Source organism: Schistocerca piceifrons, chromosome 4 (assembly GCF_021461385.2).
Source record: "Schistocerca piceifrons isolate TAMUIC-IGC-003096 chromosome 4, iqSchPice1.1, whole genome shotgun sequence".
Classification (NCBI taxonomy): domain Eukaryota; kingdom Metazoa; phylum Arthropoda; class Insecta; order Orthoptera; family Acrididae; genus Schistocerca; species Schistocerca piceifrons.
The window spans coordinates 570,370,714-570,514,892 of record NC_060141.1 but is presented as its reverse complement, the minus strand read 5'-3'; the positions used below and the strand labels follow the sequence as shown (position 1 = coordinate 570,514,892).

Here is a 144,179-nt window from a genome sequence, read left to right as displayed (position 1 = left end):
ATAAGGAAAATCAGTTCTCGGGGGTACAAATTTCATATTTACAACGAAAATGTATTTTTCGTTTCAAGAGTAACGGATTTTGACATCGAACGCAGTGTATCGAGTGTATGTAATTCCTTTCTTCAAGAGAGAACAACTTTCTTTCTCAAGGTCACTAGCGTGTTAGTGAAAAACTATAGCTCCAATAATGATAGAAAGTGTTGGACAAGGAACCTAAACTGGTGAAGTAGATACTGGCGAGTGAAAGGTCTGGCTGTAAGAGAGGCAGGGATGGGTGGAGGGAAAAAACTTGTGTGGTCAGCGTATGTGGCTGCCCTGCGGAGGATACAGGTTGAATTCCAGGTACAGCCAGGGGTGTTACCTTGGTTGCAAGACCGAACAGGTTTTATGCAGCCTCGTGATGCCAGATGATGAGTCACTAGAATAAGAAACAGCGGTTCCAAAGTTGGAAGCGTGGTAACAGCCAGGAAAGCACACCCGTGATAAGACACAATCAGACCTTCACTGCGCGATGACAGAGATGATTACTTTGATGACAGCGCCATTAAAGCACATTTACTATACACCGTTTTCCGAAATTCCTTCACAAAAGAAGACGAAGTAAATACCCCAGAATTCGAGTGAAGAACAACTGCTAACATGAGTAACTTAAAACTGGATATCCTTGGCGCAGCGAAGCAGCTTAAAACATTTAAGAAAGGCGAGGCTTCCGGTCCAGATCGTATACCAGTCAGGTTCCTTTCAGAGCATGCTAATACACTTGCTCCTTACTTAGCAATCACACACAACCGCTCGCTTGTAGAAAGATCAGTACGCAGAGACTGGAAAGTTGCTCGAGTGACACCAATACCCAAGAAAGGAAATAGAAGTAATCCACTAAATTGCAGGCCCATATCATTAACGTCGATATGCAGTAGGATTTTGGAACATATACCGTGCTCCAACATTGTTAATCACCTCGAACAAAACGATTTATTGACAAACAGCCAACACGGACTCAGAAAACATCGTTCTTGTGAAACACAACTAGCTCTTTATTCACAAGGAGTAATGAGTGCTATAAAAGGGGAGACATCACACGTATTTCATATTTTTAGATTTCAGAAGATTTTTGACACTGTTCCTCACAAGGGACTTTTCATTAAATTGTCTGCCTATGGAGTATTGTCTCAGCTTCGTGATCGGATTCGTGATTTCCTGGCAGAAAGGTCACAGTTCTTAGCTACTGATGGAAAATCATCGAGTAAAACAGAAGTAATATCTGGCTTTCCCCAATCGAGTGTTATAGGCCCTCAGTTTTTCCTGATCCACATAAACGATTTAGGAAATAATCTGAGCAGTCCTCTTAGACAGTTTACCGATCATACTGCCATTTACCGTCATTAAACAAGATATTTGGGCGGTACAACAGTGAATATTGACTCTAACTCATGAAAAGTGTGAAGTCATCCTTGATGAGCAGTAAAAAGCTTAATTTTAGTTACACGACAATTCACATAAATCTCAAGTTTATAAACTCAACTAGATACTTAGGGATTACGGTACATTTACGAATAACTTAAAATGTAGCGATCACATAGATAATGTTGCGTGGGAGGCAAACCAAAGACTGTGATTTATGGTAGAACAGTTATAAAACGTAACAGGTTTACTGAAGAGACTGCTTACACTAAGCTTGTCCGTCCCTTTCTGGAGTATTGTTGTGCGGTGTGGGATCCGCATCAGATAGGTTTGACGAGGGACATCGAAAAAGTTCAAAGAAGGGAAGCCAGTTTTGTACTGTCCTGAAATAGGGGAGAGAGTGCCACAGACATGAAACGTGAATGGGAGGTGGATTTTCTTTTTTTTTTTTTTTTCTGCGGCAGGATCTTCTCTCGAAATTTCAATCACCAACTTTCTCTTTTCGGAGTGAGAAAATATTTTGTTGGCGCCCACCTACATACGACACCGGCTCAGTTTTTTCAATTTCGCAAAAGTCATCGGAAGCCGTTATCGCGTACGCGAATAGAGCATTAAGAGATGTCCAGGATAACGATATTGTGAAACTGAAAAACTGACCCAGCGACCAAAAATAGTTTTTAATCCAGTTCACAACGATACCAAAAACACATATATAACTTCATTTACTGTGAAATTATAGGGTTTGAAAAATGTTAACATCAGAAAATTTTGAAGTCCCATCATTAGCCTTATGGTGGAAAACTTTAACTTTGCTGACATGATCTCCGATACCTCTCCCGTCCGGCATAAAAATACGTCTGACAAAAATTTTGGAAATCAAGAAAACTGAACACGCTGTCTTGTAGAGCGTTTGATGCTGATTCCAGTGATATACATGGTGTATCAAAATAAATTATCCGATTAAAAAAATATATAACTATTACGGTATTTGAGATATGTGCGTGAACAACGTACTCTCGGAAAGAGCAAACTCTCGAGTTTTACATGGTTCCCGCTAGGTAGCAGCAGTGTGCGCCCACTTCAGTTCTAGTAAAAATGGTGTCGGGACAACAGAAAGCGTTTTGTCTTCTACTTTTTGCGCAGTGCGGGTCAGTAAGAACTGTTCAATGTGACTTTCGTACTAGGTATTAGACGATGGCATGAACAGCTCCGAGAAAAAGCAAAGCGCCGGGCCGTCCCCGACTGTCTGACACAGGCAGCTCTTCGTGAAGGCGACAAACAACAATGTATGGAGTTATGTAATTCCGTTCTTGGCAAGATGTAGGTGGCAGTTTTCTTCCACGCTTAGTGTGTAGTGACGAAGTAACATTCCATTTACATGGAAACGTGAACCGTCATAATGAGAGAATATGGGGTACGGAACAACCACATGAAGTTGTACAACATGAGAGGGACTCCTCAAAATTTAATGTGTTTTGTACAGTTTCACAGGAAAAGATGTATGGTCCATCTTTCTTTGCCGAGAACACTGTTACAGGAAGGACATATCTCGATCTGCTTGAGAACTTTCTTTTCCCGCAGCTGGAGACTGATTCGAACGACTTTATTTACTAACAAGATGAGTGATAGCCGCACTGGCATCAGGAAGTGCGGGAATTTTTAAATCAAAGGATTACTGAACGATGGATCGGTCGCACTGTACAAAATCATTCAGCCATACATTACTGCTGGCCTCCAAGATCACCGGACCTGACTGTATGCGATTATTTCTTGTGGGGGTTTATAAAAGACTGTTTATGTGCCTCCGCTACCAACAACAATGAATGAACTGAGGCATCGCTAAAAGAGCAGCTGTGGAAGCTGTTAACTCAAAACATGCTTGGCGCAGTGTGGGAACAATTTGAATACCGGTACCGCATTGCCGGCCGCTGTGGCCGAGCGGTTCCAGGCCCTTCAGTCTGGAACCGCGCGACTGCTACGGTCGCAGGTTCGAATCCTGCCTCGGGCATAGATGTGTGTGATGTCCTTTGGTTAGTAAGGTTTAAGTAGTTCTAAGTTCTAGGGGACTGATGACCTCAGATGTTAATTAAGTCCCATAATGCTCAGAGCCATTTGAACCATTTGAATACCACATTGACATATGCCGTGCTTCTCAAAGGGGGATACTGAGCACCTATGAAAATGTATGAAAAAAACTTTGAGTTTTCTCGTTCATCAAAAAACAAAATTCATTCTATATGTTTATTAGTTTCAGAAATATAGACGTGCCAAATCGGATGATTCTTTTTGATACACCGTGCATATATCGCCGAGCGCGCATCGAGAACAGGGCGTTCAAGGAGACAACACAATAAAATAAGAGAAATCAGAGTTCGCACCGAAAAATTTAAGTGTTCGTTTCTCCCGCTCGCTGTTCGAGAGTGGAACCATTGAGAAGTAGCTTATGGTTCCATGAACCATCTGACACGCAGTTAATTGTGGAAATCAGGGTAATCATGCAGATGTAGGTGCAGTGGTAGATGTAGAGAGCGATGTGCTGACGTCATGCCGCTCCAAACCGCATCTACATCTACATCTACATGACTACTCTGGAATTCACATTTAAGTGCTTGGCAGAGGGTTCACCGAACCACAATCATACTATCTCTCTACCATTCCACTCCCGAACAGCACGCGGGAAAAAGGAACACCTAAACCTTTCTGTTCGAGCTCTGATTTCTCTTATTTTATTTTGATGATCATTTCTACCTATGTAGGCTGGGGTGAACAAAATATTTTCGCATTCGGAAGAGAAAGTTGGTGACTGAAATTTCGTAGATAGATCTCGCCGCGACGAAAAACGTCTTTGCTTTAATGACTCCCATCCCAACTCGCGTATCGTATCTGACACACTCTCTCCCCTATTACGTGATAATACAAAACGAGCTGCCCTTTTTTGCACCCTTTCGATGTCCTCCGTCACTCCCACCTGGTAAGGATCCCACACCGCGCGGCAATATTCTAACAGAGGACGAGCGAGTGTAGTGTAAGCTGTCTCTTTAGTGGACTTGTTGCACCTTCTAAGTGTCCTGCGAATGAAACGCGACCTTTGGCTAGCCTTCCCCACAATATTATCTATGTGTTCTTTCCAACTGAAGTTGTTCGTAATTTTAACACCCAGGTACTTAGTTGAATTGACAGCCTTGAGAATTGTACTATTTATCGAGTAATCGAATTCCAACGGATTTCTTTTGGAACTCATGTGGATCACCTCACACTTTTCGTTATTTAGCATCAACTACCACCTGCCACACCATACAGCAATCTTTTCTAAAGGCTCTGAGCACTATGGGACTTAACATCTGAGGTCATCAGTCCCCTAGAACTTAGAACTACTTAAACCTAACTAAGATAAGGACATCACACACATCCATGCCCGAGGCAGGATTCGAACCTGCGACCGTATCGGTCATGCGGTTCCAGACTGAAGCGCCTAGAACCGCACGGCCACACCGGCAGGCTTGAAAGTGACAATACTCCATTCGGCGCGAGACGGATCCCTGGTAACTGGCAGTACTATTGTCAGCTTTCGACCATGAAGTGCAGAAGGCTGCGAGGTCAGTGCTGACTGAAAACTGTAGTAAAGCTAAATCGTTTCTGTAGAAACGTAGATGCGCGAAGCAGTCTCGCGAAGCCCGTTTTAACTGTCATGCGTATTGTCTGATCCCATAGCAAGCTCAGGTAAACTTTAGTTCATTGCTTGCAAGTATTGTAGGCGGACCTGTAGTAATATACTAACTCAAAATTTACGTTGGTGCTGAAACACCACAGAATGAAATAAAAAGACCGAATGTTGACACAGTATGACCTCAGGGCACTTAACCAGAGAAAGTACTCTTAACTAACATAACTGACATTTCAGGCGTATATTTTGGGATTTGCCTATGTTACAGGCACGTTAATAAGTCACAGCTGCAAAGTACTAACGCGAATTCTTTACAGACGAATGGAAAAACTGGTAGAAGCGGACCTCGGGCAAGATCAGTTTGGATTCCGTAGAAATGTTGGAACACATGAGGCAATACTAACCTTACGACTTATCTTAGAAGAAAGATTAAGAAAAGGCAAACCTACGTTTCTAGCATTTGTAGACTTAGAGAAAGCTTTTGACAACGTTAACTGGAATACTCTCTTTCAAATTCTGAAGGTGGCAGGGGTAAAATACAGGGAGCGAAAGGCTATTTACAATTTGTACAGAAACCAGATGGCAGTTATAAGAGTCGAGGGGCATGAAAGGGAAGCAGTGGTTGGGAAAGGAGTGAGACAGGGTTGTAGCCTCTCCCCGATGTTATTCAATCTGTATATTGAGCAAGCAGTAAAGGAAACAAAAGAAAAATTCGGAGTAGGTATTAAAATTCATGGAGAAGAAGTAAAAACTTTGAGGTTCGCCGATGACATTGTAATTCTGTCAGAGACAGCAAAGGACTTGGAAGAGCAGTTGAACGGAATGGACAGTGTCTTGAAAGGAGGATATAAGATAAGCACACGCTTACAGCAGAAAGACGACGTACAGAATGGCGCACCCACAGACTGCGTTGTCTTCTATATCTTTCACATCACTTGCAGCGCCATCTGTTGTTGACAATTGTAACTACTGTAATTTCGAAAGTTTGTCTGCCTGAAAATGTACTGTTGTCCCAAGCATATTGCAACAAACGGTGTATTTCTATCGCTGCTCGTTTAGTTTTTATTGCCGTTTCAAATATACCGGTCATTTTTGAAACACCCTGTATAATACATTCTGAATGTGAACTCTTCAGGTTGTTTTTCTTTTTCCCCTAAACTCTTACTTTGTTTATATGGAATGAGTTAGAGACTGAGAACACTATTGTGTTGCACTGTGCTAGGTACAACGATATTTGATTGTTCTACATTTATTCAAGGTTCAATTATAGGAAAAAGATTTTTATACATAATACGTCTGCAATCTTAGTAACTTAACTTGGGCCACCTTTTCGTCGTGTTGTTTCTACAAACATATCAGACAGTATTCATGAGCAATCTAATTAGACACTGGTAGGGCGTAGCAACCCGCTTTCATCCTGATAAATGTGACATCTTGGCAAGAACTCTGAAGACACTGGAAGTCTCGTGAGGACCTCGACCGCCGCCTTCTGTTTACAGAAAACGACTGGAGCTTGTTCCAATACGAGAACATTTTCTTTTTGAAGGTACAGGTCGCCTTCGGGTTGCTGTAAAAGAACAAACGTATGCTCATGACTGGGCGGTAGGTTGTAGTATCACCAGCCGCTGAGAGAGGATGGCAAAAGTATTAGCGGTCACAACTCATCAAATGTGAACATCGTCAGCACAATAATGACCCCCAAGTGTTAGCAGATTTCGTGACTGTTTTCGCACAGTAGCGCTGACACGATTTTATCGCTGAAAAAGAAAGACACTTTGATTATAATGAAATTAATATTTCTGTAATTATATTATATAAGTAATTTAAGCGAACAACGACTCGCAATCTTTTGTTCTCTCCCTTCCTGGTCAGCCATTGTCTGGTATGGTCATAAAATATATTGCTTGGTCTATGTTATGTAGATATTTTGTTATTTGTGCTCATTTTGCATAACAATGACTATTTAATTTCATTGTGTTTGTTATTACGACTAATCATACCTTTTTTCCTCAGCTTTTTTTCATGAATTTGATAATTAAATATGGCTTTCTTTGTATGGGGAAGTCTGTTAGCGAATGATCGCGTATTAATGGCACCAATCAGTGTAATACATTTGGTTTGCTTTCAGAATAGAACCTGCATCTCAAATTTCACTTTTCACAAAACGAAGGCCGATTGCTTTTAGGCATAAATCACGTCCCAAAATTATATTCGCCAACAGACAATCCCGGTAGAGGAGCCTAGCTAAATAAATATGAACCATGATGGTGGTAATTAAATCCCAATGTCAATATTTAAAAAATATTTTTACGTGATTTTTCAAGTACGTAATTTTTACTGATTTAATTGGACATTCAATTAGCCAAAGATAATCTTAATCTGATTCAGACTGTAATTTGAGTTCAAACAGACTGGGGCACGTCTTACTGTTTCAGACGAACTCGAGCCCTGCCGCCGACATCCACAAACGAGTACCGCAGGTCATCAGTTCAGCCGACTTTTGTCCGTACTTCGAGCGTCCGAGAAATGCAGGAAGGAATATTTGGATTTAACGTTCCGCCAACGTTGTTACTGGCGAAACAAAAATTCAGACTGGGAAGGGTGGGAAAGGACCGGAAAGAAAACAGTCGGTCTCTTGCAAAGGATTCACTGTGGCATTCGTAGGTTCTAGGGTTGTACGCATATCACGGAAAATCCAAATCTGGATGACTGGACAAGGGTTTGAACTGTCGTCTTCTCGAATACGAGTGCAGTATCTCACCACCGCGGCACCTCACGCAGTGAGCGTCCAGTGATACTGTTCTTACGCTCATGCTAATTTCTTTGTCTGGAACGTGCGCCGAGATAAAATACACAAAGCAGATGACGATTCTGTGCTTGAAAGTCTCTTCGGGTTTGCTGTCGGATCCTAAAATCAACTTGACTCGATATATCGGCGATCCAACTGTTCGCCATCTTCAGGAAACGCTGCTTCTGCTGATGAGTCCCGCTGAGAACTGACGCAAGATTGCAATTCGACGTCCTATATAGGCCACCGTTCAGTACACGGCGCATGCGCCGCCCATCACGGTTTCTGCCTTCCAAAACAGGGAGGCCTTAGTGAAACACTGCTGGCAACGATATATCGCAATCCATGCCGCACCGAAGAACGTTCAGTTTTGTTGCGAGATAATACAGAATTCCACGTTTTTCTAAGAGGAAACCCATTGTCTCTGTTGATTAAATTATCAGCCAACCTAATTTCAATCGCCTCTTTATAGACACTATTCCAAAAACCGGAAATGTTGGCAATCACAACAGTTTCCTCAAATTTCATTTTGTGTCCCTCATTTAGGCAGTGTTCTGCTACGGCCGATTTTTCCGGCTGTTGTAGCCTCGTGTGACGGCGATGTTCCACACACCTGTCATGCACTGTGCGAGTAGAACGGCCAACGTAAGCTTTCCCACATTGACACGGGATTTTGTACACTCCGGGTTTCCTAAGTCCCAAATCATCCTTCACAGAGCCGAGAAGAGCCCTAATCTTAGAAGGTGGACGGAACACACTCTTAAGAATGATGACGAAGTAGTAGTTTTACCAGCTGACAAGGGGAATGCCACGGTTGTAATGACGCGGGATGATTATGTCCTAAAAATGGATTCACTTCTGTTAAAATTCCAAAATTCGTCCAATCTTAAACGATAAGCCTCCAGCATAAGGAAGAAAGGCCACAGACCTATGTTCCTCTTCGTACGTCTCCGGAGATGGTCCAAATTCCATAGCCCGACGAATCTGTTTCTCGGTGTATCCATTTTCCTTAAAAACAGTCATCAAATGCTCAAGTTCTTGGGTTAAGCTGTCTGCGTCGGAAATGGCATATGCTCTCCGTACCAAAGTCCTAAGGACGCCACTACGTTGGTGTGGTGGATGACAACTCTTAGGGTGCAGATACCAATCTGTATGTGTCGGATTTCGGTGAACACTGTGTCCCAAAGTTCCATCTGGTTTTTTATAAACCATTACGTCTAAAAATGGAAGCATCCCATCATTTTCAACCTCCATAGTAAATTTGATACGGGGATGAAGACAGTTGAAGTGGTCCAAAAATCTGTTAAGAGCATCACGTCCATGCGGCCAGACGTATCTCCAGAAGCACGTTGGTTGCAAAGCTGAAGTCCTCAGTGCCATGGACTCGAAGTCCTCCATAAATAAATTGGCGACTATGGGTGACAAAAGACTCCCCATAGCCACTCCGTCATTCTGTTCAAAAATGTTACCGTTAGATAAAAAATACGTGGAGGTCAGCACGTGACGACAAAGCTTCACCAGCTCTTCATCCAGTTTTTCACTGATCAAGCTAAGGGACTCTTCCAGAGGAACTCGTGTAAATAGGGATACCACATCGAAACTCACTTACAGATCTGAAGGACTCAACTTCAAAGATCCCAATCGTCGAATAAAATCCACCGAACTGGATATATGTATATGGTGTCCACACTTGCCAACAAATGGACTGAGAGCAGATGATAAATACTTTGCCAGGTTCTAAGTGGGTGCACCCAAATTACTAACAATAGGGCGTAGAGGAACCCCTTCCTTATGCAACTTAGGCAGACCATACAACCTAGGTGGAACGGCAGCACCAGGGAGAAGTTTCTTACGTAAATCATCTGACAACGAACTCTTTTTCAACAGTGAAAGTGTCTTGCGTTTGATCCTTTCTGTGGGGTCATTAGATAGTCTTCTGTACGCCGCGTGGTTGAGAAGTGAATCCATTTTTAGGACATAATCATCCCGCGTCATTACAACCGTGGCATTCCCCTTGTCAGCTGGTAAAACTACTACTTCGTCATCATTCTTAAGAGTGTGTTCCGTCCACCTTCTAAGATTAGGGCTCTTCTCGGCTCTGTGAAGGATGATTTGGGACTTAGGAAACCCGGAGCGTACAAAATCCCGTGTCAATGTGGGAAAGCTTACGTTGGCCGTTCAATTCGCACAGCGCATGACAGGTGTTTGGAACATCGCCGTCACACGAGGCTACAACAGCCGGAAAAATCGGCCGTAGCAGAACACTGCTTAAATGAGGGACACAAAATGAAATTTGAGGAAACTGTTGTGATTGCCAACATTTCCGGTTTTTGGAATAGTGTCTACAACGAGGCGATTGAAATTAGGTTGGCTGATAATTTAATCAACAGAGGCAATGGGTTTCCTCTTAGCAAAACGTGGAATCCTGTATTATCTCGCATCAAAACTGAACGTTCTTCGGTGCGACCTTGATTGCGATATATCGCTGCCAGCAGTGTTTCACTAAGGGCGGCGCCACCTCCCTGTTTTGGAAGGCAGAAACCGTGATGGGCGGCGCATGCGCCGTGTACTGAACGGTGGCCTATATAGGACGTCGAATTGCAATCTTGCGTCAGTTCTCAGCGGGACTCATCAGCAGAAGCAGCATTTCCTGAAGATGGCGAACAGTTGGATCGCCGAAATATCGAGTCAAGTTGATTTTAGGATCCGGCAGCAAACCCGAAGAGACTTTCAAGACTTATTACGCCGGGAAAGCCTAAGTAATCACATGATTCTGTGCTATTTACAGTGGAGGTAGTCCTGGATTCTGAGACTGCTTATCGGCCAGCCGCTGTTGTTCACCGTAGAACTGACGTGTGATTTGCGTCAATCAATCCCGTTTGTACGTTGTGACTTTCAGCCTACATGTAGCCTACAGTCCGTCTCATCAGCATGTTGTTACCCACGAAAGTTGACTCTCGCAATGGCAGTTTTCCTTCAGTCGATGTATTTCCCATACACAATGAAGTGACAAAAGAGAGCGGTATGCACATATACAGATGACAGTAGTATCACGTACACAAGGCATTACCGGAGCCGTTAATTTGTGGTATCGATAGCTACGATGCCACGACGTAGGTGCAAGTTCGTAGGTTGGCACTACGACACCGACGCCGACGACAGCGCCCTCTAGCAGGCGCTGTTCAGGTCTACGAGCTCTGCTTCAGATTCAGCCCATTTCATCAAGAGCAGACAGCCTGGAAACATCGCTTCGACTTCAGAGGGTGTTGACTTCCTATAGAAACTTTGCTCTACCTACGACGGGTCTAAGGATTCGCACCTACGTACAAAGATATGTATGCCTCTATATATATATTCACGTTATTATGTATTCAGCTACTATTGTGATATAGTAAAATCATTTCTAAGAGCAGTACCGAGAGATTTTCACTTTTTCCTGCTCCGACTCACTTCCTAAATTGGGTCTACCCATTTAGTTTACAGGAGCAGACCCACGCGCCGCCTTCCAGGTGGGATACAAAATTATTTGTACACAGTTTATTCATGTGAAATGGTTTCCAAAGTGATTATGGCCGCTCGACAGAAATCAACAGACTTTGGACGCGGAATGGTAGTTGGAGCTAGACGCATGGGACATTGCATTTTGGAAATCGTTAGCGAACTCAATATTCCGAGATGTAAAGTATCAAGAACGTGCCGAGAGTAGTAAAATGTCAGACGTTACTTCTCACCACGGAGGACACAGTGGCTGACGGCCTTCACTTAACGACCGAGAGCAGCGGCGTTTCCATAGAGTTATCATGGCTGGCAGACAAGTAACACTGCGTGAAATAACCGCAGAAACCGATTTTTGGCGTACGACGAACGTAGCTCTTAGGACTGTGCGGCGAAATTTGGGGTTAATGGGCTATGGCAGCAGACGTTATGGCAGCAGACGACGACGCGAGTACCTTAGGTTACAGCACGACATCGCCTGGGCTCGTGACCATACCGGCTGGACCCCAGACAACTGGAAAACCGTGGTCTGGTCAGTTGTTAAGAGCTGAAGCCATGCACCCAAGCTGTCAACATCGCACAGTGCAAGCTTGTGATGGCTCCATAATGTTGTTGACGGTTTTTACATGGAACGGACTGGGTGCTCTGGTCCAAATGAACCGATTATTAACTGGAAATGGTCATTCATGGACGTCATGTTCTACATTAATAGGACATAATCGAGAAGTCAGTTCTTGCACAAAATCCTACACCGGCTACACTTTTGCAATTACGGACGGCTATAGAGATAGCGAGGTTCTGTATTTCTACAGAAGACTTCCAACGACTTGTTGAGTCCATCGCCACGTCGAGTTACTGCACTAGGCCGGGCAAAAGGAGGTCCGACACGCTATTAGGAGGTACCCCATGGCTTTTGTTGCCTCAGTGTCCACTTGATACGGTAGCGTGCGCGACCGAGAAGTTGGAGTGTCCCATGGATCAGGGACTCGCCACTATCGGATACGCTGCAATCGCGCGTCTTTCCCACCCTGTACTTGACTGTCGCGACGACGACCAGCATGAGGTTTGATCGTAACCCAGTGTGTGTGTGGTACGCCGAACTTGATAATATCCCAGTCTCGAGGTACGTCGAACTATTAATTTCTCCGCGATGTTAGAAGCACTGTCTTTCCAACAAGATAGCAACTATAGCTAACTGAAATAGTCGAGAGCGTACAGAGAACTCATCATATAATACTAGCTTACTTCTGAGTTTATTTTGATCCTATCTTCAATCCGGAGATTGATTTTATTTAACTCTTACAAGGTTGTCTATCCTACGTAAATCTTATCACGTCTGCATAAATATTGCAACCTACCTCGATTTTTAACCTGCATACTGTAGACAAGCCTTGTTCTACCTGCAATGTTTACCCCCCCCCCCCCCCCCACACACACACACACTCATTCCCGCTTCCCCAGTGCCCTCGAAAACCAAACCGACAATTTCTTCATTAATCCATGAGTGAGGATGTCCCCTATCAACCATTCCGTTCTCTTAGCCACGTTACCCCATAATTTTCTTTACTCCTCAGTACCGTTCAATAGCACCTAGTTAGTTATCCGATGCCTACGTATCGAATTTTCAGAAACCTTCTGTAGTACCACATTGCAAACGATCCTATTCTTTTCTGAACTGTTTATAGCCCACGTGTCACTCTCGTAACAAACCTACAATTTGGATAAATGCCTTCTGAAAAAGTTCCTAACATTTAAATTGAGCCGCGCGGAGTGGCCGCGCTGTTTGAGGCGTCATGTCATGGGCTGCGCGGCCCCTCCAGCCGGAGGTTCGAGTTCTCCCTCGGAGTGTGTGTGTTGTTCTTAGCGTAAGTCAGTTTAAGTAGTGTGTAAGTCTAGGGACCGATGACCTCAACAGTTTGGTCCCTTAGGTATTCACAGACATTTGAACACATTTAAATTGATATTGGATGTTAAGAAATTATCTTTTTATCAGAAATGCCTTCCTCTGTTTTGCCAGTCTGTATTTTCGGACGAGAGTTCGAAAAGTAAGTTACATATGTCGTCCATTCCACGTTCAGTGTCTTGCGAAGTGTTGAAAACAGATCCGTAACTGATTTTCAGCTTTTTGCCTATCGCCTCGATAGTGATACAACTGTCTCCAAATAGCAGGGCCTCCAACTCTCTTACAATTCCTACTTCTTCACCGAGAACCGACCTGGTATTTTGTTGTTCATCTTTCAGACATTTCTGACCACACTGTAATCACGTGCGCAACATAGCCACTTTGCCATATGATGTCATATGCTTGCCATACGGTTCCACCAACTTAGCAGGATTACTGCAACGTTGCTCCAATTCAAGGGCAGAAATCGTTTTACCGTACTATATCAATGGGCTGCGGCATTTTGCTTATCTCCTCTAGCTATGTTCAAACGAGTGTGAATACCAAAGGGACCAAACTTCCAAGGTCATCGGTTCCTAGACTTACACACTACTTAACCTAACTTACGCTACGAACAACACGCACACCCATGCCCAAGGGAGGACTCGAACCTCCGGCGGGAGGGGCCTCGCAGTCCGTAACATGGCGCCTCAAACCGCGTGGCTATTATGCGCGGCTACAGCTATGTGCTACAGCAACGTGGCGTGATTGTTTCAGCATATACCAGTACTATAGACACGCTCCTGCAAGCCAACAAAAAATCATCTACACTACTGGCCATTAAAATTGCTACACCACGAAGATGACGTGCTACAGAGGCGAAATTTAACCGACAGGAAGAAGATGCTGTGATATGCAAATGATTAGCTTCTCAGAGCATTCACGAAAGGATGGCGCCGGTGCTGACACCTACAATGTGCTGACATGAGGAAAGTTTCCAACCGATTAGTCATACACAAACAGCAGTTGACCGGCGTTGCCTGGTGAAACGTTGTTGTGATGCCTCGTGTAAGGAGGAGAAATGCGTACCATCACGTTTCCGACTTTGATAAAGGTCGGATTGTAGCCTATCGCGATTGCGGTTTATCGCATCGCGACATTGCTGCTCGCTTTGGTCGAGATCCAATGACTGTTAGCAGAATATGGAATCGGTGGGTTCAGGAGGGTAATATGGAACGCCGTGCTGGATCCCAACGGCCTCGTATCACTAGCAGTCGAGATGACAGGCATCTTATCCACATGGCCGTAACGGATCGTGCAGCCACGTCTCGATTCCTGAGTCAACAGATGGGGACGTTTCCAAGACAACAACCATCTGCAGGAACAGTTCGAAGATGTTTGCAGCAGCATGGACTATCAGCTCGGAGACCATGGCTGCGGTTACCCTTGACGCTGCACGACAGACAGGAGCGCCCGCGATGATGTAATCAACGACGAACGTGGGTGCACGAATGGCAAAACGTCATTTTTCGGATGAATCTAGGTTCTGTTTACAGCATCATGATAGTCGCATCCGTGTTTGGCGACTTCGCGGTGAACGCACATTGGAAGCGTGTACTCGTCATCGCCATACTGGCGTATCACCCGGCATGATGGTATGGGGTACCATTGGTTATACATCTCGGTCACCTCTTGTTCGCATTGACGGCACTTTGAACAGTGGACGTTACATTTCAGATGTGTTACGACCCATGGCTCTACCCTTCGTTCGATCCCTGCGAAACCCTACATTTCAGCAGGGTAATGCACGACCGCATGTTGCAGGTCCTGTACGGGCCTTTGTGGATACAGAAAATGTTCGACTGCTGTCCTGGCCAGCACATTCTCCTGATCTCTCACCAATTGAAAAGTCGGGTAAATGGGGGCCGAGCAACTGGCTCGTCACAATACGCCAGTCACTGCTGTTGATGAACTGTGGTATCGTGTTGAAGCTGCGTGGGCAGCTGTACCTGTACACGCCATCCAAGCTCTGTTTGACTCAATGCCCAGGCGTATCATGGCCGTTATTAAGGCCAGAGGTGGTTGTTCATGGTACTGATTTCTCAGGATCTGTGCACATAAATTGGGTGAAAATGTAATCACATGTCAGTTCTAGTATAATATATTTGTCCAACGAATACCCGTTTATCATCTGCATTTATTCTTGGTGTAGCAATTTTAATGGCCAGTAGTGTATATAGCTATTTTCGGGGTTACAATTAAAACTTGGTAATTACCACTTGTAGACCAATCAGCAAGCGCTCTTGGTCCTAATCCAGAGGCAGTGGATGGTTCTCACTGAGACCGCGCTTTTGAATGGGAGCTGCAAGGACTTCTCAAGGTTCTCGTAGCTGCCTACACGTGGTTAATAGCGAAATCCGGGACGGGCAGTCCAGCTGGGGGCAGAGCCACGTCGGCTCTTCATTAGACACGGTTGGCAGCTGGCGTGGCACCTCTAGCAGCTGCAGGTACTTATCATAGCTTCAGCGTGGTCCGCAGCACACGAGCTCGAATAACCCGTCTGCAGCAACATTACGTTCTTCCTGCGGTATACCCCACCTGACTCGTTATCCTTCAATTACATTATAAAACACCCTAATCACTATATTCTCCTCGTGATCCAAGAGCTCTCTGATGTAGCCGCACCTTTACTCGTCTTTCTGATATTAACTATTTGCTGCGACGCACTAGCGACCTGCGCTGCCTTCGAACATATGCAGTATCTACAGCTGGACGTGTGGCGTAGCTGCAATAAATTAGACGCACAAACTTCCTTCGTGAATCAGTCTGTCTATTAGTGAATACTTGTAATATTTCTGGCTTAGTCAGCCATCATATTAGGCTCCAATAAGCTGTTCCCAGAGCAGTGGAGATGCAAGAAGTATATAGATGACGAAATGTGGTGTGAGGTACCTGTGACAGATGTTAGATTCGGTTCCATTCCCGTGAGAAAGACCGCCTGCATAATGCTATTGCTCTGTGATTGGATGCTGTGTTCGGAGCAAGGGCGCCAAAACTTCAAGTATAGTTATTATTATTAGTTAAACTACTCACTGGAATGACTTCACTTTTTAATATAAATATCTCTCAACAGCTGACTATCAGTCAATCATTTTAGAATTATTAAAAGCAATTTAAATCAAAAACAAAAGACTGACGAAATTTCATACGAAGCACTTCGCAAGCGTTCGGGTCACGCCTTTTCTGGTGTGGAGCGCGAAGTGTTTCGGGCTGTTCGTCACTCTGAATTAGAGATGAGCAAACTGAAACACGTAACCGTTTCGAAACAAATGAAACAGTACAATGTAATGTTTCGATACGCTGTTTCGAAACAGTGAAACAGTTTGTGTTTTGTAATCTAATAAACCTACACATTTTATCATTTTGAATGTCTACTGTATAAGTATGTCCATATAAACACAAATGAGATGCGATAGCACCAATCATATCGCAGAAGGTGTGAAACTATCACTTAGGCGTCTTGGCAGTTTCGTATTTCCTGCAGCAAATGCGCTGCTTGCGTGTCGTGTGACTTTCGTACTTTTCAATTGGCTGAGAACAGCCATAGCTGAAGACAGAAGAACCACCACGAACGGAACTGGAGGTGAGAGTAAACTGCAGAAACAACGGATATGCTACTGGGATTCCCACATTCCGTTAGTACGGGGAATATACCCATCGTGCTAATTTCAATGCACACAAAGGGAATCATTGTGGATAATAGGCAGAGTGACTATAGACTCACAAATAACGCCAAATAATTCGAATAAATAACAAAATATAACAGAAAAAATTTTGTCTTTCAAGGTGTTTCGAACCGTTACTATAAATTCACCATGCTTCCAAGCCCTTCCCGTTCACCATTACACTATCAGTGATATGCCAAGCACATTGTTTGCAATTATACCTACATCAAATTTATGTAGATGTCCAATAACTGTCACTCTACGCCTTTTTTTATTCAAAATGTTATAGGCTTACTTGCGTTTCTTAATATGATTACTGTACATGAACAGAGAAGCGTATGTTATAAAAAAAGTGTAATTTAACTGAATGATTTTCACATATTTATTACTTTGAATGTGAATAGTATGCGTTGTTTTATTGTTTGGTTAGTGTTTATAAAGCAGATGTTACGCCATTTCGGAATAGGACAGTCAGCTAGAAACGTAGCTTTATTTTCGGATATCTTAAGCTCCATGCTATTGCTTGTCAAAAAGATTTCGACACTCTTGAAAGTGTTTCATGAAGTGGTATGTTGTGTTTCAGTACCTGTGCCGAGCCCGAATCTCGTCCGACACAGAGCGGAATGAAACATCAGTGTTTCGATACAATTAGTCCGTTCCAAGCACAGGTGGACTGAAACAGCCTTATTTTGAAACAAGGATACAGTTTCTGCGTCTGGCTCGAGATCTGGTCCGGTTATCCGAGACAGGGGCGGAATGAAACGCCACCGTTTCGAAACAGTGAACCACAGCCGTTCCGAAACACTGAAATAGTTCCACGTATCGATACACTGTATCGAAACATAGAAACAGTGGCCAAGTCTACTCTGGATTAGGCAGTCGAGAAGAACAGATATGCTGTCTGTCGTAGGATGTGTTTCCAATTTTTATTTAAGTTCCTGTTCGTCACTCTGCATTAGGCAGTCGAGATGTACAGTCACGTTGTCTGTGGCAGGATGTGTTTGCCAGTATTCAGTAGTATTCCTGTAGTCATGAGGCACAACACGAGCCACAAATAGTGTAAATATACATTTTCGTAAACATTGTGTTTGATCATGTACTTTGCTGTATCAGAAGGTGTTGTATTAAGATCATGTAGTCTTCTCGTGTGGCTATATTAAAATACGCGAGTGGCATTCCAAAGAAGTGATACATTATTTCAGAACAGAACCTCGCTAAAAGTCAGTTTCAGCCTCAAGATACAGAACCTGCGTGCTGTTTTCTGCGCTGGGGACATCAACTTGAAGACAGCAGGTTAGCGAACTATAACAGAACCTTCGTATTCCACACAGTGCAGTGGAAACAACTAGGCGCCTCACGTGTACTGCATGCACAGGACAAATGTGCTCAGTGACACGTCATCTGCAGTAATGCAGAGGACGTAAAGGAGGATGATCGTTATTAACACCAACTATCAATTCATACTTCGTTTCTCGCCGTATACTGTGTCACAATCCTTACAGTACTTCCTCAGATTTGCCTGTTGTTGGAAATTCTTGTACTACGGTTGTAGGAGGGAGTGCCAAGAACATACTGGTGAGGTATGAGCGTAGGGTAGAGGTGCGTTTGGAGGTCACTTTGTACGTTTTTCTTCAATAACTCGAAAAACGTGGCCTCCAGCGAAAACGTTTCCCGGTACAAAATTTTAACTACATTGAATTTCCTACAAAAACGTTCTGCTCATTTCTTCTGTAGGACTAACAGTTTGCGCGTAGCAAGCGAGAAAGTATGAAAATCTCGCGCGTGTTTTATAAAGGTCAGGGCATAACATTGCAAGGTTGCATAAAACGACACTGGTAGAGGGTGCTGGATCACCGTTTACGCTGAAATGACAAAAGTCATGGGAAACCTCCTAATATGGGTCGGACCTCCTTTTGCCAGGCATAGTGAAGCAGCTCGACATGGCGTGGACTCAACAACTCGTTGGAAGCCTCCTGCAGAAATATTGAGCCATACTGCCTCTATAGCCGCCCATAATTACGAAAGCGTTGCCAGCGCAGGATTTTATGCACGAACTGACCTCTCGATTAAGTCCCGTAAATGTGCGACGGGATTCATGTCGGGCGATCTGTGTAGCCAAATCATTCGCTCGAATTGTCCAGAATGTTCTTCAATCCAGTTGCCAAAAATTGTGGTCTGGTGACATGGCGCATTGCCATCCACAAAAATTTCATCGCTGTTTGAGAACATGAATCTATGAATGACTGAAAATGGTCTCCAAATAACCATTGTAGTTGGACCAGATGATCCAGTCCATTCAATCCAAACGCAGCCCACATCATTGTGATACGACCACAAGTTCACATATTGCCTTGTTGACAACTTGGGTGCAAAGCTTCGTGGGGTGTGCGCCACACTTGAACCTTACCATGAGCTCTTACCAACTGAAATCGGGACTCATCTGACCAGGCCACGGTTTATCAGTCGTCTAGGGTCCAAACGAAATGGTCGCGAGCGAAGGAAAGGCTTTGCAGGCGATGTGATGTTAGCAAATGCACTCTGGTCAGTCGTTTGCCGCCATAGCCCATTGACGCCACTGCCTAACGGATACGTTGTCGTACGTCCCACATTGACGTCGGCACTTATTTCACGCAGTGTTGCTTGTCTGTCAGCACTGACAATTCTACGCAAACGCCGCTGCTTTCATTTGTTAAGCGCAGGTCGTCGGCCACTGCGTTCTCCGTGGTGAGAGGTAATGCCTGAAATTTAATATTCTCGGCACAATTTTGACGCTGTGGGTGTCGGAATATTGAATTCCCTAACGATTTCCGAAATGGAATGCCCCATGCGTGTAGCCTTAACTACTAGTCCGTGTTCAAAGTCTTTTAATTTTCGTCGTGTGGCCATAATCATGGCGGAAGCCTTTTCCGCATGAATCAGCCGAGTACTAATAACTGCTCTGCCAATGCACTGCCCTTTTACACCTTGTGTACGCGATACTACCGCCTTCTTGATATGTGCACATCGGTATCTCATGGCTTTCGTCACTTCAGTGTATATCCATACATTATATAAATTAAAGTCCCCCATCGCGTTTATCAGCCGACATTCGCACGGTTTTGATCCCTATTGACTTGACTATTGCGCCATCAGCATTGTCTGCTACTTCGTTAACATTATTAATTTAAATGTGCCCATGAGGGTAACGAACGAATTTTTTAAGCGTTACGCTAACACTAATTACGATGACAAGTCTGTCTAAACTTATTCATGACAAGAACATTAGTTTCGTAGTCAGAATGATTGGACATAGAGCATAAAAGAAGTCTTGACACCAATAAGAGTACAAGGAGAAGAAGTGCAATGTAGGCAACACCGCTGTTACATGCGGCGAACTGACTAGACAGATGAAAATAATGATCAGATTAAGATTTTAGTTCTACTTTAAATTTTACGAGTGAGGACAGATATTTAGCAGTAACGTGGAAAATAGCTTTTTTTCTAAAACAAAAGTTCATGTCTCAACATGACGTCCATTTAGCTCAAAGCATTTAGTGTAGTGAAATTCTGTTTCTTAAAGTCTCTGAGAAAATAAATTAATATCCTACTCTGCAAATTACTCTTTTACGACGTAGTAACCTGTTCAGTCGACAACAGTTTCTTCCTTCCAACCAATCTTGTACCTCAGGCAACAGAAAAGCGTCACATGCGCTCAAATATGCAGTGTGGAAATAACTATATTCAGTACCGTAAAACCAAATGGTAACCAGCAGCAATTAGAGAGAACTGAGGAAACTGAAGTTGCAATTAGAAGCGGTTTTGTCTAACACCAGTCTGACGTAGAAATAACTGTACACATATACAGGGTGAAACAGCTAACAAATGTCACCCCAGTTATATCCACAAAAGGAAAGAACATCGACATGTGGTTTTAAATAAGATGTAGCCGTCAACGTGGGTAATCTTGTGACCTAAGAAAGTAATTCTTAACGTGTGTAGCTGCTGAATTATTACAGTAATTTTCCTCAGTGAGGTTATATTGATTTTCTAAGAGATGGGAAACAGTCTTCTAAGGGGACTTCAACGACATAACTTATCTGGAACTTGATGAAACAGTCTCGACAAACGCTTGCCCTACTGTACCAAATGTAAGGAAACAGATAGTCCTAACTCCCTTACGGTTCACGTGTCTATTATTGTGACTGTCACATAAAGTGCTCAAAATATTTATTTTGAGCACTGATATATCATATAAATCGTTTCAAGACTGACAATATTGCACTTTGAATTTCATATTGACCTGTCGCACCACAGGATCTTGCTACATTGCACATCATGCCTTCGGCAGCCGGTGGTTTTTCCTTGTAGACCTCTTGTTTTAATTTTCCCGACAGATAAAAGTCAGAAGGTGTTAAGTATAGTGATAGTGGATGCCATTTTGTTTTTCCCGAATGAGAAATTGTAGTACATAACACATAATGTACAGTGTTATAAATTAATGTACCTGAGGTACATGAATGATTTGAGAGAAATCAGGCAACCAGTTGCACGTATAAAGGTTACTTAACAACCCTTGACAATGGTTTTGACAGCTGTAAAATTACCATGTCACCGCATGGCCACGTCGCCCCATGGCACCAGGAGCCTCATACGGGCCGTTTCACTCCCTTCTAGTTCCATGTACATTTTAATGTGAAGACTTTTACCCTTAGTCCAGCTCCAATGGGAAGGTATTTTGATGGATTTTATTTAGTTTTACTAATTGTTACAAGTACAATGTTGTGTATTGTGTATTAAACCGGGGACCTAGAAACGACGGATATTCTTCGTCCCCGCCGTAGCCCTCAGGGTTCACAGCCCAACAACAGGCTACGGAAGTCCACTCACCCCACCGCCGCCCCACACGGAACCCAGGGTTATTGTGCGGTTCGGCCCCCAGTGGGCCCCTCCTGGGAATGTCTCATTTCACACGAGTGTAACCCCAAATGTTTACATGGTAGAGTAATCATGACGTACGCGAACATGGAAACAGTGTTTGCACAGCAATCGCCGACATAGTGTAACTGAGGCAGAAGAAGGGGAACCAGCACGCATTCTCCGAGGCAGATGGAAAACCGTCTTAAAACCCATCCACAGGCTGGCCGGCACACCGGACCTCGACACTAATCCGCCGGGCGGATTCGTGCCGGGGACCGGCACGCCTTCCCGCTCGGGTAGCAGCGCGTTAGACCGCGTGGGTAGCCGGGCGGCAAGTATCATGTAACTTGACATGAGCTTCTTCGTTCTGAAATTTGTTGTCGCCAATATATTGCTTTACGTGTCCATGTACTTCCGAGAAGGACAATTTTACAATTGTTGGAACATGGTTAAGGGTTGTTAATAAACCTTTATACCTGTAATTGGTTAGCTGATTTTCTCAAATCATTCATTTACATTCACCGTTTCTGAACAGCAGACATGTTCAAAATTTTTTAAAAAAATTTTTTTGATGGCCGCATATAGATCATTAAGATCATAAAACAGTTTTCCTTCTTTTTCCGTTGGCAAATTTGTCAGTTATGTCGTTAAAATTTGATTGATGAACTAAAGATGATACCATAACAAGTAGTCCCAAATGTAATGGTGGTTACTTTATCGAGTAACTGTTTTCATTTTATCCAGCGAGTACGCATAACAGCAAAACTCGCGGCGGTTGAAGAAGACGTCTGGATCGGTCGTCGAAATATTACGTGAACAATAACTCGAAAGAGCACCCAGAAGCACACCATTAATCACGCCGAGAAAACCTGAGATATCACTCCCAAATCTGATAATCTCTTTCTCGTCATTGTAGATTGTAGAACAATCTTTCCGCCTCCCACTGTGCTAAACGATCCTTCAGCCAGATCCATAGATACTAAATAGGGTACCAAATATTATTAGAAGGACGCAGATGATCCGAAAAATTCTGCCCAGTTTTTGCTCAAGAATCTTGTGTTCATTCTTCTTAAAAACTGGCTAACAAATGTGTCAGATGGTCCGCTTGTGATGTCCGTGCCGTGCCCCTTGCAGCAAACCGGGCTCACAGAGAAGAACCACTGCTACTTCCTCCCCTTCCCCTCCCTCTCGTCGGATCTGTGTGTAATAGGTCACCCCTCGACGTTGGAAGTGGGGCGAGTTGAAATACCCGTCCGGCCAATCTGATTTATGTTTCCCGCGGCACCCCTAAATCACTCCAGTCAGATGCTGGTACTCTTCCTTCAATAATATCAAGGCCAATTTCCTCCCGTGTTGTTCCCCAATTGAGTTAATTCTCCGTCTCCAGTGGACTCGACGCCCTCGAAAGACGATCTCTAACCTTCGTTCCTCAAATGTACGGCTTAATTGCGACTACTGCAGCTGTTCGAAAAATTTCCATGATTACTTGCTGTCTCGGTTTCATCATAATGCGGTATATATGCACCATAGAGAAATATACTGGGTGATCAAAAAGTCAGTATAAGTTTGAAAACTGAATAAATCACGGAATAATGTAGATAGAGAGGTACAAATTGACACACATGCTTGGAATGACATGGGGTTTTATTAGAACAAAAAAAACAAACAAACAAACAAACAAAGTTCACAAAATGTCCGACACATGGCGCTAGACAGCAAAACGTCAGTGACTGCGCATGACAATCGTCATGCTTGGCCTCCCAGGTCCCCAGACCTCAGTCCGTGAGATTATTGGCTTTGGGGTTACCTGAAGTGGCAAGTGTATCGTGATGGACCGACATCTCTAGGGATACTGAAAGACAACATCCGATGCCAATGCCTCACCATAACTCTGGACATGTTAGTGCTGTTCACAACATTATTCCTCGACTACAGCTTTTGTTGAGGAATGATGGTGGACATCATCTTTGCTTTGTCTTACTTTGTTATGCTAATTATTGCTATTCTGATCAGATGAAGCGCCATCTGTCGGACATTTTTTGAACTTTTGTATTTTTTTGGTTCTAATAAAACCCCATGTCATACCAAGCATGTGTGTCAATTTGTACCTCTCTATCTACATTATTCCGTAATTTTTTCAGTTTTCAAATTTATACTGACTTTTTGATCGCCCGGTATATAATCAGCTATCAAGTCGAAGTTCGTAGTAAGTCATAATTTTCTTATCGTTTTGTAAGAGGATCTAACATACACGGTAATGAAACGATAGCCTGTTACGAAACACTTTAGTGCACCTGCGTACATGATGGTGATCTAAGGTTTCAATTATGTCGTATTGTGTATCTGACAGCTGAGGAACTTAGCAGAGATCATTACTCGATAATATTTTCTCAAACTTCCAGCCACATCAAAAGGTTAAATACCCAACAGCTTTTGACTGAATGCATCTCAGCCACTATCAAGCGTGGTACTGGTTGTTGCGATCAAATGGTGAGTGGCGTGTGATCGCTGCAATCACTTGAAAGTCATCACTTGACAACGGCGGACGAGCACTCAGCCAAAAACTCTCCTCGCAGCTTCTGTAAAGTTTGGAAGGTAGGAGACGAGATACTGGCAGAAGTAAAGCTGTGAGTACCGGGCGTGAGTTGTGCTTCGGTAGCTCAGATGGTAGAGCACTTGCCCGCGAAAGGCAAAGGTTCCGAGTTCGAGTCTCGGTCGGGCACACGGTTTTAATCTGCCAGGAAGTTTCAACTCGTGGATAATTAACCACTTGATGCGGCTGCAAGTTCGAGAAAATTTTATGAGTTTTTATTGCCTTGAAATCATGCAAGGTCATTAATTCCTACCTTCGGGTTGTCCTAAGAGGACACCTTTATTCACGGCCAAGTTTCAGAAAAATATTGGAATAGACGGCTATCAGTCTGTCTAAAGTTATTTGCAAAAAGGGATACTTTTTTCAATGAATGCAGGTTTATTTTGCAGTCATTTAATGTACAGATGTCACATAAGTCATTAACGGCAATTATACAGAGGCATATTAGGATCAACAAATGCAATGTAAGAATCCCTTGACATAATGTATGTTAGAATGAAATGAATACTTTTTTGAGACACTAAAAATAATTTAAAGTGTGTGTGTGTTGATCTGCAAATAAATTAAAGCGCATAAGACTTAGCTGCCCAAGAATGTGCATCAAATCAACTACAATGTTTACACTATGGTTGTCCGTCCACTTCTGGAGTATTGCTGCGCAATATGGGATCCTTACCAGATAGGATTGACAAGGAATAGAGAAGAGAGTGTCACGGATATGAAAAGCTAGTTTTCACAAAATTTCGTTACCAAATTTCTCCTCCGAACTCAAAAATATTTTGTTGACTCCTATCTACAAAGGGAGAAATGACCATCCCGAAAAAAAAAAAAGAAAAGAGAAATCAGAGCTCATACGGGAATCCTTGGGTGTTCATTTTCCACCGCAGAGTAATAATGTATATACAGATATAGAGTGGTGTTCGACTCAACATTTTAGAATAGTTAGTGCTTCAGTCAATCATTTACTTCACATGCTTTCATAAAAGGCAAAACATACAAATTCATCGTGAATGACGATACGGAGTAGAAACGTAAGAGCATGTTTTTCTCTCTCTCTGAAGGAATTACTAATTACCTGTCGTGTTATGAGCACGGTTACTGGGGAAGCGAAATTTAGTTCAAATTTTATGCATAATCTTTCTTTCCCAAGTTATATTCACGGGAGACTCGTCCCGCCCGCCAGCTACCCTCCGATGTAGCAAAGCTGTCCCAAGGAGTCAGCAATGCTTGCTGACGCTAGTCGGTTGGCAGTCATCACAGTAACAGCGGCTTTGTTCGAGGACGCAGAGAAGGTTCTCCTCAGGCATGGATAAAACGTGTTACGATAAGGATAACATATGTACACTGATGACCACAGAAATCATCCAATTTGCAGGGTGTCTTCCGTCCCCAACTGTACGGAGGCTAGGCTTCTCGCCTATGGAGAGGTGTAAGTTATCAATAGGATGTCGTCGTATGATTAAGACAGCAACCCAGCATCGAGTATTGTAGCCGCTCTGGTGAGCGATTACTGTGCGTCCTTCGAGGTGCATTACTTATCAGTGAGTGAAGGTCACATACGCGAGCAGATTAGCAATAGGCAGATACGTCCTCAAGGGGTTATATTTCTTACTCACTGAGGTGTCTATGTCACATAGGAACGTTTTACTACGAGAGGCTAGCGGATAGATAGGATCACAAGGCAGGCTCATCGGATGACGTGCCAGATGGTGACATAGCGTGAGAACGGTCCGTACTGGAGCAGTTACTCAGTGAGGATTCACCCACAACGCTGGGCGCGAAGAAGCGAATCTCATTATTTATATTTGCTATTTAAGTACTGTATTAATATACAGCTCCAACCATGCTGATGACGTTGCTTGCACTGAAAAATTGTTAATTGTAAATTCAATATCACTCAATTCATCAGCAAATGCTAATTACAAATTTTGGTTACTGTCTGTGCTTATTGTTGGAAAGGATGGACCAGTCACAAGTGCACGCTGAAATGGGAGGCGCCACATTGCTAAGAGAACTCCCTACTAATCTACGATCAGTTTCCGAGGAGATAATACATGAATCTGTGTATAAAATCTGGTCTCATGTAAAGACGGGACAGTTTGTTGAAAGATTGCCTTGGATGACACATTAGTGAGATGTCGTGCTAATCCAAGGCAGTCGATAATTGGCTTTCGAGGTGGGAACGGGCGAACTAGTGTGTGAAGTGCAACTCCGCGTAAAGACGGAATTGGTTGTTAAAGTGGCCTCGAAAGACATATTTGTGCGAACTCATGTTGAATCTAAGATCGTGCGAAGCGGTCTTTTGACTTTTGCGGTGCACCGTTATGGCAAGCAGAACAGCTATGTATATGTCAGTAATATCAATGTGAGAGACCTATGCAATCAGAGCTGTCAACTTAGTAAAAATTCTGTAGAGCGTTATTGGCTCCGAAAATATAATTGTGATTCTGCTGGCACAGAACTCTACAGGAAACTATGAGTCAAACTGAACAAAGCTCACACTGTGGGCATGGGCGATGCGCAGATCACTTTACAGATAGGGTGCTACAGAGTCTCTGGTTTGTGACTGTGGGTCTCCGAACTAGACAATCAAGCACATAGAAACAAATGCCTCTTTCGTTCCTATCAGGGGAGTTGGAGCGACGCCATGAAAGCTGGCTATACGGCTCTTATTTGGAGTAGGAACTTAGGTATTGACATTTAGTTTTATATGTAGTTTTGTCTCACTGTATTCTTGTTACATACATATACTAATGTTATATACCTGTATTTTTACTCTGCATGTGAGTCATACGAATAAATAACAAAATTGCTTGATCTGTGCGTAGACAGCTGTTACTGCATACCTCCGGAAACCGATCAAGGATTTGTTGGATCGTTGCCACGCACAGTCTCTGCTGTGTTGCGTTCCGGAGAGAGACCAACATGGTACTAAGCAGGTGCTCATATTGTTTCGGCTGATCTGGGCTGTCGGGCATAAGGAATAATACCATACCAATTTTACCTGCCATACACACTCAGAGATGAGAGATCTTCAAATAGGCACGCCAGAACTGAAAAAAAAAGAACGAGTAAGCCTTCTCAAAACAAAGAAGGCAACTCGCACTTAAGGAAGCGTTACTAGATTTTAAAATGAATACGTTCCGAAATTAGCGTCTTTGCTACCTCATACACTCCTGGAAATGGAAAAAAGAACACATTGACACCGGTGTGTCAGACCCACCATACTTGCTCCGGACACTGCGAGAGGGCTGTACAAGCAATGATCACACGCACGGCACAGCGGACACACCAGGAACCGCGGTGTTGGCCGTCGAATGGCGCTAGCTGCGCAGCATTTGTGCACCGCCGCCGTCAGTGTCAGCCAGTTTGCCGTGGCATACGGAGCTCCATCGCAGTCTTTAACACTGGTAGCATGCCGCGACAGCGTGGACGTGAACCGTATGTGCAGTTGACGGACTTTGAGCGAGGGCGTATAGTGGGCATGCGGGAGGCCGGGTGGACGTACCGCCGAATTGCTCAACACGTGGGGCGTGAGGTCTCCACAGCACATCGATGTTGTCGCCAGTGGTCGGCGGAAGGTGCACGTGCCCGTCGACCTGGGACCGGACCGCCGCGACGCACGGATGCACGCCAAGACCGTAGGATCCCACGCAGTGCCGTAGGGGACCGCACCGCCACTTCCCAGCAAATTAGGGACACTGTTGCTCCTGGGGTATCGGCGAGGACCATTCGCAACCGTCTCCATGAAGCTGGGCTACGGTCCCGCACACCGTTAGGCCGTCTTCCGCTCACGCCCTAACATCGTGCAGCCCGCCTCCAGTGGTGTCGCGACAGGCGTGAATGGAGGGACGAATGGAGACGTGTCGTCTTCAGCGATGAGAGTCGCTTCTGCCTTGGTGCCAATGATGGTCGTATGCGTGTTTGGCGCCGTGCAGGTGAGCGCCACAATCAGGACTGCATACGACCGAGGCACACAGGGCCAACACCCGGCATCATGGTGTGGGGAGCGATCTCCTACACTGGCCGTACACCACTGGTGATCGTCGAGGGGACACTGAATAGTGCACGGTACATCCAAACCGTCATCGAACCCATCGTTCTACCATTCCTAGACCGGCAAGGGAACTTGCTGTTCCAACAGGACAATGCACGTCCGCATGTATCCCGTGCCACCCAACGTGCTCTAGAAGGTGTAAGTCAACTACCCTGGCCAGCAAGATCTCCGGATCTGTCCCCCATTGAGCATGTTTGGGACTGGATGAAGCGTCGTCTCACGCGGTCTGCACGTCCAGCACGAACGCTGGTCCAACTGAGGCGCCAGGTGGAAATGGCATGGCAAGCCGTTCCACAGGACTACATCCAGCATCTCTACGATCGTCTCCATGGGAGAATAGCAGCCTGCATTGCTGCGAAAGGTGGATATACACTGTACTAGTGCCGACATTGTGCATGCTCTGTTGCCTGTGTCTATGTGCCTGTGGTTCTGTCTGTGTGATCATGTGATGTATCTGACCCCAGGAATGTGTCAATAAAGTTTCCCCTTCCTGGGACAATGAATTCACGGTGTTCTTATTTCAATTTCCAGGAGTGTATTTACTGTCATCCGTGCGGAGTGTTGCCCCTCTTGACTAGAGAGGTTGCACCAATCACGACTGTTACGAAGAAGATGAAGTAACTAATGCACAGTGTGCAAGCCAATATCACGAACGTTTTTCTGCTGCAGGATGTTGGAGTATATCTTGAGCTCGACCGTTATGACGTTTCTGTAGGAAGAGACGACTCTTAAAGAATAAGCACGAAAACGCTTTCAAATGTGTGTGAATTCTTAAGGGACCAAACTGCTGAGGTCATCGGTCCCTAAGCCTACACACTACTTAACCTATCTTAAACTAATTTACGCTAAGAACAACACACACACACCCATGCCCGAGGGAGGACTCGAACCTCCTACGGGGGCAGCCGCCCGGACCGTGACAAGACGCCCTAGACCGCGTGGAATCAGCACGGAGTTGGCAAGATTCACTGGTATGAAACACAGTTTGCTTCATTCATACATAATATCTTGTAGACAGGAGACGCAGGTGAAGTAAAAGTGTTGTTGTTGTTGTTGTCTTCAGCCCTGAGACTGGTCTGATGCAGCTCTCCATGCTACTGTATCCTGTGCAAGCTTCTTCATCTCCCAGTACTTACTGCAACCTACATCCTTCTGAATCTGCTTAGTGCATTCATCTCTTGGTCTCCCTCTACGATTTTTACCCTCCACGCTGTCCTCCAGTACTAAATTGGTGATCCCTTGATACCTCAGAACATGTCCTACCAACCGGTCCCTTCTTCTTGTCAAGTTGCACCACAAACTCCTCTTCTACCCAGTTGTATTCAATACCTCCTCATTAGTTATGTTACTACCCATCTAATCTTCAGCATTATTCTGTAGCACCACATTTCAAAAGCTTCTATTCTCTTCTTGTCCAGACTATTCATCGTCCATGTTTCACTTCCATACATGGCTACACTCCATACAAATACTTTCGGAAACGACTTCCTGACACTTAAATCTATACTCGATGTTAACAAATTTCTCTTCTTCAGAAACACTTTCCTTGCCATTGCCAGTCTACATTTTATATCCTCTCTACTTCGACCATCATCAGTTATTTTGCTCCCCAAATAGCAAAACTCCTTTACTACTTTAAGTGTCTCATTTCCTAATGTAATTCCCTCAGCATCACCCGACTTAATTCGACTACATTCCATTATCCTCGTTTTGCTTTTGTTGATGTTCATCTTATATCCTCCTTTCAAGACACTGTCCTTTCCGTTCAACTGCTCTTCCAAGTCCTTTGCTGTCTCTGACAGAATTACAATGTCATCGGCGAACCTCAACGTTTTCATTTCTTCTCCATGGACTTTAATACCTACTCCGAATTTTTCTTTTGTTTCCTTTATTGCTTGCTCAATATACAGATTGAATAACATCGGGGACAGGCTACAACCCTGTCTCACTCCCTTCCCAACCGCTGCTTCCCTTTCATGCCCCTCGACTCTTATAACTGCCATCTGGTTTCTGTACAAATTGTAAATAGCCTTTCGCTCCCTGTATTTTACCCCTGACACCTTCATAATTTGAAAGAGAGTATTCCAGTCAACATTGTGAAAAGCTTTCTCTAAGTCTACAAATGCTAGAAATGTAGGTTTGCCTTTCCTTAATCTATTTTCTAAGATAAGTCGTAGGGTCAGTATTGCCTCACGTGTTCCATCATTTCTGCGGAATCCAAACTGATCTTCAAAAAATGGTTCAAATGGCTCTGAGCACTATGGGACTTAACATCTATGGTCATCAGTCCCCTAGAACTTAGAACTACTTAAACCTAACTAACCTAAGGACAGCACACAACACCCAGCCATCACGAGGCAGAGAAAATCCCCGACCCCGCCGGGAATCGAACCCGGGAACCCGGGCGTGGGAAGCGAGAACGCTACCGCACGACCACGAGATGCGGGCAAAACTGATCTTCGCCGAGGTCGGTTTCTACCAGTTTTTCCATTCGTCTGTAAAGAATTCGCGTTAGTATTTTGCAGCTGTGACATATTAAACTGATAGTTCGGTAATTTTCACATCTGTCAATGTATGTAGTGGTTATAATTAAACTTTTGATACGTGAGAGGGTCCCCACGACAAACGAGTAATCTTAGGACAACGAAACTTTGTGAAAACATTTGTAAGGTCATGCGGAAGATAGATAATGAATAAACCATTAAAAAACACATTTTCATTTCCATATGAGAGGTTAACATTTTATAATTTCGTTCACATTCCAGGTTACAAACTTTGCTCAGTGTGACGACCATCTACATCCACGACAGCAAGGAACCGCACTAGAAATTGCTCTATTGCTGGACCATGGAATGTTCAGCTGTGTTACTACAGCTTGTGCCCTGCTCGAAGATCGCACGTTGCGTCCAGAAATCTCATCCATGGCAACAGTAACTTTTTTGCGCAACTGGCCGTCAGCCTCTCCCAGGAGCAATCCCCAAATCGCCAGTTCATTTTTAATGTATCGATACTCATGAAGAGCAGCAGCACTATTGTTGTTTTTTTTTAAGGAAAAAAAATAGCTTTGCGAGTGAAACCCTGCGAACCATGTCCAAACTCACGTTGACTGCCTGCAACTGTAATGCACACTGATGTTTGCGTTTCAACCCTACGTCGCCGTACCAGTGACAGCGCCCGACGGTAAGCCTTCACACAAACACTACGAACAATGCAAAGCCTGCAGCACACAGTCTGAATGTCATTCATATACAGTTGGGTACCCATTACAACAAATAGTTATCCGTCCAACTTGCCTCAAGTAGCGGAAGTTTAACTGTAACCGCCCTGCAGATTTCTTCTCTCTAGTTTTCCGAAAGGCGCTCCACACTGGATCACACGGTTGACTCATAACCAAAAGACACGATCATACGGAATACCTTCACAGATGTGCGATTGGCCTGTTGAACTTTTGACTAATAGATCCCACCACACTTTACGTGAAGAGTTTATCTGGTACGGTCAGCAACGCTATCAGCCTGTTCACTGATGACGTTGTTGTTTAAGGTAACATTTCGTCGCTGGAAGGAAACTGAGAAAGAATTGTACCGAATTTCCACTTGGTATAATTTTTAAATGGAGATAAAAGCAAGGAAAAGCTCATAATAAAGATATAGACTTCGATAATAATGAATTACTACATTACTGAGAAACTAGGGCCATTCTACATTACTGAGAAACTAGGGCCATTCACTGTGTTTATATAATTGGGTGGCAAGACTGAAAATCAACATGGAATGGGACACAAACGTAAGGAGAATGAAGACCAAGATTTATTGGAACCATTCTGGGAAAGTACAGTGCAATAGTAAAGGAAATTGGACACAAAACAACACACTGACCGATTCTAGAGTACTGTTCCAGCTTTTGGAGTAAGAATGACAGCAAATTTCGAATTCAGAGACGTGCTCCTAGGATCGTAACAGGAGGGTATAGTTCGTAATGAAGTGTAGCAGACATGTACAGCGAACCCGCATGAGAATCAATAGCAGAAGGCGACATTGTTCTTGCAATCCCCTGCTAGGTAAACCTAGAGAACCACTATCCATAGAAAGCTGTGAGATAATTCTGCTCTCGGCAGTCCCTATATACGTAGCACAGTAATGATGAGAGTAGGATAGGAGTGATTAAGGTGTGGACGTAGGAATACAAAGAGCTATTTTTCGTTCACCAAGAACGTAAACAAATGACCTCCACGCTGAGACAAACTGTATACAGCTGACATCCCCAGAATTCGATGGTGGAATGAAGGTGCAGCGTAATACGAGATGGTTGTGCATGCTGGTGCCACGCTCCAACCTGTGACGGAATTAACGAGCAGGTCAGTGCCTATGTAAATGGACTAGAATCTTGGCTAAGTAAGTGCAGGATAAGACCTAAGACTACAAAATGCCAGTTAATATTGGTCACACACCGAAACCTCACTAATTTGTAAGCACTGAAGCCACACAAACTAAACTTCGACTCTGGGGCAATAAATCAGCCCAAAGGCACACGTAAAATGCCTCGGAATTCACTCAGATGAAATATTAAACTGAAAAAAATTGGTTAAAAATAGAAAATGGACTAAATCAAGTACGACTTGTGAAATACAGAATGCGTTGAGTAGATCCACCAGTGTCACCGTTAACGTACAGAACATTCGTTCGCACTACACTTGAATATGGAAAGCAAGCAAGAATAGTGCCACTCGTCAAAGTACGAAGATCATTTCTTCAGTCGGGAGGATGCTACGAATAGCAGGAGACTTACAATACTACCTCCCTATTGCCCCATTACATGAAACTCTTAATACATTGAGAACACAGAACAAACTCAAAGAGCAACGCGCTAGATATGCATTCGACAGGTCAAAGCAGGCCGAATCTACGAAGTCTCTCCTACTGTACGAACCTATGATCTTCAGCTATATATACTTCAAGTACATCTGCCCCACTAAGTCATTCTAGAAACTACATCAGATATATTCCGCCAGTCAGTCGTAAACAATGCAGAAATTAACGAGAACTTTCGTACATGGCAACACCTACTACAACATGAGATGTTCTAGCTTAAAAAAGAAAAGAGAGAGCGAGAGAGAAGACTCCATGACGATACAGTAGATTGTGGAAAGAAGTAGGACGCAAATTGCAGTGACACAAGGTTTTTCTACAGGGAGGTTTTTCTCATCCGTGAGACGAATGCCAAGTTTTAGCAGTAAGAATATGAACGTTTTCCTCCCTTCAAACTGAATTGCAAATTTCATCCTAACGAAATAAGTACCCAGATTCAGAACATCTCAGGAGGCCCACCGGGACAGCGTGAGGAACAGTTATTTGGAAGATTATCCAGCCTCACACAGGCTACATACGACTCAGGAAAAGGCAATTATCTTGAGTAATAACAGCTTGGCTGCTCTAGTAAATAATGTGTTTAACGACCAGTTTCGTAGCCTAGAAGCCACATCATCAGCGAAGATCCGTTAAATTAGAGTTATGGTTGATTTATAGTTGCAATCAATAGTGAGAGACAGAGCAAAGTACTTACAAGGTGAATCATGAAATTGAAGTTGCAGCCTAGATGAGACAGAACACTCCTTGTCTATGAATAAATTACGCAATTAGTGCATCGCCAGTTAAGCGAAAAGTATAGGTCCACGGTTCCACAACCGTGACTAAAAGATTTTTTTACAAACTGTAAGAACCGTCAAGGAGTATCCTCCAAACCTACATATGGCTGTGGTTGTCCCTCGTACAAGATAATGTGTACAAGTCGGCTATTTTGCGCATTCTGCTCGTCAGCTGAGTCATGCCATGTCTACGATGGGCCCAGACCACTCATTCAGTAACTTAAAATACGGCCTTACGAGTTTTGGTTTTCATGCTCACTATGTGGAATCCACACTTCTAGCGGCACAGCATGATGGATCGCTGCCTTTGCTTATTGTTGTGTTGTTGCCTTCTGTCGGAAGATTGCTTCTATGGTGTGCAATCCACGTCTTCTCGTGTAACTATTACAACCTACATCCTCTTGAACCTACTAGCTGTAGTGAAGCCTTAGTCTCCCTCTACCGTTTTTCATCGCTACACACCTCCACATAACCAAATTTATGATTCCTCGATTACACAGATTGTGTACCATTGACCAACTGAAGTTTAGTGCAGTTGTGCCACACACTTCTACTTTCTCTAATTCTCTTCAGTACCTCGTCATTAGCTACCCGATCTAGTCATGTATTCTTTACCATTCTTCTGCTATGGCACATTTAGATGTTACTGTTCTCTTCCTCAGTCTTGTATTAGAAGTTAAAACATATCTCTTTTTCAACAAACGCCTTTCTTCGTATTGCAAGTCTCCATTTTATGTCTTCTCCACTTCAGTCATCCGTCGCCTATGTTGCTGCCCAAATAGGAAAACTCATCTATTAATTTGGGCGTCTCATCTCATAACACAATTGCCTCAGCGTCACCTGACTTAACTTTAGTACGTTTAATTATCCTTGGGTTGGGTTGTTTAGGGGAGGAGACCAAACAGCGAGGTCATCGCTTTCATCGGATTAGGGAAGGGCGGGGGAGGAAATCGGCCATGCCCTTTCAAAGGAACCATCCGGGCAGTTGCATGGAGCGATTTAGGGAAACCACGGAATACCCGAATCAGGATGGCCGGACGCGGGATTGAACTGTCGTCCTCCCTAATGCGAGTCCAGTGTGCTAACCACTGCGCCACCTCGCTCGGTTAATTACCTAGTTTTACTTTTGTTGATATTCTTCTTATAACCACTCCTCAAGACACTATCCATTCCGCTGAATCATTTTGAAGTCCTATACAGCCCCTGACAGAATTACAGTGTCAGGTGCGCACTGCAAACAGGAAGCGCCTGCTAGGGTAGTAGAGTACGTTTGGTGTGCACATGTGGATTTTTTTAACACTGATAAATGCGTCCTCAAACTTGATAAGATACGCTTTGATTTCAGAGATGGAAGAATACCATCCCCTTTAGTTAAAGAAAGTAGCATTTATCACGGCAGATAGGAAAAAGGAAATGTTAATATAGTGTTAGTTAAATGAAGGAGGGTGTTTATATCCGTAAAGAATAAGATAATATAGTATATAATACGGTTAGGGCAGATTCTGAATGCGAAGTAATTTGTGTGAATATAATTATTGAAAGTCGCTAAAACATGATCACCCGATGCTTTCATAGTCTCGCTGCCTCAGGAGCAGTAGTGGGGGAATATTTGAGTGGGAACTTGGAGAATATTTCGCGCAAATTTCCTATAATTAGGCGGTGATTCCAGTTTTCCAAATATACAGTGGGTAACTCAAGTCATTAAAGGGTAGTAGGGAGAAGAAATTGTGTGAAATTGTTCTAAATGCCTTATCCTAAAACTACTAGAGCAGTTAATCAGAGAAGCGGATCATGAAAGTAACATATTAGCTCTCCTGGTGACAAACAGACCAGAACTTTTCGATTAAGTTACCGGAGAACGGGGAATCGGTAACCTTAGGGTCGTTACAGCATCACTAAACACGGCTGTAAATAGGAATCTAAAGAAAGATAGGAAGATATTCTCTCTCTCTCTCTCTCTCTCTCTCTCTCTCGTGGCAGCTCTGCCACAGGGTGCTAGTCTTCTTTTGTGACGCCATTTAGGTGATCTGCATTGTGGTGATGATGAGGACAATTCAACACGCAGTCCTCGAGAGGGGAAAAATCCCCAATCCGGCAGGGACTTGAACAGGGACCCCTTTAGTTAGTATTCAGACGCTAACCTGCAGCTTCAAAGACGGACGATATCTCTGCTAAACAAGAGCGACAAGAAACAGGTTTCAGATTACGTAAGCGGTCAGCATGAAAATGTCATCTCCATTACTAACAATGCTCAGCATCAAAGGACAAGGTCCAAGAATACTGTACAATACACTTTAGACACGTATGTGCCGAGAAAAGTTCTGAGGGATGGGAAAGACCTTTGCATTTCGACAGCCAAAACTGCAACGAAAGCAAAGAGTTTCACTGGAAATCTAAACGCAGCCAGTTTCACAGGCAAATAACAACTGAAGGAAACCAAAATCAGCCTAAGTAGAGCCACACGCGAAGGTTTCAACGAATATGAAAGTAAAATTACAAATTATCAGACGAACTACGTGATTGGATTGAAGAGTTTCTAGCAAATACTCGTAGAACACAGTATATCATTCTTAATAGAGAGAAATTTTCAGACGTAAAAGTAGCTTCGGGCCTGTCTCAAAAGGGTCTTATAGGATAATTTATTTTCACAATATTTACACTGATGTGACAAAAGTCACGGGATACCTCCTAATATCGCGTCGGACCTCTTTCTGAGCGGCGTAGTGCATCAGCCCGACGTGCAATGGATCAAACAGTCGTTGGGAATCCCCTGCAGAAATATTGAGCTATGCTGGCTCTATAGCAGTTTATAATTGCGAAAGTATTGCCGGCGGAGGATTTTGTGCACGAACAGACCTGTCGATTATGTCCCATAACTGCTCGATGGGATTCATGTCAGCCTATCTGGATAGCCAAATCATTCGCTCGAATTGCCTAGAATGTTCTTCAAACCAATCGCGAACAATTGTGGCCCGGTGACATGGCGCATTGTCATCCATAAAAATTATCCGTTGTTTGGGTTTCCAACTAGCCGAACTATTTCCAGTCAATTATCGGTTCAGTTGGACCAGATGACCCAATCCATTCCATGCAGACACAACCAACACCATTATGGACCCACCGCGAGCTTGCACAGTGGTCCTTGACAACTTGGGTCCATGGTTTCGTGAGGTCTGCCCCACACTCGAACCCTACCATCAGCTCTTACCAACTGAAATCAGGATTCACCTGACCAGGCCACGATTCTCCAGTCGTCTGGGTCCAAACGATATTGGTCACAGGCCCGGGAGAGGCGCTGCAGGCGATGTCGTGCTGTTAGCAAAAGCACTCGCGTCGGTCGTCTGCTGCCAGAGCCCATTGACGGCAAATTTCGCCTCTCTGTCCTAACGGATGAGTCCGTCGTATGTCCCACATTGATTTCTATGCCTGTTTCACACAGTGTTGCTTGTCTGTTAGCACTGACAACTCTACGGAAAAGCCGCTGCTCTTGATCATTAAGTGTAGGCCGACGGCCACTGCGTTGTACATGGTGAGAGATAATGCCTGAAGTTTGCTATCCTCGGCACACTCTTGACACTTTGGACATCGGGATACTGAATGCGCTAACGATTTCCGCAATGGGATGTCCCATGCGTCTAGCTCCAACTGCCACTCCGCGATCAGTGTCTGTTACTTACCGTCGTGCGGCCATAATCAGGTCGTAAACCTTTTCACGTGAATCACCTGAGTACAAATGAACAGCCCCGCCAACGCACTGACCTTTTATAGCTTGTGTACCCGATGCTATCGCATTGGATATGTGCTTATCGCTATACCCTGACCTTTGTCACCTCAGTGTATAAATGACAGTTGGATGACGTCGGAAGTTCCGTGAGGATGTTTACGGATGATGTTGTACGGAGAAATGAAATGAAATGTGCATATGGCTACGGCCTCCCATCAGATAGAACAGTCGCGTGGTGAAAGTCTTTGTAATTGACTCCACTTCGGCGACTAGAGTGTCGATGAGGACGAAATGATGATGAAGTCAACGGAACAACCAGTCCCCGGGCGGAGAAAATCTCCGACCCGGCCGGGAATCGAACTCAGGTTCCTCCCACGGCATTCTGCCGCGCTGGCCACTTAGCTATGGAGGCGGACGTTGTGTACAGAGAAGTCACCACACTAGAATATTGTAGAGAAATGCAAGCAAACCGGAAGAGAATCGACGCTTGTTCAGGGATTGGCAATCGACTCTCAACATAAACAAATGTAACGTATTGCGGATAAACAGACATGACTATCGATTACAGTGTGATTATACGTTTGCAGGGATCCATAATATATCTAGAAGTAAAAAGTATACGACCATCAAAATCGCAGGTAAGGCAGATTTCAGATTCATTATAGGAAATGTAGCCCATCCACAAAAGATGTGGCGTACAAAATCCTCATTCGATCAATACTCGAATGTTAATCGTCAGTCTGTGGCCTGCACCAGAGAGGACTGATAAAGGAAAAAGAGAAGATCCAAAGAAGAGCAGTTCCTTTATTTACAGGTTCATTTAGTAACCACGGCAGCATCAGGTAGATGCTCAGCCGACTCCAATGGCAGACGCTGCAAGAGGGGCGTTCTGCATCACAATGTGGTCTCTGCCAAAGTTCGGATAGCGTACGATGATAGCAGAGCCAACCAGGATATTGCTTCCTCCTACGTATGTCTCGCGAAGAGAGCGTGAAGGTACAATTAGAGAGATTCGAACTTACCAGCTATCGCTCTACCCGCCAGCCATTCGCGACTGGAACAGGAAAAGGGGGATGGGACAGTGGTAGACAATGTACCGTTCGCCACACACAGAAAGGAGCTCGCGAAGTATAAATATAGATGTAGATGTCATCGGCAAACCTCAGTGTTTTAGTTTTTTATCCCTAAACTTTAATTACCTATCCAAAATTCTCTTCGGTTTCCCTTACAAATTGTTCATTGTATAGACTAAATAACATGGGATATCCTTTACTTACATTATCTGCATTGACCTCTGTTAGTATCTCACGGAAATTTGTTGCTTCTACGACTCGTATTTAGGAACATGTATCTCTTCATTTCTACTAATTTATTTATTTATGTATTTACATAGTTTACGCCCACAGTGGAGTTCTAAAATCAAACATTATACAGTAGAGTCTACAAAGAATAAGTTTAGATGTTAGCAGTCAACAATTTCTTCCTTTTCAAAAGCCGGCCGCTGTGGCCGAGCGGTTCTAGGTGCTGCTGCTACGGTCGCAGGTTCGAATCCTGCCTCGGGCATGGCTGTGTGTGATGTCCTTAGGTCAGTTAGGTTTAAGTAGTTCTAAGTTCTATGGGACTGATGACCTCAGATGTTAAGTCCCATAGTGCTTAGAGCCATTTGAACCTTTTCCAAAACTTCTTGAGTCGTAGCGATGGGGTGGCTCGTTCTGCAGATATGACGTAGTTCTGCCGTTGTGACGTTTTGAAGTCAGTCGTATGTATTTGTTGTTCAGAAGTATCTTCTCTTTCCTAAGTCCAATTTGATGTTTGATATGTTCAGTTAACTCAGATCCATTTGTGCTTCTTTAAATCAGTTGTTTCTTGTCTTACTGTTACAAAAATAGTCAAAAAGTCAGTTCAGAAGTCTAGTATTCGGTAAGCAAGAAATGTCGCCAAAAAATACAGCCCTTCTTTTTTGCATCGTATCAACAACGGATTAACTTTCGTGGTAAACTTGGTGTTTTTTATTGATAATCGTTGGGACTATTCTTTTATCAGCTTACTACAGTTTTACAACTGTCGCTTGCGTGTTTAGTTTAAATAGCGTTTCATTTGCATATGTTGCCTCCGGTTTAACAACGGAGGACTAATGCCCACGTTTTGCACTTACTAAAAGAGACGGTTTCGTGTAAATTGTGCTCGTTGTAGTTTTAATGTTCTACTATCTCTTGATGCTCTTTCATTGGCATTTCAAGTAATAATCTCACCAAGATATTTAAATTTTTTTACCTCCTTAATTTTTTGAGCATGGGATGTGTTAACTGGGAAGACTTATTTCCTGTTTTCTCAAAATAAATTTGCAACCGAACCTTTGCCGCCAATCTTTATAGCTCTTCTATCTGAAACTTTGCGTCATCGATACCAATAATGTAGTAATTGCACCAAGAAATCGATTTATACAAAGATTCAGACAGTGAAGCCTACGCTCGATTCTAGGCAGTGAATGAGTTTACGGTACTGCCTGGTGACAGCAGTTTAAAAACAACTATGTGACGACTTGCAGGCGTCACGTGTTTGTGGGTGGCGTAGGCGGCCCACCCAAGACAGGTATGTGGATCTACGGGCACCTCGTAGCGGCGCATATGAGCCTGAATCAGCATCGTAAGCCGCTGTCGACGTCAGCAGTCGATATTAGTCACCTCGGGAATGCTGCCCAGCCGGCTGCGGGTGCTGACTTTGGCCTGTTGCCCGCTGTGCGGGGGATCTCGGCGCGTCTGTGGGCGATCGATGGACTCTCTGCTCGCCTTATCTGTTCATGAATGGCGCACTAGAGACAGCATAGGTGTGGGATCACATGCCGTAGCGCCACTCTCCTCTTGCGAGAAACTTGTTTGCTATCCTGTTGTGCGGCCGAGGTTGCTGACACGGTGAACGAAGGTGACAGTCGGCACACAGGCTGCTGGTCCCAATTGAGGTGGTACAAGAAAATCCCCGTCATAAAACTTTTCAATAAAGTCAAACCTAAGCCGAAACAAGGCCCCGGAAACAGACAACATTCCATTAGAACTATTGATAACCTTGGGAGAGCCAGACCTGACAAAACTCTACGATCTGGTGAGCAAGATGTATGAGACAAGCGAAATACCCTCAGAGTTCAAGAAGAATATAATAGTTCCAATCCCAAAGAAAGCAGGTGTTGACAGATGTGAAAATTACCGAACTATCAGTATAATAAGCCACGGCTGCAAAATACTAACGCGAATTCTTTACAGACGAATGGAAAAACTGGTAGAAGCCGACCTCGGGGAAGATCAGTTTGGATTCCGTAGAAATGTTGGAACGCGTGAGCCTATACTGACCCTACGACTTATCTTAGAAAACAGATTAAGAAAAGGCAAACCTACATTTCTAGCATTTGTACTCTTAGAGAAAGCTTTTGACAATGTTGACTGGAATACTCTCTTTCAAATTCTGAACGTGACCGCGCTAAAATACAGGGAGCGAAAGGCTATTTACAATTTGTACAGAAACGAGATGGCAGTTATAAGAGTCGAGGGGCGTGAAAGGGATGCAGCGGTTGGGAAGGGAGTGAAACAGGGTTGTAGCCTATCCCCAATGTTATTCAATCTGTATATTGAGCAAGCAGTAAAGGAAACAAAAGAAAAATTCGTAGTAGGTATTAAAATCCATGGAGATGAAATAACAACTCTGAGGTTCGCCGATGACATTGTAATTCTGTCAGAGACAGCAAAGGACTAGGAAGAGCAGTTGAACGGAATGGACAGTGTCTTGAAAGGAAGATATAAGACGAATATCAACAAAAGCAAATCGAGAATAATGGAATGTAGTCAAATTAAATCGAGTGATGCTGAGGGAATTACATTAGGAAATTAGACGCTTAAAGTAGTAAAGGAGTTTTGCTATTTGGGCAGCAAAATAACTGATGATGGTCGAAGTAGAGAGGATATAAAATGTAGACTGGCAATGGCAAGGAAAGCGTTTCTGAAGAAGAAAAATTTGTTAACATCGAGTATAGATGTAAGTAGTTTCTGAAAGTATTTGTATGGAGTGTAGCCATGTATGGAAGTGAGACGTGGACGATAAATAGTTTAGACAAGAAGAAAATAGAAGCTTTCTAAATGTGGTGCTACAGAAGAATGCTGAAGATTAGATGGGTAGATCACATAACTAATGAGGAGGTATTGAACAGAATTGGGGAGAAGAGAAATTTGTGACACAACTTGACTATAAGAAGGGATCGCTTGGAAGGACATGTTCTGAGGCATCAAGAGATCACCAATTTAGTATTGGAGGGCAACGTGGAGGGTAAAAATCGCAGAGGGAGACCAAGAGATGACTACACTAAACAATACAGGATGATGTAAGTTGCAGTAGGTCTGGGATAGGATAGAGTAGCATGGAGAGCTGCATCAAACCAGTCTCTGGACTGAAGGCCACAACAACAACACAGTTAAATACCAGCGGCAGACACAGTTACTCCTTAAAAATGTGTGTGCTAGAGTGACATAGCAACTTCAGAGTATATTGCTAAATTTATCGTCATATTTCAAAATTGTCACTCAGTTATGCTAAAGGAATATAAGTCTTCTCTTGAAACAAATTTGTAACACATATTCTGAAACGTTTTACATACAAGCAATACGACTCGTTCCCTAGCTATTCTTTAAATAAATCAATCTGCATTAACAGTCAGTTCATTCAAACAAACTGGCATCACGCAACAAATGGTATTACGTCAGTCCGGTAAGTAATGGGTTTCTGCGTAAGTGCGTAGTATTTTTCCGCAACAAAATGGTTCAAATGGCTCTGAGCACTATGGGACTCAACTGCTGAGGTCATAAGTCCCCTAGAACTTAGAACTACTTAAACCTAACTAACCTAAGGACAACACACACATCCATGCCCGAGGCAGGATTCGAACCTGCGACCGTAGCGGTCGCGCGGTTCCAGACTGTAGCGCCAGAACCGTATCCGCAACAGATGGACATAACGGAGGACGTAATTATCAATAGTATAGTCTGCTTCACTATTTACAACGCTCTGGTAATGCTGGGTTAACATCTCGACTCTGCGACTGCACAAACGACGTGGTTTTGAGGCGAACAACTCGTCGAGCCATGTTCGGAGCGCATTTTCATCCGGAAGGGAAGTTCCTTGAAGGTTGTTTGACAGAGAGCGGAAACGAGGAAAATCTGAGGGCGCAAGATCAGGTGAATAAGGTGGGGCTGAATGACTTCCCTTCCCCATCTTCTGTATAGTGTTTTTTGTCAGTCTGGCAGAATGCGGACGGGCATTGTTGTGGCGTAGCATCAGGTCACGCCGTCTTCCTGGTCGTTGTTCCTGGGTTGCGTCTCCAAGATGTCTCAGTTGTCGACAGTAAATGTCAGCACTGGTAGTTACACCTGGGGGAAGCAATTCGTAGTACACCACACCGCCACTGTTGTAACAGAGGCATGACATTACCTTTTGTGGATGAGCTCAAGTCTTCATACGGGGAGTTGCTGCTTTCTTTGGGCTTACCCATTCCTTTCTTTTTCTTATGTTAGCGGAAAGATACCATTTCTCGTCAGCAGTAACGGTACAGCATAACAGTGGTCGCTGTTTTTCGTGAGGCAATTGTTATGAGGAAGCAGAGATGCAGAAGTGGCCACGAGCTGATTTTTGAGATTTTTTCATGCTGTGCCCACACACCCGATTTTTGAACTTTCCCCATTACAGTAAAATGTCGTACGATGGTGGAACCATCACAGTTCAGCACATTTGCCAGTTCTCGAGTACGCAGATCTGGACTGATGTAGATTAATACGCTTAAACGATTTTCATCAAACCCCATATGTCTTCCTGAATGTGGAGAGTTTCTAATGTCAAAACGATCCCTCCTACAATGGGAAAACTATTTTCTTGCCGTGCTCTGTCCAATGGTAATATCTCCATACACGGCGCAAACGTTTCTGGCCTCCTCCGCTGCTGTTACGCATATGCTGAGTTCAAAGCAGAAGAATACGTCGAAAATGTTCCGATTTCTCCACTTGGCACTCCACTTTCTAGTGTCCACAGTTCCACTTTATTATATCCAAAAGACAACATGACAGTATGGTAACTCAAATAACAATAGTGAAGTACAAATAAAAAATGGCAGCAGATAAATAAACGCGCAACAATCGAAATACCAACATGCAACACAAAAACGATATGAACTTATGCACCAACCTAATACATAATTAAAAAGTTTACCTCAAGTATCCAATAAATGGTTATGGCTTCCGAACGTTCCTTGCTCTTAGGCCCAATGTCACACTTCCGTCGCGGCGCGCTACCATGAGTAGGTACTTCATTCCACAGCGAGTCGAATTACTGCTTGCCGTTGGTTCAAATGGTTCAAATAGGTCTAAGCACTATGGGACTTAACATCTGTCATCAGTCCCATAGAATTAGAACTACTTAAACCGAACTAACCTAAGAACATCACACATATCCATGCCCGAGGCAGGATTCGAACCTGCGACCGTAGCAGCAGCGGCTTGCCGTTGCTTTATTTTACGAAAACTTTTTTCAAAAAGGTTAATAAAAGGTTTATTTCCCATTTGTAGCTAAATTACGTCGTTCAGCAACGTTTTTCCACGTCGCTCTAGCTTTGTTACTTAGAGAAAATGATAAACAAACATAAAACAACCGTCACAACCGGCAGGGAAGTTGAATGTCATTTATCCACATTTGTGAGTCTCTGTAAAATGAGTAAGCGTTCTGCTCTTAGATAGCAACTTTCAATGAGGCGTTTTTATCTCGTTAAACGTCCGCCTCCGTAGTTGAGTAGCCACCGCAGTTGACGGCCACGCGGAATGTCCGTGTTCGATTCCTGCCCCACTCAGAGAATTTATCCGCTCGGGGAATGGGTGTTGTGTTGTTCTCCGCACCATCGACGCGCAGGTCGCCGAAGTGACATCAAATAAAAAGACTTGCGTTAGGCAGCCGAACAACCTCAGATGGGTTCTCCTGGCCAATAATGACATACGATCATTTTTTATGTTTCGTTAGACCAGGGTTGACGCGAGAGTGGAGCATCGGAGGATGCAGTTTTACTACACCGACCTTGGAGAAATGCTGACCATGCGTAGCGAGCCGGTTTCCAGTCCGCTGGCGAGCGTGAGTGGGGCGGAGGAATAACGGGTAAAAGTGAGATTCACAAATGGGATGGGACATAGTGGATACCGGTTCCTCAACCACTGCAGAGAAAGCCACGTGCAGACCACGCCTCAAGAGAACTCGACCTACCGAGCCAGCTGGTGAGGTGGTTAAGCAAGTGGGATCGTATTCGCGGGAAATGGTGCTAAAATCCCTCGCCGAATACTGCGATTTCGTGGTTTCTCTATAACGTTTCTGAATGTCAGAATGGATTCAGTTATAACCTCAAGGCTATTTTCCTTCCCCACACTTGTCCAGTAGATCTAGTCCTCCATCTCGTTGACGACAGCAGTGTTGAACTTCGGACATCTTTGTCAAGCAGACTCATATCGAGATCAGATCTGTGTTTTGTGCCTAGTTGCTGGAACTTTGTATCTCTTGTGGCAATGCCGTTGAGGATTTCATGATTATCGATGACTGTCGCTGCTTCCTTAACTGTAACTATTGTAGCCCTTTGGCTCCTAATACTGTCTTATTTATTGGACTACACTCCTATTATACTCATTTAGCACAATCGATAATACGACTTCGACTCAATTTTTGTTACGCTGACGGAAGACATGGAAATACCAACAGTTAATTAATGTAAAGTAATGAACTTCTGGGACTACAATTGTCTAGGTGCCACATTTACGTGATTAACGTTGCAAGTTCATAGATTAATGCAAGTGAGATACCTTAGTGCCCAGAAGACAAGATTGGACTAATTACAGCGCACACAGAGGCGTTTAAACAGAAATTCTTTGCGCGCTCCATACTCGAATGGTACGAGAAGGAAATCTGTTATTTGGTACCTCGAGAAGTAACCTCTACCATGCACTCCACAGTGGCTTACGGTTTTTGGATGTTGATGGGCTAAAGGAAACCCGTGAATCTGAATATTGCCAATAACTGTCTTGTGTTGTGTCGAAAGCGAATTTTTTATTGGGTAGAACCGCGCATCTGCAGTTTTGTCCCTTGTCTTTTGTAAGGACTAGCTTAGCGCCCACTGCTTCGCTCGCGTAGACTATGTGGTCTGCACCGACTGGTTTTTTTTATCGAATTTGTATGCTGTTACGCCCATTGCTCATTTGTAAATCTGCACACTACAAACGAGTTGGTACCCTTTCCAAAAACACTGAAACATTCATTTTTCTATTTCTAACCGCGATCTCAAATACCAATTTTTATAGATGTAGCTTTAATCGGACAAATGATTCTATAGTTCCTAGCGCCAGTGTTACACCTGGTAGCTCTTTAATAATAATTTATTTATTAAAAAAAATTCACCCACTTTTTCCCCCCTTAGGGACGGATTTCCAAAAATGATAAAACACCTTTTTCTTAATTTCTGAACGAGAAGTCCAATACTAATTTTCGTAGTGCCTCAATAGCGTCATATATATAAAAAAATTTCATCCCCTTTTTTCACCCCCTTTAGGGTGGAATTTTTAAAAATATCTTCTTAAACGATGCCTACAGTATGATGTCAACTCACTCTCCAAATTTCAAGTTCTTGTCCTTAGCGGTTTGGGCTGGACCATGATGATTCAGTGATTCAGTCAAATGGTTCAAATGGCTCTGAGCACTATGGGACTTAACATCTGTGGTCATCAGCCCCTAGAACTTAGAACCACTTAAACCTAACTAACCTAAGGACATCACACACATCCATGCCCGAGGCAGGACTCGAACCTGCGACCGTAGCAGTCGCACAGTGATTCAGTCGGACATTTCCTTTTACATACAGAGATTTTGATTTTTGGCTCTAGAGAGAAGTTTACACAGTCACGTCATCGGTTACTCTGCATATTAACGTGAAACACCAGTGTTCCGTGATACATTGTTACCACGGACCTCACGCGTAAGGCCGATGTCGTTGACACAAAAAGCCCAATCGTGGTTGACCCCTCAGGAAGCAGCCGGAACCGTGTTGATGGAAGAAGTTTTCATTACATTAACTTTATCAATAATAGAAGAAGTGGTGAAGGTAAAATACAAGCCATTATGTTAAGTTAAGCCCTTGAGTTATTCGAGAGCAAGTTAAGTGCCGGCACTGGACTTTATCATCTGCCATCTTTCGGCTCCATCAGCAACATAAACACAACGTTCTTTATGTACTCACAGCTCTATGAACTGAACTAGAACAGTTAGCGCTTCGCAAAGGAAAGGCATCAAACTGTAATAATAAAAACTTTTTTGACTACCCGGTTGACTCCTTAGGGAAATGACCAGCTTTGAATGGGGTTTTTCTTTATTTTTCATGTTAGTGATTTCACGACATAAAGTGCAGATTGTTGTGTTGGCTGAAGAGCCAACACCGTGTTACAAGAGGAGGCCGAAATGCACGCGTTTTAGCGCACGCAGGCTGGCGTGAGGAGGGAAGGACTATACCGACCTGAGGCCTGGAACATGACAACGAATGAGAATTCAGAAAGCGGACGTAATTAGTTTGATACTTAACTTTAATCCATTAATGATGAACGTCGCTCGTGACGGTACATGATTCACAATATTATCTGTTCTGGATACATAGTAACTGAATATGGCGCCTTGCTAGGTCGTAGCAAATGACGTAGCTGAAGGCTATGCTAAACTGTCGTCCCTGCAAATGAGAGCGTATGTAGGCAGTGAACCATCGCTAGCAAAGTCGACTGTACAACTGGGGAGAGTGCTAGGGAGTCTCTCTAGACTAGACCTGCCGTGTGGCGGCGCTCGGTCTGCAATCACTGATACTGGCGACACGCGGGTCCGACGTATACTAACGGACCGCGGCCGATTCAGAGGCTACCACCTAGCAAGTGTGGTGTCTGGCGGTGACACCACACACATTATAGGCTGGTGAGTTCTGAATGTTGATCTAACTTCGAGCTACAATGGATGAAACAGAGCTCCACCGGAAAACTTTCATAGAATGTTCAGAGGTGCCTTGAGAATTTTGGCATAATGGGCTCACCGTCTCCAGTGGCTTCTTCCATAGTAATAATGTAATCATGATTTATTCTGTTTGTTACCGCAGTCACCTTTATTTCTGTGAAAATACCTTCGCAACAGTGGACACGCCTGTAATGTGCAATAGCCAAAACGTACAGGACACAACACAGAGTAATGCAAAAACACTCAGACAAAACATGTACGCTTCTATCACAGTGTGTTCAGTCTTTTCTGTGAGTGTACAGTGCAGCGCGTAACGAGTGCAGAACTGTACCTTCACAGGTATTGATCAAAATTTCTACGACCATTATTACGACTGAATGTACAGCGACGTACCATCAAGTGTCTTACACTCTCAAGAATTCCAGAAGTTTGGCTCACTAATTCCGCGCTGCCATAGTCCTAGCAACAAGATCTGTGCGAGTCTCGTGAACTAGGCTCTTCAAGTACCCCAGAAAAAAAACGTCCTTTGGTGTCATGCCTGGTGACCGAGCTGGAAGTGGAACAGGACCTGCGCGACCAATTCATTGCCATCCAAACGAAATGCAATAACTCTAACTAGCCGCCAGAGACCGTGGGTCCCTTATACCAAAATACTCGGAAGATATCCCTGAACAACCTCTGAAATGAAACTTCCTGGTAGAAAAAAACTGTGTGCCGGACCGAGACTCGAACTCGGGACCTTTCATTCTGGAAACATCCCCCAAGCTTTGGCTAAGCCATGTCTCCGCAATATCCTTTCTTCCAGGAATGCTAGTCCTGGAAGGTTCGCAGGAGAGCTTCTGCGAAGTTTGGAAGGTAGGAGACGAGGTACTGGCGGAAGTACGAGCTGCGGGGACGGGTTCCGACCCGTGCTTGGGTGGTTCAATGCCGGCGCGGTAGCTCAGCGTGTTCGGTTAGAGGGTTTAGCTAGCCTCTGTAATAAAAAAACTGAGTGATCAACGAACAACCTGAACGAGTGTCACTCGGTGTCCGCCACGAACAAATTCAACGAACAATATAGAACAAAATGAGATCAACAAAAAAAAAAAAAAAAGAAAGTCGGTAGAGCACTTGCCGACGAAAGGCAAAGGTCTCCAGTTCGAGTCTCGGGACGGCACACAGTTTTAATCTGCCAGGTAGTTTCATATCAGCGCACACTCAGCTGCGGAATGAATATTTTAATCCTGGAAACAGCCTCTGAAAGTTTGTCGGTGGAATTCTGGTTTAGTTTGTACGTTTGGCACCGGAATAAAAGTGTAGACGATTAAAGAGATTTAGTGGTAAGCCGCCGTGACGAACGATCTTTTATGCTTCGAAGATTCATCTCGATTCTAAACACTAGTCATTACCCTAATAGAAATATGCGTCCAAACTTGGAGCCTCACAATAGTTGGAATATGCCCTGCACGATTTGACGCAATTATGTTTACCGCCTTTAATGATTTAATCAACAATTATTCGTTTTTCTAACTAAGTGTGTGTGCACGGATTTTTTTTCATTCGTCCACAGCTGAAATAAATTCTATTCGTAGCGTTCCATAATGTCATATGGTATAATATTTTGGGGTAACTCTTCAAGTCAAACAGAAGTTTTCAGAGTCCAAAAGCGTGTAATACGTATTATTTACGGAGTAAATTCACGGACGTCCTGTAGAAACCTCTTCAAAGAACTGGGTATACTAAGTACTGCCTCTCAGTATACTTACTCCTTAATGAAATTGGTCCTAAATAATATAGCTCTTTTTCCAATAAACAGCTCAGTTCATACATACAATACCAGGAAGAAAAATGATCTGCACAAGGACTTAAAAGCACTTACTTTAGTACAAAAAGGGGTCCACTACTCAGAAACACTCATCTTCAATAATTTGCCAGCAAACATAAAAAATTTAATTACAAATAAAGATGAGTTTAAAAGGACCCTGAAAGACTTACTAGTGGCCAACTCCTTCTACTCCACTGACGAATTTTTTAATAGAAACAAATGATGTATTGTATATATTCGTACTATTAGTATGGTTATTTCAGATTAAAAATATTGACATGTTCCACATCCACGAGGATCTCCTCAGCACGAATGTATGGAACGAAAAAACTAATCTAATCTAATCTAACCTAATCATGCTACACTGACATCCTAACCAATAGGTAACGCATTACTGCTGGGAACAGAGATCACTTAAAGTTTGCAACAGTCTATCAGTAGCTTCTCCGTCATCGGAAATTTGTTCAAATGGTTCAAATGGCTCTGAACACTATGGGACTTAACTACTGAGGTCATCAGTCCCCTAGAACTTAGAACTATTTAAACCTAACTAACCTAAGGACATCACACATATCCATGCCCTAGGCAGGATTCGAACCTGCGACCATAGCAGCACCGCGGTCCCGGACCGAAGCGCCTAGAACCGCTCGTCCACAACCCCGGCGGAAATCTGTTAATCAGAGAGTTGGTAATGCATGTCGACTTAATCAGTATGAGACAGGACGCTTATTGCCGGACGAGGGGAGTATACATCAAGAAATCGGAGAAAACAGCAGAGCAGTTACACAGAACTGCGTATGGCGCAGAAGAATCTGGAAGTGTCTCGCTGAAACGAGAACAATAGCCGCATCCGCTGAGGCGCACATACTTGGCCGTGCTGTCCGCGGCACAAAGCTGGTGTCGTAACGCGCTGTGCGCAGCGGGTCACTGCAGACGGACGCTTCCTTCCGCACCGCCGTCTCTGTCTCAACCAACACTGCGTATTTCTCTGGCGCCATTTAGTGAAACGGTACTAAACTACGAGCACCGTGGGCGTGGTCCCAATAAGACTTTCGTTTCATCAGTGCTGGCTGCGTTGTTAGCCACGAATAGCTAAAGAGTATTTTGCACAACGCATTTTGAAATTGTGCGTAGAGTAGGTCACGGCTCTCCTGTAAAATCAGAAATAAGATTTCTTTTCGCAGTTTTCCCCTTATCTGCATTTTCAGTGTATTCTCAGAGCAAAAACTACAAAAATTATGGACCACGATAGCAGAAATTACGTTGTAACTATTAACGATAGATGCATCTCACTGGAAAGCTGCTTTTTGCATCTCCTGTTGTTTATTTTCGACTTTTTCCTAGGTTTCTTTCAGCTTACTTCAATTTAGATAAAAATTCTATCTTCTTAACTGAAATTAAAACTAGATCCCAGAATATATTAAGATCCCTTACATAACTCTTTTGTAGAATGTTATCGTTCAAATGGTTCAAAGCACTATGGGACTTAACATCTATGGTCATCAGTCCCCTAGAACTTAGAACTGCTTAAACCTTACTAACCTAAGGACAGCACACAACACCCAGTTATCACGAGACAGAGAAAATCCCTGACCCCGCCGGGAATCGAACCCGGGAACCCGGGCGCGGGAAGCGAGAAGCGAGAACGCTACCGCACGACCACGAGCTGCGGACAATGTTATCGTACTTAATAATTAATTATATAGAACAACCAACGTCCTAGTAGCAATAATGAAATCTAGACCTTCCGCTGCTTACAGGCGTTGATAAACATCAACGGGGACAGTTGAAAAATGTGTGCCCCGACGTGGACTCTAACCCAGGACCTCCTGCTTTCATAGCAGACGCTCTATCCAACTTTTTTTTTTAAATCTCATTTTGTTCGCTTTCTTTCGTTGTATCTGCTCGGGGAGGACGTCGTAAAACACCCGGTTAAGTTCGTTGTTGATCGATTAACTCAGTTTTTTTTTTTTTATTACAGAGGGCATGCAGCCCTCTGACCGAACACACTGAGCTATCGTGCCGGCCAACTGAGCCACCGAGGACACAAACAATCTCATTATAACTTCATTTTTCGAGAGCTGCAATATCACCAATGATATCTGTACAGATACCGGCTTCATACATTCCTAGCAGAAAGTTACACTTTAGAACTGCATGTTTAGAAACTATGGTTTTAGAATGTTCCGTGTAAAATTTGCATTTTCTGTGCGCAGTGATGGTATTCATCCAGACTACTGAAAAATTTTCTTAGCAATATTCCGCTTCCGTATCGTTACAGCGCAGAATTCCGGTTTGGAAGAGAGAGGGTGGGGTCTTAATGTTCGGACCCTATTTGAGCTAGGAACGTGGGGTGAGAAGTTTTGTTTAACCCGGACCAGCGGTAATTTGTACAGCCATTCGAACATCTGTCTTACTGTAGGTATGTTACAGTATGTTAAGCAAGGTTTGAAAGACGAACCGGAGCTGGCACCCAGCCAAATTGTGCGAATCGATTAATTCCTTTTGCAAAAGATTTTAATTCGGCTGAAAATAATGCTCAGCTAATGGCACTATTCTTACGAGCACCGTTCGGATTTTACGTCGAAATAAGTACAAAAAACACGGATTTCTGGGAGGTTTTTGAAGCGCACCGATTCTATGCGTTAAACGTCTACGAATTGGTTTAAACTTGGACGGATCGGTTCAAACTTTGCACTAGGGTAAATGTTGTCCTCTTCAGCATTTCATCCTCATCATTGGCGCGCAAGTCGCCAAATGTGTCGTCGACTGAAATAAGACTTGCACTTGGCGGCCGAACTTCACCGGATGGGGCCTCCCGGCCAGCGATGCCATACGCTCATTTCCATTTTATCCGTTGTTTAGATACAATGGTTTAATGTCGAGCTAAATGTAGCACGAAAAATTCGTTCTTAAGTGAACTGAATGCGCGGAAACGGTTTAAAGCCAATCAAGTAAGTTAAAAAATGGGTTTTTTCGATAAAAATGAAAACTCATGTTCAAGAATCTAGCTCCATTAGGAGTTTACGTGCATAAAATACGTCTTTCTGAGTATTTTTACGTGCGCCACTTTTATAACCTATCCTGGATCTGTCGCCACTCGGCCCGCATCTCGTGGTCGTGAGGTAGCGTTCTCGCTTCCCACGCCCGGGTTCCCGGGTTCGATTCCTGGCGGGGTCAGGGATTTTCTCTGCCTCGTGATGGCTGGGTGTTGTGTGCTGTCCTTAGGTTAGTTAGGTTTAAGTAGTTCTAAGTTCTAGGGGACTCATGACCGACCATAGATGTTGAGTCCCATAGTGCTCAGAGCCATTTGAACCATTTTTGTCGTCACTCCAGATTTCGTTGCCAAGTTATGCCGGCATAATGTCAAAATTATGGTAGAGTAAAAGGTGGGAACCAGAATGGAAAATGCTCCTATCGTAACACAAAAAGGGCGAATATTCCATGGGCTTACTTGGGGATGTAAAAAAATGGAACTAGTTTTTCGACATATCTGGCAGCTTCAAAGACATTTAAATCAAAACATATTGACATATTCGCGCCTTTTTACGAGTTAACCCTACTTCCCCAGCATAGAGAGCTCATTTAGACCTACCTGCTCTTACACGTATGGTGAATGGTGTAAGAGCAAATAGACACAACTTTATGTGCTTCTAGAGAGTGGGATGCATCTAGAACAGGAAGTATCCGAGTGTGGGGGTGTATCAATAATGAGAAGTACCCCTTGTAAGTAGGCTGTTCAGGTTTTTATGTTGGTAACGTCACCTAGCGCTCTGTATGAAAATCACTGACTGTGCTGTGTGCAGTCTGTGGCTGGTTAGCGTTGTAAGAATATTCGCTATTGTAGTGTTGGGCAGCTGGATGTGAACAGCGCGTAGCGTTGCGCAGTTGGAGGTGAGCTGTCAGCAGTGGTGGATGTGGGGAGAGAGATGGCGGAGTTTTGAGAGCGGATGATCTGGACCTGTGTCCGTCAGAGACAGTAAATTTGTAAGACTGGATGTCATGAACTGATATATATATATTATGACTTTTGAACACTATTAAGATCCATTAAACATTAATTTTATGATCTACTTTCTCCAAAAAAGGGAACACAAATAGACATTTCCCTTCACAGGAATTGCATAAATAATTTTTAACGGTTTGCTAACTTGTCTGCAAAGTAAGTTATTGTGATGTATCACTCTAGTGTTAAGATGTGATATAGGTATTAGACATGGCCATCTTTACTGTGATTTTTTTTTTTTTTTGCTTGAGCTTTGTCATGTTTACGTATAAGTTATAGCATTTGCTGCTGCTGTTTGCCAGGCATAGTGCTACTAAATTTCACTTTGTGTTACTCTTTTAAGCCAGTTTTACTACTGATTTATTTTTCTTGTTGCTGCACGTTGGCTCATATTAGTTGTAATGTTGCATTTGTTTTGCTAATTTAGATATACTGCTGCTTGCTTTGCCAATTTGCATTTTTTTGTCATTGCTATTTGTGTTAATTTGTTGTGTGTTGCTGCATTGCCTCGTCCCTTAGTCTATATATCTGAGCTCAGTAGATTTAAGGTAGCTTAAGAGGGGGTAGGCTATATAAGAGAATGAGTTGTGATGAATTGGAAGTAATGCATTGACAAGGCATAAAAAAAATGAAATAAGAGGAAAGATCTATGGAATGAAGTTTTGGGTAGGACTGCAGTACCAAATGTTACACTGAAAACGAACCGTGTCCTTTCCTTTTGTGTTATTCCACTATGTGTCTGTGTACCTTGTGTATTTGTGTTCTTCCTGTCTTTATGTGTTTATCTGATAAGACTTATGTTGTAGAATTTTTCTAATACTATGTTATTTACTTTGTAAATATGTTTAGACATTATTTATTCTGTTTTGTTTTAATGCTCATGTGTGGAGTTGATGTTTCAAAAGTTATTCTGATCTTTTATGTATGTACTTATGTCATAATTCCTGTAACACTGATGTATATGTTATTTCGATTCTTTTGTAATGCCTGTACTACTACAAATGTTACCTGTATTGTTATGTTCTTTAATGATGTATCTTGTACCTTTGTTATTGTATTCTCAGGTTACAAAATTGTAATTGACACGAGTTCATCAAATTAAGTAACTTGTAAGCATTCATTTCACTGCACACATTTCTGTTGGTCATAGTATATGCACAATATGTGGAAAAAAAGAGGACTGTTAGTGTTTGGACGTGTGTTAATAATTCAGCAAGGGACTGAGTAACAGCATTGCTGGTTCTAAGGACAATTCCAAAAAATTTGTGAGTGCACAAGTGGTGGTTTATGGACTTGCTATATTCTCCGCAAGACTCTTCGATGGTGATTGTGCACCTGCACAGTCGCAACAGATGGCCGCTGGCCGTCTCTACAAGGGCTACAGTGGGTCTGCATCTTTTATGGCCCACCAATACCATTATTTCTACAAGGACTGAAGTGAGTCTGCACCTCTGGTGGCCCACCAATACCGTAATCTCTAACAGGACTACAGTGGTCTGCTCTGTGATGACCTACCTACCAATATTCTTCAAAACTTCGACTGACTCTGCTGTGGGTTTGCTCTGTTGTGGCCCATTACATGTCTGCATGTCAAGAGTCGAAAAAATGGTTCAAATGGCTCTGAGCACTATGGGACTTAACATCGATGGTCATCAGTCACCTAGAACTTAGAACTACTTAAACCTAACTAACCTAAGGACAGCACACAACACCCAGTCATCACGAGGCAGAGAAAATCCCTGACCCCGCCGGGAATCGAACCCGGGCTGTCAAGAGTCAGTATTATCTTTCCGTTGGAAGGACAACACTACTTCTTCAAGACTGCATGGAAAGCCACTACTTCCACGTGCATTTTCTTTTACTGCTCAGACTTTGAGAAAAACACTGCAATTTTACTGTGATGAACGATCAGGACTGTCTTTATGGACTGTGAGAAAATCTTTGCTTTTGACCAACAGTGTATCAGTAAGTGTGTGCATTTGATATCTTTGTTATTCTAATTATGAAAAATTTTTCAAATCTGTATTGGCCACTGCCCAAAACAATTTGTAAAACTTTTTGTGAGGAGCATGGGGGCTATGGAAGTAGGTTGTTTAGGTTTTTATGTTGGTAACGTCACCTAGCGCTCTGTATGAAAATCACTGTCTGTGCTGTGTGGAGTCTGTGGCTGGTTAGCATTGTTGTAATATTCGCTATTGTAGTGTTGGGCAGCTGGATGTGAACTGCGCGTAGCGTTGCGCAGTTGGAGGTGAGCTGCCAGCAGTGGTGGATGTGGGGAGAGAGATGGCGGAGTTTTGAGAGCGGATGATCTGGACCTGTGTCCATCAGAAACAGTAAATTGTAAGACTGGATGTCATGAACTGATATATGTATTATGACATTTGAACACTGTTAAGGTAAATACATTGTTTGTTCTTTATCAAAATCTTTCATTTGCTGACTGTGCCTATCAATAGTTAGTGCCTTCAGTAGTTAGAATCTTTTATTTAGCTGGCAGTATTGGCGCTCGCTGTATTGCAGTAGTTCGAGTAACGAAGATTTTTGTGAGGTAAGTGCTTCATGAGAGATATAGGTTGTTGTTAGTCAGGGCCATTCTTTTGTAGGGATTATTAAAAGTCAGATTGCGTTGCGCTAAAAATATTGTGTCAGTTTAGCGTTGATCAGAAGAAGTAAAGTGACTAATGTCTGAGTACGTTCAGTTTTGCTCAGCTGTTTGAAAAGCAAATAACGTAAGGGGTTTACCAGCACAGTCATTCATAAATTTTTCTAAGGGGACGTTTCATATGCGTGGTTATGCATGCGTCCTAAACTTTAAACACACGTTGTGTCATACTGCACGACATGACAAAACTGTTGGATGACGTGATGTCATGCGTCATGTTATACATGTTGCTTTACCTTATACGATGCATTATGTTACTTGAAATGAGTACCACTACTAATAAGTAAAAAGCGAGAATATGTCGAGATGTTTACTTAATCACCTTTGAAGCTGCCGGGTAAGTCAAAAAGCTAGTTCCCTTCTTTTTACACCCCTAACTCTGTCCAGGACATATAGCCTTCTTTGTGCTACGCTAGAAGTATTTTTCATTCTGGCATATTTAATAATCCATTTCCACTCTCCCCTACAAAGCAATAAGAACAGTACAGATAGTATAAGTTTAATTTGAATTCTTGCGGAATATTCAATAAAGCGGTACGTCAAGCAATGACGTACACTTTTTAAAAGGATTAAAAGAAACGGAAGAGTAATTGGGTGCTGGAGGTATTTTCACACCCTTTTCTCAAACAAAAATGATTCAAATGGTTCAAATGGCTCTGAGCACTATGGGACTTAACATCTGAGGTCATCAGTCCCCTAGAACTTAGAACTACTTAAACCTAACTAACCTAAGGACATCACACACATCCATGCCCGAGGCAGGATTCGAACATGCGACCGTAGCGGTCGCGCGGTTCCAGACTGTAGCGCCTTTAACCGCTCGGCCACTCCGGCAGTGAATCCGACAACGGCACATTTTTCAGATAGTGTTTGTGTGGACCGTCTAATATGTGACAGTGATCCTGCCTGGTTTTCAGGTTACAATAAGGTGGGTAGCTCCCAGAAGGTATGTTTATGACATTTGTAACCGGCGCCATGACTTAAAACTATATTACTACCGATATTATGCGAAATCATTGGCTACAAAATTTCTTCTGCGTGGCTCCACTTTTGTAAATGGCTCTCCTACTACCCTAATAGTAAAGTTAAAAAGCTGAATTGCATTTGCGTAAACATATTTGTGCGGTTTTAGTGGACGGTCATTTTCCTACAGTACAGTAGTGCCACACAGAAAAATGCGTCGCTCATTACTGCAGTTATCTCATAAACCGATATCTGCACAAAAAATGTCATTAATTTTTTTCTATTGAATTATTGTGATAATTTTTTCGCAAATTGGCAGATAGTTTTTTACAAGATTAAAATTTCCTAAAGTAATATTTTTTTCGCAAATTGTTGCAGAACTGTTCAAATTTTATAAAGAGAACTCTAGAAAAACATATGTATCAAGAACTCCGAAAAAAAGTATAGTTCTCGAAAGTCGAGCGCCAGCTCCACTGAACTCACAATATTCTGCAATTATGCCCGTTGCCGACATCAATCCACGTAGTTTTGAAGCACGGAAATGCCATAATCGAAGCTGCTCCGTTGCCGACTGGTCGGCTATCTGAAGATGCGCATAAAACTCGGAGTAAGGATACCCGTCGTTACCGAGATGCTTTTACACGCAGATATTCCCCTGAGATAACGATGCATATCGTATTCCATCGGCTTCTGGCATGCTCGAATCCATCCATCTCGAGAATCCTGAAAATGAAGATTGAAGAAGATAAACAGATGCCACATGAGGTAAAAGATCAGCTTTCGCAACCATCTCACAGTGGACAAACCAATAGCGAGCCTTCTGAAAGCAATAATGACAAGCGACGAATGTGACTATGATTAAGATTGAAAAATTTAAAATATAGAATAAAAGATTTCAATACGGTAATTGCTGCCAGCGACCTTACGGTTCTTTATAATCGAAGTTTTAGTCAAAATATTATTTTTGATCCGCGACGTTGGATCCTCCTTTTTGAATTTTGTAATTCCGACATCGGGTCCTAATCATCGACGCAAATAATCCAAAAGGAACACAATTTTGTAGCATTTTATATCGATTTTTCTATTATGTCCAGGTTTTGAAGCGAGTTGGCCCTCTGTGTGTCATGATATAGTACAGCGCGCTCAGTTCCTTCACTGTTGCCGGCCGGTGTGGCCGAGCGGTTCTACGCGCTTCAGTGTGGAACCGCGCGACCTTTACGGTCGCAGGTTCGAATCCTGCCTCGGGCATGGATGTGTGTGATGTCCTTAGCGTAAGTTAGTTTAAGTTAGATTAAGTAGTGTGTAAGCCAAGGGACCGATGAACTCGGCAGTTTGGTCCCATAGAAGCTTGCCAGAAATTTCCAAAATATTGAGTTAAAAATGACTGAGTCCGCTCTAAATCCCGCCAATTCTTCGGCTGCATGACGTGGCAAAGTAAAGAATCAATTTTATATTGACTAGTAAATAACAGATTTCAGCTACCAGTCGTCCTTTTTAAATTTTATTGGCAGATCTAGATTTCAGCTAGAAACTCGCCATTCTCAAGGCGCTATCATTTTTGATCAATGCATGTAATGCCTGTTGGTCGGGCTTCATCCACAGTTCATTGAATATTCATTGTGTATTCAATGAACTGTGGATGAAGCCCGACCAACAGGCATTACATGCATTCATCAAAAATGATAGCGCATTGAGAATGGCTAGTTTCTCGCTGAAATCTCGATCTACCAATAAAATTTAAAAAGGACAACTGGTAGCTGAAATCTATTATTTACAAGTCAATATAACAGTCGCTGAGTGAAAAAGCCTTCTAAATGGAAGGTAACCTGATGAATTTTATATTGTCTGTTGTTTCGGACGTGTAAATATATGTACACTGATCGGCCAGAACACTATGACCATCGACCTATTCTCGATATAAGCCCGCACAGGCGGTAGCAGCGTGACCTGGCGAAGAATGACTGCTAGTCTGACACACGCACGGTGCATGTAGTATCAGTGAGCGTGCTGTCCGTGTGTATAATGAGGAAAACGCGCGATCTATCTGAATACGACCGAGGGCATATTGCGATGGCCCGGAAGCTCGGCACGAGTATTTCGGAAACTGCACGGCGCGTCGGGTTTTCGAGAAGTGCTGTGTTGAGTGCCTTCAACACGTGACGAAACTTAGGAGAAACCGTTTCCAGACGTCGTGAGATTGGTCATCCACAACTCATTACAGATGCCGGACGTTGTAGGCTGGGCAGCCTGGTAAAACAGGACAGGCGGCGAACTGTAGCGGAACTATCACCAGACTTTAATTTTGGGCAGAGTGCACGTGTGTCTCAACACACAGTGAACCGAACACTCCTACCGGTGGACCTCCTTAGCCGACGACTCATGGACGTGCCATGTTAACACCACGACTTTGCCAACCATGATTGAAACTGGCACGTTACCATCGGCACTGGACGTTGGCACAGTGGCAGAGCGTTGCGTGATGTGATGAATCCCGATTCCTGCTTCATTATGCCAATGGGAAGGCGCGAATTCGTCGCGGTCCAGGGGAACAGCTCCTTGACACTTTTACTGTGGGACGGAGACAAGCTGGCGGCGGCTCGATTATGCTCTTGGGAAAATTCACTTGGGCATCCATGTGAAACTCGTGGAAGGCACCATGACGGCCAAGGTGTATCGTACACAGGTTGCAGACAACGTACACCCCTTCATGGCGATCTTGTTTCCCGACGGCAGTGGCATTTTTCAACAGGATAACACATCATTCCATAAGACCAGGAGTGTGATGGACTGGATTATAAGAGCACAGCAGCGAGTTACAATTGATGTGATGGACTCCCAACTCTCCAGATCTTAACCCTACTTAACACATCTGGGGTGTGATTGAATATGATGAGACATATGACGTCATATACAATATTCATAATCAGCCTTGTGACATCCAATGATGCGTGAAGTCTCCTCTAGATATTTGCAAGCGTTGCGAGCTTAAGCGAGACGAATCCCTATTACCTCTACACATCTCCTAGCGTCATCAACCAACCTGCCGTTAATTTCTCTTGTCGGTCCTTTCTTGTTCCTTGGCATCCAGAAAAACTTAATCTGGCTACCTGCCATCCGTCTTTCTGCGTACTTTCCATCCCACTATAACATTATAGGGCCGTATAACATTACAGGTCGGGATTGATTATGAGGTCTTGAATATCTTATTTCTATCTGTCACTTGGTATGGAGAAATTGAGATTTGGGGGATTTCTTTATACAGTTTTGCGTGATTATAAGTCCCGACGCCATGCAAAGCTGTCATTTAGTTACGTGCGATTTGCGATCTGTTATGTGTTACTTTACGATAATAACATCATATTTTTTCTGAGTAGCGTTAAAATATAATGACGATAAATGTTTGAGATCATTTGGAATGATATTTTAATCACTATGTAGATGACGTGACGTCATTCGTTTACTCTTAGAAAAAAAAGTATTAATTGTGCGTTTATGGACGGTCAGTGTCGAGATTAGTGATAACGATTCCAGAAATAATTGATTGGACGAAGTTCAATTGCACACATTTGTGTAGGTCGAATTATGACCTTGAAATTGGATGTAGATGTATGCAGGTCAATTTTGTGACAGGCTGGTAAGCGTCGCGAGTGTGTCGCGGTATCAAGACTGCTTTCGCGCCGCCGATGGTTTGCTTTAAACTCGCGAAAATACAATTTACGCGAATTCTTAACTATCGCGAAAGGGTAGAATATTTGATGAGCCGTTGTGGAGATCGTAAGTTCCGATAGAAAGGTCATTTTCAAAATCCAATATAAATCCTGTTGATCGAAGTAGCCTAGCAACCCAAAATGTTCATACCTGATTATCAGCAGAAACAGGGTGTACTATTTTTCATGCACACGTTTACACTCTACATCGAGGTGTGGATGATTTGTGGGCGCGCAATAAACATTTGAAAGCATTTGGTTAAATAAAAAGGGAAAATATAAAAAAGTTTATTTGTATATTTTGTTATTTCATGAACAGTGATATTTTGTTATAGTGGTGTAGAGCCTTACGTACTATTAATATTGTGACAGACTGATCGTAAGTGCTCTCGTTACAATTCGAGTTTTGGGCCAGATTAAGAGTAGAGTTTTGTAAATGATTCTTCACTTCTGAATAGAAGTTAATTTTTTTACCATCTAATTGTTAATTAGGCCCAAAATTTATTCAGGGTGTTGGATGACATCTGATATCGTTCATGGGTAATGGACTAAAGAAACTTGGAAAACACTTCTCTAGAGCAAAATACACGAACAGGTTCTCGTAGACAGCATCTAGAAACTGTTCCCAATAAGCGAGTAGTAAGTAGGCCTATAAGAAAGCAAAAAGTTTCCATATCTGTGTATGTTTGACATGATTAGATATTCGGAAGCAAGCCTTTCGACATTGCAAGTAAATACAAATTTTCTGAAAGAAGGATAATACAACCTACGGCAACGAGCAGAGTTGGCTTACTCTGGCAGACAATTTAATTGAGGGTGGCAGCCAGCTACCTTGGTCCCTGAGTAGCCGTAAATTCTGCTTCGCGCTTCAGATTTGATACTCAGTCACCAAAGACGCCGTACACATTTGAATGTGTATCAACAATTTTAGTAGAGATACAGGACTATCCACACAGTACTGCGCTGAAGCGCACGACATTGAACTACAAAGAACTTCTTTATTCCTCATAACCAGTTGTCTGGCGTGGTAGGGCCAAGGCTACGTGGAGGCCATTGCAGAGATGCTGGAAATGTTACTGAACCTCTTCCAATGACCGCCTCTCAATTGTTCATCAAGAAACTCACGCATCTGAATAACGAAGTGTGCTGGAGCTACAGGGGTTGGACAAAAATATGGAAACACCGCGAGAAATGCATACTTTGATATAAATGCTGATGCTAGCCAAGCTTGCAGGTTGCGCTGTTGTATTTGACCACGAATGGCACCTGTGCAATGTCCTCAACACGTTGCAAGTGTCAGTCGTGGTCAGAATAGTGTCCTGTGCAGTTGTGAGTGCATTGTGTCGGAGCTACGTGACTTTGAACATGGGCAAACTGTTGGTGGTCGTACGGTCGGTGTTTCTGCAACCAAGGGAGCCGAAGTGTTTCGTGTTTCAAGAGGCATCGCATCGAAGATTTACACTGAATTCACGGAAATCAGAAAAGCATCATCCGCTAAGTACACGTGGACGAAAGTGTGTGTTGAGCAATCCACACAGAGCGACATCGAAGAGGATTGTGACGAAAAGGACGATAGCAACAGAAGTCACTGCTGAACTGAATGTCGCCCTCGCGAACCATGTCAGCGCCGAAACACCACGAAGGGACATGCAGTAGCAGGGAGCTGTAGAGTGAGCTGGAATTCGAAAACTACTTGTCAGTGATGCAAATGCCTGCAACAAGAAACTATGGAGCAATGGAAGTACGCCATTTGATCTGATGAGGCTTGTTTCACACTAATTCCAACTTCTGGCCGAGCTTACATCCCAAGAGTGAAACATGGTGGGGCTTCAGCGATGATTTGGTCAGCCTTATCGATGTATTCCATGGGCCCCACGCTTACTCTGCAGGGTCGCATTACTGCCAACGCTCATGTGACCCCTTTGGTTCAAATGGCTCTAAGAACTATGGGACTTAACATCTGAGGTCATCAGTACCCTATACTTAGAACTACTTAAACCTAACTAGCCTAAAGACATCACACACACCCATGCCCGAGGCAGGATTCGAACCTGCGACGTAGCGGTCGCGCGGTTCCAGACTGAAGCGCCTAGAAAAGCTGTGCCACCAGCGGCCGGCGTGACCCCTTTGGCTGATGAGGTCCATCCTAGAGTGATATCTCAGTGGACGCCCCGTGATACAACAACGTAACGGGCGGGAGGAAGGTGTAGGCTGTGTTTACGGAAGGGAATTTGTTGTTTCACAATAGTCGGTAATCCTTTATTTAACAACATATACTTCAAAACATCAATAACATATAAATCAATAGTAACTGACAGACTGATCTGAGGAAGGTGAACCACAAGGACCAAAATTCCAACCTTTTTTTTTCAGGACAAGTAATACTTCTTTAATATAACAAGTTTAACATCCATAAAAATACAGCTCTAGAGCCTGTTAGGCGTCCGTAATATTTCAACCATGCAAAATTGATTTTGTACAATTACAGAAAGAGCATTACCATAACAATTTTAAAACCACTCATTAGATAGTAAATTTCAAACAAGGAAGGTGGCCCTTATTTATAAAATAATTACAATTTCAGAATTACCATTAAAATAATTGAGGACGCTTTTGGCGCTAGCAATTTAGCAACCTTTCAGACAGAAAGGTAACAATATTCAAAATTTTACAAGTTCAGCATTTGACAATATTTTAAAATTTACAGGTCCAGAATTACAATAAGGACATAGAACACCCTTTGGGCATTATGAATTTTGTAACAGAAGGTAACAACGATTTTAAAATTTACAGCACTCCACAATTATGGACAGAAAGATCTTCAAATCAAGCAAACGTTCAGGCAAATACAAGACAAGGCGGAGGCAGGCATGACTAGGATGGCGTAGGGCAGCGGACACCTTAATTTAAACTCAAATCCCGAATGTCATAAGATTAAGAACATAACTTTTAGAGAGATGCCGTGGTAAGCGAGGAGGCCGCGCCGCCTCAGTGGCTACCACAAGATAGGAGGTGGAACACCACGTCGCACACTAGTACACAGCCGACGTGGAGTAGCCACGCCCGATAAATAGGAGGATAATGGATAACCCGCCGGGGCCAACGGCTCCAACGCTATGACCAACTCGAGAAGCCCACGGCAAAGCATCAAATAAGTAAATTCTCCTGGTCCGACACAAGAATACCAATTGCAGAGCCCCGCCCTAGGCACCTACGGAAAGTGTTGCAATTAGTCCATAATTATACACAGATAATTGATCGGTTAATCGTTTAACAGTAATGACTAAACACGGGAATTAATTTGATTTAACAGCCAACTGTTAACAAGACACCAAAAAAGAAATTCACTTAAGAAAACTTAAAGGTAACAAGAAATCCTTCAGCTCTAATACCTAAGCACGAGATCACAGTAGCAAATAAATATACAACAGTAAAACAATAAAGTCCTTTTAAGAGAAGTGCTGGAGCTCACCAAGACCTTTCAACGTGAGCACAGAAAACGAACCAACATCCATCGGGCCGCTGGTGTTGACTTATCACGACCAGGCCCGATGTTACAATTCATGCACAAGTCGGGAAAGCAAGAACTTGCTACCTTCAAGGTCAGGCTCGATATTCGACCTCAGTCGTCACTAATATATGCTGTAGAACATATTACAACCAAATTAATTTCACACCCAAGAAAATAATGAGAGGATTATCGAACGGTGAACAAGTTGCAATATTGGGAAACACCGTTTAAATGCATTAGAATATATCATGCGGATTCAAATCAAAAGCTCCCATTTTATTACTACATGCTATACGAACTTTCTCCAATGCACCTTGATGTTCGAATATCTTCTTGTTAGCCTTATCATCAAGAGTTAGACGTTCTATCCTAACATTAACCCTATACACGTATGTTACAATTTTATTAATAATTACAGACCAATATTTGTTACTAAAAAACTTAAATTCATCAGTAATATCACAATGCTGAAGTGTTCCAAATTTCTTGGCTTTCTCATCATGCTTTTCAAGAACGGCCATTTTACCATACTCAAAGCGAACACCGTCAATATGGGTGAATTCAGTGCGCCACCTACACATACGACCAAAGATGGGCCTAGTTAGATTCGTCCGTCGGCGTGCCCAGCGCCGCGGGGGTGCAGCACGTAACCTCCGGTACATCCTCATCCGACGATATGTTGACAACCTCTTCCGAGGCCTCCACATCCGACGCGTCCGACGGATCCACTTCATCCTTCACAGAACGACAATGCAAAATATGACTATCAGCGTGCATAACGGTGAGGAGGGAGAGGGTGAATTTAGTAGCTCGAGTACGGAGTGATGGAGAACAACAGGCAAACCAGCCTAACGGGAGCAAGTCCTGCACCGGAGCACAGGTGCCAAAATGCCCCAACAGAAGTACCTTACCCAAAAGTAAGGTATGACGGGAGGTTACCAGGGAAAATCAACGTGATCACGATGCCCACGTCAACAGACGGTCACTGGCAAATCCGGATAGTCAACCGGGCACAACAGCATAGAGCCCAACTCTCCATACCAACACGGCCCTGAACAAGTAGCCGCCCAATTGCCGATCAGGCCTCACCGTTCGTCACACATTCCTGTCTCTCACTGTCCCCCCGTCTGTCAACAACGTGCCTCCAACCTTCTCTAACTAAAGATACAACCACAAGAAGACCGAAGCGCCGTCCAGTGGCGCGACAGGAAAACTGATCGCGGCAGTAAGGAAAGATATAACAGCCCTGAAAACCAGCCGACAGGCTCACATGGTACAGCGTTTGTTTCCTAAGGGTGATGCGGAGTTCCAAACCGACAGGCCTCCGTTCACACAGCTCTTGTCGTCCATGACTGCTTTTGTAAGCACGGGGCTGAATCGCTGCAACTCCCCTAACCACCTCAATCATCTCATCGCAGTATTATTGAAGCTTTGTTGCCTACTTTAGAGAGAAGGGTGCGTGATCCCTGTCCACCTCCATGAGCGCTACCTGAAATTGCCGTGTTTTGCAGGATGAACGGCATAACATTCCCTTCAAGACGGTCCACGGTTTCAGCTCTTGTTGCTAAGGTACCATTGATTCCGAGACAACTGGAAGCCAACGGGTTTCCTACACAGTAAGAGACACGGTTAGGTGTTGCAATTTTGGTGCTTCCGTATTTTTGTACAACCCCTGTACCTCCTGCTGTAACCACACGTAATCAATGATTCCCACGTCCGTACCCATTGTACAAGAGGGTGTTTTCCGGGGAAGGAGGAATGGAAGCTTTTGTGGGCTTCTGGACGATCGAAATAATTGCAGGTATTTTAGCTCATATCTACTCCTTAGGGTTTATTCAGGCAAGATTACGCCTTCGTGCACATGTGACACTGAGAGCTCAACCCACCTGCTCGAAAAGTTAGTCATTCTTACTGAAATCCGGAACAGGCATTGGAGAGTGGAAAACGTACGTGATAGCTAGCCGAGGGCCTCCAATCAAGAGAGCGAAGACACCGGCTCCGCTCCCTGCTCTGCTTCCTGGCGCGATCGCGTCTTCGGCTCCACGTGACCCTTCTACGCACGCCCATTGGCCGAGGACCGTGAACAAGGTCCATCTTAAGGCTTCCTTCAATCTGATATGTGACTTAGTAGTCTGATCAGTCTGGCAACAAACTCGCTTCCTCCAATCCAGATAGCTTCTTGAGACAAATGTAACTGACCTGCTAAAGCCGGTCCACGGTTTCAGCTCTTGTTGCTAAGCTACCATTGATCCCACGATGGGACTGTGAGCACGAGTATGAATTGTTGCAACTCCCATGACCACCACAGTCGTCTACATCTACATATATTCTCCGCTAGCCACCAAGTGGTGTGTGGCGGAAGGCACAATTAGCGCGCCAAAGTCATATTCCCCCCCTGCTCCACTCGCGCGAGGGATAAACGACTGTCTGAACGCCCCAGTACGAGCTCTAATTTCCCTTATCTTTGAATGGTGGTCACTGCGCGATTTGAAAGTTGGTGGTAATAACATATGCTCTACATCCTCGGCGAAGATCGGATTTCGAAATGTAGTGAGCAGCCCCTTCCGCTTAGCGCGCCGTCTATCTGCAAGTGTGTCCCACTTCAAACTTTCTATGGGATTTGTAGCGCTCTCGCGATGGCTAAATGTGCCACTCACAAATCTTGCCGCTCTTCTTAGGACCTTCTCAATCTCTCGAATCAGACACAATTGGTAAGGGTCCAATACAGACGAACAGTACTCCAAGACTGGACGAACCAACGTATTGTAAGCTATTTCCTTTGTTGAAGGACTGCATCGCTTCAGGACTCTATCAATAAACCGCAATCTAGAGTTCGCCTTGCCCGTTACTCGTGTAATCTGATCATTCCATTTGACATCATTTCGAATAGTCACATCCAGATATTTGACGGAAGTTACCGCTTCCAAAGACTGGGCATCTATTTTGTACTCGTACTTTAATGGGGATTTTCGCCTTGTTATACGTAGTAGGTTACACTTACTAATATTGAGAGATAACTGCCAGTCATTACACCACGCATTTATTTTCTGCAAATCTTCATTGATTTGTTCGCAACTTTTGTGTTATACTGCTTTCCTGTAGACTACAGCATCATAGGCAAATAGTCTAATGCCGCTGTCAATACCATCAACCAGATCGTTTATGTAAATCGTAAAAAGCAGCGGACCTATTACGCTGCCCTGGGGCACACCTGATGTTACGCTTGTTTCTGTTGAAGTCACCCTGTTCAGGACGACATACTGCTCTCTGTCTGTTAGAAAACTTTCTATCCAACCGCATATGTCATCGGATAGACCGTAAGCGCGCGCTTTTTGGAGCAAACGAGTCGACCGCCTTTCGAAAGTCGAGAAATTTGGCATCAACCTGGGAGCCGGTATCTATAGGCTGTTGCATATCATGCACAAAGACGGCCAGCTGTGTCTCGCATGACCGCTGTTTCTTGAAAACGTGCTGGTTTCTGTAGATGAGCTTCTCAGGGTCTAGAAAGGTCATTGTTCCATGATTCTACAACAAATCAATGTCAGTGAAATTGGCTGATCTCATACATGGGCAGTGACATGAAAACGCGGCAGATGGAAAGCTGTACGTAAAGTGTTTGTTGTTTCAAAATTAACCGGCGTAACTGTTAATACATTTATTCCACTGTGAGACAAGAAGGCTGGTTGTTTGATTGATCTGGTGTAAGGGACCCAACAGCGAGGTCATCAGTACCATTTTATTAGGGAAGGATGGAGAAGGAAGACGGTCGTGCCCTTTCAAAGGAACCATCCCGGCATTTGTCTAAAGCGATTTAGGGAAATCATGGAAAACCTAAATCAGGATGGCCGGACGCGGGTTTGAACCGTTGAACAATTAGGACGATTACTTTTTAAATAATAAACGGTTTACTTACTTTTGCCATCTGTCTCGTTTTCGTTCGACTGCCTCTTATGCACATTAAACGCAGTTACATACGCACCGGGGAAATACATTGGTAGTGCAAAATGTTATAAAGCAAGATCACGAGAAGCAAGGATATCCCAATGGGCTTCAGCGCACTCCGAATTACTGATCGACCAATTATGATTCAAGCACAGAACTCGGAAAGCCAAGTAATTTTAGTTCGGTAACCATAATATGAGCTAATCGTGGCTTTAATTTGAATCTAGAATTAATAAAAAGAAGAGGGATAGCTCAAACGATACAGAACTCACAAAAAATTCATTAGTACTTAAATATATCCACAAATACCTGCTGTGAAGCAATTAGAATGAGACTTTAATAACAACGCGTAAGAAAATACACTGTTTTCATCTTTCTATTAAACAACAAGCTGGCTGAAGGTCATTCAAGACGTACGTCATGAATACTGAAGGTTTTCGTTACATGTTCACGGCCCACAGCGCTATCTAACTAACCAAACTAGATCTTCTCACTACCAATGTCATAATCCAAAGTGATTGTTCACACAAAAACTTTTATCTCTGTAAGTAACGTGCGCATGACATCGGCTCGAAGACATGGCCGTTTCAGGTATATCGATAGTATAAGAAAATCTCTGCTTCAACAGACATGTCGTCCGTTAAAACGGTAAGAACGGAGTAATGAGTGTTTGTTCTCTTATATACAGCCAACTCGCAAGTGCTTTCTTACCTGTGAAGCTTTTTATTTTCTATCTATTTGAATCGCGCTGTGTTGCTCAACGGTATTCTCACCCTGTCATTTAGTTGCCGGTTTCCAGGTCAGTAATGGCGACGTCCGTTGTGTCTCACGATGTGCCTTTGATTTGTCTGACTAATGCTTCCACTACACAGTTTCGAAAAGTACCTGCCAAATGACTTTCGCGGCGCCGTATGCAAGTTCGTAGAAGGCTGAAACCGCGGTTCAAAGCTTCCATCCTCTCCGTAGATTCCACTCCACCAAACAAGATTGTTTGCTTACTGGATGGAAACATTAATTTATCGATTTATTATAGGTAAAACGTGGGTATGAGAAGCACAGTGGCACTTATTATGGCAATACCACGCTCTTACTGCGATTCAAAGCGAACTATGTTCACTCGAACACTTTTCAAATGAACCCAAATAATTGAAAACGGTTGGAGCAACGAACGCCGATAGCAACTTTATAGAATGGTCGTTACTAGACAGCAGCCATCACATATTCCACTATCAATTGTTTCCCCGATGAAGACAATGTGGGACATTGTCGGATGCTCGTAATTATATACAAATTTCATACTGTAAGTTCAGCGAGAACATTTTGAACAAAAAATCTCTCTCGCAAAACTTTCTAGTTGCACCTCAGAAGCTAGTCCACACTAGTACTCAGTCTGCTCCAGGCAGAAGACGATCTTCTCTGCTGTCAAGAAAAATCAGGTATTTTGCGTAAACAGATGATTCTGGTGACCTTGGAACACGAGATATATGAAGATGGTATCTGTTATTTCGGACATGTACGAAAGAACAGATACAATCTTTGTATAGTTAACGCTAACCGGCCATTGACCTTCTTCTTCTGTGCGGATGACACGCATTGCTCGAACTCTAACAGGACTTGGTAAGATTGTCTGCCACGAGTAATGAGTGTAATGGACAGGGGCACTACGAATGTAGTGTGTGGACATTAAGTTGGAAATGTGGGTCTCACGGGGAGCATGCAAGGGATAAGTCCCTGCAGTCACACTATCCTCTGTGCCCTCGGTGTCTCAGATCGGTCGCAGGTTCGAATCCTGCCTCGGGCATGGAGGTGTGTGACGTCGTTAGGTTTGTTATGTTTAAGTAGTTCTAAGTTTATGGGACTGATGACCTCAGATTTTAAGTCTCACAGTGCTTGGGGCCATTTGAACCATTTTAAGGCATTGGTTAATATAAAAAAGAAGACTGTGTTGACAGTGACGTATTGTAGTTGCCTTAAAGATATTATTTAAAATTTTAGTGTATATTTTTGGTGTGTGCTTTTTCTACTTCAGAGAGTAGTTTTTGAAATTTTATAAGCTGATGTACAGAACTTATATGACAATCAGATTGTGTGTCTAATAGTGTCAAAACACAAAACATTAAAGCTGCATTATTGGTTTGTATTAGAAATCTGGAAATTGACAGTTTTTATGGAAATATGCATATCGATTGGTTAAAACCATAAGATTCTATGTGATATAATGTAATATTCAATGGCTGGCAAATTGCCCTGTTCATTTTTGCACTGTGATGTGTAAGTCAGTTTTGCAGTGAAAGACTTATTATATAGGTCTGAGCACTTCAGATACTTAACATTCAATTAATGTCCAGAAAGTGTAGTTGGAAGGCTAATCATCTTTATAATATCTCCTTTCCGCCATTCTCAAGTATTCCAGAAATTGTCTAATATGATTATTAAATTGTTTTTATGTGCGATGGGCATAAATATTCCATATTCTATATTTGGTGACTTCTGTGCATTTGTGTGAATGCTCATAGCTAGTCTGACAAATCTGAGAAGGCGCTACACTCCGGAATCGCGCGACCGCTACGGTCGCAGGTTCGAATCCTGCCTCCGGCTTGGATGTGAGTGATGTCCTTAGGTTAGTTAGGTTTAAGTAGTTCTAAGTTCTAGGGGACTTATGTCCTCAGCAGTTGAGTCCCATAGTGCTCAGAGCCAAATCTGGGAAGGTTAAAGATCAGTTTCTACCCTTAACCTGTCCCTCACACAGACGATTTCCTTGTGTACATTAATACATTAAAAATTATACTACCAACTTGCTGATATCCTTCATAAAGAGCTATTTATGCTTCTGTAAAGATTGGAACACTTGTAATTCAAAGTGCAGATTTTATTTCTTCATGTTTGAAGTTTGCATGTCTTCAAAAAACTTGTTTTGATGTTTAACTTAATTCTTTCTGGTAATTTAGTCAGTAACACAATCTTCTGTTGTATTTCTTTAACATTAGAGTAACTGCAATCATCAAACTGTTTTCGTTTAAATCATTTCATGTATAACATGCGATCATGGTTAGTATATGTACTTAGTATGTATTTGGAATGTGTAACATTGTTTCTTTAGTAAATGTTTTTATAAAAAAAGATGGATAGTGCGTCTGCCATGTAAGCAGGAGAGCCCGGGTTAGAGTGCCGGTCGGGGCACACATTTTCGACTGTCCCCGTCGATGTATATCAACGCCTATCGGCAGCTTAAGGTCTTGAATAATTATCATTTCATTGAAAACCGAGGGTCGACAGAAGAGCCACTGACTTTTGTATTATATCCTCGTTCCTTGTCTAATCTTGTCTATACCTCTACAAAGGGCCCTTTATTTCAATACATTTTGTTGTAAATTTACTTGCATTTAGCCTATTTACCTTTCACCTGGTTAAGAGTAAGCAGTCTCAAATGTCAAATATGAAAAACAGAATGGATCAGATTAGATAGTTTAATACATGTTGGCCATGTCACTGGCATTCATGTGAGCAGTGTAAGTTTCTGATGAAAATGACAAATTAACTTCGAATAATAATGCTTTTCATTAATCGGTAGTGAAATTTTTCTGTTAAATAGAGGCAACATATACCTGTTATCATTTGCCGTCTTTTTAAAAAGTAAATCCAGTAATACTATCACTGTAATTGTTCCAACTAATTTCGCGAATTTTGTTTTCCTTGAAGCACTGTGACACGAGAAAAAAACACTCTTTCGATTATTCTTTGCTCTCAGGTTGAAAGGAATTTATCCTCACCTATTCGAAATAGTGCCTCGATAAGTGAGTTGCATCACGCCCGAAAAAAACCACACAGTGCTAAGATATAGTCACAAGAGCTTGTTTTTAGTCAGCACACACAGCCACCGAGGCACATCTTGCCGACAGCTTTGACCAAATGTTCTTCGAAGACATTACATACCAGCCCGACCCCAACAAAATGTTCACTGTCTTCTGATGGGCGCTCATCGACCACACAATATCGTGGCTTTGCTATGCATTTCCTTAGTCGCGACATCTACATAATTTCCGGGTTGTTTAGTACTATTTGTGCCCATACGAGCCCACTGAATTTTAGTGAGTCACTTATTTATATCTCTGAGCAGAGTTCACATGATAGCTTTCCTGAGTTTGTTCACATTGCTCGATATTTGACCACGCGATCGGAAGCCAGTGCATTATCAGCATTCATTTTTGTCTTACCTAATTTACGGCGTAGGGAATAAAATGAATTTCTGCTAATGGACGTTTCCTGTCTTAAAACGAAGAGGAGTCTATTTAAAAGTTATAAGAGAACCCCAAATACCGAGCGCAACAGTTCAGGGTATATCTAAGTTCATTTTATAGTACAACTTGGATGAACCACCGCATCAATAGCCAACTAAAAATCCTCTGGGAAAATTATGCAACCAGAATAAAAACTGTATTTGGGGCCTTAGATTAGCATCTGACAGTAACAGAAACGTTCCGCCGTTGTGGCATCACAATACATAAATAAATAAAATAAAATAAAATTACTGTCGTGGCGAAACGACTTAAAAACTGCATACTGAGCAAAATTACTGGAAACAAGATGAGCAGTCTCTCATACCTATGCTTTCTTTAAATTAGCCCACAGATCACTGAAGGTAAAATACATTCTTTCAGAAATATTACAGCCACTGACCGTAGAACTAAACATCCCAGACAGAGGGCACGAAACTCGACAAGGGGTGATCATCCGTCCGCACATGCGCCACTTGAATTCAGTTCAGTTCAATGAATTTCAGACCTGTCATTTTGAAATTCTAAACAGGTAGTACATATTCAGTACTGGTGGAGATATACAATACTTTATAATATTGACGTATATAGCTGTAAATTATGTTAATAGCAACTATTTGAATATTAATGCAGGAAAAGATCAGAACGCTGAAAATATAGTGAAATAAAAACAACACAAAATAAAAGGAATTTACTTCAAGTTCTAAGTGAGTAATTTCCAGGCACTGCACTAAATTTTGGTACAAACCTAGCAATATGCACCAGAAATCTCTAGTGTAAAACTTAGTCGAAGATAGCTGAATGGTTCTCAGCCGAATTATCGTGACAAGATGTTGACATCATCCGTCTGCAATCCCGAAACCTCATAGAATAAGAAATCTCTGATCGTAGGGATGAAATTAATCGGGAGAATAGCGCGAAAGTCGTTACTTCCTTACTAGCAAAAACAGTAGCTGTGAAAAGCGCGTTATATTCGTATATCTTGTAGCGTGCGGCACGCAACTGAGCTCAAGTGTTAAAAAAATCATTGGGAAGAAGCAGCGCGGCGAGACGCGGGTTTCCAGTGCGAGAAAGCGGAACCCGGCCTCAGTATGGCACGACGCTAGCTGGCTGGCTCTTCCCGGCCGCCGCGCCGCGTCGTACGAACTTTTCCCAGTCACGGTGAGGGCCGCGAAAACACAGCACGGCTGACTGCGGCGCGCCATTCCCTGCTGACGGGCAAGGTCTGTGTCAGACCGAAGGGAAACAGGAACGCCAGAAAAACAAACACTAAAGGTATACAGGCGGTTTACTTTAACTTGAGACAGCTAAATATCTCGGAACAGACGCGTCGTACGAAATAATGTTCTAGGTGAAAAGTTAGTATTAGTAAAGGGAACATCTGTTTGCGCTACCATAGAGTATAAATATCTCTGGAGTGAGCATAGCCTACTGTGCCTGTTCTTAACATCAAACCGGGCTTGTCACGTGGTAATGGGACGTCGCTGCTTGTCTGCAATTTTGTAGTAACAGCGAAACTGCAATATTACAGGTATTCACCTGTTTTTACACACGTTGCTACACGTTTTAGTAGTAATAACAGCCATGGCCCAGTATTGTTGGCCGGCCGAAGTGGCCATGCGGTTAAAGGCGCTGCAGTCTGGAACCGCGAGGCCGCTACGGTCGCAGGTTCGAATCCTGCCACGGGCATGGATGTTTGTGATGTCCTTAGGGTGATTAGGTTTAACTAGTTCTAAGTTCTAGGGGACTAATGACCTCAGCAGTTGAGTCCCATAGTGCTCAGAGCCATTTGAACCATTTTTGAACCAGTATTGTTGTTGTTACGGATGTAAACAAAAGTACGTGAAAGGGGGACCAGTTACTTTTCGTGGATGTTGCTGTTGTTGTTGTGCTCTTAAGTCCAGAGACTGGTTTCATGCAGCTCTCCATGCTACTCTATCCTGTGCAAGCTTCTTCATCTCCCAGTACCTACTGCAACCTACAGCCTTCTGAATCTGCTTAGTGTATTCATATTTTGGTCTGCCTCTACGATTTTTACCCTCCATGCTGCCCTCCAATACTAAATTGGTGTTCCCTTGATGCCTCAGAACATGTCCTACCAACCGATCCCTTCTTCTAGTCAAGTTGTGCCACAAATTTCTCTTCTCTCCAATTCTAGTCAATATCTCCTCATTAGTTATGTGGTATACCCATGGATACGTACAACAAATCTCTAATAGTGAATATCTTATTGATGTGAGGCACTTTCTATGTTTAAAAATATCTAGACGCGGTATTATAATGTCTTGTATTGTAGAGTAAATTTCTGCGACTTTTTTTCCATGTGTTTACGAGAGAAATACTAGATAAATTTGCAAGTGCGTTTAAGCTACCAGTCAGTGTTTACGTATTCGTGCTATGTTCATCAGCAGATAAAATTTATATAAGACAGTGCGATTAATTTCCTCCCGTTTATTCAGGTCCTCAAACCCATGTGTGTATATAAGTACTTCTGCATGAGACAGTTTCCTACATTACATAATTTTTGTATTCTAGTTTCCCGAAAGGTAAGCATAGCGTCAAAATATGGATCCACAAAATAAAAAGAAAGAATTTCGTTTCTACAACACATTCAAAAGAGTGCTCTAAACACTTCGCTATGATACCGTAGCGAAAAAGCACAATACCCTTGCTCTTCACAGCTTTAGGCGGCTGGTGTGGCCGAGCGGTTCTAGGCGCTTCAGTCTGGAACCGCGGAACCACTACGGTCGCAGGTTCGAATCCTACCTCGGGCATGGATGTGAGTGATGTCCTTGGTTAGTTAGGTTTAAGTAGTTCTAAGTTCTAGGGGACTGATGACCTCAGATGTTAAGTCCCATAGTGCTCAGAGCCATTTGAACCACTTGATCTTCACAGCTTTAAAACTATTTCAGTTACAGGGATAAAATTAAGATGTCTATAAAACGCATACACAAAGTTTTAGGATACTTCTGAAGATGATCTATCTTTTCTAGCGAAGTAATAACAGTCAAAATACGCTAAGCGCTGTACGGACTAACATGCGCCGTCCCAATACCACGTGACTTGAGCAGCAGGAGATGTTGCGGACTGATTTCTAATTCTGCGCATCCGAATGCTCACTCCATAGATATTTATACTCTATGTGTGCTACAACTGGCCATCTCCTAACCACCCCTCCTGCGTGGCGGGGTCAACTTCGTATTTTCAAATGGGAACCCCCCTCCCTCTCCCATGTTTTTATTGCATATTCGGATCCTATGCCAAAAAATACGTACGGTTTACTCAGAGCAATCTCCCATTCGTGACAGATGGCGCTGTAATCGACAAATACGGGGGTTGGAACTTTCATAGTGGCAACTATTTATTTACAGCTCGTGCAAAGTAGACCACGCCGCTCGAACTGTCAACACAACTGGCACTGCTAAGAGTATCCTACGATTTCCACATCGCTGGCAACGGGTTATACACATTGCTGGTGACTTTTTGAAGGTCATCAAAACTTTGAAACACGTATCTATTTTGTACGAGCTGTAAATAAATAGTTGTCAGTATTAAAGTTCCAACCCTCATATCAAGTGAGGCTGTTTTTCCAATCAAGAATCGATGCATTTGATTCTACATTTCATTTACGATGTAAATGTAAACCCTTGTATCCTGACAATTGATATTATGCTTGAAATTTACTTTAATGTTGCAAACATGACTGTGCACCACAATATGCTCAGCTGTTTCAATGTTTGGTTAGAAACTACGTTTATTATGATCCAGGAATAACGATGTGGATGTAATACTTTATGTTCCCATTGGGATGCTTGATATTGGTGAATCCCCGTGTCTCTCAGCATTCTGTCTTTCTGCTCGAACAGGCCTCAGAAGGCTCAAGGGTACCGAACGACCGCCGTATCAACTTCAGCCGATGGGCACCACTGGATGCGCATATGGAGGGGCATGTAATCAGCTCATCACCCTTCCGGCCGTTATCAGTTTTAGTGACCGGTGCCGCTATTTCTCAAATAAGTAGGTCCTAAATTGATCTCACAAGGGCTGAGTGCACCACACACGCCAACTGACATGGACGGTCACCTATCCAAGTGCTAGCCGAGCCGAACAGCGCTTAACTTCGGTTATCAGACGGGAACCGGTGTTACGACTGTAGTAAGGCCGTTCTCACCTTTGAGGTGCTTGATTTCACTGAGTCCCCTTACATCTCACCACTGGGATCCCTGATTTCACTGAGCCTCTTTGCATCACACCATTGGGCTGCTTGATTTCGGTGAGTATCCATGGTAGGTGCGCCTGTCGCTATCACTTCAAGGACATTTAACCTTATCGCAGTGGTTGTGGTTTTTATTCTGTTGGTAGCTGCGTGTCGGCCAGCCCAGGAGTTACGGCAGTTGAATGGAAACACACACCAAAATCAGTCATCCTGATGGCGGGTTTCGATCGCGGCCACCGAAATCAAGCGTTCGGATGGTTTGGAGACTCACCACAATAAACCCGTAGGGGACAGGGAAACTACGTTATCATAAAGTAGTTTATTCGCCAGAAATGTCGATGTCTAGCCACATTATTTGTGCTGTAGATTCACAGTTGCAGCACTGAAGTAACGTTTGAAGTTCTCTATCAAGCGTTAGAGATCAGAGGTTTCCTTTTACGTCTTAAACGAAATGTAGAATCAGATGCGACGGTTCTTAACTGCAGAAACAGGCACACTTGATATTTGTCGATTACAGCGACATATACTACGAAAGCGAAACAATGGTCTGAGTAAACCGTACGTATTTTTTGGCACAGGATCCAAATACGCAATAAAATGGAGGGGGGGGGGGGAGGGGTTCCCTGTTGAAAATACGAAGTTGACTCAGCCCACGCAGGAAGGATGGTTAGGAGGTGGCCAGTTGTAGCACAGACACATGTCCCCTTCAGTAATATGAACTTTTCACCTGGAGCATTTTTTTCGTATGATACGTTGTTTTAGAGATATTTATTTAGTTGTTTCAAGTTCAAACAATCACCCTTTAAAGCTACCAGCAACCAGCTGTACGAAAGATGGTGATAATGTTATAGGATACGGGTTCCGCCTTTTTGCAAACAAACTGCTTTTTCTTTTTACCTAAACACGTTTCAGCACCTCTGTGCCATCATCAGTGGGTTTTTTGTTTACTGAACAACTGTAAAAAGTGAAAATATTTTAGGCTATAATTGATTTAACAAAGTGAGGTCTAAAGAAAGTTTTCGTTCGTTTTGCTTCTTAGCACGATTTTACATTATGTGGTTTTGCAGGACCAACTCTATAGTGTCCTGCACTGATAGCTTGTTATCTGCAAACCAGCTGCAAATTTAACTGCAAATGCGGGAAGAAAGGACGAGAGCTGAAGATCCAAAAGAAGAGCAGTAGTCATAATATTTAAATTATCAAGCAGAAAATATAAATTTACATAATTACTTTTTGGTGCATTTTCAGGAACATGCCTGCAGTCCTGGTGCACAGTGAAGTTCCTACGCCTTAGCACGCTGCTCCTGGACGAAAACAAAATGACGCAGCCGACTGCTACAGTGGAATCTCGTCCGGTAATTCGTTTTCTGCATTTCAAGGGAATCAAAGGTAAAACGATCGATGTTGTGTTGGTGGAAGCGTACGGCAACAGTGGATCATCATATGACACAGTCATTAGCTGGTGCAGTCGTTTTCAGTGTGGTCAAACGAGTCTCGACGACGAAGAACAAAAACGGAGAACATTTCTCCCTGAAGAACCGGGAACTGTAACAGAAGTAGAGTCCCTGGTGTTCGAAGACCGCCGTATCACAATCGAGGCGATAGTCAAAAAAACTGAAAACAGTCCTGCATCAGTTTTCAACACCTTGGAAGACATTTTGAATACGAGAATGGTCGCCGCCCGCTGGTTTCCGCCACTACTCACACGCATTCAAAAATTCCGCAAATCCCTGGCAGCGGCGGAAATGTTGCAGTTTTTTCGGAACAACCCAGATGACTTGTTTAGGAGTCTAACCACCACTGATGAAAGCTGGGTGTATCATCCACCACTGATGAGAGCTGGGTGTATCACGACGACCGTGACACAAAGGAGCAAATCAGACATTAGAAACAGGGGGATTCATCAATATGGCTAAGACCCAACCATTATCGGGCAAGATAAGCTGAGTGTTTTTTGTGACTGCCATTGATTTAAGTGTCAGGAAGTCGTTTCTGAAAGTATTTGTATGGAGTGTAGCCATATATGGAAGTGAAACATGGACGATAAATAGTTTAGACACGAAGAGAATAGAAGCTTTCGAAATGTGCTGCTACTGAAGAATGCTGAAGATTAGATGGGTAGATCACATAACTAATGAGGAGGTATTGAATAGAATTGGGGAGAAGAGGAGTTTGTGGCACAACTTGACTAGAAGAAGGGATCGGTTGGTAGGACATGTTCTGAGGCATCAAGGGATCACCAATTTGGTACTGGAGGGCAGCGTGGAGGGTAAAAATCGTAGAGGGAGACAAAGAGATGAATACACTAAGCAGATTCAAAAGGATGTAGGTTGCAGTAAGTACTGGGAGATGAAGAAGCTTGCACAGGATACAGTAGCATGGAGAGCTGCATCAAACCAGTTTCAGGACTGAAGACCACAACAACAACAATGGTGTGGCGCTAACAGACTGTGTTACTAAGGAACAAACTGCCCCAGGAACATACTATCAAAATCTCCAAACGAGGTAACGGGAGGCTGCCAAGACGAAGTGTGTCCTGAAGAATCTGTCCGTAGGGGTGGTTTTTCTTCAAGACAGAGACCCGACTCATTTCCCAAAGCACGCTGTCGCACCAGCTGCTTCTTTGGGTTGTCAGATTTTCCTCGTCCTCGTATTCTTCTTACATGACATCGAGTGTCTACTTCCTCTTTTTTCGGATGAAGAAATCGTTGCATATCTGGCATTTTTGGAATGACGACGAGGTGATTTTCGAGGTGGAACGTTTTCTGAACAAACCAAATGCAGGTATCCGCAACCACAGTCTCCGTCAAATCAACCATCGTTGAAAAAAATGTCTCATTCGAATCTGGATATGTAGAGAAGGACTGACACTACCACAACGTCTCATGGTCGCACCTCGATTTTTTCGAGGCTGTAATTAAACCTTTGTAACTACTCCGCTGACTATCTGACATGAGTACATGTCAGATAGTATTATATTCTGACAGAATGTAACTTTTGCAGTGTTACTTGAAAATGGCCCTAAGCCCGAAATTGCAATCATAATAATAAATATTTCATACAGTCAACGGCGACTATGATGTCTTTTAAGAAATATTGTATGACTGTGAATCCCAACCAACAGAAGTTAATCTTTCATTTTAGTTTCGAAAAAAATTATACTAATAGTCCTTGAGAAACAAGGCATTGATTCAATCGATCTTAGTATACTAAAGAATATGACCAACAATGCTACAAGTTCTATCTCATTTCGTCAATATTGTGAGAAATTCAGAATTGGAAGAAGAATCGGACACGGGGATCTGCACAGTAGCAGATGATGTTATCAGTGTCTTAAAATGAGAAAGCTTACGTGATAATGGAACACATTTGAGCCACGTTCGTTTAGCTGATGACACTGTTGTGTTTGCCTCTTATGCAGATAACTATCAACTACGAATGGAAGACCTTAGTGGAGAGAATTTGAAATTAGACTTGAAAATCAACTAAAATAAGAATAAATAACCAGTAAATGGAAAATAAAATTATGTAGATTGACGAATAACTCATAGAACCATTTGATGAATTTTTGTAAGTAGAACAACGAAAGAGAACGAGTAAGGTGTACAGTAAAAGAAAGAAACAAAAAGAGAAAGTACTGGAGTTCTGTTGGGAAGCTACATAGAGTTTTCATCTATATCTACATCTACTTCTACATCTACATGACTACTCTGCAATTCACACTTTAGTGATTGGCAGACGGTTCTTCCAACCATCTTCAGACTGTTCCTCTACCATTCCACTCTCTAACTGCGCGTGGGAACAATGAACACTTGAATCATTCTATACGAGACCTGACTTCTCTTATTTTATTTCCATGATCATTTACCCCTTCTCTAAGTTGGTGACAATAAAATATTTTCACAGTCAGAGGAGAAAGTTGGTGATTTTCGTGAAAAGATCTTGCTGCAACGAAAATCGTCTTTGGTTTAATGATTGCCATGCCAACTCCCTTACTATATCCGTTACTGATCTCCCAGAAAAAATTAAGTTGACAATCAGTGTGTAGTACTAATTTTGACTCATGGCAGAGAGACACGGCGCTTTAATGATAAAACCAGTAAGCAATGAAGAGGTTCATTTTTGGTCAAATGTTTGTCTATAACAAAAACAATGCGTGCTGTAAATTACAGAATTGGATTTTTATACTCAAACGAAGATTGTGGAATGGACGTATGGGTCTCAAAGTGACCAGCGTGATGACTAGTTTTACAGAACAGAATTCATTTGCTTTGAAGTAATCAGAGTAAATAAGAAAAACACATTAAACAACAGGTTTACTGTTACCAGTCACTGTTGATTTATCTCCAAGACGCGTTTCAAAGGTTTAAACCTCCATCATCAGATGGATTTACATTTGTTAGTATGACATGTGTGTGTGTGTGTGTGTGTGTGTGTGTGTGTGTGTGTGTGTGTGTGTTTTGTTACGATTTTTTGGAGGAGCTTGTGGCACTGTCTGGTGGAGAAAAAAAAACACTATTTCAAAACACAGTTTTGGGTTTATTTTGACAAAAAATAAATGTATATCTAACGGTAAAAATAAAATAACGATTTTGGTCGGGATTCACAGATAGAAACGAAAGGCTAGATGCAGAGGGAGAGGAAGAGGAAAAGAAAGTGTGAGGGAGAGCGAGGGTGGAAGAAGTGATTGGATGAGAGCAAACTTTCCAAAGCAGGATTCTTACGATAATATCTGTTAGATGTAACAACTGCCTGAAGGCTGGGTGGTAACACATTGGTTAATGCTTTAAAATATGCATATGTATGTACAATTTGCGCCATTAGTTGATGTACATAAAGTTTCAAGATGACAAGGGGTACAAACTGTTGGTGTGATGATATGTTTGCAAATGAGATCAATCCCATGGACATTTGGGGGATGTCATAGTAACATATATTTATGGTAAATATTAAGGTGTGTTTGTGTGTGTGTGTGTGTGTGTGTGTGTGTGTGTGTGTGTGTGTGCATTGAAAATTTAATAACGTAGGCAGTTGCTGAAAACAGAGATGATGCTACTGTAAATATTGTCATTTTTGTCATTTAAGATGGATTCGGGTTGTTTTTTTTGGTGTTTGTGTATTTGGAGTGTTTCAGGGATGTCTATTTTTTTCCTTTAGGCTGGATGTGTAGGATGCTGATACTTGTGATGTTAACGTGGTGTTTTAGCTCCTGCAGGTGGGCGGCTATTGTTGATGTGTGGTATTTTTTATTTTTTAGTGCTGCCATGTGTTCTTTGAATCTGATCTCAAATGATCTGCCTTTCTGGCCCCTGTAGAAGCAGTCGCAGTCCAAACATTCAATTTTGTACACACCTGTGTGATGAAGTTGGTTTCGTGTGCTGATATTGCGGAGCAACTCCTGTCTAATCTTGTCGTCTGAGGTAAAAGGTATGTTTACACCCTTTCGTTTGAAGACATCGGCAATCTGATATGAAATGTTACCTAGAAAGGGGATTATATGGAATATGTTGTTTTCTTTTAGTTTTTTGTAATGCGATTGTTTTGCCACTATTGAGTGTTTTAGGGTGTCTACTATGTTGCTGCTATAACCATCTGCCGGCCGGAGTGGCCGAGCGGTTCTAAGCGCTACAGTCTGGAACCGCGCGACCGCTACGGTCGCAGGTTCGAATCCTGCATCGGGCATGGATGTGTGTGATTTCCTTAGGTTAGTTAGGCTTAAGTAGCTCTACGTTCTAGGGGACTGATGACCGTAGAAGTTAAGTCCCATAGTTCTCAGAGCCATTTTTATAACCATCTGCAATAGCTGTTTGTTTTATTATTTTAATTTCTTGTTCACATTTGTCTTCAGAGAGTGGTGGTTGGATAATTCTATTGATAATGTACTGGAATGCTGCCATTTTGCGGGCTGTGGGATGACAACAGGAGCTGTGGAGTGTAGTGTGGCTTGTGGAAGGTTTCCGATAGACTTCAAACTGATGTCTGTTATTCTTTATTCTAATGGAAAGGTCTCAAAATTTATACTGTCATCTGATTGGTTTTCAACTGCGAATTTTATGTTTTCATGAGAGTTGTTGAATAACTGGTTCAACTCACTGATGTCATCTTTTGTGCCATTGATTAAAATGATGGTATCATCTACGTATCTGTAGTAGTAGGGGATATTTTTGAGGCGGTGGTGACTGAAATATTTACAAGTAATTTAGAAGACAAAATCCTGAATTCCAGTTGGGAATTATTAGAGAGAGGAAAATAAGCAAGTTCATCGGGTAATAGACTGCAGTAGATGATGTAATGATAATTCTAAAAGAAAATAAGTGGAAGTGAGCGGCATATGTAATGAGGGAAACGGATAGTAAATGGCCCAAGGAAGTTCTTTACATATTGAAATAAAACGTATGGTTGTTGCCACTGAATACAAGATATTGTTAGCCCCGTGAGCTTTCGACACTAATCTATAACTGTATATGTACCCCTTTCTGTACACTCAAAACACAGTGGAATTGGTATATTAAAAACAGTTCATACTATACATTTTGACTAACTAAATGCGTGTTACGTTAAACAAATGTGATAATACGAATCGAAAAAGCGCTTCTCAAAATAATTACCAATATACAGAGATCTGTGCGAAAGAGTGTGTTCCTATCTACTAAAGTATTAGTCCTTTGTGTGACAGAGGAATTTGTGTAGAGTGTTCCACTAATTATTTGACCAATTTCAGCAGCTGAGCTTTGATACTCGCAACGAGAGTGGAAATAATGTCAAGGGTAGATGCGCCGTCTTAAGCTGTAGGGAAAAATAAATGTAAGAGACAGGACGTTGCACAGTGGTTATGCATCCATTACGGCAGTCGCACGCTTGTCTTCACGAGGTGTCCGGCACACACACACAAACACACACACACACACACACACTAGCAGCTGAGAGAAGCCACCGAAGTTTCGCGCGGCACAACAGTGCAGCCCGGGTGGACGAGCTAGAACGTGGCCTTATATGGGCATGGAACGTAGCCGTTCTGTAACAGACCAGAGCAGACGCCCCAATGAATCAATACAAGGTGGCGTGGCCAGCTTTTAAAGCATAGAGCCTCACAAGAATGCGACACATTCGCAGCAGTTGCGGCTCACCGGTCTGTAATTGGATTTCCTCCACTAAGACTTATTCTCTGAAAGCTATTGTGCGCAAGCTGAGGCTGTCAACTTCTTAGGTGACTGTTCGTTTAAGGAAATGCTGATGAGAACATGTTTGCACCTATAAAGATTTCCACAATCACTAATTAACACCATTTAGTACTGCGGTTCGTCGTGTTGTACACTACAATAGTCATTGAATTTCGATTATGAACTCGAAAAAATGAGTCGAAAGTCAAATGGTGCACCCCATACTAAGCCACCCCATTATATCAAGGGCTGCATCATCACGTTTCAGCTCCTGCAACCATGCACCTGCAAACAAACCAAAAAATTAATAACGTAATGACACGTTGCACTTCAGTTTTAGTTTTAATTTTCTTCTTTTAACCTTCCTGAAGATCACCGCATCGTTTTAATTGTGTGACCATCTAATTATTGAATATGGTACTGGTGGCTGACAGGCAAAGACCGACAGCAGCATTGTTCGGGGAGGAATGATCGAATTATTTGTAACATCTCTTGCATGGAATGGTTGTATAGCTAACCGCTACACTTCCCGTTAATTAGGACTTATACCATTAAAACTGAAGAAACTGCAGAGAGGTGGGAATTTAAGGAGATGGGACCTGGACAAACTGACTAAACCAGAGGTTGTACAGAGTTTCAGGGAGAGCATAAGGGAACAATTGACAAGAATGAGGGAAAGAAATACAGTAGAAGAAGAATGGGTAGCTTTGAGGGATGAAATAGTGAAGACAGCAGAGGATCAAGTAGGTAAAAAGACGAGAGCTAGTAGAAATACTGAATTTAATTGATGAAAGGAGAAAATATAAAAATGCAGTAAATGAAGCAGGCAAAAAGGAATAGAAACGTCTCAAAAATGAGGTCGACAGGAAGTGCAAAATGGCTAAGCAGGCATGGCTAGAGGACAAATGTAAGGATGTAGAGGCTTATCTCACTAGGGGTAAGATAGATACTGTGTACAGGAAAATTAAAGAGACCTTTGGAGAAAAGAGGACCACTTGTATGAATATCAAGAGCTCAGATGGAAACCCAGTTCTAAGCAAAGAAGGGAAAGCAGAAAGGTGGAAGGAGTATATAGAGGGACTATACAAGGGCGATATACTTGAGGGCAATGTTATAGAAAGGGAAGAGGATGTAGATGAAGATGAAATGGGAGATATGATACTGCGTGAAGAGTTTGATAGAGCACTGAAAGGCCTGAGTCGAAACAAGGCCCTGGGAGTAGACAACATTCCATTAGAACTACTGACAGCCTTGGGAGAGCTAGTCATGACAAAACTCTACCATCTGGTGAGCAAAATGTATGAGACAGGTGAAATGCCCTCAGACTTCAAGAAGAATATAATAATTCCAAGGAAAGCAGGCGTTGGCAGATGTGAAAATTACCGAACTATCAGTTTAATAAGTCTCAGCTGCAAAATACTAAGGCGAATTCTTTACAGACGAATGGAGAAACTGGTAGAAACTGGACTCGGGGAAGATCAGTTTGGATTCCATAGAAATATGGGAACACGTGACGCAATACTGACCCTACGATTTATCTTAGAAGCTAGATTAAGGAAAGGCAAACCTACATTTCTAGCATTTGTAGACTTAGAGAAAGCTTTTGATAATGTTGACTGGAATACCCTCTTTCAAATTCAGAAGGTGGCAGGGGTAAAATACAGGGAGCGAAAGGCTATTTACAATTTGTACAGAAACCAGATGGCAGTTATAAGAGTCGAGGGACATGAAAGGGAAGCAGTGGTTGGGAAGGGAGTGAGACAGGGTTGTAGCCTCTCCCCGATGTTATTCAATCTGTATATTGAGCAAGCAGTAAAGGACACAAAAGAAAAATTCGCAGTAGGTATTAAAATCCATGAAGAAGAAATAAAAACTTTAAGGTTCGCCGATGACATTGTAATTCTGTCAGAGACAGCAAAGGACTGGGAAGAGCAGTTGAACGGAATGGACAGTGTCTTGAAGGAAGGATATAAGATGAACATCAACAAAAGCAAAACGAGGATAATGGAATGTAGTCGAATTAAGTCGGGTGATGCTGAGGGAATTAGATTAGGAAATGAGACACTTAAAGTAGTAAAGGAGTTTTGCTATTTGGGGAGCAAAATAACTGATGATGGTCGAAGTAGAGAGGATATAAAATGTAGACTGGCAATGGCAAGGAAAACGTTTCTGTAAAAGAGAAATTTGTTAACATCGAGTAAAGGTTTAAGTGTCAGGAAGTCGTTTCTGAAAGTATTTGTATGGAGTGTAGCCATGTATGAGAGTGAAACATGGTCGATTAACAGTTTGGACAAGAAGAGAAGCTTTCTAAATGTGGTGCTACAGAAGAATGCTGAAGATTAGATGGGTAGATCACATACTAATGAGGAGGTATTGAATGCGATTGGGGAGAAGAGGAGTTTGTGGCACAACTTGACTAGAAGAACGGATCGGTTGGTAGGATACGTTCTGAGGCACCAAGGGATCACCAATTTAGTATTGGAGGGCAGCGTGGAGGGTAAAAATCGTAGAGGGAGACCAAGAGATGAATACACTAAACAGATTCAGAAGGACGTAGGCTGCAGTACGTACTGGGAGATGAAGCAGCTTGCACAGGATAGAGTAGCATGGAGAGCTGCATCAAACCAGTCTCACGACTGAAGACCACAACAACAACAACCAACCGTGTACCCAAAGTTCCTTGTTGTGCCCGAAAGGCGTCTTCTCTGAAGAATAAATGAAATTCGTGTATTGTAGGTGCAGTTATAACCGAATTCGCCAATTCTCAGTACTTGCAGCAATGATGACAATAAAGGAAAACTCGGTTAAGTAAATGAATATAAAACTGCGCTGGGTGGAACTACAGGGATGAGTTAAATTTAGAAAATATTATAAGTTTAATTAATAGATCAATGAAAATTAACAGTCGCCAGCCCACTACGTGAACTAAATTACTATCTTTATAATTATTGTCTGTTAACAGTAAGAAACTTCCAGCAATGACGACAATAAAAGAAAACTCGGTTAAGTATATGAATATAAAACTGGGCTGGGTGGAAGTTTAATTAATAGATCAATGAAAATTAACTGTCGCCAGCTCACTACGTGAACCAAATTACTGTCTTTATAATTACTGTCTGTTGACAGTGAGAAACATACATAAGAATGCTTGGCTTTGTTGCACGGCAAAAACAGCACGAAATTGCTAAATATTGCCCTGGCGTAGTTTCAGATGGTTATGTCACAGTAAACAAATACCTTTCGGTTAGGCAGCAACTCATAGAAATCAATTAAAGAACAACAAAACCTCATCAGTAGTAAACAGTTACATAAATGCACAAATTTCGTGAAGTCATCGCTGTAATACTTACTGTCTTCAATCTTACCCAAAAAGTTACTTAAGTTTATTCATTACTGAATGTTGTCATTTATCTTGAAAATTTTCGTAGCCACATTGCATCATTCAGTAATCACTTTGCTGTGAGACACAGTTACGTAATTTGCAAAGTCTAAACTTCGATTGTAAAAGGATGGCCAAGTTCGTGATATGATTTTACTGACTTACTGGTTTCATGCTACTTCAGCTTTATTACTATTTATTAACAATAGTGTGCAACTACTTCTGCTCAAGATGTTAACAAACATTCCTGACTGGCTGCAGTCACGTAAAATTGAAAAATTACTTATCCATGAAACATACAAACGAGTGTCTTTTAATGAATCTTGCTCTGTTTAGTACTGCCTTTCAGATTACTGTTTACTAGATTTAAACACTTCTGTTAATTGTAGTCTTGCAAATCATTGAACTTTTAATTGCTGTTATTTGTTTCAAAAAACGCTGCAATACTTTCTTAACCATTAGGACCTTCTCAGATCATCAATAATGGATAGGATGGATCCTACTTAGGTGTTCTGTCTTAGCAGAAATTGAAGGTCAACACTTTGGTATAGCTCGATATTACTCAAACTACGGCGGTAGATAGCCGTGTACAAGTCTGACCAAGTAGTTAGTTGGTTCTTACTTCAGGTTAAGACGTCGCTGGTGCAATGTAAGGCATTCTTCGTTGACAAGGTGTGGCATAGGCTCTTCTTGTAGCTCCGTAACAAATGCAATTGGGTCCACAGTACTCTTCATGTTGATTTGCATCATCTGCGGTAATTACACTGTGCTTCGCTCGGCCACATCAAATTATTCGCCGAGCCAAAACATATTTCAGCACCACTGCGTTACGATCATTTCTCAATAAAAAAAAGCCTCTGCGATATTCGACCCGACTCTCTCTATCAACACTCTCCTATGTTCTCTGCACTGAACTCAAGTGCTGGCACGATTGCGCGCCCACCCAGCGACAATGCAACTGCCAGTTCACTATACTCTCTGACAATACCACATCGCCCTGACTAACCCAACGTGACTACTTACAACTAGCTTACAATTATGATTTATTTAACTTTGCAACGAGGGAACATCATACAAAACATTAGTACACTTATCTACAATCTTTGATTCAAAGAAAAAAACACATCGAAAAACAAAAGCGCAAAGAAAAAAATTGGAACCCTGCGGAGTTGTTGCGTTACAGTTGCAAGACACATTAAAACGATCGGCCGTTCATCTGATGGTCACTGATTGCTATGAGCAAATACAAATTAATGACTGAACGCAATAGGCGTTCGGTCATTGCTTGTCTTCACAACGACTTGTCAATTCCGCTAAATCCTATGGAAATTAAAAAAAAAAGCATGTAACTTGTCCAGTTGGGAGGAGGTAAATTTAAAATTATTACATAAGTAATTAACAGATACCACATTTAATTACTCTAAAACCATCAAACATTAGTTATTCTAATGCAGCCTTACACAGCACGTCTGCTTGCTAAGACAGACTACGAGAGGAAGATCAAGTAGAAGAGAATATTTCTTCCTGCTCTATTCTGTATCAGCGACAGGTCATTTCAGTATCACTGATCATCGCTATATATCTACTACTGTGTCACACAATACTGTTACTATTTTCCACAGAGACTTTAAAAAAAAAAAAAAAAAAAAAAAAAAAAAAAAAAAAAAAAAAAAAAAAAACATATTTACAGGAGACTGACTCTTTACAAACATTAATGAAAATATATTGTTCCTCCAATAAATAGTACTATAGTAAATAAAAATTTTCGAGGTGATAGCTGGAACTCTATGAGTACCGCTCGTGCTAGTTTTACTACTACTGCTTCAGAAGGCAATAATGACATATTTCATCGAAATACAGCTGGAAAATGTATATATCCAAATGGATTAAATGCAGTGAAATGAAATAAATACGTTTATGGGCGAAATAAGTGAAACTGCAGTGACATGACATGATATCATTTGTAGTGAGAAGTGAAAATTTGTGGCAGACACGAACTTGAACCTGGATTTTGTCTTTGTTTCCACACCCAACATTTAATTTCAGTGCATTCAATTCGTTTCATATATATCTCTTGTGGATGGGCAAATCACACTTTCCACTGTTTTCCACCGTGGTCCTATTGCCACAGCCCCCGTGGGAGAACATCTAGCAGCAGTTTTGAAAAATCAGAGGCGGAATCATTAGTTTCAATGTAAATTACAGTGCGCCGTGGAGGCGCGCTCAGAACACCTAATTATTAGTACTACTGCCAGCGAAAATCAGGAAATCCTAGTTTGAGTTCTACTCTTACAGAAATTTTTAGTTGTCACCAGATTTTATTTAAGAACATTAGTGTCAATGTAAATTTCAGTGAGCCGCGGAGGCGCGCTCAGAAAACCTAATTATTAGGACTACTGCCAGCGAAAATCAGGAAATTCTAGTTTGAGTTCTACTCTTACAGAAATTTTTAGTTGTCACCAGATTTTATTTAAGAACATACACTATATGACCAGAAGTATCAGGACACCTGTTCGTGAACATTAATATGGGGTGTGTGGACGGCTGTAACTCTGCTGGGGACTAGTGGCAGCTTCTGGCTTCAGGTAGAGGCGGTGCTTCTCCACAAGAGTTTTAGCCTTAGTTCTAAAATTTTGTAAAAGGAAAAAAAAGATGTATAAAAGTAAAATTTATTCAGAAACTTGATAAAATCCTGAAAGAACAAAATAAAACATTTTTACTTACTTCAACCTAAATAGTTACAGTTCAAACTTGATCTATATATTTAATAAGAAATCCAATCTTGTTGTTTTAACTAGCGAAGAAATATCAGCAACTTGCTCCTCGATCTCTGGTTGGTAACTGAGAAAATTTTTTCTCCATTGAAAGTACTGTGTACCTTGGTTCACGTTCCTACAAGGAAAATTGAGCAAGGAACTTCTGTCTCATAACGAACAGCAGCACGTCCTTTTACAAAGACATTGCGTTTACATGCGATACATCTTCCGGAAGGCGAAAACCGAATTACGAAAAACGTTTTTCGCTGTTGCGCGTACTTGTGAAGGCCTGAAGCGGATTTACTAGCCCAGTTAAATATGGCGCCTGGAAAACAGCTGTTACAGTTTGTGATTTAGTCAGCACAATCGCTATTTATCTTCAGTTAGACGAGGCATAAACAGCTTCAATCTAATACATCTACTTATCCTTCACTGTACAAAAAGTCACTCCGTCCATATTAGCCAAAAATTTGTAAAACCAAGACGAAATCTGACAGTCAAAGCACGTTTCAAAACCGTTTGCGTTTACATGGGAGCGAAAATCAATTGCGAAATTGGAAAACCAGCAACCGGAAGACAATTTCTAGAATTGATTTTGAAGTTTTTACATGACCACCCAGAAGCGGTATTGGGAAATAGATTTACGAAATTCGGTTTTGGGAGACCCATGTAAACTGAGTGAGCGATGAGCACATGAGTGGCCAGTCGCCGCAAACTTGAACAGACCAAAGACAAAGACTTCATTAAGAGATCACTGAGTACAACACAACTACATTTTGCGCGTCCAAGTTCTTTAGAATGCATTGTTTGCATTCGTCGTGATATATGCTGTCAGTGTCTGGAGGGACAATCTGACGTGGTGTCAGCACGGCAGTACAGTGGAGTCCATCTTAGGGTCCATTTGTGACATCATAATTTTTTGTCAACGGTCTACCAAAAATTGATCAAAGCAGCGCTGTTTGGCTATACAAATGAAGCGACTGGGGTTCTGGAAGACGAACCTACCAGTTACTATTAGACACAAGAGAGAACTGATGAAATTTTCATGCTTTACTTAGCATAGTGTGTTCATTCGTCAGGTATCTTCTTGAAATCCATAGCGGAGAAATGAACACTGCCACCTGAGTTGCATTCGGTAAGGTGAAAACCACGCACTCGAATGTCTAACAATATGATATTAGTGCCTTGAAAAGGTAGCATGTCTGAGGATCTCAGAGCCATAGTAAGCAAAGTATGATTAGTGCTTTCCCAGATGAACTGAGACACAATGAAACTATGAATTACACTTCTTTGAGTCCTCTCGTATCAACTGAACATTTTGTAGCCATTAGTACAGCCCATTTTGCATCTATGGAACATCTTTTGCTCATTCATTCACATAAGGATCCTAAAAATTTGAACAAGTTTGGTTTGGGCGTCATATGTGTCAAGAGTTCAGCGATTATAATTATTAAGAATTAGTCTTTGTGTACTGCTATTCTTCACCGATGTACGTGGTGTCATCACCATGGATACTCTGTGTGTCATGACACACGTAACTCACTACCTGTTAACTTCGAATAACCACAGACCAAGGATCTATCTTCCTTAAATACAAGTCATTCCTCAACTTTTGTAGTCCTGTCTTCTTCAGTTGCGTGTAATATTATGGTATATTGATAATTTTTTACTTATGGACCGTCTGACAGCAACTGAATAAAACACATAGTACATAAAGACGGAATGCCAATGAGAGCTGTTATCAACTTCAAGAAAGCCCCAACATATCGCATAGCCAAACACCTCCAAAAGTTAGCTACAAAACACTATAAAGTAGAAAACAACAGAACAGTGATAAACACAGGAAACATAATAGAAAACATACAGAACATATAGGTACCACACACAGCATCGCTGATTTCATTAGACATAGAAAACATGTATACCTCCATCCCTATCACAGAAACAATAGAAATCATAGAACACAATCAGTCATCCCACAGCAACCTCACCACAGCCGCAATAAAATAAATAACAGATATGCTCAGACTGACAACTGAACAAAACTACTTTCAGTTTGAGAAAGAATATTATCTACAAAGTGATGGACTGTCCATGGGACCCCTAATACAAGGAACACTAGCAAACATTTTCATCAGTCACCAATAAAATCAGATATTTGAAAAGATAACCACTAATGAAAGTTTCAAAATCATATATTGGTACAGATACGTGGATGACATTATTTGTCTGGTAGATGAGCCAAGTGAAAAAATAGATGAACTCCATTCGGAAATAAACAAAGCTCATCATAACATAAAATTCATACTTGAAAAAGAAAAAGAAAATCAAATAAATTTTATTGACATTACAATAAAAAAAGAAAATGACAAACATGCATTTAACATCTTTAGAAAACCAACAGCCACAGACACAATAATACATTCCACATCCAACCACCCCCACAGCCAGAAACTTGCAGCACTAAGACACATGTTACATAGATTAAACAGAATCCCACTCAGCAAGAGAAACTATAAACAAGAAATGAGTACAATCACACAAATAGCTAGGAACAAAGGGTATGACACACATGTGGTATACACGCTCAATCAAAAAATAAAAACACAAATACAAAACAAACACAACAGTTCCAGAATACAAGAGAACTCACAAGATGAAAACTTACAAACACGCTCAACCAACACACACAATGACAACGCCACACAGAAAAGAACCAGATGGTACACCATGACCTACTCACATAAACTAGCACACAGAGTTGCAAACATCCTAAAGAGATAGGGCTTCAAATAGCGTATAAGCCTGTGCAAACCCTCCAATCACACCTAAGCCAGCCAGCTACCAAGAGGGACCAATTCCAACAATCAGAAATATATAGACTTGAATATCAAAATTGTGATGCAGTATACATAGAGATGACATGCAGGAATTTTGAAACACGATACAAAGAACATATCAGATGTTGGAAGTATGAAACAAACCATTCCACATTTGCAGAGCATTTAAAACACCATAACCATCATCCTACAAACATGGAACACGAAATGAAAATAATGAGAATAAGCAACCATGACAAACATCTTATACAAACGCAAGAAAACTTCCACACCCAGAAAGCTATAGCAGAAAACAAACATTTGATAAATGAACAAACACACATCAGCACAGGCTCCCTACTACACTTAATAAAGGAAATGATAACATAAAACAAAAAAACTCTTCCCCCTTCACCATCTGGGCACACACACACACACACACACACACACACGCGCGCACAGACCACAAAAAAATTATACCACACCAAAATACACACACACACACACACACACACACACACACACACACACAAGCAGACCCCACAAAAAAATTATATATATACCACACCATAACACACACAAACACAAAGGCATACACGAACAGATCACAGATACTTCAATAATTACACTCAAAAGTTTGGCAATAACATTCGATCTTTGGCAAAAACATTTGACTGTCGGCAACAGAAACCAAAACATTGCATTGAAACAAGCGTTCAATTCATAGTGCTGTGGAATGTGGAAAAAAACGCAAATTGGCATTCATAGGAAGAAGAACAGCACCAAAAATGCAACAGGAGCGTAATATGCAAGAAATTGTCCACGGAACCTGCAAGTACAGTTCAAAACATTACTACTTAATAGGAAATACCAACCACCAGAACTGTTTATAACCTATAGGCACAGTGACAAAAATGTACATTAAATAGCAAACATATGTACATATTCCAGGCCACTGATGATGCCTTGCAGAAAATAAAGGCGAAACCCATATGGCACTAAAATTGTGTTTTATTCAGTTGCTGTCAGACGGTCCATAAGTAAATATTATCAATATACCGTAATAAGTCTTTCCTCCTTTTTCACCTGTCTGACGGAGTATATTGACAAATATATACTATATGATCTAGCGTATTGCAAATACTAAATTTCTTTATTACACAAATCATGGTACTTTGTTTTTGTAACTTGTGCCTATTGTAGAAGGAAAAAAAAGTCACAGCTTCATAGGACCCCAGCAAATTTCGAAACCCGCCTCTTGCTTAATCCACAAGGAAACTTATGCAATCGTCTCATTTGATATCTCTAAGCTCTGTTACTTTAAGATTTGAAAGGTTTAGTTACATTGTGCTCAAGCGCAATGCGCAGAAGCCTATTTGTTATGCGGTTTCCATCACCCTTGCTGTCATTACGTCCGAAGACGAAGAAATGAAATTGAAGTCGGATTCTTACGTATTTTTCTTCAAATTAGCTCACGTCGTAGATAATCGACAAATTCAAGACGGTGTTAACACCTGCACGTCCCCAAAAGTGGCGCGACTCAACAGTTGAATACCAAAAGTTAACGTCCCGCCCACCTTCAACTCATAATCGACAGAACATAGCTCAACTAGACGTGGAGGTGGGGGGAAAGTGTCGGTGGTCATGTCGAAGAAGCCATCTGGGAATTCGCATGAGGTGATCCAGAGAACCAGGAGGAAGAGTGCGGGAGGATGGCTGGATGGTAGATGGAATGATGCAATAGCGATCTGTCCACGAGTGCAAACGGCAGAATCGCTATTTCGTGAAGTAAGCGAAGCAACTAACAGGAAAGGCTTCTCAAACTGCAGCTGTTCAAATTGAGCGGCGATACAGGACAAACAGACCTTTTTTCGAGAGACTGCCGTACTATTTTGGCAGAGGTTGTTCCGAAGGCCAGCGACATTCCAGGCCGTGTCTTCACGTAATAGCGTGGGGACGGCCGGTAAGCTTGTTTGGGGAAGCCTTAGCTAGACCAGCGGGTCACGGGACATCCCTCCCCCACCTGACACTGTGTAACACTGAGTGCTGACCTTAGGGACCTTGGGGGGGGGGGGGGGGGGGCACTGCGAACTTCCGCCACGGCATGGTGCCATTCCTTTAGACGTAATGCACTCCGCTACCGACTCCCCCCCCCCCACTGCTCTGCTCAGCATATTACACAACACTCGAGGAGGTGCCTGTATTTGTCAGAGGTAGCAGCATACAAGCTCACATTACCACATTCTAGAAAAATTAGGAGTGAGCCTTTGGTCTACATATGCAGGAAAAAAAAAAATTGTCCCGTCGACGCGTTAGAAACGCAGCAAAAGTTCGAAATGGGAAAGGAAACTAGCCGTATCGTTTTTGAGCCAGCCGCCATCACATTTGCAATAACTGAGGCGCTGTGAGCCATAAGGACCCTAAGCACACACAAAGTTTTGAGAAAACCATATGTTGGTGAAAATCAGATTTGTAGACAAATCATCAATCTCATAGGTCTGAGTTGTTTCTTAACCAAGTCTCAACATCCCACATTTCCTATGAAAGAATAGTGTACCTACTTCATATTATGAATATTAATCAATATCTAGGGTTATATTTATTATTAATGTTAATTCACAAAATTTGCATACATAGGCCAGAGAAAACAATATCTAAGGTAGCTGTAAAGCTTGCAGTTAATGTCAAGCTAGTATCAGAACATAAAGAGCAGATGGTAAATGCACCACATACACAAGTATGACCTATTCCTACACTTCGCCGGCCGCTGTGGCCGAACGGTTCTACGCGCTTCGGTCCGGAACCGCGCTGCCGCTACGGTCGCAGGTTCGAATCCTGCCTCTGGCATGGATGCGAGTGATATCCCTAGGTTAGTTAGGTTTAAGTAGTTCTAAGTCTTGGGGACTGATGACCTCCAATGTTAAGTCCCATAGTGCTCAGAGCCATTTGAACCATCCTACACTTCATGGCTCTCGTTATGTTCTTTTTCCATAAGCACATTTATGGCTCGATGATAAAATAAAACTGCCAATATACCTCCGATTACGAAGAACTGTACTACTATTACTACCATTATTACTTCTACACACATGATGTACACACTAAATTATGTTGGCAACCCTAGATAACAACTGAGCAGTGGAAAACGACGGCAGTAGTCTATGTGCTTTGGGCCAATATGGAAACGAAAATCCAAAAAATCGGTGATGCAGACTTTTGTGACTGTTCATACAAACAATGTGGTCCTACAGATATAAATCAAACTGGTTCACGACAAGATCAACAGATGTGAGGTCACGCATGCATGCTAAAACCTCAAAATCGATGACGGTGTGCTTTAGGTCCTTATGATTCTCTGAACCTCAATTGACTTGGGAAAATCACAGCAAACCAGGAATCGCATGCCAGGACTGGGATCTAAACCACCGTCTCCCCAAGATCCCCATTTTCCCATCACTTTCCTGCCATATTACACTTGTTTGTAAATATCAGCCACCCCTCAAATCATACCCCGTATCAAAGAGATATGAAAACTTCTCAACCTCTGCTGTCCAAAATTATCCACTCCCAGTGAAGGTTCTTTCCGTTTTAGTGGTTCATTAGTTTATGAGCATTTATTTTAAAAGAAATCGATGTATAGTCATAACTTTAAAAATCATGTAAATATTTATATTTTTTAATATCTTAAAACAATTTGTACTGATACAGATGCTCGTGGTTGAAGAGCGCCATGTTCTACCGCTTTCTATTCTCGCTATATAATGCACGTGTACAAGTGTCGGTTACTTTTAAAGAAAAGGGTCTTTCACAAACTAATAGACATCAGAATTTCTGCTTCTTTACGGAAAATGAAAAGGGAAATAAAAGAGAAGAGCTGTCGTACAAATTGTTATTTGAAAGCCATTGGAATACTACGCAAAGGAATAAGGAGCAAACCGGCAACGAGTGGAGCGAACGAAATATTTGTTCTTGCAGCAGGTGCTCATAATACACACAGTAGTTCCTGAGAAATTGCGAGTATCTCTGGTATAAGTCAGCTCAGCATTTATAAAGGCACATTTGCATGCCGTGCGTGAATTTCCAGGGAAACGCGAAATCTTAATTAAATAATTAATCTCTGACAAATAAATAAAGCCTATGGCACAGAACTATAGCGCTACGCCGCTGATAAAACAAAATACAATTATGACACTCTTATGTTTCATTAAGAAGAAGTAGGTCTTGTAGAATAGCTGAGGCTGGAAGCACGTATATTTTAGTAACTGGCACACCGCCATATTTGATGTTATATAAGATCACTGCGAGTTGCAATCTTACTAGGCACTCGATTCTGTAAAGAATTTATATTTATGAAAGTAAGTAGAATTATTTAACTATAAGCTTATTCGTTGAATATATCTGATTTAACTAACTGTGTAAACCTTTTTATGTTTAGTAGACAGTCACCTCTGTACGACGTATTGACATGGCTGGCAAATTATTCTAATATTGAGATTTTGAGTCCGCACCTGCCGCAGCAGCCTTTGGAAACGATTTAAATACGAAGTCCGATTATTTGAATCACATTTCACGGTCAACTACGAATAACATTGCATTTACGAAAAAGCCATTGTCAAGCGTCTGATACCAAATAATTAAACGTCCACGTTCCAGATAAGCAAATATTAATTACAACCAATCACTATCATACATAATTAATAATTAATATTTTATTTTATTTATTTATTTATTTATTTTATACATTGTTCGCATTTTGCGAACTTGCAGCTTCCGTCAATATCTCGTGTCTTTTCACCAGCAGGTTAACCAGCGGTATTACAGAATATGGAGTGTGCTAGTTTGGTATGTAATGTAAATGGCTCTTAAATAATTAAAGAAGCATTAGCGGGTGGCAGATGTCCACTATTTTTTACCAAAGTTCTAACCTTCCTCTTAGACTAGCTACTATTAGAAATACATTTTTTCTTGCCATTATGGGTATTTTTTCTACGGCCCTTGGCGTAGCACTTCCTCCCTCCTCCTCCTCCTCCTCCTCCTCCTCCTCCTCCTCCTCCTCCTCCCCCCCCCCCCTCCTCTTAAACCCGCTGCCCTCGAGTAGCTTTCTGTCAATTGTTCGATGGGACCCTATTGGTAAGTGATTGCACAAACATGTCAGGACATCATCACAGATCCGCATTCTGTGAAGTCTACATTTGATTACAAATCATATTGCAGAGGTAACAGTAGAACGTTTTGTGTTTCTCATCAAGTTAGTGCGCGCGTGGAGGGGCCTCATTTCTTCGTACAAAAAAATCTCGAAATACATACCTGTATCCGGTATCAACACGATGGGTCCCCCAGTCACTACTCGTTTGTGCCTAGGAAAGCGCTCACCTTGCTCTTTCTTAGTCACTGGACAGAAGCTGGTGAAGGCGTTATCAGTTATCGTGCACGTTCGCCTGATTTGATGCCACTGGTGCTTTTGCTCTGAAGTAACCACGAAGCTGAAGTCTATGCGCAGATTTCTACGGCCCATGAAGATTTAAAAACCGCATTTCTACTGCCAAGGTTAACGATATCGAAGGAATCTCTCCAGTCTGTCCACAAATCCTAGCACCAGAGACTATCAATATGTACACACATCAAAAAAAGTTTTGCATCACCCCTGTTCCCAGAACTCCTGAAGATAGACGTTGACTGTGGATACTGCATCACAAACACAGTCCCTTTGACTGTTCAGAGATGTTACTAAACCCGCCCAAACATGTAAACAACAATGCTTGAGCAGCGCCTATTAGACGGAGGAGTTCCGAGAGCCGATCAGTTCAAGTCATTCCACCAGGAAGGAGGTACACGGCCCGTGTTGCCTGTAGTTCAACCATGTCTAGTCCTTCAATGCCGCGGTTCGATCACGTCCGCACAGTTACTTTGTGTCAGGAAGGGCTCTCAATAATGGAACTGTCCCGGCGTCTCGGAGTGAACCAAAGCGACATTGTTCGCACTTGGAGGAGATAGAGAGTGACAGGAACTGTCGATGACATGCCTCCCTCAGGCCGCCCAAGGGCTACTACTGCAGTGAATGACCGCTACCTACGGATTATGGATGGGAGGAACCCTGACAGCAACGCCACCAGGTTGAATAATGCTTTTCGTGTGGCCACAGGATGTCGTGTTACGACTCAAACTGTGTGCGATAGGCTGCTTGATGCGCAACTTCACTTCCGATGTCCATGGCAAGGTCCATCTTTGCAACCACGACTCTACGCAGCGCGGTACAGATGGGCCCGAACAACATGCCGAATGGGCCCCTCAGGACTGGCTTCATGTTCTGTTCACCGATGAGTGTCGCATATGCCTTCAACCAGACAATCGTTGGAGACGTGTTTGGAGGCAGCCCAGTCAGGCTGAACCCCTTAGCCGTACTGTCCAGCGAGGGCAGGAAGGTGGAGGTTCCTTGCTGTTTGGGGTGGCATTATGTGGGGCCGACGTACGCCGCTGGTGGTCATGGAAGGCGCCGTAACTGCTGTACGATATGTGAATGCCATCCTCCGACCGATAGTGCAATCATATCGGCAGCGTATTGGCGAGACATTCGTCTTCATGGACGATAATTCGCGCACCCATCGTGCACGTCTTGTGAATTACTTCCTTCAGGATAACGACGTCGCTCGACTAGAGTGGCCAGCATGTTCTCCAGACATGAACCCTATCGAACATGCCTGGGATAGATTGAAAAGGGCTGTTAATGGACGACGTGACGCACCAACTACTCTGAGAGATCTACGCCGAATGGCCTTTGAGGAATGGGTCAACAGTGCCTTGATGAACTTGTTGGTAGTATGCTAGGACGAATATAGGCATGCAAAACTGCAAGACGACCGCTACTGGGTATTAGAGGTAACGGTGTGTACATCAATCTGATCTACCACCTCTGATGGTCATGTTGCATGGTGGTACAATATGCTATGTGTGGTTTTCATGAGCAATAATAAGGGCGGATATGATGTTTATGTTGCTCTCTATTCCAATTTTCTGTACAGGTTCCGGAACTCTCGGAACCGAGGTGATGCAAAACGTTTTTTGATGTGCGTATTTCGCTAGACTGTGGGCATTTAGAGTATTGGATGACAAAAATGTTTTGTGGAACTGTTCGTGACAGCCAGGTTTCCTTCCTACTACTGATCTGATGTAATTTTACAATATTTCTCGAGATTAAATTCAAACTTATTTTTTTGGTCGTGTGGGACTATCTGCCTTACAAATTCACTGAAGTTGTGACATTCGCCTTTCTCTCAAGGCTCTGGAAGAAACAAGAGCAAAACCTTACTCAAGTTAACTGGGTGCGTCATGAGTACGCGTCACTTTCCCCGCTTCCAGTTAGTGTGACAATTCCGCCACATGTATCTACGTGTATTTATTATCAGTTCTAAATAATTTGCTCTTAGTTATTCATAATTTGTACTTAAACTCTCTTAGTAGCGTCAAGATGGTCTCCAACAGCAGGGTGTGACAGTTGCGTATGGTAACGCGAGCGTAAGATAGCAAATGGTTCAAATGGCTCTGAGCACTATGGGACTTAACATCTATGGTCATCAGTCCCCTAGAACTTAGAACTACGTAAACCTAACTAACCTAAGGACAGCACACAACACCCAGTCATCATGAGGCAGAGAAAATCCCTGACCCCGCCGGGAATCGAACCCGGGAACCCGGGCGTGGGAAGCGAGAACGCTACCGCACGACCACGAGCTGCGGACGTAAGATAGCAGTCGGTCTGATGTTCAAAGCAAATGAACCCTAAGTTCTGGTGAACTCTCTTTGAGATCTACGACACCAGGAACTGAAATTACTGCTCGTATAGTCTCATCGAAAATAAGTTCAAATGTTCAAATGTGTGTGAAACCTTATGGGACTTAACTGCTAAGGTCATCAGTCCCTAAACTTACACACTACTTAACCTAAGTTATCCTAAGAACAAACACACACACCCATGCCCGAGGGAGGACTCGAACCTCCGTCGGGACCAGCGGCACAGTCCATGACTGCAGCGCCTTAGACAGCTCGGCTCGAAAATAAGTTTATGCTCACATCACTGTGATTGATAAAATTGGGTCAAGAGACTACATGTCGTTTACTGATAACTTTATCACAATTCCTTTGAGTTAATATACCGGGTGATCAGAAAGTCAGTATAAATTTGAAAACTTAATAAACCACGGAATAATGTAGATAGAGAGGTACAAATTGACATACATGCTTGGATTGACATGGGGTCTTATTAGAACAAAGAAAAGTATTGTTAGACGCGTGAAAGATCTCTTGCGCGCGTCGTTTGGTGATGATCGTGTGCTCAGCCGCCACTTTCGTCATACTTGGCCTCCCAGGTCCCCAGACCTCAGTCCGCGCGATTATTGGCTTTGGGGTTACCTGAAGTCGCAAGTGTATCGTGATCGACCGACATCTCTAGGGATGCTGAAAGACAACATCCGACGCCAATGCATCACCGTAACTCCGGACATGCTTTACAGTGCTATTCACAACATTATTCCCCGACTACAGTTATTGTTGAGGAATGATGGCGGACATATTGAGTATTTCCTGTAAATAACATCATCTTTGCTTTGTCTTACTTTTTTATGCTAATTATTGCTGTTCTGATCAGATGAAGCACCATCTGTCGGACATTTTTTAAACTTTTGTAGTTTTTTGGTTCTAATAAAACCGCATGTCATTCCAAGCATGTGTGTCAATTTGTACCTCTATATCTACATTATTCCGTGATTTATTCAGTTTTCAAATTTACACTGACTTTTTGATCACCCGGTACAAGTACTTTGTCTTAAAGTGTACCGGAAATGTCTCTTATGCGAACAACTGAGTAGAATCATGCTGTACTAGGACTTGTATGGAACAAGACGTTGGACGTGTATTCTTTAGAAATAGTGATGCTATCCTCGTTCCGAAGGAATATTGCACCGTTCTTCTTAACAATACAGGAACTGCAATATAGTATTTATCTACCGATACAGAACAGTGACTATAAATTAAAATGTCGTCCCTTGTATGGGTATTACATAATGTGTAAACGAGTACAGACTGTGACGCAGGAATGACGACACATGGAAGTTTGGGGCTGGCAGTGAGCAGTGCACGGATAGCCAAAGCGGTGAAGGCGACAGCTCGCAAAAAACGGGAAATCCGGGATCCTGTACTGGTCAGGCACAATTTTTCACTATCGTCATACCCTTATTCAGTTGGTTGTTGTTCATTTTTGCAACTCAGAACACCTTTCACGTATTTAGTAACGTCTGTAGTCGCCTCAGTGCCTGTTCCTTCTGATATGCATGCACGTCAGAAGGAACATTGCATCGTTATCCCTAACGGCACAGGCACTGCAATATCAGACGATTTCTGGAGTTGCTTCACAATCAAATGGCTAGGACAAATGGTCTCGAATTGAGCTTGTAAGTGAATGCTTCCTGCTGTTTTTTATACAGCAACTTTCAACTAAATTCGCGTGGCAGTAACTCAATGACAGAATGCGCTAACGAAGGCGAAAGTAACCTTACCTTCAGAATCACTGTGGTGTGAACACTCTTTTCGGCAATGTATGTAATGGAAATGAGCGTTTGGCGTCATTGGCCGGGAGGCCCCTTGCGGGGCAGGTCCGGCCGCCTTGGTGCAGGTCTCATTACATTCGACGCCACATTGGGCGACCTGCGCGCCGGATGGGGATGAAATGAAGATGAAGACAACACAACACCCAGTCCCTGAGCGGAGAATATCTCCGACCCAGCCAGGAATCGAACCCGGGTCCGTAGGACAGCAATCAGTCACGCCGAACACACAGCTATCGGGGCAGACAATGTCTGTAATGCTAATTACCAACGCACAGCATATTGTTACGGTTTCCGATTGGATATAATACTTCAAAGTCCATATAAGGAGAGTGTAAGAACTTTACTCATGGGAAAGATGAGTAGTGTTAAATAAATGTGTGTTTACGTGGCACATCAGCTTCTAACACATATTACCGTTCTTTGTGCTATCTCCTTTAGCTACTTTTCAGTACTAGGAGACGTCAGCGCCATTACTATCCAACGTCGGTGTCTGGTAAGTCTGTAGCACTAAACTGAGTGCGTTGACAGTCAGTAGCGCTAACAAATATTTTTTATCTTCCAGTTTTTCATAGACGCAGCGTCAGTCTTATGGGTAACGAACTTACCAGAGATCTGACGTCGTATTTCTTGATGCCGGCGGGAGAGTACCTCACATTTCTTGATGCCGTCCTCTACTCGTTCTCTTCGCATGCCAGTCTCTTCACTTCTGGATACCTACCGACAAATACTGCATCGCACATTTTCCAAAAATTTGTTTTTCCTGTAACTTTCCCTCCGTTGTTTCCTCAAGTTGCAAAATATCTACACTACTGGCCATTAAAATTGCTACACCAACAAGAAATGCAGATGATAAACGGGTATTCATTGGACAAATATATTATACAAAAACTGACATGTGATTACATTTTCACGCAATTTGGGTGCATAGATCCTGAGAAATCAGTATCCAGAACAACCACCTCTGGCCGTAATAACGGCCTTGATACGCCTGAGCATTGAGTCAAACAGAGCTTGGGCGGCGTCTAGAGGTACAGCTGTCCATGCAGCTTCAACACGATGCACAGTTCATCAAGAGTAGTGACTGGCGTATTGTGACAAGCCAGTTGCTGGGCCACCATTGATCACACGTTTTCAATTGGTGAGAGATCTGGTGAATGTGCTGGCCAGGGCAGCAGTCGAACATTTTCTGTATCCACAAAGGCCCGTACAGGACCTGCAACATGCCGTCGTGCATTATCCTGATGAAATGTAGGGTTTCGCAGGGATCGAATGAAGGGTAGAGCCACGGGCCGTAACACATCTGAAATGTAACGTCCACTGTTCAAAGTGCCGTCAATGCTAACAAAAGGTAACCGAGACGTGTAACCAATGGCACCCCATACCATCACGCCGGGTGATACGCCACTATGGCGATGACGAATACGCGCTTCCAATGTGCGTTCACCGCGATGTCGTCAAACACGGATACGACCATCATGACGCTGCAAACAGAACCTGGATTCATCCGAAAAAATGACGTTTTGCCATTCGTGCACCCAGGTTCGTCGTTGAGTACACCATCGCAGGTGGTCCTGTCTGTGATGCAGCGTCAAGGGTAATCGCAGCCATGGTCCCCGAGTCTCCGAGCTGATAGTCCATGCTGGTGCAAACGTCGTCGAACTGTTCGTGCAGATGGTTGTTGCCTTGCAAACGTCCCCATCTGTTGACTCAGGGATCGAGACGTGGCAGAACGATCCGTTACAGCCATGCGGATAAGATGCCTGTCATCTCGACTGCTAGTGGGGTCCAGCACGGCGTTCCGTATTACCCTCCTGAACCCACCGATTCCATATTCTGCTAACAGTCATTGTATCTCGACCAACGCGAGCAGCAATGTCGCGATTCAATAAACCGCAATCGCGATAGGCTACAATCCGACCCTTATCAAAGTCGGAAACGTGATGGTACGCATTTCTCCTCCTTACACGAGGCACCACAACAACATTTCACCAGGCAACGCCGGACAACTGCTGTTTGTGTATGAGAAATCGGTTGGAAACTTGAAACGTCCCCTTAGAAAAATTAGTGAATTACTGTGCTGGTAAATCCCTTACGTCATTTGATTTTCAAACAGCTGAGCAGAACTGAACGTACTCAGACGTTTCTCTCTTTACTTATTCTGATCAACACTAAACTGAGACATAATATTTTTAGCGCAACGCAATCTGACTTTCAGTAATCCCTACAAGAGAATGGCCCTGACTAAATTAACCTATACGTTTCACAAATCACTTACCTCACAAAAATCTTCGTTACTCGAACTACTGCAATACAGCGAGCGCCACTACTACCAGCTAAATAAAAGATACAAACTACGGAAGGCACTAACTACTGATAGGCATAGTTAGCAAATGAAAGATTTTAATAGAGAACAAACAATGTATTTACCTTAATAGTCATAATATATATAGCTGTTCATGACATCCATTCTTACAAATGTACTGTTTCTGATGGACACACCTCCAGATTATCCATTCTCAACACTCCGCCATCTCACTTCCCCACATCCACCACTACTGGCGGCTCACCTCCAACTGCGCAACGCTACGCGCTGTTAACAGCCGACAGCCCAACACTACAATGGCAGACAACATTGCAAACTAGCCACAGACTGCACACAGCACAGCCAGTGATTTTCATACAGAGCGCTACGTGGCGTTACCAATATAAGAACCTAAACAGCCTACTTACAAACTTTACTCATGTCAGCACGTGGTAGGTGTCGCCACCGGCGCCAACCTTGTGTGAATGCTCTGAAAAGCTAATCATTTGCATAACACAGCATCTTCTTCCTGTCGGTTAAATTTCGCGTCTGTAGCACGTCATCTTCGTGGTGTAGCAATTTTAATGGCCAGTAATGTATTTCTGGTCGACTTGTATGACCGAGTATGAACTAAATGAATCAGTGACGAAATACGACGTCACTCGTTCCTGTTCTCCGACTTTTTCTTTCTATCTTCGTTAGACACTTCTAGACCCAGAACGATACCAGTGAATGATACTCAGAAACACTTGCCTCTTTCGGGTAGAAGTTGTTATTCAGTTCCCCAGCGTCGTTTGCAGTTCTGTGTACTGAATATCTTCGTCATTCACCTACTCTGTAATCTCTATTTCAGCTGAAGCGAGTAACATGCGGTTCTTTATTGCGTAAGCGGCACACGCCCTCTGAGAATTGGCTTTGTTCCGTGAGCCCAGAGTCAGCACGGTGAGTGAGCGCCTAAGCTCATTTGTCGCGAGTCGGAAACGCCTGGCTCGATCGCAGCGGTCGTGGGTGGATAAGCTGGCATGCCCGAGGCGCGCCCTTGTCGCAGGCAAACAGGATCAGCGGCCACTACAGTCGCGTATTTTCGACGCATCCTATGACCGCCGTAAGCCCGTTTACAATGCGGTCGTCGAGTTTTATTTCGGGGACAGGCGACATGTCAGACGGATGCTGTATCCTCTTACCGCATAACCGTCCCTGCCTGACCCAAATCGCATTGACGCAGCCGCAGTTACGTTCTGACGTTTGTATCGACGCCCAGTCTAGCTTTTTCTATTCACTTGCGAAATCCTTTCTGCATTTTTAGAAGAAAAAGGATTATTAGAGTCTCTCCTTTGTTCTCATTGCATCAGAATATATCACACATCGAACTGTACGGTCGACTACTATATTGTCACTCAAGAATGTGATTTTCGTTAATTTATTTCATTTTATGGAGCAATATTCGCTGCTAGCCATTGAAACTGCAACGCCAAGAAGGGTAGAAAACAATGAAATTTCTCTTTTTGTGCGTGTACCCGGAGGTGAAAAAAGTCATGGGATGACGATACGCACATATACAGATGGTGCTGCCGGCCGGAGTGGCAGAGCGGTTCTAGGCGCTACAGTCTGGAACCGCGCAACTGCTACGGTCGCAGGTTCGAATCCTGCCTCGGGCATGGATGTGTGTGATGTCCTTAGGTTAGTTAGGTTTAAGTAGTTCTAAGTCCTAGGGGACTGATGACCACAGCAGTTAAGTCCCATAGTGCTCAGAGCCATTTTGAACAGATGGTGCTAATATCTCGTACACAAAGGGCAGTGCATTGGAGGAGCTATCATTTGTACTCAGGTGATTTCCGTAAAAAGGTGTCCGACGTGATTATGGTCGCACATCGGGAATCAACAGACTTTGAACGCATGGCACAATAATTTCGGAAATCGTTAGGAAATTCAATATTCCGAAGTCCACAGTGACAAGAGTCTGCCGAGAACACCAGATCTCAGGCATTGCCTGTCACCACCACAACGCAGTGGCCGACGGCCTTCACTAAACAGACAAAGCCGGCCGGAGTGACCGTGTGGTTCTAGGCGCTACAGTCTGGAGTCGAGCGACTTCTACGGTCGCAGGTTCGAATCCTGCTTCGGGCATGAATGTGTGTGGTGTCCTTAGGTTAGTTAGGTTTAATTAGTTCTAAGTTCTAGGCGACCGATGACATCAGAAGTTAAGTCGCATAGTGCTCAGAGCCATTTGAGCCATTTAAACAGACAAACAGTACTGCGTGAAATAACGGCAGAAATCAATGTGGGACATACAGCGACCGCATCCGTTACGACAGTGTGGCGAAATTTACCCTCAGTGGCCTATGGCAGCAGACGACCGACGTGAGTGCCTTTGCTAACAGCATACATCTTCTGCAGCGCCTCTCCTAGGCTGGTGACCACATCGGGTAGATCCTAGACGACTGGAAAACCGTGGCCTTGAAATATGAGTCCTGGTTTCAGTTGAAGATAGGGTTCGAATGTGGCGCAGACCACAAATCCAAGGACCCAAGTCGTCAACAAGGCATTATGCAACGTGGTGGTGGCTCCGTAATTCTATGAATCGTGCTTACATGGAATGGACTGGGTCCTCTGGTCCAGATGAACCGATCATTGACTGGAAATGGTTACATCGACTGCGTGAAGACCATTTGCAAGCATTCGTGGACGTCACGTCTTCAAACAACGATGGAATTTTAATGGACGACAATGCGCCATGTCACCGGGCCACAACTGTTCGTGATTGGTTTTAAGAACATTCTGGACAGTCATAGCGAATGATTTGGCCACGAATTTGCCCGACATGCGAGATAATTAAGAGGTCAGTTCGTACACAAAATCCTGCGTTGGCAACACTGTCGCAATAAAGGACGGCTATAGTGACAGCAACATGGTCCGATATTTCTGCATGGATCTTACAACGTCTTGCGGAGTCCATGCCACAGAGAGTTGCTGGACTATAACGGACAAAAGGAGGTCTGACCAGCCGGCCGAAGTGACCGAGCGGTTAAAGGCGCTACAGTCTGGAACCGCACGACCGCGACGGTCGCAGGTTCGAATCCTGCCTCGGGCGTGGATGTGTGTGATGTCCTTAGGTTAGTTAGGTTTAAGTAGTTCTAAGTTCTAGGGGACTTATGACCACAGCAGTTGAGTCCCATAGTGCTCAGAGCCATTTGAACCTTTTTTTTTTTTTTTTTTTTTTTTTTTTTTTTTTAGGTCCGACCAGATATTGGAAGGTATACCATGACTTTTGTTACCTCAGCGTATAATTCAGTAAGAATAATACATGATCAGATTTATACGTGATTTAAGGGCATGCATCATGCGAAATTTAGTACACAGAGCTGCAGCCTCCCACAGCAACAATCCAACTGAGTGGGTGCTGAAAAAGACCGAGTATAGATGACAGGTGTGGATAGTCATTCCACTCTGCTTGAGCAGTGTCCAGAGACCATCACATATAATGACTAGCGAATGGTGACTTGTCAATCTAGCCGGCCGTGATGGCCGAGCGGTTCTAGGCGCTTCAGTCCGGAACCGCGCGACTGCTACGGTCGCAGGTTGGAATCCTGCCTCGGTTTAAGTAGTTCTACGTTTTAGGAGACTGATGACCTCAGATGTTAGGTCCCATAGTGCTCAGAGCCATTTCAACCATTTTTTGAACTTGTCAATCTCTCGGCAACCTAAGACCGGATGTTCCCATTGGGTGAGAGAAATGTCGAACGTGGTGGCCAGGGTAGCAGTCAAATAGCATGTGTATCGAGATAGGTCAGGATGACATAGGCAACATGCTCTCTTGCGTTCCTGTTGGAAAATAACGCCATGGAAATCTCAAAGATAGCGCCAGTAAGAAGTCAGAAATATAACCACTGTTGTCCGAATTAACGGATATGCGAACCAGAGGATCGCGTTGAAAACACGTTGGCGCCCCATCCATCATGCCACATTCTGAGCCTTATCATGACGACGAATGCAGTCAGACAACGTAACCTGCTGCCAGAGCCTCCACACATGGATTCCTGCAGCTTGATGGTATATGCAGAACCGATGACGTGCTGCTGCTCCTGTGCCCATTGTTTCCGTTCGGCGCACCACTATTGGCGCGCCCTTCTCTGCTTTCGTGTAAAGGGAAACAGCAACGATGCTCGCTGCACTGACAGACTGCGGTCGTTGCACAGTCTGTGTGGATACTTAACTTGCCGTAAATGAGCCTACTTCTGACTTAAGGTAAGTGACTTGGCTGTGCAATCCTCCACAGTCGCCGGCCTGGGTGGCCGAGCGGTTCTAGGCGTTACAGTCTGGAACCGCGCGACCACTACGGTCGCAGGTTCGAATCCTGCCTCGGGCATGGATGTGTGTGATATCCTCAGTTAGGTTTTTAGTAGTTCTAAGCTCTAGGGGACTGATGACCTCAGAAGTTATGTCCCATAATGCTCAGAGCCATTTGAACCAGCCTCCACAGTCAAGAGAACAACATGTCTATCCTCTCGGACGCTATTCGCCCAGGGCCATTTATATCTTGCATGGCGTCGAGCGTGGCCTCTCTGAAACCTGCGATTCTATATTCGCCACGGCGTCGTGCGATGCCTAACGACGAATGCAGCAAAACAACTGAACGATAAACCGCAATCTTGATAGGCCACAATCCAGCCGCTGTTGAATCCCAACGCGTTAAACATTGGCTTATTCGTGAAATGACACAAATATTCGTATTATAGGTATGAGTTGCGGTCGCTCAAATAGAATTTCAGTTTTAATTTTAATGTAACTTTGCTTCACTTTTATGGAGACTCTTTTTCGCGATTTTTGCAAAGCCTCGAGGGAATAAGGGCTCTTACGGTCGCCGGCCAAGGAAACATCAGATTTGCATATTTAAAAGATACAGGTTGCTGGTCTGAAAGAACACCTATTATAATACAAGACTATTAATAAAATGTTAGATAACGGACATAATCCTTCGTCAATTACCTTCGCGCTAAGTGCTGCGAAATATTACTACGAAAACACAAACTATTTATGACAGAAGCAATTAGGTTCGGTATACTGTCATTGTAAATAAAACACTGATACTTTAGATGACTTACTTTATCAACTAAATAATTGTATAGCGTCTGGTAGATTACACTAAGACGTTCCTCTCAAAATTCTAATAGAGAGAACAGAAGAGGAAAATTGAAAGGTTTTCTCTTTTGTTTTAGAAATAAAAATTATCTCAGATGTTATCTCTTACGCATATCGCATTGATATAAATTAATTCTTTGCCGCAACTCGGCATACTTATTCAATACAGAATTTTTCTCTTTCCTTGAAAGATCTGTTATAGTGTCTCGGCAGTTGTTTATCTTCCTGCACATAATCTTCTCACAAACAGCCAACAGCGATTTCTAAATAAGAAACACACTGCTTAATACTGCCTTGTGTAGATAATGTAGATGATGTTATTCCTCTCTACATTTAACATTCGTTGCATAAGATCGTCGTGGTGTTGCAGTTTTTATGGCCATCTGTGCGCTTATTGCTGCACCTGTATCAAGCAGTGTTTTGGAAGGCAAGGTAAATTACAACTAGATATTTAAGTCACAACTGCCTACTAAATTGGAACATCGAGATACTCGATAAACTTACAAAAAACAGAAAAAAATTACTTTTTAAGTTTAGTTATATGAGTAGGACTAAAAAAAGTATATGTTCATTAACGTTAACATTAATTACGAATAGACCTACATCTCATGTAAACTGACTCGTACCACTTCATTCTGATAAGAGAATCATTCACATGGTGTAGTCAACATGTAACTAATTAACTAGCTCATGTCTTTTTCCATTTCACTCTCGCCTGTTATCTGAAGTTTTTACATGTTTTGATTTACAGAAGGCTGTATTAAAAAATTAGTTTGTAAATACTGACAAAGAACAACCGGTACTTCTAACCTAAAAGGCATTAATTGCAGGTCGTTCAGCCATCACATTCTGTCACTTCCGTTTTACTTGCACTTATTGGTGTACATAATTCGTACGTATTCTTTGCTTAGAGTTGATATTTTATTCTCAGGTGATTATTTAGCCACCATTGAAACAAAGTATTTAAACTGAGCAGTTGAGTGGTGGATGAAAGCGTTCTTTTGAATTACGAATGAATGTCTTCCATTAAGAAAAGCGAAATAACTTTTGTCGTCTTGGATACAACTTCCATAATCTCGTTATCTGATCGGGAAAATAGACTGAAAATCACTGCATTATAGAGGCAATAACCTCATAGTTTGGTGAAATTTCTTGTCACGAAATCAAATTTTCACTTTAGGCTATAAGGTAAAATCACTTGAAAAAAAATCTGTAGAATAAAGTGGATACACAACAAACTCAGATTCCATGACGACGCACTTTTGGCAGTATGACTGCTTGTGATTGGAATACAATGTCATCCTGATGTAAGATCACTTCTCTTGCTACAATAGGGGGCCTTTTTCACTTGCCTATTGTTTGTAATGATCAAGCAGTTTTGCATAATAGTGCATAGTCATACCTGTGCTCTGGCTTTGTCTCAAGTAATTTGTCAGTATCATGACTGGAGAATTCCAGCAGACAGTGGACACTACTTTCCCAGCTGAAGAACCAACTTCACCCTCTGTAGTTCACATTCAGTAGTTTTTGTTTTGATTTTTGCTTGGGGATTGTAGTGTGATCGCGATTAAACATCGTTAGACCTTACAGTGAAATGTTCTTTGCCGTGCGTTAATGAGCCAAACGTCAGTAGCCTTGGGCCTCAACATGAACACAGCTCTTCCAGCTCCCGTGAGAAGTATAGGTGCACAGGTCAAAATGATTAGGCAATCTGTGAAGATATCTTGATCCTCCCAGAGATAGTACTGCAACTGGGGCAGCTGAGACTACTAGTGTTCAATGTTCTAAAAGAAGAGCCAAGACATCTTTCCGTTCACTTATACACGTGACTGATAAGCGGGTCGTTGACCTAGCAATGAAACTCATAGCCTCATTCGTGTTCAGAGCTAGTGTCCACTTCCGTGGCAGTAATGGTTACGAGGGCCTCGCAACATAATTCGCTACAGTTCCACTGGCAACGTAGAAGATAATCTGTCACAGCAGGAGCACAGCTGCTAACTCACTTTCGATCAACAGGAGAGTACGGTCGTCCACGATCAACTGCAACTACAGATGATCGTCACTTGTTGCTTGTTATCCATCTATTTTAGGGAGGGGTTTGGCCATACCCATTGATCTCAGCTGTGAACAGCATTCTGCAATACAAAGTTACTGTTCTAATGTAGCGGTCAGTATTCTGTCCAGATTTAATGGCTAACAAAATTTCTATAATTCGCATATTTTATGTATTCGAGCAAAATCAGTATCGCCTAGACTATTTCATACCTAAAGATCTGTTTGAGCGATATAATACCAGTATTAGCTATTCTCAGTGACTTCGCACCGTTTTAAACGACCTTAATTATAATCTTAACTGATGTACCGCTAACAACCCTAATTATAATCTTAACTGATATACCGCTACAATAAAGTAAGATTACACTTACATCACTGTTTTAAAGACTATGTTTACCGTATTTCGCAATAGATCGCCATGTGTTTTACACCGATGTGACAAAAGTTGTGAGGTATCGGTATATATATAAAGACTCACAAAAAGAAATTTTGAACATAGACACCCGTAAAGGCTACTTCGACTCAGACCACCACCTACTACAGATCAGGATTCGTCTTTTGCCCAAGAAAAAGCTCAAGAAGAACAAAATTGTTAGACCAGATCCAGAATACGTTACTTTAAACCAGACACAAATATTACACAAAATTAAAATGGAGAAAACGACAGACTGGACACAACTTTCACGAAGAATCCGAGAGGCCATGAAACTAGCACAAGCACCACGAACACGGAAACACCGTTGGTGGAACCACACATGTGACCAAGCTATTGACCAACGAATCAGTGCATGGAAAAAATTTAGTTGCCATAAATCCCAAGAGAATTGGATGAACTTCTTGAAAACACAGAAGCAATCAAGCAAAATCATTCGCAGTGAAAAACGACAGTATGACAAACGGCGACTGACAGAGATCGAATCGGACTTCATGAAGAACAATACAAGAAACTTTTACAGAACGTTCAGAGAAAATATGACTGGATATCAACCACCCAACTTGTGCTTCAGAAGACCGGATGGAACCCTAGAAACCAATACCAAAAACAATTGTGACATTCTGGCAAAGTACTTTGAAAAACTGCTCAACACGGACCCCCCCCCCCCCCCCATGGAAGAAATGATGACAGAAACGAGCACATACAATCCAGATAGTGAACCACCAACTCTAGAAGAAGTTAAAGAAATAATAATGTCACTCAAGAATCGTAGAGCACCAGGAGAAGATGGCATTATCGCGGAAATCTGGAAGTTACAAGACCCAGAACTCACCAAAGACATCCACAGGATCTTGGAAGACATCTGGAGGACCATGAAAATTCCTGACGACTGGAAAACTGCCCTGATACACCCACTACACAAAAAAGGTGACAAGACTAACCCGAACAACTACAGAGGAATATCCCTACTACCGGTCACATACAAGATCCTCTCTAAAGCTTTACTGAACAGACTAGAATGCCAAACCGACCACTTGATTGGGGAATACCAAGCAGGCTTCCGTAAAGGGCGGTCTTGTGCGGAACAAATTTGGAACCTGAAAATGATTTTACAACACAAACAGAACCTGATCATTACCTTTGTTGACTTCAAAAAGGCGTACCACTCTATCGGCCGGAAAACTCTCTTCAAAATTCTAGCAGAATACAAAGTAGACAACAAAACACGGGCTATCATAGAGCAAACTTTAACCAACACGACCTCCAAAGTAAAGTTCTGTGGGGAACTATCAGAGCCCTTTGAAATTCGCACAGGTGTCCGACGAGGCGATGGCCTCTCACCTCTCCTTTTCAATCTGGTGTTAGATAAGGTCATAAAAGAATGGGAAACATTACAACAGGGGATAACCTTAGGAAACCTACAGATTAAATGCCTGGCTTTTGCAGACGATTTGGCGATTGTCACGAAAGGTATAAAGGAAACAAAAGACGCTATTGAAAAACTGCACGAAATCGCTTCCAAAACTGGACTACAGATCTCTTACGAAAAGACACAGTTTATGAGCACAAAGAAACTCTCATCTCTGAACACAAAGTATGGCACGATTTACAAAACAGCAAGCTTCAAATACCTCGGTGAAACACTACAAATGAGTGGACATAACAGAGACTCAAACGAAGAAAGAAAGACTAAACTGGACAAGGCATACAAAGTAGAGTGGAAACATTACAACAAGAAGTCTATCTCACAAAAAGCCAAATTACGCCATTACGACACGGTGGTGCTCCCCGAGGCACTATATGCAGCAGATACCACACTAATCCTAGGGCATATACGTATCAATTAGAAAAAGTAGAACGGAAAATACTTAGGAAAATATTTGGCGCAACTAACAACAATGGAATATGAATCAAGAAACCTACAGAGGAACTGTACAAACATACGGAGACAATCACAGAAAAGATTAGAAAACGCAGACTACAATTCTATGGACACCTATACAGAATGCCATCACACAGGCTGACCAAACAGATCTTTGACTGGGTAACCACTAGAAACAACAAATGGGTGGCAGAGGTAGAAAACGACCTGAACCAGCTCAACATAACAGCAGACACAATAAACGACAGAATAAAGTTCAGAAACATCATTAAGAAAAGTAAACTACATGAGATACAATGCGACGAACGAACAGGCATAAAATGGACCGAAGAACGCAAGCAAGATCACAGCCAGAAGATGAAAGAAATATGGGCAACCAAAAAGGCAATCAAGATGAAGCCGAAGACACAAAGCCGACAAGAAGCATGGACAGAGGACCGGAAACAGAAACACAGCGAGCGAATGAGGGAAGTTTGGGCAGCAAGGAAGGCAGCAAAAGGAACTGGCCATGTAGTTTAGTCCAAATGCGCTCTTTAAGGGCAAAACACCAATAATATATATATATATATATATAAAATGTTCCTACATGAATCACCAGGGTACAAATGACAGCTCCATCATATATATATATATATATATATATATATATATATATATATATATATGTGTGTGTGTGTGTGTGTGTGTGTGTGTGTGTGTGTGTGTATAAAAGGGCAGTGCACTGACGGAGCTGTCATTTGTACTCCGGTGATTCATGTGGGAAGATTTCCGAGATGATTATGGCCGCAAGAAGGGAATTAACAGACTTTGAACGCGGAATGGTACGTCGAGATACATGCATAGCACATTCCATTTCGGAAATCGTTTGCGAATTCAATATTCAGAGATCCACAGTGTCAAGAGAGTGCCGAGAATACCAAATCCCAGGCATTACCTCTCACCACAGACAACGCGGGGCGACAGCCTTCACTTAACGACCGAGAGCAGCATTTCCATAGAAATGAAATGAAATGATCGTATGGCATTGTTGCCCGGGAGTTCCCATTCGGGGGAGTTTGGCCGCCGTATTGCAAGTCCTCTTTGGTTGACGCCACTTCGGCGACTTGCGAGTCAGTGATGATGAAAATGATGATGGACACACAACACCCAGTCCCCAGAATTGTCTGCGCTGACAGACGAGCAGCACTGAGCAAAATAACGAGAGAGATCAATGTGGGACGTATGACGAATGTATACGTTAGGACAGTGCGGCGAAGCCGGCCGAAGTGACCGTGCGGTTAAAGGCGCTGCAGTCTGGAACCGCAAGACCGCTACGGTCGCAGGTTCGAATCCTGCCTCGGGCATGGATGTTTGTGATGTGCTTAGGTTAGTTAGGTTTAACTAGTTCTAAGTTCTAGGGGATTAATGACCTCAGCAGTTGAGTCCCATAGTGCTCAGAGCCATTTGAACCATTTGAACAGTGCGGCGAAATTTGGCGTTAATGGGCAATGGCAGCAGGCGACCTACTCGACTGCCTTTGCTAACAGCGCGACATTCTCTGCAGCGCATCTCCTGGGCTCGTGACCGTATTGGTTGAACCCTAGACTACTGGAAAACCGTGACCTGGTCAGATGCGTTCCGGTTTCAGTTGGTAAGATCTTACGGTAGGGTTCGAGTGAGGCGCAGACGTCCCCAAATTAAGGAATTGAGTTGTCAATAAGGTACTGTGCAAGCTGATGGTGGCTCAGTAATGGTGTGGGCTGTGTTTCCATGGAATCTACTGGGTCCTGTGGTCGAACTGAACCGGTCGTTGACTGTAAATGGTTGTGTTCGGCTGCTTGGAGACTATTTGAAGCAAACAACGATGAACATTTTTATGGATGGCAATGCGCCATGTCATTGGGCCACAGTTGTTCGCAATTGGTTTGAGAAACATTCTGGACAATTCGAGCGAATGATTTTACTACCATCATTGCCCTACATGAATCCCATCGAACATTTGTGGGTCATAATCGAGAGGTCAGTTCCTCCACAAAATTCTGAACCAGGAACAACTCATATGACTACTTCCGCGGTTATGAACGGCTATGGAGGCAGCATGGCTCAATATTTCTGGAGGGACCTTCCAAAGTCATGTTGAGTCGATGTCACGTCAAGTTCATGCATTACGCGGACGAAAGAAGATCCAACACGATATTAGAAGATACATATTAGAGTTAAATAAAAACTACGCCTCTGTTTTCCACAATATTACACCACGTTTGGTGCTATAGTATCCCATGTTAGATTTCAGAGTTGAATGTAACATGCATCACTGTTTTATCGCGTATTACACATAATTATAATGCGTAAATCGGATAGTATGTAATATCGGAAGTAAGTAACATTTGTCTTTAGATGATGTGTTATATCTCGTCCGATTCGCTATTTGCTTTACGAAGAATAATTGTCATGAGTGTACCACATTAGGAAAGCCGAGGCCTGACTCTTCCGTGGGCAGTCACCCTTGCACTTATAATGCCAAAGTTACTAGTGTCAAATAACTGTTTTTAACCTAAAAGAAACAAAAATTTACAGACATATGTATCCAATTTGTAGAATAGCCAAGGAAGATGGTTCATAAATAAAAGCGAAGCCTGTCTGGTGTAATTCTCTTTAATTAAACTGCGGTCAGTTCAAGACGGTTAACCAATACTGACTGACTTTAACAGCTGCTGCTGAAGATGGTCATGCAAACAAACGTGTAAATTTATTTCAGTACTCTTTGGTTTGGTCGCGTCAGAGATGTAACTTGTATATCCATTTGCATACTACGATAAAATTCTTCTCGAATTATGATGGATTATTTATGACAAATTTCATTAGAGAATATAATTATCTATAGTGATAGTAAGGATGCGCAACTCCCTGAAGAGGTACCTACATGACAACCGCGAGTGAACACCACATATTATCTTACTGGTCGCTTTTGTGCAATCAGTGCTTTCTTTCTATGTGATAAGTTATTTCAAAAAAATATTCCATAAGACATTATTGAGTGGAAGTACGCAAAATACACTACTGGCCATTAAAATCGCTACACCACGAAGATGACGTGCTACAGACGCGAAATTTAACCGACAGGAAGAAGATGCTGTGATATGCAAATGATTAGCTTTCCAGAACATTCACACAAGGTTGGCGCCGGTGGCGATACCTACAACGTGCTGACTTGAGGAAAGTTTCCAACCCATTTCTCATACACAAACAGCAGTTGACCGGCGTTGCCTGGTGAAACGTTGTTGTGATGCCTCGTGTAAGGAGGAGAAATGCGTACTATCAGGTTTCCTATTTTGATAAAGGTCGGATTGTAGGCTATCGCGATTGCGGTTTATCGTATCACTATATTGCTGCTTGCGTTGGTCGAGATCCAATGACTGTTAGCAGAATATGGAATCGGTGGGTTCAGGAGGCTAATACGGAACGCCGTGCTGGATCCCAACGGCCTCGTATCACTAGCAGTCGAGATGACAGGCATCTTATCCGCATGGCTGTAACGGATCGTGCAGCCACGTCTCTATCACTGAGTCAACGGACGGGGACGTTTGCAAGACAACAACCATTTGCACGAACAGTTCGACGACGTTTGCAGCAGCATGGACTACCAGCTCGGAGACCATTGCTGCGGTTACCCTTGACGCTGCATCACAGACAGGAGCACCTGCGATGGTGTACTCAACGCCGAACCTGGGTGCACGAATGGCGAAACGTCATTTTTTCGGATGAATCCAGGTTCTGTTTACAGCATCATGAAGGTCGCATCCGTGTTTGGCGACATCGCGGTGAACGCACATTGGAAACGTGTATTCGTCATCGCCATAATGGCGTATGACCCAGCGTGATGGTATGGGGTGCCATTGGTTACACGTCTCTGTCTCCTCTTGTTCGCATTGACGGCACTTTGAACAGTGGACGTTACATTTCAGATGTGTTACGACCCGTGGCTCTACCCTTCATTCGATCCCTGCGAAACTCTACATTTCAGCAGGATAATGCACGACGGCATGTTGCAGGTCCTGTATGGGCCTTTGTGGATACAGAAAATGTTCGACTGCTGCCCTAGCCAGCACATTCTCCAGATCTCTCACCAATTGAAAACGTCTGGGCAATGGTGGCCGAGCAACTGGCTTGTCACAATACGCCAGTCACTACTCTTGATGAACTGTGGTATCGTGTTGAAGCTGCATGGGCAGCTGTACCTGTACACGCCATCCAAGCTCTGTTTGACTCAATGCCCAGGCGTATCGAGGCCGTTATTACGGCCAGAGGTGGTTGTTCTGGGTACTGATTTCTCAGGATCTATGCACCCAAATTGCGTGAAAATGTAATCACATGTCAGTTCTAGTATAATATATTTGTCCAGTGAATACCCGTTTATCATCTGCATTTCTTCTTGGTGTAGCAATTTTAATGGCCAGTAGTGTATTTGTCTCTAAATGATCCTCATTGTGGTCCAACGTGCCTGTCCCATCCTTCAAGTTTCCATATTAAAATGTATAGGTATTTTTGCCATGTGTAATTAGTATTAAAATGTTTGAGAGATGGAGAAGAAATTGCATTACAATTAGAGGTGTATGTTGTTCCTAATGAGCAGGAAACTTATGGAACAGTTCGTTGCAGCTGCAGGAAAACACGCTGTGGTTGGACCATTATGTTCCGTTACAGAACGGCCGAGACAAGGCCACTGTCAGGCGACCTCATTTTGCTGAATTGCTCAACGCACACGCAGAAGTTCACACACAAGGTTCTGGCAGAAAGCCGCGCTGACTGCAGCTGCATGAGTTACAGTTTACAATTTTAACAGAATACGTGCTTACGTTCCCATAAAATTAATTGTCCCAGTATAGGACTATCTGGAGTGTGCTACATGGGACCGCAATCTCTATGAAACATCTTTTTGGAAGAAAATCTCCGATATTATGGCACGGGCATAGCCACTACTGAAATCATAATACGCATATTCTAATTTCTTGGTTTTGTAAATAACATCACGATTGAGATAAACAGAGAAATATGAACAGTGCATGACTTGGACATTTAGTAAACAAAATTAACTTAGTGGTAATTTCCGCTTTGGTCACAGGTTCTTACAGGAAGAGCAGAAGATAATTTGTCATATGCGAGTCTATGTGTAAAGACGACGTGAAACTCAATGCAAGCATATGAACAGCTGTATGGAAAATCACCGGAACGACTGCGGTTTAATGCGAGCGTTGCGGAACGCGTAGCGCGTCTGCAGGACAGACCACGTACAAAACGCATGCGCGACACATTTTTGATTGCTGGCACATCAGGCCGTACTTGAAGGAGGTCATCGAAACAATTCATACGCGTGTTGCTAGATTCGTTAATGGTCTACATTTACATCTACATCTATACTCCGCAAGCCACCTGTCGGTGTGTGGCGGAGAGTACTTTGTGTACCTCTATCGGTTCTCCCTTCTATTCCAGTCTCGTATTGTTCGTGGAAAGAAAGACTGTCGGTATGCCTCTGTGTGGGCTCTAATCTCTCTGATTTTACCCTCATAGTCTCTTCGCGAGATATACGTAGGAGGGAGCAATATACTGCTTGACTCCTCGGTGAAGGTATGTTCTCGAAACTTCAACAAAAGCCCGCACCGAGCTACTGAGCGTCTCTCCTGTAGAGTCTTCCACTGGAGTTTATCTATCATCTCCGTAACGCTTTCGTGGTTACTAAATGATCCTGTAACGAAGCGCGCTGCTCTCCGTTGGATCTTCTCTATCTCTTCTATCGATCCTATCTGGTACGGATCCCACACTGGTGAGCAATATTCAAGCAGTGGGCGAACAAGTGTACTGTAACCTACTTCCTTTGTTTTCGGATTGCATTTCCTTAGGATTCTTCCAATGAATCTCTGCCTGGCATCTGCTTTACCGACGATCAACTTTATATGATCATTCCATTTTAAATCACTCCTTGTGCCTACTCCCAGATAATTTATGGAATTAACTGCTTCCAGTTACTGACCTGCTGTATTGTAGGTAAATGATAAAGGATCTTTCTTTCTATGTATCCGCAGCACATTACACTTGTCTACATTGAGATTCAGTTGCCATTCCCGGCACCATGCGCCAGTTCGATTTGGACGAGAGTGTTTCGGAAGTGCTGGTGAACGTAACTGGCGATCTTGGGAGGAAAAAACGTGTTATTTTCTTGCCGATTCTATTGCGTCCAATGTGCCATTCATGTAAGAACCATAAGAACCTGAAAGGCATAGAGACAAACAGTTTCCTTTGCTCTGTTCGCGCGTGGAACAGAAAAGTCAGTGAGAAGCAATGCTGGAAAGTGCGCTGCACCATACACTGTACAAGGGCTTATAAATGTACATACTGACGAACAGTAGCGTATCCAGGGGGCGGGGAAGCGGGGAGGGTGGGGGCAGACGAGTGGCTTTCGGCTGCACACATGCCCCCCCTCCCTCCCCCCGCTTCCCCGCCAGACGTATTTCTCAAAATAAAATAAAAAAGTGTATTGTGGTAACATAGCTTTCTGACTTGACAAGTTCTTACGATGAATCATCATCTGCTGAGCGTGTATTTGCTTACATGAGGGCTAGATAAGGATCAAGATCACGATACATATCGATCAAAGTCGATGTAACTTCAGTCCTCCACAGACTAAAATCCTAGATTCGCCGATGGCTGATGAAACTGTCCTAAAAGTCACATTTTTAGCTGAACTATTTTTTCTGTACTCCCTGGAAGATTGAAACTATGTATTGCGCTGGGATTCGAACATGGAATCTTCCGCGGACACGGTTCATACCGACTGAGCTATCGAGGCTTCGACGCATGACATGTGCTAACAGCTTCACTTCTTGCAATGACGGCAGGAAGTTTTAAGCTGCTTGGAAATTTCATAACAGAGCACATTCCGCTGCAGAATGTTTCGCTTGGAGTTTTAGTATTCTGAATATTGCGCGCAAGTACCTCCATCGCAGGTGACTACGAAGCGCGGATTTATACGCTCATTCATTTATAAAATGATTAAAGCATTTTATGGCAGTTTAACGTAACGACGTATTTTACCATCGACGTCTTAAAAGTTCTGCTCGTGGAAAGAAAGCGCAATCTTCATTTACTTTCAATATTTTTGCACTGAAGTTTGTAGTATAGGTGTCAAATTCCATCACTGCTTTTATTTATTTTTCCTTATATGTTTTGTTTTCCATCTCTCTGCAGAGACAAGAGGCCAAAGAAGTGCGACCACTCGAAGGGGAATCTTCAAGTTGTCCGTCTATTACTCAATCTTTACGCTGACAGAAGAGGTGACAGTGAAACTCCACCGCACCGGGACTCCAATCCGGATCTGCAGCTTTACATGCCTGCATATCTGAAGGACACTGCATTAGTATATCACACAAACACAGGTGCTGCAATATACAGTACTAGGGTGACCAGCTGCATTGTTTAAAAAGGAAGACAAACAGCTTCAAAAAGGAGGGCAAAGAAAGAAAAAAGAGGACACATCAAACAGGTCAGCTGCAGATGAGGATGCCACCCGTCAGCTTTGGACAAGTCACGTGACTGCCGGGAATTACCGGTAAAACTAGTAGTTAATTGTTACTGGTGGTCAGGTGGTGATTCCCAGAACAATTTTTTTTTAAATTAAAAACATGGATTGTGGTGACAGTGTGGCGTCAATTGTTTTGTTATGTCAACAACACGGAATTGTTTACAAAGCGAAAAACGTAAGACCATTCACCTCCCTTCATTCCACGCACCGCTACCAACATCTACAATTCAAGCAGCAGCTGACGACATGTAAACTGCACTTTAACCTTCCGAATACAAATAAATTGAATGACTATGAAACAATGAAATAAAACCATGACAATTAATCTGTTGGGTTACTTCTTACCTTTATTGGCCACTGAGACGTACGTTCCAGCTCCAAATATCTTACATTCCGCTTCAAATTCATTTCTCCCTTCCTTGTAAGCCGAGTATTTGCAGGAAAGGACATCAGAAAATGTACACTTTCGCTTAGGCATAGCCAAATATTTTACGTAACTCTAACTCGGCTAAAAATTACACTCACAAATCACACGTGCCCTACAGGAAGCCAAGCCAATAGAAAGCAAAGAAACGTAACGAAAATTTTAAATAATCGATATTTGCATATCCTTATAGGTCTATCAACGATAACATCGACGATCCTGGCGCCACCTACTAACACCGCCTTCGTGCATGTTTATCACGAAGGCTGTGCCAATAGTTAAAGTATAGAAAAGAGCAACAGAAAGGGACGAATTGTAAATTTAGCTGTATGACGCTCAAATTTGCGAAAAAGCCGGACACTGTAAAAATCCGCCCGGACACCGGACAAAGAGTTAAAAAGGAGGACATGTCCGGATTAATCCGGACGTCTGTTCACCCTATACAGTACTACACTTGATGGTGATAATTTTACAACGAGACTTACTAAGATTTTCCGCCATTGTTTCTCAACCTATGATCTACATGACTCTGCCTCAGTTACACACAAATGCAGCCGTTGGCTATGGGAGTAAGGCACACTATTACAAAATCTGTAGCTTGGTTTGGCTTAGCTTCCAATAGACGCTATCCTCTGGATAGATATGTTATATGCGCTGATCATTAAAGTAGTGTATCAGACTAGCGGGTAGGTAAAAATTGCCTGTCGCACTGGTACAGAAACACGGACTCTTGGCTTTGTGGGCAATGTTTTCACCAACATACACTAGGTGATCAAAAGTAGGTGCCCCACCCTTAGCTTTGATGACAGCTTCCACTCTCGCAGGCATACGTTCGTTCAGGTGCTGGAAGGTTTCTTGGGGAATGGCAGCCCATTCTTCACGGAGTGCTGCACTGAAGAGAGGTATCAATGTCGGTTGGTGAGGGCTGGAACAAAGTCAGCGTTCCAAAACATCCCAGGGGTGTGCTATAGCATTCAGGTCAGGACTCTGTGCAGGCCAGTCCATTACAGGGATGTTATTGTCGTACAACCAGACCGCCACAGGCCGTGCATTATGAACAGGTGCTCGATCGTGTTGAAAGATGCAATCGCCATCCCCGAATTGCTCTTCGACAATGGGAGCAAAAAGGTGCTTAAAACATCAATGTAGGCCTGTGCTGTGATAGTGCCACGCAAAACAACAAGGGGTGCAAGCCCCCTCCATGAAAAACGCGGCGGCACCATAACACCAGTGCCTCCGAATTTTACTCTTGGCACTACACACGCTGGCAAATGATATTCACCGGGCGTTTGCCATACCCACACCTTGCCATCGGATCGCCCTATTGTGTACCATGATTCGTCACTCCACACAAGGATTTTCCAGTGTTCAACCGTCCAATGTTTACGCCCCTTACACCAAACGGGGCGTCATTTGGCATTTACCGGCATGATGTGTGGCTTATCAGCAGCCCCTCGACCATAAAATCCAAGATTTCTCACCTCCTTCCTAACTGTCACAGTACTTGCAGTAGATCCTGATGCAATTTGAAATTCCTGTGTGATGGTCTGGATAGATGTCTGCCTGTTACACAGTGTGACCCTCTTCAACTGTCGGCGGTCTCTGTCAGTCAACAGACGAGGTCGGCTTCTACGATTTTGTGCTGTACGTATCCTTTCACGTTTCCATTTCACTATCACTTTGGACCTACGGATGTCTAGGAGTGCGGAAATCTCGCGTATAGACGTATGACACAAGTGACACCAAATCACCTGACCACGTTCGAAGACTGCGAGTTCCACGGAGCACCCCATTCTGTTGTCTCACGATGTCCAACGACTACTGAGGGCTCTGATATGGAGTACCTAGCAGTAGGTGGCAGCACAATGCACCTTATATGAAAAACGTATGTTTTTGGGGGTGTCCGGATAATTTGGATCACGTAGTGTATCTGTGCGCAGAAAGGTACCACAGACACTACTTCTCATGTTCGTAATTTCCAAAGTACGGCACAACGACTGTGCACTGAGCTGTTCCCGCAGAGACCACACGCTGTTTTTGCTGCTTGCATAGACGACTGAGAGACGCCGGACCCTACCGTGTGATTGTAAACTACAGTCTTTTTCCAAGTTATGAAGCTATATTCACAGAAACAAAAGTAAATGGAGTAATAAACAGAATGACTCGTAATTATATTTTTACTGTACAACGAATCATCAGTTTATAAAAAAATACTGTTTTCTGCAAAATATGGTGTTTTTATTTTTTATAATTATATATTTTTCACGACAATCGACTGTTTTTTGTGAATAGGATAGAGGAGATTGTTAACGATGTTATTCAAAGAATTATTGACTGGATCTCTGAAAACGGACTCCTCTCTTCATTTTGAGAAACCACACTTAATTCAGTTGCATACAACAAATAAGTCGGTGAACAGGGTAGAATGCTCTGAATCTTTGGGTGTACGTATTGATGAAAACTTGAAATGGAAAAAGCGTATTACTTATCTGATTAACAATTAAGTTTAGGTGCTTTTGCTCTTCGTGTAATTACTGGTCTTGCAAACAAACGAATCAATCTCCGGACGTACACTCCTGGAAATTGAAATAAGAACACCGTGAATTCATTGTCCCAGGAAGGGGAAACTTTATTGACACATTCCTGGGGTCAGATACATCACATGGTCACACTGACAGAACCACAGGCACATAGACACAGGCAACAGAGCATGCACAATGTCGGCACTAGTACAGTGTATATCCACCTTTCGCAGCAATGCAGGCTGCTATTCTCCCATAGAGACGATCGTAGAGATGCTGGATGTTGTCCTGTGGAACGGCTTGCCATGCCATTTCCACCTGGCGCCTCAGTTGGACCAGCGTTCGTGCTGGACGTGCAGACCGCGTGAGACGACGCTTCATCCAGTCCCAAACATGCTCAATGGGGGACAGATCCGGAGATCTTGCAGGCCAGGGTAGTTGACTTACACCTTCTAGAGCACGTTGGGTGGCACGGGATACATGCGGACGTGCATTGTCCTGTTGGAACAGCAAGTTCCCTTGCCGGTCTAGGAATGGTAGAACGATGGGTTCGATGACGGTTTGGATGTACCGTGCACTATTCAGTGTCCCCTCGACGATCACCAGTGGTGTACGGCCAGTGTAGGAGATCGCTCCCCACACCATGATGCCGGGTGTTGGCCCTGTGTGCCTCGGTCGTATGCAGTCCTGATTGTGGCGCTCACCTGCACGGCGCCAAACACGCATACCACCATCATTGGCACCAAGGCAGAAGCGACTCTCATCGCTGAAGACGACACGTCTCCATTCGTCCCTCCATTCACGCCTGTCGCGACACCACTGGAGGCGGGCTGCACGATGTTGGGGCGTGAGCGGAGGACGGCCTAACGGTGTGCGGGACCGTAGCCCAGCTTCATGGAGACGGTTGCGAATGGTCCTCGCCGATACCCCAGGAGCAACAGTGTCCCTAATTTGCTGGGAAGTGGCGGTGCGGTCCCCTACGGCACTGCGTAGGATCCTACGGTCTTGGCGTGCATCCGTGCGTCGCTGCGGTCCGGTCCCAGGTCGACGGGCACGTGCATCTTCTGCCGACCACTGGCGACAACATCGATGTACTGTGGAGACCTCACGCCCCACGTGTTGAGCAATTCGGCGTTATGTCCACCCGGCCTCCCGCATGCCCACTATACGCCCTCGCTCAAAGTCCGTCAACTGCAAATACGGTTCACGTCCACGCTGTCGCGGCATGCTACCAGTGTTAAAGACTGCGATGGAGCTACGTATGCCACGGCAAACTGGCTGACACTGACGGCGGCGGTGCACAAATGCTGCGCAGCTAGCGCCATTCGACGGCCAACACCGCGGTTCCTGGTATGTCCGCTGTGCCGTGCGTGTGATCATTGCTTGTACAGCCCTCTCGCAGTGTCCGGAGCAAGTATGGTGGGTCTGACACACCGGTGTCAATGTGTTCTTTTTTCCATTTCCAGGAGTGTATTTATTCCATGTGGAAATGTTACAGCTTTTATATGTGTATAATGTTACCTGACATGTTTAAGACAACTGATAAACAACATGGACGTTCAAAAATAACAGCGCTAGGTTTCTCGGATGAGGATCCATGGGGCGACCAGCTCGATCGAGGTGTTCCCACAGGTTTTCGATTGGGTTTGAATCCGGGGGTGTTGGTGGTCAAGACAAACTCTTGCTGGTGCTCCTCGAACCACGTACGTACCCTGCGAGCCGTGTGACATGTTGCATTGTCCTACTGGTAGATGCCTTGGTGACGAAGAGAAACAAGCTACATGTCAGGGTGGACAGATGCACACTTTTTTTGAACCATTGTATCTTCTTGAACGACGATATCGTCTTTGGAATGTCACGAAAACATTGCCCAGGTCATAAAGCTCCCTCATCTGACATGCACCCTTTCCTTTCAGACGTTTTGCGCCGTAAACGCTAACAGCCATGTGTCCGATGGAGCATAACGTGATTAATCTGAGAAGGGCACCTGTCGGCACTCAGTGGACGTCCAGTTAAGCTACTGGAGTGCAGATTCCAGCCTCCGTCGCCGGTGAACGGCAGCTAAGAAAGGTACATGAACCAGGATCCTGCTGCGAGGCCCATACGCAGCAACGTTCACTGTACGCTCGTTGAGAAGACATCGTTGGTAGCCCCTTGGTTAATCTGGGCGATCAGTTGCACAAGTGTTTCACGTCTATTCGCCCGTACAAATCTCCGCAGATGTTCTCCCGTGTGATCTACACTCATGCTCATAAATTAAGGATAATGCTGATATATGGTGAAACAACGCTCTGGTGGGCGATTTGCGGGCTTAAGTCACCTCGGGGCGCTGGCAGCAGTCCACATACGCAGACATCTGTTGGTGCATGTCAGAGTACTGTGTAGCGAGTAAGTGTGCAGACGTTTTCAGACGTGCTAATGGTGACTGTGTGTTGCAAATGACTCAAAGAACACATATTGATGACGTTGTGAGGGGTAGAATACTAGGGCGGCTGGAGGCTGGTTAAACACAGCAGGTCATAGCACAGGCTGTCCGTGTGCCACAAAGTGTGATCTCAAGATTATGGCAACGATTCCAGCGGGCAGGAAACGTGTCCAGGCACTACAGTACGGGACGTCCACACTGAACAACAACACAAGAAGACCGATATCTCATCATCAGTGTTCGCAGACGACCACAGAGTACTGCAGGTAGCCTTGCTCGGGATCTTACCGCAGCCACTGGAACAGTTGTCTCCAGACACACAGTCTGCAGGCGACTGAACAGACATGGTTTATTCGCCCAGAGACCTGCAAGGTGCATTCCACTGACCCCTGGTCACAGGAGAGCCTGTAAAGCCTGGTGTCAAGAACATAGTACATGGTCATTGGAACAGTGGTCCCAGGTTACGTTCACGGACAAGTCCAGGTATAATCTGAACAGTGATTCTCGCCGGGTTTTCATCTGGCGTGAACCAGGAACCAGATACCAACCCCTTATTGTCCTTGAAAGGGACCTGTACGGAGGTCGTGGTTTGATGGTGTGGAGTGGCATTATGATTGGTGGCGTACACCCTTGCGTGTCTTTGACAAGGGAACTGTAACAGGTCATTTTGCACCAGTATGTCCGCCTTTTCGGGGGTGCAGTGGGTTCTACCTTCCTCCTAATGAATGATAACCACTGCCATCGTGGAGGAATACCTTGAAATAGAAGATATCAGGCGAATGGAGTGCCTGCCTGTTCTCCACACCTGAACCCCATCGAGCATGTCTGGGATGCTCTCGGTCGACGTATCGCTGCACGTCTTCAAATCCCTAGGACACTTCAGGAGCTCCGACAGGCGCTGGTGCAAGAATGGGAGGCTATACCACAGCAGCTGCTCGACCACCTGATCCAGAGTATGCCAACCCGTTGTGCGGCCTGTGTACGTGTGCATGGTGATCATATCGCATATTGATGTCGGAGTACATGGGCAGGAAACAGTGGCGTTTTGTAGCACATGTGTTTTGGGACGGTTTTCGCAACTTATCACCAATACCGTGGACTTACAGATCTGTGTCATGTGTGTTCCCTAAGTGCCTATGCTATTAGCGCCAGTTTTGTGTAGTGCCACGTTGTGTGGCACCATATTCTGCAATTCTCCTTAATTTATGAGCATGAGTGTACGACCACACCGGTTTTGAATAGTGCCGTTTTGCCATGCGTGATATACTTTAACCACGGCGCCATGTGAACCCTTTACAATCTACCCGTTTCAGAAATGCTTCCGCCCTTCGTCCGAAAGCCAATAATCATGCCCTTTTGGACGTCGGCTAAAGCGCTCCGTTCCCACATTACGACAATGAGTGTACTGTTTTCCCTCGTCTCCCAGACGCGCATTATACACCCGCCACTGCTGTGCTGGCACTTGTCTGTGAGTGATTATTGCACGTAGACGTCGAACATAGGTGGTGGTCTTACTAAAGTGACAGGACCGTCTATTTCCACTCACTTTTCCCACATAAATCTTATAGGTGCTAACTTGTCACTTGTTTTTCGCGTTCTTCACTCAGACTTGTATCAAAGTGTAAAACATGTGAGATGCAACAAAATCGTATATGTGATGTTACGGCAGGAAAAATTACTGTATCTGAGTCTGTATCCCATAGGCGCTTCGTTGATTCACCGTACGATTTATACATACTAGCTAGTAATAACAAACTAACATAGGCTTCAAGTGTAATTTGATTTTATTCTTCCCAGCTGTCACCATAAACTTTTTGACCCACAATATAAGTCTTGTCCACCACAACACTCTGAAAATTATCGTTCATAAGATCTTGAAAAGATGATTTTATATCACTTCCTCTCGATATAGTATATCTTGTTGCACCAGGAGTAAGCTATTTAACGTTTGCACTTGATGGTTCAAATGGCTCTTAGCACTATGGGACTTAACGTCTGAGGTCATCAGTCCCCTAGACTTGGAACTACTTAAGCCTAACTAACCTAAGGACATCACACACACACATGCCCGAGGCAGGATTCGAAGCTGCGAACGCAGTAGCCGCGTGGTTCCGAACTGAAGCGCCTAGAACCGCTCGGCCACATCCGCCGGCTGCACTTGATGCTCTTCCTCTCCGCGGAAAAGGTTTTAAGCTCCAAATGAAGCACTTGAACCTCTTGCGCCATGTGAGGTGCCAATGTCTGAAATGTCTTCTGATTCAGACGTGGGATGTACGATTTTCTTCTTCGTAAATATTCTTCTCACTGCCAGATACCAAACAGCTGACTGAAAAACATTACTGGTAGTGATAATGCTTTGTCAGTTCGGACGTAACAAGCGATCTACATTCTTGTATAACTTCACACAATTCAACAATAAGCAAGGAAAGACTTGTATTGTTATTTAAGAAACATTATGCGTGTATCTTCCACGTGTAGGAATAATATTTTATCACCGATATATTTTGTACATGTGACTTCTTACGCACCCGGGTCGTATAGATCCAAGGAAGAAACAGCAACAAATTAAGCTATAGAAAGATGGAGAAAAAACTTTTTTTTTCCATTTGAGTTTTAAGTTAACGGTAGTAGATAGAAAAACAAAGTAATAAAGTTACGAGTGCCAGCGTTTGAATATAAAAGCTTTATGGAAGAAAAGCTCATTTGCATGTCATACTGACCCGAAGATAACAGCGTGGTTGAACATATTATCTCGCTTGAAGTGAATGAGAAAAATTCAAATCTTGGTAACCGAATAAACACAAATAACTTCTTTGGGGGATAGCTACGCCTATTGTTTTGACTAATTACAGAGTATTTATAGAAGACAGCACGAGAATAAGACGAGAGGGATTAGGGTGCGTACTATTTTGTGTCGTCATATACACGAATGGAATAAAACAGAAAATTCTTAATACTTAAACAAAGTACAGTGGCCTCGGATTATATATTAGATATAGACAGATGTAGGGCAATGATGTACCTTCAGTTTGGCCTTATGCCGCTATCTTGATACGCGCTGTGTTGTTTGTTGCAGTGTTGACCCATATTTACAATCTAATCTTATTCCTGCACACTCTGTCTCAGTCGCGACTTATCTCTCTCTCTCTCTTTCAAGTCGCCTGACAAATAAGCTCATTTCAGAGAGCCTTTGTCTCGCTCTTCACTGTAATTACATTTCCTGAACATTCCCGGAAAATCTGTATTACTGCCTTCACTGAACACGTCAGAAGGCTTAATTTGGAAATGAACACTGTCGATACAAGTTCGAGAACGAATATAGAGTGTTATTCAAGAAGACGAAGCAGAGTTCAATAATTTATTTTTCAAAATTTATGGAGGGTATAAGTACAAATCTGGACAGAGAAATTTTCAGATTCCTAGCTTCAGACAGCTATGCACTCAATGTGAATATCACGTGTTATACGCCAAACATTAAGAGTGGTAGCTCATTTCTTGCCACGTACTCTTGCCACGTACGAATCACCAGGTCTTCAACACTTCGATGTCATTGATCTTGAAGAGTAGCAGGCATAGGTGGGACACAAACACCCTCTTTTATATGCACCCACAGATCAAATTCACAGTGTGTATGGAGTAATTACCTAGGACATAACTGACGATGAAATTAATCTTCTACTCCTCCTCTTCCAATCCAACGTCCTGGAATGGTGTTATTTAGATAACGTCGGACATGGTTACAGAAATGAGGCCAAGTGTCATCTTGCGTTGAGATGAGAAATTTGGGAAAATGTCTAGATACGAAACTCTTGGGACAGGTTATCAGTAATGAAATGAAATGTCGTGTGACGAGGGCCTCCCGTCGGGTAGACCGTTCACCTGGTGCAAGTCTTTCGATTTGACGCCACTTCGGCGACTTGCGCGTCGATGGGGATGAAATGATGATGATTAGGACAACACAACACCCAGTCCCTGAGCGGAGAAAATCTCCGACCCAGCCCGGAATCGAACCCGGGCCCTTTGGATTGACAGTCTGTCACGCTGACCACTTAGCTACCGGGGGCGGACAGGTTATCAGTAAAAAAATATTGTTCCATAAACTTTGTCCACGCAAATGGCACACAAAGCGAATCTTTCAGAGTAGAATAACAGCCATAGAGTCGCCCAAAGTCCAACATTGTGAATATCAACTGCACCAGAAAGTTGAAAACTGGACTCATCATAAAAAAATGGTACAGAAAAATGTTCTCTTCCACGGCCTCTAGCATTGCAGCGCAAAATTTTTACCCTTTAGTGTGGCCGTCAGAATGCAATGCGCGCAATATCTGAAGTTTCTACGGCTTCTGATGCAGACGCTGTTCCAGAATTTTCCATGCCGTTTGTTTGAAATTAACTTCATCGCTTGCTCTTGTTGTGCATTTTCGAGGGCTCGGTTAAGTAAATTGCATGGATAGTTTGACGTTTCCATCCGACGTGCATGGGCGATGTATGCTTTTCCGTTTGCAGATGCAAACATCTTCCACGAATTTTCGATGTTCCTCACAAATTTGCTTATGACGAGGTAGTCTGCTCACGGAAATGACAACAATATACACGTTACACATTAAACATCGATTCTAATTTTGCTAATTTTAGCACACGAGACCATCGTTCCTGCGGTGTCAATGTTTTCCTACGAACAACAGCACTGGAGTTGTTTGTGTCTTTTGTGATTTATGAGAACTAAAGTCTTGAAATCTGCTTTTTCTTTTTGAATAACCCTGTACTTTCGTCGAAATGAGTGCTGCGAAGAGACGTTGAACAAAAGGACTCAAATAAAGTTATGCCATCCTAAAGGATACTTGCATCGCCATGGTGCAGTGGTTAAGATACGGGACCGCTATTAGCGAAAGGGAGGGGAAAATATATGGGGAGGTTCAAATAGCCATTTGACTACTCTGATTTTGGTGCTCAACGGCTCCCTTAAATCATCTGATCCAATGCAGGGATGATTAGTTTAAAATTACCTCTGCCGATTTACTACTCCATGTTTTTCTTCCGTCTCGCATTCAGTTTTGAAGGCCACATATTTATGAAGAACCCGTCACGAAATTCATCAGATTTTATATAAGGACACCACAGCAAATGCAAATCCCGATCTCAGGACGCGAATCTAAGTTGCACTCATTCTAAAGAAAGAAGAAAACATGTCAGCAGGTTTCAGAGTTTCGTGGAGATCGAAATCATTAGGGACGGAGCAATGTCGCTCTAGAATAAGAAAGAAAAGGCGTTGTTCAAATAACCATTGAGGTATTTTCTTGAAGTGACATTCGGGGTTGCCGGATATGGATTTGTATTCTTTATATCTGAATACGAGTGCAGTGTGGTAAAAATCAGTTTTAGCTTCTTCATGTATTTCCCCAGGCGATATGTGCTGTTGAAATATCTGCAAGGAAATATGCTTGTAAAGCAAGCTAAAATAAATTCTCCAGGAAAATTCCTCCTCAATGTTGAATGCAGGTTCTGGCATAAGGTACAAGGTTTTTATGGGAAAAACAATGAAATACATACCTGGAGAACTGAATCATAAACAAAAAAAATTATAATATCATGCCCAGTGTTATCGGGGCAGGCGCACACTACTGGCCCTTAAAATTGCTACACCACGAACATGACGTGCTACAGACGCGAAATTTAACCGACAGGAAGAAGATGCTGTGGTATGCAAATGATTAGCTTTTCAGAGCATTCACACAAGGTTGGCGTCGATGGCGACACCTACAATGTGCTGACGTGAGGAAAGTTTCCAACCGATTTCTCACACAGAAACAGCAGTTGACCGGCGTTGCCTGGTGAAACGTTGTTGTGATGCCTCGTGTAAGGCGGAGAAATGCGTACCATCATGTTTCCGACTTTGATAAAGGTCGGATTGTAGTCTATCACGATTGCGGTTTATAGTATCGCGACATTGCTGCTCGCGTTGGTCGAGATCCAATGACTGTTAGCAGAATATGGAATCGATGGGTTCAGGAGGGTAATACGGAACACCGTGATTGATCCCAACGGCCTCGTATCACTAACAGTCGAGATGACAGGCATCTTATCCGAATGGATGTAACGGATCGTGCAGCCACATATCTATCCCTGATTCAACAGATGGGGACGTTTGTAAGACAACAACTATCTGCACGAACAGTTCGACGACGTTTGCAGCAGCATGGACTATCAGCTCGGAGGCCATGGCTGCGGTTACCCTTGACGCTGCATCACAGACAGGAGCGCCTGGGATGGTGTACTCAATGACGAACCTGGGTGCACGAATGGCAATACGTCATTTTTTCGGACGAGTCCAATGTTCTGCTTACAGCATCATGATGGTCGCATCCGTATTTGGCGACATCGCGGTGAACGCACATTGGAAGCGTGTATTCGTCATCGCCATACTGCCGTATCACCCGGCGTGATGGTATGGGATGCCATTGGTTACACGTCTCGGTCATCTCTTGTTCGCATTGAGGGCACTTTGAACAGTGGACGTTACATTTCAGATGTGTTGCGACCCGTAGCTCTACCCTTCATTCGATCCCTGCGAAACCCTACATTTGAGCAGGACAATGCACGACCGCTTGTTGCAGGTCCTGTACGGGCCTTTCTGGATACAGAAAACGTTCGACTGCTACCCTGGCCAGATCTTTCACCAATTGAAAACGTCTGGTCAATGGTGGCCGGGCAACTGGCTCGTCACGATACGCCAGTCCCTACTCTTGATGAACTGTGGTATCGTGTTGAAGCTGCATGGGCAACTGTACCTGTACACGCCGTCCAAGCTCTGTTTGACTCAATGCCCAGGCGTATCAAGGCCGTTATTACGGCCAGAGGTGGTTGTTCTGGGTACTGATTTCTCAGGATCTATGCACCCAAATTGCGTGAAAATGTAATCACATGTCAGTTTTAGTATAATATATTTGTCCAATGAATACCCGTTTATGATCTGAATTTCTTCTTGGTGTAGCAATTTTAATGGCCAGTAGTGTATTTCTAGCTTGTAAATCGCCCCAAGAGCAATTCGTATGATTGCTAATAACATATAGCGCACGAAGGCCCACTAATCCTACACTTGTGAAATCTGTGTATATAGAAAGCAGCGTGTATGTGTATGAACGTTGTGCATCTCCTCACAAACCCCAGTATCGATTTCAACCAAAGTTGGTCGTTGGAAAGCAGTACTGCAGGGGTAGGAATCCTCTAGCTTTAATTGAGGTGGGAGTGACATAGAACGTGGGCAGAGAGAGGGGAAGAGGAGATGGACAGAGAGAAGGGGAGGTGAAGATGGACAGAGAGACTGTGGGAGGAGAAAACGTGGACAGGGAGAAGGGAGAGGAGGAGATGGAGAGAGAGTAGAGCTGGAGGTGATGGACAGATAGAGGGGAGAGGGAGGATGAGGAGATAGACCAAGAGAGGGAGGAGTAGGTGATGTGTGCAATATACACACATCTAAGAAAGTTTTGCATCACCTCGGTTCCGAGAGTTCCGGAACTTGTACAGAAAATTGGAATAGAGATCAACATAAACATCATTTCCGCCCTTTTTATTGCTCATGAAAACGACACACTGCATGTTGTAACACCATACAGCGAGACCTAAAGAGGTGGTGGTCCCGATTTCTGTACACACTGACAACTCTAATACCCAGTAGCACGTCCTTTTGCCTTGATGCATGCCAGTATTCATCGTAACATACTATCAACAAGTTCATCAATGCACGTTTGGTCCAGATTGTCCCACTCCTCAACGGCCAGATCCCTCAGAGGGGTTCCTGGGCCACGTCGTCTATAAACAGCCCTTTTCATTGTATCCCAGGCTTGTTCGATAGGATTCATGTGTGGAAAACATGCTGGCCACATTTATGGAGCGATGTCTTTGTTCTGAAGGAGGCCACTCACAAGATGTGCACGATGGGGACGCTAATTGTTGTCCATGAATACGAATGCGTCGCCAATATGCTGCCGATATGGTTGCACTATCGGTCGTAGGATGGCATTCACGTATTGTACAGCCGTTACGGCGCCTTCCATGACTACCAGCGGTGAACGTCGGCCCCACATAATGCCACCCCAAAACAGCAGGCAATCTCCACCGTGCTGCACTCGCTGGACATTGTGTCTAAGAGGTTCAGCCTGACCGGGTTGCCTCCAAACAAGTCTCCGACGATTTTCTGGTTTAAGGCATATGCGGCACTCATCGGTGAAGAGAACGTGATGCCAGTCCTGAGCGGTCCATTCGGCATGTTTTTGGGCCCATCTGCACCGCGTATCATGGTGTCGTGGTTGCAAAGATGGACCTCGCCAAGGACGTTGGGAGTGAAGATGCGCACAGTTCGAGTCGTAACACGACGTTCTGTGACTGCAGGAAAAGCATTATTCAACATGGTGGCGTTGCTGTCAGGGTTCCTCCAAGCCATAATCCGTAAGTAGCGTTCATACACTGCAGTAGTAGCCCTTGGGCGGCCTGAGCGAGGCATGTCATCGACAGTTCCTGTCTCTCTATATCTCCTCCATGTCCGAACAACATCGCTTTGGTTCACTTCGAGACGCCTGGACACTTCCCTTGTTGAGAGCCCTTCTTGGCACAAAGTAACAGCGCGGGCGCGATCGATCCGCAGTATTGACCGTCTAGACATGGTTGAACTACAGACAACACGAGCCATGTTCTGCCTTCCTGGTGGAATGAGTGGAACTGATCGGCTGTCGGACCCCCTCCGTCTAATAGGTGCTGTTCATGCATGGTTGTTTACATCTTTGGGCGAGTTTAGTGACGTCTCTGAACAGTCAAAGGGACTCTGTCTGTGATACAATATCCATAGTCAACGTATGTCTTCAGGAGTTCTGGGAACCGGGTGATACAAAACTTCTTTTTTGTGTGTATCTGAAATATGCATACGCGGGTGAAGCCGTGGGTAGTAGACAGCTAGTGCTACTATAAATCCTAAAGCAAAGCAGTGGTCATTACAACTAAAGACAACATACTCTGCTGCCTATTTACACGTTACTGAGAGTATTCAAGCTTTTATTACAACAACGGTGGTTCGTGGTCACGAAGCGGCATACGTTTGACACCATACACTCAACGTACTGGGGCGACACGCCTAGGAGGCGAAATGAGTAACATACTTTTATTGCCATAGCTATGAATGGAGAATATTCCCAGCAGCAGCCGCTGTACCACTGAAGTTGTGCTGTTTCCTTGGGTCACAGTCCCACAGTGTTTGAGAAACAACAACATGTTCTACCTGGACTGTTACTGTATTGATTTATTTCACAGTTGCAGTTTCGTAATGTGTGCTATGCTCATGTTATCTAAGTGTGTTTGGATATGACCTCCAAAGAAGGGATCAATCAATATGACATATTCTGAGACATCAGGTGATCACCAATTTAGTACTAGGGGGAAGTGTTTTGGGTAAAAACTGTAGAAGGAGACCAAGGTTGGCTGGTTGATTTGGGGTAGGGGACCAAAGAGCGAGGTCATCGGTCCCATCCGATTAGGGAAGGATGGGGAACGAAGTCGGTCGTGCCCTTTCAAAGGAACCATCCCGGCATCTGCCTGATGGGGAATGAAGTCGGTCGTGCCCTTTCAAAGGAACCATCCCGGCATCTGCCTTAAGCGATTTAGGGAAATCACGGTAAAGCTAAATCAGGATGGCCAGACGCGGTGGAGACCAAGGGATGAATACAGTAAGCAGATTTAAAAGGATGTAGGTTGCAGTAGTTATTAGGAGATGAAGAAGCTTACACAGGATAGAGTAACATGGAGAGCTGCATCAAACCAGTCTACGGACTGAAGACCACAAAAACAACAAGAAATACTTCTTTCCCTCCAAACATATGAATGAATTATATAGGGGAGAGCAGGCTAAAACAGCGTATCAGCCTAAAGCGACACCCCAGTTGTTCTCATAATAATTAAAAACTTTGCATTGCACAGTATGCAACCAACAGTCCGTTTGTTACTGTCCAAAACAATGATGCTAAAAATTGTACTTAAACTACTAATTCCACATTTTTTTTAAATTTCACCACAATTCATTTTATAAATAATTTCAGGAATCCCAAGAGGGAGCTACTGAATTTATTAACGACATCCTACCATTACCTGCTCCACCTATGCCCCGTCACAAGACAGGACGTTCCTTACTCCGACTACGAAAAAGGGCGCAAACGAAGGAATACACTGTACAATTCAGAGTGTGGTTAAATAATGGGTCAAACATTGCAGATTTTGCAGTAATTGGGTAACGTATCGGACAACCCATAAATGAAATAATCGTTGAACATGGCGAACGAACTAAGGAAATATAATGCTGAGATACTTGCACATGTCAGAGGATCCTCGCGCAACCGTTACACGAGGCAAGTCTAGTACAGCGTAAAAGTACCTTTAGGAGCGGTCTGATTACTTCACGAACCGACCGTTGCGTGGGAAAATGTAAACAGCTCGGATTTGCTGAGCGTGGCTGGGTCTGTAACTACTGTCTGAACGTTCATGCAAGACGTTCTGTATTCTTTACGCGATTGCATTTTCATCTAAATGTGGCACGTTCGCAGTTTCCCCCTGTTCCCACTCAGAGAGCATAACATTAGAGTGGGGGAAACGCGGAGCCAGGGGACAGAGTTTGCACGCTAGCGAGAGCACTGGACGTGTGCAGAATTGGTCGCCATCCCTGTCTTCACAAGAGCTATGAGAACATGTTTATGTTCGTTACTGTGAAACGGATCTCTTCTACTGAACAATTGCTCATAGCTCTAAAGGTCTGCGTTTTATAGCCCATCTTTACTGAACTATTTTTGTTTGTTTTGGTCCATGTCACCAGCTCTCAAAATGAGGATTTTATTTTATTTTTACACCCTGTATATAGCCACAGTCACCCTCACTTCGCTTCGACAAAGCCACCTGATGTCTCCAGAATTGGGAGACAAAACGATAGACGCAAAAGTATGCCTTTGACCACGGCCTCATTTCCAAACAACTAAAAATGACAAAATTTCTACTCTGTATTGTGTGACCTGTAACTGTTGGCCTGCATGGGAATACGCAAGAAATACAAGAGATGCCTGTTTTGGCTTCTTGATATACAGGGTTATTACAAATGATTGAAGCGATTTCACAGCTCTACGATAACTTTATTATTTGAGATATTTTCACAATGCTTTGCACACACATACAAAAACTCAAAAAGTTTTTTTAGGCATTCACAAATGTTCGACATGTGCCCCTTTAGTGATTCGGCAGACATCAAGCCGATAATCAAGTTCCTCCCACACTCGGCGCAGCATGTCCCCATCAATGAGTTCGAAAGCATCGTTGATGCGAGCTCGCAGTTCTGGTACGTTTCTTGGTAGAGGAGGTTTAAACACTGAATCTTTCACATAACCCCACAGAAAGAAATTGCATGGGGTTAAGTCGGGAGAGCGTGGAGGCCATGACATGAATTGCTGATCATGATCTCCACCACGAGCGATCCATCGGTTTTCCAATCTCCTGTTTAAGAAATGCCGAACATCGTGATGGAAGTGCGGTGGAGCACCATCCTGTGTTACGTTTAGCTCCCTGTTTGCTTTATTCGTCGACTTCCGCGGGCTCACGTGAAACTTGCCCGCACGCGTTCAACCGTTTCTTCGCTCACTGCAGGCCGACCCGTTGATTTCCCCTTACAGAGGCATCCAGAAGCTTTAAACTGCGCATACCATCGCCAAATGGAGTTAGCAGTTGGTGGATCTTTGTTGAACTTCGTATTGAAGTGTCGTTGCACTGTTATGACTGACTGATGTGAGTGTATTTCAAGCACGACGTACGCTTTCTCGGCTCCTGTCGCCATTTTGTCTCACTGCGCTCTCGAGCGCTCTGGCGGTAGAAACCTGAAGTGCGGCTTCAGCCGAACAAAGCTTTATGAGTTTTTCTACGTATCTGTAGTGTGTCGTGACCATATGTCAATGAATGGAGCTACAGTGAATTTATGAAATCGCTTCAATCATTTGTAATAGCCCTGTACATAACATTTTCGTTTTTAGGTCACACTCTCGTCACAAAAAAATAAAGTTAGATATCAATTATTTGTCAGATTGGTCGTAAACGTAAATATTTTGCTTATTTTCTTATTTATCGTTTTGACATCAGGCACTCCCTAAGACTGATGCATGCTGTATATCATGTTTAATCCAACTACATAGTAAGATTTACGTAAGCGCTTGTCATTTTTAGCACTGAGTTTCCAGCATCTCCCAGCTATGTATTTACTCCAGTCCTTTATAAGTCCAGCTTCTCCCTTCCCTTCCCCCCCCCCCCCTTCTATCTCTCTCCACCTCTTCACCCCTCTCTCTGTCCACCTCCTCCACCCCCCCCCCTTTCTGTCCATCTTCTCCATCCCCTTTCTGTCCATCTCCCCCCTCTCTCTCTGTATCTTCCTTTTTCCTTTCTCTGTCCATCTCCTACTCCCCTCTCTCTCTGTCAGTCTCCTTTTATTGATCTTCTCCTTCCCCCTGTCTGTATTTCCACCTCCTCTTCACCCTCTATGTCCAACACCTCACCCCAAAAGTGTGCTGGTGGATCTTACCCCACAGACAGCAAGTAGTGTGTGTCCTAATTTTGGTAGGAATCGATCCAGAGATTTAGAAGGAGCTTTTTACCTACGGCTTCATATGTCATACATATGGTTCAAATGGCTCTAAGCACTATGGGACTTAACATCTGAGGTCATCAGTCCCCTAGACTTAGAACTACTTAAACCTAACTAACCTAACGACATCACACACATCCATGCCTGAGGCAGGATTCGAACCTGCGACGGTAGCAGCAGCGCGGTTCCGGACTGAAGCGTCTAGAACGGTCATATCTCATATATATTTCACGTACATTTAACGTATTCCACACATACTTAACAGGTATCTGAAGCGAATATCGCTCTACATTTTCATTTTCAAGCAGCTCTATGATCACGACTTCATGTCTCCTGAACTATAGGGTGTTTCAAAATGAAGATATTGGCTTAAAGCTTTGTAGCATTTATTACATTCTACTTACAATTATATATAATACACCAAATGAAAGGGCAATTCAAACAGTTTTTCTTACAATTATTCAAGGTGAGCACCGTGCGTCACATGTCGAGTCGATAAGCGAGTTGTTCCGAAACTTGATCCCTGTCTCAGGAGTAAAACTGTTTCAAAAGTTGGTAGATCAGCTGGTAGCGGAGGTACATACACATGATCCTTTGTGAAACTCCAAAGGTAAAAATCGCGTGGCGCCAGATCGTGTGTGGACGTGGATGTCATGTATAACATGTTCTGTCATCCGACCCCTTGCGGCCGAGCCAGCGGTCGGGTACAACGTCGTTTAACCAGTCGCGTATTGAGTTATGCCAGTGAGGCGGTGCACCATCTTGCTCCCAAATAAAGATGTATTGTTCAGCTTCTTCCTATTGCGACACAGACCATAGTTGTAGCATATCAAGATAAGAAACATCAGTCACAGTTGCTTCACCGAAAAAGAAAGGCCCATAAACTTTCCGCGGTGTTATGGCACAAGAAACTTTCAATTTCCAAATGTAACGTTTCGTGGGGATTTTCAGATCCCATACGCGCACATTATGTGCGGTGACATTTTCACTGACGTGAAAAAAACGATTCATCTCTGAAGATGAACGATCCAGAAAATCTTCGTTGTCATGCAGAAACATTTCGTTTGCACAGTTGGCACGTAAACCGTAGTCTGTAGGGTTTTGAACTTGTAACAACTGCAGACGATAAGGACGTAGTTGTAAGCGTCTCTTTAAAAGTCTGCACACAGACGCCACTGAAGTTGCTAATTCACGACTAGCCTTCCGAACTGATTTCCAAGGGCTAAGCGTGAAAAACTCGCACTCGTTCAGATCGTTTTTCAGTCGCTCTTGATCATTCCATACTCCTCCCTTTGCGCACAGGTACACAAACAAAACTGTTTGAGTTGCTCTTTCATCTGATGTATTATTTACAATTGTAATTTGAACGTTAAATGCTACAACGCCCTAAAACCGGTATGTTCATTTTGAAACACCCTGTATATCTCGTACAATGAAATAATTTTGAAGGAACAATCAGTAGTATAAGTGATTACTGTCTGCGATATTTGTTGCCAATAGAGTTAGTGATAAATAACGCATCAGCGTTTATACCGTCATATATCCTTAACTTTGTGGCGTACAATAATATAATTTTTTCGGGTTTAGTCAGTGGTATATATGAATACCGTCTACAAAATGCGTCGCGAGTAGAATAAGTAGTAAAAAAGTAAGAAATTAAGACGTGATACCTGATGCGACAGCTTTACTTTATGAATAGCGAAGACTTACACTTTAGTTCCTTTCATCATTTTTTGTGGGATGTCAGCGACAAAAAGCTCCGTAATAGTTTGAAATTGTAAATAAACTTTGTTGCAAGTCGCTAAGTGCTCCCATACTCAAATACTGGATGAATAAATTCGGGGTATGTGCGGGTCGTGAGCTACGCTACTTTTTCACCCCCTCCCCCCGCAACCAAAGAGAGATAGGTGGTTCTTACCCACACAGTGGTTCTTACCAGACGGTAAGTGATTTGTGTACCAAATGTCGCACCAATCGAGCCAGTTTAGAACGAGATGTGAAACTTACATACATTTTTATTAGATCGACCAGTCTGACAAGCGAACATTCACTAGAGTCAATAAACAAAAGCAAAAAAAAAAAAAAAAAAAAAAAATTAAATATAATACAAATATAAGTAAAATAAATAACTAGACTAGTAACGAATTTTTAGACATTTTTATTAGGTACGTAGAAAATACGCATTGTGTACAGGTTGTTTTACAAAAAAGGTATTTCAGAAACCTGCTTCATTACACGCGGATGTATGTAGCTTGAAAACTTCACTAATTTATGTTGTAACGAAAGGGTTCATATTTCTAAATTAATTAATACTGATGTAGTATTTTGCAAGATTTCAAATTATTACTAAATTCGATTATACAGTTTTCAAGAACGTTAATTACGTATCAAGTTTTATACGACAAACAATTTTATATATCTTCTCATCGAATAAATTCTTTCCAAACCTAATTCTCCAAATTGCCTTTCGGGGTGTGTTTTACCCCTTAACATTGAAATTGGGCATAAACAAAAAAATTCGTATTGCATTATTTTGCCCCCTCAACACAAACGCCAAGTTTTATCAATATCGTTTATTGGTACTTGGGAATGTTCCCCCCGCGGTTTGAAACCGGAGTAGGTAAAAGCAACTTGTGTAGCCTGCACGCCGTTACCTGAGAGGGGAATCGAAGGTAACACAGGTTTCGTGAGTCAGCAAAAGAGACTTTCCGTTCCGCAGCGGTGAGGTCATGCGGCTTCGCTGGATTTCAGCACGCGGCCGCTGCTGCGGTTGCGGTCCGCTGTGACTAGTAAACAGTGAGCGCTCTGGGGGAGGGCCGGTCACGTGACCTCGCCAGGGGCGTCGGGAGACTGCTGGGCGCCGAGGCCAAACCCGCTGACTCTACGGTTACTCCGCGAGGCCTTGGGCGCAGCTTCCGGTAACAGCAGTCCGGAAGTCAACAACTCTACATCCCGGCAACGAGTTCGACGCCTAGCAGCTCCTGTAATAACTCCATGGTTTGCTCAGGTACGGTGCTCGGAATACACTGAGGTGAAAAAAGTCATGGGATATGTCCTAATATCCTTTCGCACCTCCTTTTGCCCGGTTAGTGCAGCAGCTAGACGTTGCATGGACTCAACGACTTGTCCCTACAGCCGTCCGTAATTGCGAAAGCTGTCCCATCAGTGTTCGATGGGACTCATACAGAGCGATCTGGGTGGCCAAATCATTCGCTCGAATTGCCCAGAATGCTCTTCAAACCAATCGCGAACAATTGTGGCTTGGTGACATGGCGCATTGTCATCCACAAAGATTCCATCGTTGTTTGGTAACATATAGTCAATGAATACCCGCAAATGGTCTTGAGGTAGCCGAACATAATCATTTCCTTTTCATAACTGAGATTCACAGACATGCAAAATTTTTACAAAGACATCATGTTTACGCCTGTGACTGTTAAGCTTTTTATTTCCACTACTGCAATTTCGGCCTTAGGCCATTATCAAATGCAGATATTTTGGCTTTAAGCCATATCAACTTTATACACGCCGACACATTTAACTTAAATGTCGTGTCGGACGGATAGTCCGTGCGGTTCTAGGCGCTACAGTCTGGAACCGAGCGACCGCTACGGTCGCAGGTTCGAATCCTGCCTCGGGCATAGATGTGCGTGATGTCCTTACATTAGTTAGGTTTAAGTAGTTCTAAGTTGATGACTTCAGAAGTTAAGTCGCATAGTGCTCACAGCCATTTTTAAATGTCGTTGTCATTTGCTGTTATAACCATTTACAGTAAGCGACCAGTTCAGATGGACCAGAGAACCCAGTCCACTCCTTGTAAACATAGCCCACGCCATAATGGAGCCGCCACCAGCTTGCACGGTGCCTTGTTGACAATTCGGGTCCATGGCTTCGTGAGGTCTACGCCACACTCGAACCCTATCATCAGCTCTTACCAAATAAAATCGGGACTCATCTGACCAGGCCACGGTTTTCCAGTCGCCTAGGGCCGAATCGATGTGGTTACGAGCCCAGGAGAGGTACTGCAGGCGATGTCGTGCTGTTAGCAAAGGCACTCGCGTCGGTCGTCTGCTGCC

General features: G+C 43.2%; 1 non-coding gene across 1 annotated transcript; it reads left to right on the top strand.

The window, feature by feature from the left end:
• The first annotated feature begins 109,295 nt into the window (after positions 1–109,295).
• On the top strand, positions 109,296–109,379 carry Trnas-gga. The gene is given in 2 exon segments: positions 109,296–109,335; positions 109,345–109,379. It is a non-coding gene; the product is annotated as a tRNA-Ser (tRNA).
• The last annotated feature ends 34,800 nt before the right edge of the window (positions 109,380–144,179 follow it).